The sequence below is a fragment of the Erpetoichthys calabaricus genome, chromosome 4 (genome assembly GCF_900747795.2).
Source record: "Erpetoichthys calabaricus chromosome 4, fErpCal1.3, whole genome shotgun sequence".
NCBI classification, from domain to species: Eukaryota; Metazoa; Chordata; class Cladistia; order Polypteriformes; family Polypteridae; genus Erpetoichthys; species Erpetoichthys calabaricus.
The window spans coordinates 263,456,441-263,600,619 of NC_041397.2; the positions used below are offsets into that span (position 1 = coordinate 263,456,441).

A 144,179-nucleotide genomic window follows, 5' to 3' on the forward strand; every position below is an offset into this window, starting at 1 on the left:
GTATTAAAAGACACTCAACAACGTCATTTACCTTTGTTCCCGCGTTTGATAAAAGGCGAGCTTTTAAGCCTGAGAAATCACCCCGTAAATGCACACGTTTAATAGCACATTTGTTAATATGTATGCTTACACAGTATTAAAAGACACTCAAAAATTAATGTCATTTACCTTCGTTCCAGCGTATGACTCGTGCTGTAAATGTCTTCCTTGTTTTTAGTTCACGTGATTACGTAGGAGGCGTGATGACGCGATACGTGACTCCGTCTCCTCCATTAGAGTATATGGACAAAAAACAGGTTCCAGTTATGACCATTACGCATAGAATTTCAAAATGAAACCTGCCTAACTTTTGTAAGTAAGCTGTAAGGAATGAGCCTTCTACCTACACGGGAAGTTGGAGAATTAGTGATGAGTGAGTCAGTCAGTCAGTGAGTCAGTTAGTCAGTGAGTCAGTCAGTCAGTGAGTCAGTCAGTGAGGGCTTTGCCTTTTATTAGTATAGATTCTCCACTCAGCTAGCTCCCCTCTTATTAGCAACATTTATACAAGCTGGAAACAATAAAATTCTACCTCAAACTTTTCGCCAAGCATTAATCACCATCTTTCCTAAACAAAATAAGGACTTATTACAATGTGCATCATAAAGACCAATTTCACTTCTGAATAATGATGTTAAGATACTTTCCAAAGTCTTAACTAGAAGGATGGAGAAAGTGCTGCCTTCAGTAATATCACAAGATCAAACTGGATTTATTAAAGGCAGACACTTAGATTCCAATCTTCGATGCCTGTTTAATATAGTCAAACACCCCAGATATATTATTATCGTTGGATGCAGAAAAAGCATTTGATATGAGTGAATGGAACTACCTTTTCACTACATTGGAGAAATATGGGTTTGGCCCGAACATTTGTGCATAGGTCAAACTACTGTATACCAGTCCAGAAGCTTCAGTTTGTATTAACAACATTTGTTCAGACTACTTTAAATTAGAACATGGTACCAGACAAGGATGCCTCTTGTCACCACTACTTTTTGCAATCGCCATTGAGCCACTGGCAGTTCACTGCAGAAATGCTTATGAGATAAAGGGGATTATCAGAGAAGGACCTGAACTGAAAATTTCTCTATATGCAGATGATATAGCACTTTATATATCAAACCGACAAAACACTGTGCCTTCAGTCCTAACAGCACTTAGAGAATTTCAAAAGATTTCTGGTCTCAAAATTAATTTGACTAAAAGTGTGCTCTTCCCAGTGAATTCTCAAGCACACAATATTAGATTGGACACCTTCCCTTTTATCATTGCAGATCAGTTTAAATATCTAGGGGTAAACAACACAAGCAGACATAAACAAAATTTTGCTGTCTGTATGGAAAAAAATTAAGCAAGACTTGCATAGATGGTCAACCCTTCATCTCACTTTAGCTAGAAGAATTAACATTGTTAAGATGAATATCCTTCCTAAGCTTCTCTTTTTTTTCAAAACTTTCTAATATACATCAACAAATCATTTTTTAAGAAACTAGATTCAACCATAACCTCATTTATTTGGAATTTAAAGCATCCACATATCCAATGAGTGACCCTACAAAGACCTAAAGCAGAAGATGGCATGGCTCTACCTTACTTTCAATTTTATTACTGGGCAGCAAATATACAACATATAAAAACCTGGACAAGGACACAAATAGATGAACAGACATAGGTTTGGTTTACAATAGAAATAAAATCCTGCATTACTTCTTTATATTCTTTGGTTTGTACCCCAATAAATGCAAGTTATCGCCAATATACTAACAACCCTATTGTGCTTCACTCACTCAGAATATGGAACCAATGTAGGAAGCATTTTAAGATAAAGAATCTTTTATTGGTGACACCTCAGCACGAGAACCATCTTTTTCCACCCTCTCAAACATATGCAGTTTTTAATATCTGGAAAACATTTGGGATTAAATCACTTAGAGATCTGTACATAGACAACGTCTTTGCATCCTATGAACAATTACATTCTAAATTTAACTTTCCAGCAACACATTTCTTTCACTACCTTCAAATCAGAAACTTTGTTAAACAGAACCTGCCCAATTTTCCTCACCTCCCACCTACCTCGATGCCGGAAAAAATATTGATCAACCTTAAGGACTCAGACAGCATTTCTGCAATATATAAAACCATTTTACAGTCTCTCCCTTTCAAAGATCCAAAAGGACAATGGGAAAAGGATCTCTCACTCAACATCTCAGAAAAGGAGTAGCAATGCAGAGAATCCACTCAAGCTCCATATGCGCAAAGCATACAATTATTCAACTCAAAATTATATATCGAGCACATCTGTCTCACTTAAAATTGTCCAAAATGTTTCCAGGGCAAGATCCAACCTGTGAATGCTGCAATCAAGTTCCAGACTCACTAGGCCACATGTTCTGGACTTGCACCAAATTAAAATCATTTTGGACCAAAATCTTTAAATACCTATCAGACAGCCTTGGTGTCACAATTCCTCCTAACCCATTAACAGCTGTGTTTGGTGTACTCCCAGATGGACTTATAGTGGAGAAGGACAAACAAACTGTAATTGCCTTTACTACACTATTGGCATGTAGACTTATCCTGCTCAACTGGAAGAATCCAAACTCTCCTCTTTTAAGTCAGTGGGTAACTGATGTTATACTATTTGAAACTGGAAAAAATCTAATTCTCACTTAGAGGATCTGTGCAGAACATTTTTCAAAACCTGTCAGGATCTAATCAATAACATTTTAGAATAAGCTGTTAAAGCACAGAGGAAGCAAATTCTCTCCCCTTTTTTTCCTTTTTTTCTTCTCCATTTATCTTTATTCACTTCTTAGTTCATCTATTTACTTATTTTTACTAGCTTTAAGTTTTATTCTGCTGCTCTCTTTCTCAGGGGTGGGGGTTGATTTGTTTTCGATCCTATTTTTGTAAAAATTGATTTATTTGTATGGATTGTGGAGTGATTTCAATAAAATCAATAAAATAAAAAAAACATTGGAGTTTTAATTTATTAAATTTGGTTTTATTTTCTGCAGATAATTGTTAATGGAAACTAAATATTTCTGCACATTTGTTCCAACTATATTTCATTTTTTTCCTGATTTTAATTGGGAAAGTCCAAACTCTTGAAGCTGAATAGGATTTCTGTTGGTATGATAATTATCCTTTGAATGAAAAAGTTTTATCCATCAGCTTCTTCAGCTTTCACCTTTGTTCCCATACCATAATCAATTTGTGGAGCTGTTTAATCTTGTGCAATTTCAAGATAATGTAAGAAATAAAATTTTGTTGATACACAATAGTTACTCCATTTTTATTTATTTTAACAGACATGTTATGTCACACATGAACCATCCAAAGAGTTCAAAAATTTTGCACAAATGTGAGCAGTCTCGTTTTTACTCCATTAAAGAACCAAAAAACATATACCTTCTTAAAATGAGGCTTGTGGAATTACTAAAAAAGTAGCATACTACAGAAATGTTAAAAAGGTGGGCTACTATTTCAGCGTTAATATGTGCTAAGTTTCTAACTGTAGCTTTTATAGGAGACATTATTATTCTGGCTGGTTAGAAATGATTGATTTAGAGTATTGTAAATTACAACGCTCACTCACATTTCATACAGTACAGAGTTAATGAGGCTGATAGAATAAGGTGCTGTTTGGGACATAAATCATTCTTATCTCTGTATACTGGGATGGATACAATCAATAGTGGAACCCTAACACTATATACCGAAATGCCTTGAGAAGGTCCGAGTCTGCTCCACAATCCCTGGTTGCTCCCAGGAGCTTCATGAACCCAGAACTGTCAATATGTACCTGAGGATGAGCTGGGCAAATAAGGACACACATGGTCAGCAAGGGGTTGGTGCAAAGTGATTCAGTGCTTTTATTAAAAACCAAACAAAACTGTCCTAAATGCAAAGCAAAAAGATCGTCAATAAGTAAATAAATCATAAAAGCAAGGTGCCTAGTTAAAGTCCAAATAAATATATGCCATAAAAACGAGGTTAAAATCAAGGACAAACATATCCTCTTTTGAAATCAGTTTTGCTGCTTCTCTCTAATATCCAATATCACCTCATGTCTTCTCGGCTTACCCTTTACCAATGCCGCATCATGAGGAGTTGTCCACCAACAGGCACAGACAACCCTTTAATCCAGCTCAGGTCCTTGTTGCCAGTCCTATGGTGTATGCAATGTGCCATACCAAGCCTTTCTCCTCGCTCCCTCCTTGCCACAGTCCGTCAAGCTTCTACAGGAGCCTTGCAGAGCAGTTGGTCTCTCCAGCTCCAAAGAGTGCTCAGCAGGAGCGGCCCCTCTGCCGGCCTATTGAACGTCTAGCCATACAGTCCTCACTACAGTGCATCTTTAAAGTATTCACAGCGCATCACTTTTTCCACATTTTGTTATGTTACAGCCTTATTCCAATATGGATTAAATTCATTTGTATCCTCAGAATTCTACACACAACACCCCATAATGACAATGTGAAAAAAGTTTACCTGAGATTTTTGCAAATTTATTAAAAATAAAAAAACTGAGAATTCACATGTACATAAGTATTCACAGCCTTTGCTCAATACTTTGTCAATGCACCTTTGGCAGCAATTACAGCCTCAAGTATTTTTGAATATGATGCCACAAACTTGGCACACCAATCCTCGGCCAGTTTCACCCATTCCTCTTTGCAGCACCTCTCAAGCTCCAACAGGTTGGATGGGAAGCGTCGGTGCACAGCCATTTTAAGATCTCTCCAGAGATGTTCAATTGGACATTCGCGGAGTTGTCCTGAAGCCACTCCTTTGATATCTTGGCTGTGTGCTTAGGGTCGTTGTCCTGCTGAAAGATGAACCATCGCTCCATTCTGAGGTCAAGAGCGCTCTGGAGCATGTCTCTGTACATTGTTGCAGTCATCTTACCCTTTATCCTGACTAGTCTCCCAGTCCCTGCCGCTGAAAAATATCCCCACAGCATGATGCTGCCACCACCATGCTTCACTGTAGGGATGGTATTGGCCTGGTGATGAGCGGTGCCTGGTTTCCTCCAAACGTGACACCTGGCATTCACACCAAAGAGTTCAATCTTTGTCTCATCAGACCAGAGAATTTTCTTTCTCATGGTCTGAGAGTCCTTCAGGTTCCTTTTGGCAAACTCCAGGTGGGCTGCCATGTGCCTTTTACTAAGGTGTGGCTTCTGTCTGGCCACTGTACCATACAAGCCTGATTGGTGGATTGCTGCAGAGATGGTTGTCCTTCTGGAAGGTTCTCCTCTCCACAGAGGACCTCTGGAGCTCTGACAGAGTGACCATCGGGTTCTTGGTCACCTCCCTGACTAAAGCCCTTCTCCCCCGATCACTCAGTTTAGATGGCTGGCCAGCTCTAGGAAGAGTCCTGGTGGTTTCGAACTTCTTCGACTTACGGATGATGGAGGCCACTGTGCTCATTGGGACCTTCAAAGCAGCAGAAATTTTTCTGTAACCTTCCCCAGATTTGTGCGTCGAGACAATCCTGTCTCAGAGGTCTACAGACAATTCCTTTGACTTCATGCTTGGTTTGTGCTCTGACATGAACTGTCAGCTGTGGGACCTTATATAGACAGGTGTGTGCCTTTCCAAATCATGTCCAATCAACTGAATTTACCACAGGTGGACTCCAATTAAGCTGCAGAAACATCTCAAGGATGATCAGGGGAAACAGGAGGCACCTGAGCTCAATTTTGAGCTTCATGGCATAGACTGTGAATACTTATGTACATGCGCTTTCTCAATTTTTGTATTTTTAATAAATTTGCAAAACCCTCAAGTAAACTTTTTTCACATTGTCATTATGGGGTGTTGTGTGTAGAATTCTGAGGATAAAAATGAATTTAATCCATTTTGGAATAAGGCTGTAACATAACAAAATGTGGAAAAAGTGATGCGCTGTGAATACTTTCCGGATGCACTGTAGGTGCTCACTTTTCCATTTTCCTCTCAAAAATCACACCGGCTTCTGGCCCATTCCTGCCCTTTTATTCCTTTCGCTTCCCTTTAACCTTCTTTCTTTCTTTCTTTCTTTCTTTCTTTCTTTCTTTCTTTCTTTCTTTCTTTCTTTCTTTCTTTCTTTCTTTCTTTCTTTCTTTCAATCCCCCCTCTCTCTACCATTCAGGCTCCCTCTATACCGCCAGTTGGGTGCAAGTGCAGTTCTCCCCCTGCTCCAAGGTATTGTATGAATGAAGCAGTTGCATGCTTTGGGACTCACAGTTATTTATTTAAATCTAACTTCTTATCAAACTCCTACACTGTATATTGAGTTAAACTGCATACTTGGACATATGCAAGCTTTCGAGGCAACTCAGGCCCCTTCTTCAGGCAAGATGTAATGATTACAACTTGCCTGAAGAAGGGGCCTGAGTTGCCTCGAAAGCTTGCACATTGTAATCTTTTTAGTTAGCCAATAAAAGGTGTCATTTTGCTTGGCTTTTCTCTACATTCATAATGGCTAACACGGTGCAACATCCTATGTTTGTGCAAGTCTAACTTCCTCTCAAAGGCTCATATGATACAGAAAGTTAATTGAAATGGTTGTCCGAATGTGCTTTACAATAGACTGATGTCCCTTCCATTCCTAATGTTGCAGGGAAGAACTCTGACTTGGACATTCACAAGGTTTTTAAAAATGCCATGGACAGATAAACAATGCAGAAAGAGAACTACTGGGTCTGTTATATATAAAATCTCTGCCACTAGATGTCAGTATAATTCAACAAATAGTTGGCATATTATACTGTCCTCCTGCAGTACAGTAAATGAAGTTTGCATGTTCTCCCCGTGTCTGCATGGGTTTCCTCCGGCCCCGTGTCTGCATGGGTTTCCTCCGGGCGCTCCGGTTTCCTCCCACAGTCCAAAGACATGCAGGTTAGGTGGCTTGGCGTTTCTAAATTGGCCCTAGTGTGTGCTTGGTGTGTGTTTGTGTGTATCCTGCGGTGGGTTGGCACCCTGCCCGGGATTGTTTCCTGCCTTGTGCCCTGTGTTGGCTGGGATTGGCTCCAGCAGACCCCCGTGACCCTGTGTTCGGATTCAGCGGGTTGGAAAATGGATGGATGGATGGATAGTTATACTGTGAAAAGGGGTTTACTGAAATAAAATCAAACTGATAAGTCAAATCTGTTTTTAAATCTTAGAAATAAGTTAACATTTTAAACTGGAATACTTAAGAAAAAAATACCTGAGATGGACTGGCACCCTGTCTAGGGATTGCTCCTACCTTGTGCCCTTCGCTTGCTGAGATAGCCTCTATCCTCTGTTGGGTTTAACAAATGGTGTAGTGCACTTAAAAAAATAAATATATTACTATTTCATTTTTTTGCTGAGAGTGAATGAGAATGAATATTACATTAATACTATTACAGACGGTTTATTCATCACATGTAAATTTGGATCAGTTTAGGAAATATCCATTGTAAGTGATGTATGGGATTATCCAGCATTCAATCCAGGAGAATAGCTAGAATAATGCAAGGAGTGGGGGGTATAGCCTGTTCAGAACATACACTCCTTTGACATGTAGAGGGCAGCATCCATGTGTCACTGCTCCAATTTCCAGACCATGAGGCATGCTGAGAATTGTAGTTACATGAGATAGTCATGCTTGCTGTCCTGGATGCTGCCAGGGGGCGCTGCAGGGATGGACTCGCTCTACTTTATAAAACTTCCATCTGACCCAGAAGTATCTCCTCTAGACTTTGCCCAAACCCTGGAAGTACTTCCAGGATCTGACTTAAAAGGAGCCGTCCGTCTTATCTTGGAGAGTAGGAGTCGAGAGACGTCAAACAACACTTGTGTGGAGGACGAGGAGTGGGGAGGAAGAGAAGAAAGAGGAAGGATTCAAAATACCTGTGTATACAGTACTGTTTAAAAGGTACTTGGATGAAATAAAATCATTATATTTGAACCTGTGACTGTATTCGTGACAGTTGTGTCCAGGGTTTGGGGTTCAGGAATGCCCCCTATCTTCCACAACATCAATATACTGAATTGTTACAATGTATCTGTCTCATGGGTACCACAGAGCTGGGGCTTAACCCACACAGGATTTTATTACTGGAAATCCATAAGTCTTCAGTTTTGAGTATGTAGTGAATATACTGTAATGCTTCTTCTTCTTCTTCTTTCGGCTGCTCCCATTAGGGGTCACCACAGAGGATCATCTTCTTCCATATCTTTCTGTCCTCTGCATCTTGCTCTGTCACACCCATCACCTGCATGTCCTTTCTCTCTACATCCATAAACCTTCTCTTTGGCCTCCCTCTTTTTCTCTTGCCTGGCACCTCTATGCTTAACATCCTTCTCCCAATATACTCAGCATCTCTCCTCTGCACATGTCCAAACCAGTGCAATCTCGCCTCTCTGACTTTGTCTCCCCACTGTCCAACTTGAGCTGACCCTCTAATGTACTCATTTCTAATCTTATCCATTCTTGTCACACCCAATGCAAATCTTAGCATCTTTAACTCTGCCACCCCCAGCTCTTTCTCCTGCTTTCTGGTCAGTGCCACCGTCTCCAACCCATATAACATAGCTGGTCTCACTACTGTCCTGTAGACCTTCCCTTTCACTCTGGCTGATATCTGTCTGTCACAAATTACTCCTGACACACTTCTCCACCCATTCCACCCTGCCTGCACTCTCTTTTTCACCTCTCTTCCACAATCCCCGTTACTCTATACTGTTGATCCCAACTCTACTCTATGCATCTTTACCATTCCACTGACCTCCCTCTCATTTACACACATGTATTCTGTCTTCTTCCTACTGACATTCATTCCTCTCCTCTCTAGAGCATATCTCCACCTCTCCAGGGTCTCCTCAACCTGCTCCCTACTATTGCTACAGATCACAATGTCATCAGCAAACATCATAGTCCACGGGGATATCCTGTCTAATCTCGTCTGTCAACCTGTCCATCACCATTGCAAATAAGAAAGGGCTCAGAGCCGATCCCTGATGTAATCCCACCTCGACCTTGAATGCATCCGTCACTCCTACTGCAGACCTCACCACGGTCATACTTCCCTCGTACATATCCTGTACAACTCTTACAAAGTTCTCTGCCACTCCCGACTTCCTCATACAATACCACAACTCCTCTCGAGGCACCCTATCATATGCTTTCTCCAGGTCCACAAAGACGCAATGCAACTCCTTCTGGCCTTCTCTATACTTCTCCATCAACACCCTCAGAGCAAACATCGCATCTGTGGTGCTCTTTCTTGGCATGAAAGCATACTGCTGCTCACGAATCATCAACTCATTTCTTAATAATAATAATTATTTGCATTTATATAGCGCTTTTCTCACTACTCAAAGCGCTCAGCAATTGCAGGTTAAGGGTCTTGCTGAATGGCCCAACAGAGCAGAGTTCCCTTTGGCATTTACGGGAGTCGAACCGGCAACCTTCCGATTGCCAGTGCAGATCTCTAGCCTCAGAGCCACCACTTCCACTACTCTTTCCTATCACTTCATGCTGTGGCTCATCAATTTTATTCCCCTGTAGTTACTGCAGTCCTGCACATCCCCCTTATTCTTAAATATCGGCACAAGTACACTTCTTCTCCACTCCTCAGGCATCCTCTCACTTTCCAAGATTCCATTAAACAATCTGGTTAAAAACTCCACTGCCATCTCTCCTAAACACCTCCATGTTTCCACAGGTATGTCATCTGGACCAACGGCTTTTCCATTCTTCATCCTCTACATAGCTGTCCTTACTTCCTCCTTGCTAATCCATTGCACTTCCTGATTCACTATCTCCACATCATCCAACCTCTTCTGTCTCTCGTTCTCTTCATTCATCAGCCTCTCAAAGTTCTCTTTCCATCTGCTCAACACACTCTCCTCACTTGTGAGTACATTTCCATCTTTATCCTTTATTATCTTAACCTGAAGCACATCTTTCCCAGCTTGGTCTGTCTGTTTAGCCAATCAGTACAGGTCCTTTTCTTCCTCCTTAGTGTCCAACTTCTCATACAAGTCATCATCACTTTTCTTTAGCCTTTGCCACCTCTCTCTTCACCTTGCGCCTTATCTCCCTGTACTCTTGTCTACATTCTGCATGTCTCTGACTATCCCACTTCTTCTTTGCCATCTTCTTCCTCTGTATACTCTCCTGTACTTCCCCATTCCACCACCAGGTTTCCTTTTCCTTTTTCCTCTCTCCAGATGTCACACCAAGCACCCTTCTTGCTGTCACCCTTACTACATCTGCTGTAGTTTCCCAACTGTCTGGTAATTCTTCACTACCACCCAGCTCCTGTCTCATCTTCTCCTTAAACTCAACCTTGCAGTCTTCCTTTTTCAGCTTCCACCATTTGATCCTTGGCTCTGCCCTCACTCTCTTCCTCTTCATGATCTCCAACGTCATCCTACAGACCACCATCTTATGCTGCCACCACTCTGCAGTCTTCAATCTCCTTCAGTTTGACTCTTCTGCATAGGATGTAATCTACCTGTGTGCATCTTCCTCCACTCTTGTACGTCACCCTATGTTCCTCCCTCTTCTTAAATATGTATATACTGTAATGCTTACATCATTGAAACAAACTTTCAAAATGTACAAAGAAATGCATTAAATATAAATGCAGTGGATTTGGAAACTATTCAGACCCCTTCAATTTCTGCACCTGTTATTGTACTGTAAATTTAATTTTAAATGGATACATTTGCCATTTTTCCCCATCAGTCTACATTCAATAACCTATATTGACAAAATGAAAACATGTCTTCAGAAAGGTTTGCAAGATTATTAAAAACTGAAAACTCTCTTCATGCAAGTATTTACAGTCTTTGCTGTGGTACTTCAGACTGTGGTTTGGTGTGTCATATTTGCTTCAGTTATCCCTGAGATGTTTCTAGAACTTGGCTGGAGTTCATCTGTGGAAAAATGAATTGATTGAACATTGTTTAGAATGGCACTAACTATTGTATATGAAGTAACTGGGCAAGAAGGACCACAGTCAGGACAGTGACCAAGAATCAAATGGTCACTTTAACAGAGCTTCAGAAGTTCACTGCTGAGATGGGAAAGCCTGTCAGAAGGACAACTGTCTCAGCCATACTCCATCAATGAAGCATTTATGGTAGAGCGGCTAGACAGAAGCTACTGTTGAGTAAATGATATATGACTGCCCATTTGAAGTTTGCCAAATGGCATTGAAAGGACTCTGAGAGACTAGTGAAAAAAAATTGACATTTATGGCTAGAACTTCAAGTACTGTGTCTGGCAAAGACCACGCACTGCTCATGAACTGCCTGATACCATCATTACAGTGAAGCATGGTGGTGACAGCATCATGCTGTTGGCGTGCTTCTCAGTGGTAGGAGCAGGAAGAAAATTTGCTCCAGAGTGCACACAACCTCAGACTGTGGTAACAGTTCACCTTTCAGCATGACAATGACCCAAAACATACAGAGACAACACTGACAAAGTCAAGACAATGCTGGAGTGACTGTCACTATCCTTCAGTGGCCCAACCAAAGTCCAGATTTAAGCCCAGAGAACTTCTGTGAAGAGACCTAAAGATGGCTGCTTCTCATCCAATCTAATGGACTTTGAGAGGATCTGCCATGAAGAATGGGATAAACTGCCCACATCCTGGTGAACAAAGCTTGTACAAACATAGCCAAAAAGGCTTAAAGCTGTAAGTGCTGCCAATGTGGCTTTTACAAAGTACTGAATTAATAGCCTGAATACTTACATAAAAGAGAGATTTCAGTTTTTATCATTTTATTTTTAATAAACTTGACAACCTTTCTGAAAATTTGCTCCCATTTTCTCATTATGGGTTATTAAGTATATATTGATGGGCATTAATGCCCATTTATCCATTTAAAATTAAATGTACAACATAATAAAGAATGTGGAGAGTGAAGTAGTCTGAATACTTTCTGAATCTACTGCAAAATCAAGTACTCTAAGGTTAACTAACAGGCAGCATTAAGGATATGCCAAAGGTCGAAAACTATAGATTGATATATTGAAATTTAAAAGAAAACAATAGGGTTGAAATCAAAGAAATGTTATGGTCATGCATCTTTAAAAAGTACTAATGTATGTTAAATCATCCAGCTATCCATTTTCTAAACCCCCTTTATCCTGTGAGGAAGATGGAGCCTATCCCAACAAGTGCAGGGCACAAGGCAGGAACAGTTCCTGAAGATGGTGTCAGTCCAATGCAGGGTGAACACACACTGACAGACAGACATGCACACAAACAAACAATTTAACATCAGCAATCCACCTAACGTGCATATCTTTGGACTGTGAGAGGAAACTGGAGCACTTCACACAGAGAGGACCCAGGACATCAACTCCAGCTTCCTTGTTGTGAGGCAGCAGTATTGTCACTGCTCCACCATGCATAGTAAGCCTCAAGGCTTAATACAGTAAGGCTTTATTTGATATCAGAAGGCTATTTGTTCCTCTAAGTAGACAACCAGCCTTTCATTAAAGGAGTTTTAGCAAGAACACAATTTAGTTAGGCTACATAAAGGAAACATGAAAATCAAAAATAAATATTGATTTTAGAGTTCCAAGGCAATATACTGACTAATTATTAGTGTCATGATATGACTCAAATGAGTTGCACAAAACTGCAAAAAATCCTCCCCAAAATTAACACTTAATTAAAGTAGTTTTATTTAATGAATTCAAGAAATAAAAAAAAAATCATAAGGAAATAATTTGAAACTATGAAAAGAGTAAATAAGCATATATAAACTTCAAGTCAAAAGCCAAATTCAAACAACTAAAATTCAGAATTTAGAACACAGAAAGATTTAAAAGTTATTTAAAACTTTAGTAACAGAAGCACAAAATGAGCTGAAAAACACAGCAGCATACGCTAGCTAAATACCACAGGAAAAGGCTAACAACAATCAGATGTCCTAAATCGGCCTCTCAGTTAGCCATGGCCCTAGCTATCCATAAACACCTGCCAGTAGTAATTTCATCAAAAACATAGAAAAACAAAAAGAGCAATCGAATGAGGAGAAATTAAAAACACCCAGTTAAACATAGACTAGACAAATTTAAGTAAGCTGGGGAAAATGATCAACATCAAAAAAGGGTTATACTGCTGTTGTACTCACTTAATTTAGATGGACCAGGGAAAGATGTAGCCAAAAATCAGACTAATCTTTTACTGAAACCCAATACTAATCCAAAAATCAAAAGTGAAAAGGTTGATGCCTAAGACAAAATAAGAATAGAACAATGCACAAAGTCATTTAGAGATTATCCGCAAACTTGGATGGTTATGAAAGTGTAGAAAAAGATAAATTGATAACTCATTTAATTAATTACCAGTTTTGACTTTGACAATGCTGATAATTATTTTAATTACTTTGATAGGTTTTCTATTTTCTCTGTATGAGGGGATCCCCAGATGTTAGACTTACATCTAGGTAACTGACAAACACCCATTTTAAGAAACAGAATAATACAATTTATTGATAAGCAGAAAGATAATAGAAGCATGACAACTGCATACATACCAATGTAGAAGACAGGATACAAACCAGACAAGACAGACAAACATATAACACAGAAGAAGCTGGCCATTTAGAGTTCTAATTTATCATAAAAAAAGATAAACAGATTTATGACACAAAGTCTATAAAGATGTTGTGTGGAGTTGTAGATTGGGTAGATATCACTCTGCCAAGGAAGGAGAGCACACTCTAAGTTAGGAGAATGTGAGAAAGGGGGTGGAGATTTATTAGTAAATTGGAGGACCATTGGAGGACCACACATGCATTATTACTTGCCTGCATGGAGTGGGGTATTACCTTAGTGATGGTAAAGAGCGTGGCACTAATTGCTATTACTACGATACTGAAAGCTTGGAAAAGGCATGAGGCATCTTCTCCTCAGTTTGTATTTGCTCTTTCCCATAGCCTGTAAAAACAGGAAAGCTAAATCATCAGCAAACTTGAGGCAGACAATTCCAGTCCATAATCCAAGAATCAGAAACCGAAAAACCAAGCAAGAGTCCACAATAAACAGGAAAATAATCCAGTATTTGTAATGATATTTTCTCTACCAACCTCAATCTTCAGTCTGAAATATATAGGTTGAAGGAGGGTTCCTCAGCAGTGACATAAAGGTGGTCCTGTCTCTTGGGATCCACTCACAGAAAATAAGGAATGTTTTCAAACCTACACACATAATGCATAATACTAAATAAAACATATCAATATTAATAAAAATTATATGATAAAAAACACGAAAATTTTGAATTCAAAAATGATAAAACCAACAGAATAACAGAAAATAAACATCAGCCAGGTAACTAACCTGGCTGTAACATAATAAGCTGCAGCAGTTTTTGACACACAGTGTTTAAGTTCATATGTGTCTTGAAAAGTGCCTGTTCTACATGATGTTAACAAGAAGTACAAGGTTATATGGCGTTTATTTGAAGAGTGAAAATGTGTTTGTGATGTGATTAGTCTACTTAAGACTGACATATCCTAAGTGACAGCATTCTCCATAGTTAATTTATTGTATATTTTATAGTACCAGAGTAGGATTTCAGTGTCTGCGTTGTTTCGTATATCAATTAACATGGAACTTTTTCAAATATTTGAGACCTGAATAGTATTGAGCATATTTTTTAGGAGTATTTATTTAAGCAATATTTAAAATTTTAAACATTCTAATCTTAATTATTTGTTGGCAGGCCTAGTCCAGACATAAGGGTATATCTCTCAAGGACTCACTCAGAGCTAAATTTAGGCAATCTGTGCATTATGTTTCCAAAATTAAAAAAGATTAAAGTTGCATAAGGTAAATGTAGAGATTTTCTTATTCTCCCTTTATGAGGGATATGATTTGAAATTCAGTAAAATAAAAAAGTAATAATAAATTATAATATAATGAGAACTGTATAACAAAGCATAATATTTTAAAACATAAAAATGCAATATATCATATTGTGATACAAGCATCAGGATAATATCTTATTGTGGGGTGCCTGGCAATTCTTACCTGTCAGTTATGTGGATTATGTGAAGTCTGAGGAAGAAGAAATCAAATGCGTGAGAGGAGAATTATTTTTGGGGTGCAGTGGATTATGTCTTGTCCCTAGAAGTAATGAATGTATATTAATTTCTAGGGATGCAGTAACATACATTTTTTTCTATTCATTGGATTATCTTACCCCTGAATAGAAGATATCTCCATATTTTTTAAGTAAAGTGTCACCCAATACATTGAAATTTATGGAAACATCTATTTTACTTTTTCAGATTTAACAAATTGTAAATACCACTATAGAACACATAACCAATTTATATAATATATACAATAGCTTTCATTCAGGAAGTGGTTAGGAAATTGCAATTTTAAGAGCGAAAAAAACAGATTTATAACAAACTAGTTACAGAGAAAGTCTAAGTGTGAATCATTCAGTTTTTTAACTCCACAAATCAGTGTATGTACTGTATTTTACAGAAGATAGTGATTTCCGCCTTATGCCTTCAGAGGTTCTAATTCTTCATCTCTGCCCAGACAACACAGAGTTCAAGAAGAATTTCCTGGTAGCTTCAAGAGGAGAAGTCCTGAAAAAAACTTGTAACAGGCTATCGTGTGTGTGTATTACTTCATGATATCCTCACCATAAAAAAATGGCAGAAGCGCCGGTTAGCAGAAAATTACAAAGATAGACTGATGGTTTAAAACTTTTAGAAATATTCTGCTACAATTCACATGTTCTGTTGGAACAGTGGTAGAACACAAATAGTGGTAGTCAGATTCCATAGAATTTAAACATATTTTTCTTGAACCCATTTAATGCAGCCTCCCTGATTGCCTTGGCTACAAGCTATGAACGAGGTATGGAAAGGGCAGCAGTCAATTGTAGGTCCACTCACACACACATTCACACTCAAATTGAGCAATTCTCCTTCTCTCCTTGGGAGAAAAAGCAGCATATCCAAGGAGAAACACCACACAGAGAAAGAAAATATGTGAAAAATTCTATACAGACAACAAACAGGAGCAGGCATTAAATCCAAGACATGAAATCTATCAGGCAGGGCTGTTAACAACTCTGACATCCCATCAACTGAATTTTAATTAATTGACATTTTGAATCTAAATTATCAGCCTCTGTATCAACCTAAGTACATCTTTTCATATACCTCATACAGCACTGGTTGGATAAGCCCGTTTGCCCCCTGGTTTGTGAAACTGTACTGGCAGCTGGTCTTGGCTAAGCCACACTTCTCTGGTACGCAGAGCAGCAGGCGTACAGCAGCAGTGTTCAAAGCTAGAAAATTAGGGCAAGAAACTGCACCTGTTTAAGTGTCAACAGGTTTGTTAACATTTTCATGCAATTTAAAAAAGAAATAAAACAAAAATCATACACATGCATATATGTATGTATATATATATATATATATATATATATATATATATATATATATATATATATATACAGTGGTGTGAAAAACTATTTGCCCCCTTCCTGATTTCTTATTCTTTTGCATGTTTGTCACACAAAATGTTTCTGATCATCAAACACATTTAACCATTAGTCAAATATAACACAAGTAAACACAAAATGCAGTTTGTAAATGGTGGTTTTTATTATTTAGGGAGAAAAAAAAATCCAAACCTACATGGCCCTGTGTGAAAAAGTAATTGCCCCCTGAACCTAATAACTGGTTGGGCCACCCTTAGCAGCAATAACTGCAATCAAGCGTTTGCGATAACTTGCAATGAGTCTTTTACAGCGCTCTGGAGGAATTTTGGCCCACTCATCTTTGCAAAATTGTTGTAATTCAGCTTTATTTGAGGGTTTTCTAGCATGAACCGCCTTTTTAAGGTCATGCCATAGCATCTCAATTGGATTCAGGTCAGGACTTTGACTAGGCCACTCCAAAGTCTTCATTTTGTTTTTCTTCAGCCATTCAGAGGTGGATTTGCTGGTGTGTTTTGGGTCATTGTCCTGTTGCAGCACCCAAGATCGCTTCAGCTTGAGTTGATGGCTGGACATTCTCCTTCAGGATTTTTTGGTAGACAGTAGAATTCATGGTTCCATCTATCACAGCAAGCCTTCCAGGTCCTGAAGCAGCAAAACAACCCCAGACCATCACACTACCACCACCATATTTTACTGTTGGTATGATGTTCTTTTTCTGAAATGCTGTGTTCCTTTTACGCCAGATGTAACGGGACATTTGCCTACCAAAAAGTTCAACTTTTGACTCATCAGTCCACAAGGTATTTTCCCAAAAGTCTTGGCAATCATTGAGATGTTTCTTAGCAAAATTGAGACGAGCCCTAATGTTCTTTTTGCTTAACAGTGGTTTGCATCTTGGAAATCTGCCATGCAGGCCGTTTTTGCCCAGTCTCTTTCTTATGGTGGAGTCGTGAACACTGACCTTAATTGAGGCAAGTGAGGCCTGCAGTTCTTTAGACGTTGTCCTGGGGTCTTTTGTGACCTCTCGGATGAGTCGTCTCTGCGCTCTTGGGGTAATTTTGGTCAGCCGGCCACTCCTGGGAAGGTTCACCACTGTTCCATGTTTTTGCCATTTGTGGATAATGGCTCTCACTGTGGTTCGCTGGAGTCCCAAAGCTTTAGAAATGGCTTTAGAACCTTTACCAGACTGATAGATCTCAATTACTTCTGTTCTCATTTGTTCCTGAATTTCTTTGGATCTTGGCATGATGTCTAGCTTTTGAGGTGCTTTTGGTCTACTTCTCTGTGTCAGGCAGCTCCTATTTAAGTGATTTCTTGATTGAAACAGGTGTGGCAGTAATCAGGCCTGGGGGTGGCTACGGAAATTGAACTCAGGTGTGATACACCACAGTTAGGTTATTTTTTAACAAGGGGGCAATTACTTTTTCACACAGGGCCATGTAGGTGTGGATTTTTTTTCTCCCTAAATAATAAAAACCATCATTTAAAAACTGCATTTTGTGTTTACTTGTGTTATATTTGACTAATGGTTAAATGTGTTTGATGATCAGAAACATTTTGTGTGACAAACATGCAAAAGAATAAGAAATCAGGAAGGGGGCAAATAGTTTTTCACACCACTGTATATATATATATATATATATATATATATATATATATATATATATATGTATTGTGGTGGTCAGCTGGGGGCTGTGCCCAGTTGCAACACCTGGACGGACCAGGAGAAGGACTGTACCTCCCCAGGAACACGAGAGGGCAGCCACTCTGCCTGGTTTGGGGGCCATGGGGTCTGAACATGGAAGCTCAACCCTGTAAGGGCCCGTGGCCACTGCCAGGGGAGCTGCACAGCCTAACGAGCCCGTCTGGGCAGGAACGCAGCCACACTCGGAGGTGCAGCCAGAAGTAGGTCAACAAGCACCTGGAGCACTTCCTGGTGGGCTATAAAAGAGGTCGACAGTCACCACTCTGGGCTGCAGTCGGGAGGAAGAGGACAGAGCTCGGTGGAGAGGAGAGGAGAGGAGAGGAGAGGAGAGGAGAGGAGAGGAGAGGAGAGGAGTGGAGTGGAGTGGAGTGGAGGCATTGAAGGACTTGGTGAAGGATTTGAAAGAGGGTGATTAGTGCAGGGACACTGTGTGCTGTGTGGAATTGATATGATAAAACATGTGCTTTTTGTAGACGTTCCGGTGTCTGTCTGTGTCCGGGGCTGGCTTCCACAATATATATATAAATATATGCTGTATATATAAAGTATATGACAATATATGCAATTAGACTAATATTTTTCACACATTTTTTTAAAATAACTTTTCGACACTAAATAAGAGAACATTAATTCACTACTGATAGTACTAGGGCTGCGGTGGGTTGGCACCCTGCCCGGGATTGTTTCCTGCCTTGTGTTGGCTGGGATTGGCTCCAGCAGACCCCCGTGACCCTGTGTTCGGATTCAGCGGGTTGGAAAATGGATGGATGGATGGATAGTACTAGGGTGCTGTACCGTGTTATCCATTATGGATATAGTAAGAAGTTAAGCAAAATGACACCTTTTATTGGCTAACTAGAAGTATTACAATATGCATGCTTTCAAGTTAACTCAGACCCCTTCTTCAGGCAAGATGTAATTCACTGCTGGTGTTATCTGTCCATCCATTTATCCACATATTCCATTATATGACAGCTTTGGTAGGTATTTTGCTGGAATCAGACTCAAAGTTAGTGCTATAACTGTCATTTGAATACTTCTATTTTATTTCATTTCATTTCATTAAAGGCTTTGCAATGTTTTCAGTTTTTGTGTTCCAGCTGCTCAGTACTTACCTTGAGAATTGTCGACATGACTGCAATGGCTGTACTGAGAAAAGCTGTAAGTTTAATCTTAATGACATCTCACAGTTTGTTTGTTCTAGCTGGTACATTGCATGTGAAGGTGTGAACCACATCCTCAGCGTCTCTGTTTGTGTGTCTGCAGCCAGTTTGTGGTCTTTGTTTTATTTTTCCTATGGCTACAACTGAAAAACTAAAAAAGTAAGCAGAAAAAATCTCTCTACTGTGTTAGTCAGGATCAGCTGTAGACTACAGAGTAACTACTGTAAGCCAAGTTGTAATTATCCCCAGAATATTTTTATCTTTACAATTACAATACTTTAGAAACCTGAAAAAATAGTTAAAACTACTAATTTCTATAAATCTTTGCTTTACAAAAAACCCATAATAACTGTTGAAAAGAGTAGGCATTTTGGACAATGCATTTTCCATTCATCCATCTATCAATCCATGAGACACAAAACAACAGGACCTTAAGGGGATGCAAATTCAGACATACTTGCATACAAGTAGCACTTATACTGAGTCAAATTAGAGATAACAGTCAACCTCATATGCGCAAGTAATACCCAAAACAATAAAGAAACACAGAGCAAATATGAAAACCTTCATATGTACATTGACTGAGCTGGGAACTGTACTCAGCTTCTGGAAACTGAGGAATGTTTACCTGTTTAACATGTAGCTAATCATGTGTGGACTGGCAGCATTATTTCCTCAAGAATAATCCTGAACACAGACCCTATCACCACCCACCCAAACCTGTGTGGTCAATCAATTTGCTGTTGACACTATCATCAAAGGCCCAAACACCAATGATGATGAATTGGCTAATGGAGGATATAGTGAGTGCCAGGGCAAAAGTTTCTCACTGAAGGTCTGACTTGACCGCCAGGTGCACCATCTTCTTCAGACATTCTTGGGTTGGCCACAGGTTAACCGCTGTCTGTGTGATGAAAGTTGGCCTTTTTCATTTTTAATTTGGTCTACATCTACATGAACCCATTGAAATAAAAACAATGTTAGGCAGAGCGTGTTTTATAGTGGGTAAGGCATTGAACCATAACCCCCAAAGCTGTTGGATCAATTCACTGTGGGAACCTGAGAAATTCATTTAACCTGCTTGTATTCCAAATTGCTAAATAAGATTGTTAATAAATGCACTGTATCTTGTTGTTATAATTTCCTCTGATTAAATACATTAGATAAATATAATAATATAATCTTCATCATTTTTCCTAGTCCTCTCCACATTCTCAGGTGTAATTCCAAGCTTTTACCATTCTCTTATAAAACAGATGCTGACAGGAACATTGCCATTCTTTTTTGGAAGACTTCTTACAGTAAGACGATCAGAGATGCCCATTTGTACAGCTTGGGATGACTCATAAATATTCTCTACAATCTAAGTTAAAAAGTTATAATTAGATTAAATTTACTTTTGGCACATATCCTTAGTGCCTCCAGAGAACCTTTACAACAATTTACAATACAAGAAAAAAGCAAAAATGTACAATAGAAAAATAAGGTCATTCTCTTATACATAGACATAAATGTAAAATATTTAACAGAATCCAAGATGCAGTCAGTCCAATAAAAAGCACAAAATAGGTCATTACTAAAATGTTGGGTCAAGATACACAAATACGATCAAATACTCTCATACCCATATATGAATATGAGAGAATTTGATCAAATGTGTGGCACTTGCAGTGGAAGGCAAGCAATTAAAAGAGAAGAAGCTAAAGAAGACAATCTTATTTTTCTTCACTTCAACTCTGAAAACTCTTCAGATGAACCACTCCCTCTCAAGTGACACGCAGGAAGCAGGGTTTATGCCTGAAGTACAGTACCTTCTAGAGTGACTGATTTTGCTCTTTGCTTTCTGCGGAGGGATGGCTCTTAACATTCTTTATGTTCCTTTGCTTCTCTGTTTGCTGCATATTGCAACATTATCAGGTAGGATGAAATCAATTCAGAAGCCATGCTTACTTGTCACTTCATTCATAATGCTGTTTGAAATTAGGAAAAGCTTACTGTCTATACAGAGTGAAGAAAAATGTTTTACTCGAGACTTTTATTATTGTTAAGATAATATGTTGAATTCTTGAAGAAATTATCATTTTCGCTATGTTAATCATGTAATTTATACTTTACTATATTTTATCCAGTTCTGCTAAAGCAGGGGTCGGCAACCCGCGGCTCTGGAGCCACATGCGGCTCTTCAGCCTCCTTGTAGTGGCTCCCTTTGGCCTTGACAAAAAAATAAAAACCATGAAAATGAATAATGGCAATTTCTTAATTTAACTTGTATTTATATATATATATGTGTGTTTATTTACTACTACTACTACTACTGTTATACATTTTAACATCTAATTTAGAGAGTTTAATTCTGCGTGGACAGAAGCATTTGCCTTCACCGCCAACGACGCTGGCTTACCGGTGTGCTTAATATGTGGCGATAAATTATCGAACAACAAAAAATGTAACGTTGAAAGACATTTTCAAAACAAGCCCTCAGCATTCACTGAAAAATACCCAAGTGAAGATAAGCGAAAGAGAGCAATTTCGGAACTGCAACGGAAAGCTGAACAGAGCAAACATACTTTCAAAAAGTGGATCACTTCTACACAGTCAACTACAGCCGCTAGTTTTGTGGCAGCTCAAGAGATCGTAAGGAGGGGTAAGCCGTTCACAGACGGAGAATACATGAAAGAATCGTTCATAAAAATATCAGAGCATCTATTCTCCGACTTTAAAAACAAACGGGAAATTGTTCAGAAAATGCAAGCTGCATTTAGAGAAAGATTCAGTGAGTTCAGAAAGGAAAAACACACACTCTCTCCTTCCCTGTCACACCCCTGGACATCGACCCATCCCTGCTGAACACATCCGCATTCACAGGAGTAAGTAAGCCCGATCTAGAAATTGAACTGGACGACATAGCAGATAAAGATTAATGGGTGTCCAAGTTCAAATGCCTGACAGCGGATCTTGAAGAAGTCACCCGTCAGAAGGCTACTCTCGCTAAAGAGCACAAATGGAGTGATATTTAAAACCTCCCCAAACCCGACAAATTTGTTTTCGACACATGGAGTGCCATTCCCGAAACGTATATGAACATGAAAAAATATGCATTTGGAGTCCTGTCCATCTTTGGCTCAACATACTTAAGTGAGCAAGTTTTCTCAAGCATAAACTTCATAAAGTCCAAATATCGCTCCCGCCTCACACATGAGAGCCTGCAGTCCTGTGTGAAGGTCAAAGTCACATCGTACAGCCCCGACATAGAGATGATCAGCAGCGAACTTCAGAAACAGAAGTCACTTTAAACAGGTGACAACAATAGCATTTAATAAGCTATTATTTTTCAGAAAAACAAAACACATTCATTTCGGACCCGGAGCTGATGTAGGTTTTTTTGTATGTTCAGGTGCTTCAGTTGATTCAGCACACTGAAATGGAATTTTATGTTTACTTTTTTAAAGCTGCTAAGCTACAGCTAAATGTTTTATTTATATTAAAGTGGGCTAGTTTTTATTTTAATTTTACACAGGTATAGGAAGGACCCAAATAGGCCTGCATAGTTCAGTTTAATTTATTTCAAAGTAGCCCTACACATGCACACTGCACTTCTGTTTGTTGTATTCCGTGGTTGTAACATGTAAAATCTTAAAAAAGATTAAAACTTTTAAAAGTTTATCAGCTGTGTTATGTTTTGCGGCTCCAGACTATTTTTCTTTGGAGGAAGAGGGGGCAAAATGGCTCTTTTCATAGTGAAGGTTGCAGACCCCTGTGCTAAAGCAACTACCACTGGTGGAAAGAAAACCAGTTTAACTCAAAGATCTAAAGAATCTGACTTTAATCACTCAATGAGTTAATAATTTTGTTAATTTCTGTATATTGTACATAATTCAACTTATATTGAAACAAAGCTGCATTCTTCTTGTTTTGGTCAGTCTTGTCACCTATAGTATCATTTTTTTAAAAACATCTTTCCATGAATAATTTGAAATGCATTCTCTATGAAAAACATCCATTAAGGGAACTACATTTCTAACTTTATGTTATACTTATAAAAATATTCATTAATCAACATAGATATTCCCAATTTCCATCCAGAAAGGACTTCAATAACAGCAGGTTTTCACTACAATCAATTTTTTAATCAGCCGCTGTTTTAGAAGTAGAGTAAAAAAAAAAAAAAAAAAAAAAAAGGGTAAAATTCAATTTCAATAACTAGTATCGGAAATTACATGACAGACTTAAAAGGATGTAATATATAACTACATCATATGTTTTAACTGTATACTATGAATATAATAAAAATGGACTGTAGTATATTATATAAGAGATTTAAAATACCGTATAACTGGAAGTTGAGATGTATTAATAATCCCTAAAAAGAGGCTTTCCACGTAATGCTCAAATAGTTCTCCCATACATATTATACATTTATATACACGTGGAAATACAAATGCTGGCTAATGCTGAAATATGCTACATAATTTAATTTTACCCCCCAGGAACAATAAAGTTCTATCTATCTATCTATCTATCTATGGTAGTCAGTTTTTTAACGCACGCAAGTTAAGTTTTATAATTCTTTCATGGATTTTTTGTAGTCATCAGGAAAATACCTGTTTAGTGGGTTAATTCAAAGTACACAATATTTATAAACAAATGCACTTAGCTAAATAATTTCCCTGAAGATTTTGCAGATTTTCATTGCAATCAATTTTAAAATCAGCAGCTATTATAAAATCCTTGCAGAAATAAATTCCATTACCTATTATGTGAAGTTCCTAAGCATATTTAAAATGATTTCCCTCAAAAACTATGTAATTATACCACTACACTATGTAATTTAGGACATTAAAACTATAATTACCAGTTCAAAAGAAATAATAATCATTTATATACTAACAAATACTAACAGCTTTCTATTACATATTCATATCCATTACATATTCATACAGTTCTTCCATACTGTATATTATACATGCTCACCATATACAAAAGTATAAATCCTAAAATATTATACATGAATTCATAAAATATGATTAGGTTTCAATTAAAAAAGGGTATAAAATTAATATGTAATTTTAATACATTTCATTCATAGAGTTTTATTCTGGATGATCCATGTGCTCATTAAGTAATTTCTTAACTGCGAATTAATTGTACTAACTAGAAAACAGATGCAAATCACTACTTTGTGTTCCACATTAGAAATGAATTATTGTTGTTTATCATTGTATTGTCTTTCTTTAAATTAATTTTGCCAAAAAAAGAAAAAGTTGCTGTTAAAAGAACAGACTAAGTAGTCCGCTAAGAGATAACACAATAATGTGCATGCTAGTTAAAGGCTTATATAGTTTCCACATGCAGAAATATAGACAATTAGATTAAGCCAAAAATGTAAGTCAAATTATACACAATGTTGTCATTAAAAATCAGATGGAATGAAATCCAGCAGCAACTGCAGCGGCACAGGGCAAGAATTGGGCACTCCCAGTTTAAAGAGTGTCTTTGTTTGTGGCTTTAGGTTAAGTGTTTCAAGTTTTTCAACCATAGCCACATATATTTTTATATATGCTTGAAATACTTAACAGCAGAAGAGACATAACCTATGACAAAATATAACAATAATTTTGATTTGATTTATAATACAGTTAGTCAATCAGTTTTCAATGCATATTATTTTTCATAAATGACAGCTTTGTTTATACATCAGTTTGAATCATCACCTAATGAAGCACATGAATCAATACAAAATGACAAGAACATGTGCAGTTTGAAACAGACGTACCTCAGTCCTGGACTGATTTATATCGGATGTTTGTGATCGTTTAGCTCAGTGGTCCCCATGTTCAATCCTGAGGGGCACCTTTAGCTTCAGATTTTTATTTAAAACCAATTTCATAATCAGACACTCATTCTTCATTTTCATTGACTTCATTACTTAGTTACTTAAATTACTTTCTTATTCTAATGCAGGCATATCTGTATTTTGTCATAGCTTTAAATGTTTACATTTTCTTTACCATTTTCTTTTTGATTTACTCTTCGCCAACATCTGGAAAAAAAAAAGAATTCTAATGGGGTGAAAATACTTGCGTGCCAAATCCACTTGTCTGCTCATGTTTCATAGAAATGACCAGACAAGTGAATATAGCACTTAAGTAGTTGTTCCCCTTTCGCATTTAGTATTTGTACCTGCATCTGCACTTTCTGCACTACTTGTCAGCATTTGGATTACAATGAAGGGAGCCACCCCTATACAAAAGGCTAACTTTTCTAAAACCTGGTTACAACATATACCTAAACTAAAGTGTGAATCTTTAATCACCCTAAAAGTTTTTATTTTTTTTATTATTGCAGACAATTGCTGCCATTGTTTCCAAATATCTGCCCCTTATGGGGCTTCCTTGGTCCACCTAGCAAGCTTGATTTATAATGTAAAAAAGATGTCAATGCTTAATTTCCATATTTGACAGGATAAACAGTTTCCCATTTTGTGAGACCTCAATAAGGAAAGTACAGTTGGAGGGATGTATGAATGGAATATAAGTCAGTACAGTATGTAGGACTGCTGCTTCAAAGTGTAATTCAACCTGTTCTTCAAAACTTATATGTTTTCCCACCTGTACATTATGTTCCCATTATGGTGTCCAATTTCTGCTCTCACTCTAAAAGAGTGGCAGAGATACATTTTTGAGGCCCTGAAGCTTGAACTGTTATGGGGGCCCCATCACAACCAGCAATGAGGTCTGCATAACCACTGTTATCTTCTTCAATGGGGTAACCTTTTAAATTATATTTTAACTATTATTATGTATTAATTACATTATATTATTAATATTATTATTTTTAAAATCCTTCTCATACAGTAGACACTCAAAATTTTTAAGCAATGTGGACTAAAGTTGCTTATGAGGCCCCTCCGAGATTAGGAACATGAAGCTTAAGCTTCATTAGTTTCATAGCAGAAACACCCTGGTCTAAAATAATCAGTTTATCTCTCTCGTTGTACATGCGACTGTTTGCAAAGCCTATTTGACCTTTCTCCACCTAGGGAAGGGTAATATATTATCCTTTCTGCCTCCCAGTTTGCAGGTTAAGCAGGGGAAATACATGAATTTATATACACATATATAATGTTCATATAGATATATAAATGGAGAAACTATAAAAGAGCTGCATTAGGATTTTATCTACACCTAATAAAGAGCCAGATGCATGATTGACTCTTTAAAAATATATATACTCAACTTTTACCTTTTTTTCCTAATGCACATAAATAAAATATAAATCCATTAATAAAAACAAATTCTTTTACTTTCACTTTATATATATATATATATATATATATATATATATATATATATATATATATATATATATATATATATATATATGTATGTTCATTATGTATACTGTGTATACTATAAACTGGTCAGGGCTGTGTGAATGAAGCATATGGCTGGTTCTTAGTTTCAACTCATTACTATTTTTAGAGGTTAGGAAAAAGTGAGTTTAGAAAATGGATGGATCCAACTAATATATTTATAGGCTAAACATTTTAGAATTATGTATAGAAAGATGTATTTTTATTGTATTATTTATTTCAAAAAAATAAAATTCAGGGCTTCATAATGGTGTAATGGTAGCACTGCTGCCTCACAATAAGGAGAGCAGAGTTCGCGTTCTGGATCCTCCCGGCGTGGAGTTTGCATGTTCTGCTTTTGTCTGAGTGGGTTTCCTCTGGGTGCTCTGGTTTTTTCCTCCTGCCTGAAGACATGCAGTTTCGGTGAATTGGCGGTACTAAATTGGCCCTAGTGGGTGGGTGTGTATGTGTTAGCCCTGCATAAGACTGGCACCCTATCCGGGAATCCTTGTGCTGTATACTAGCTGGGATAGGCACCAGCCACTGCAGTGACTCTGGTCTGGATTAGGTGGGTTAGAAAATGGCATTGAATGACATTAAATTCGAAAGCTCCACCTTAACTAAAGGTTTACCATCATCTCTCTCAAAGACAACTGCATTGTAAATCACATCAAATAAATAACAGGACAGGTGCGAATTTGCTTTTCCCTTTGTATATGAGTAAGCATTAGAAATATGACTCAATATATGAATAGTAAGTGGTCAAGTAATGATGAACAATAAAGATCAGGAACATGTAGTTTATGTTTAAGCATCACATTAAAGCCACAAGAATGTTTTCTAAATAATGCAAATACTATTATGGCACAGCAGGGAACCCACATTTTATTTGGTTTCTTATTAATTTTTTTTTTTTACATTTTTTCAAATCTGTATATATAAAGTCAATATATGTGTGTATGTATGTTCCAGCATCACCTCCGAACAGCTGGAGCGATTTTCATGGAAATTGGTACACATGTTTCTCATTGGTTGACTAAATATACTGTAGGGTGAAATCAACCCTAAAGCCCATACCCCCGGGTAGGGTGGGGAGTGATCTTGCGGCCTTGTATGCATGTTATCATCCAGTTAATGACCACCACAGGGCGAACTGGAGGTGACTGCCAGCATTCTGTATGTTTGATCACCACTGCGCACCTGTTGCTTTTGAAATTAAATAGAGTTGGCTGGTTCAGAGCATCAATTGGATGATAACAAATATACAGGGGTCAGTGCTAGGGCCGCTGCTATTTTTAATATATATAAATGATTTAGATAGGAATATAAGTAACAAGCTGGTTAAGTTTGCAGATGATACCAAGATAGGTGGATCAGCGGATAATTTGGAATCCGTTATATCATTTCAGAAGGACTTGGATAGCAAACAGGCTTGGGCAGATTTGTGGCAGATGAAATTTAATGTCAGTAAATGTAAAGTATTACACATAGGAAGTAAAAATGTTAGCTTTGAATACACAATGGGCAGTCTGAAAATCGAGAGTACACTTTATGAGGAGGATTTAGGAGTCATAGTGGACTCTAAGCTATCGACTTCCCGACAATATTCAGAAGCCATTAAGAAGGCCAAAAGAATGTTAGGTTATAAAGTATGATGTGTGGAGTACAAGTCACAGGAGGTTATGCTCAAGCTTTATAACACACTGGTGAGGCCTCATCTGAAGTACTGTATGCAGTTTTGGTCTCCAGGCTACAAAAAGGGCATAGCAGCACTAGAAAAGGTCCAGAGAAGAGCGACTAGGCTGATTCCATTGCTACAGGGGTTGAATTATGAGGAAAGATTAAAAGAGCTGAGCCTATACAGTTTAATTAAAAGAAGATTAAGAGGTGACATGATTGAAGTGTTTAAAATTATGAAGGGAATTAGTACCGTGGATTGAAACTGTTATTTTAAAATGAGTTCATCAAGAACACTGGGACACAGTTGGAAACTTGTTAAGGGTACATTTCGCACAAACATTAGGAAGTTTTTCTTTATATAAAGAATGATAGACACTTGGAATAAGCTACCAAGTAGTGTGGTAGACAGTAAGACTTTAGGGACTTTCAAAACTCGACTTTTTTGGAAGAAAAAAGTGGATAGGACTGGCAAGCTTTGTTGCACTGAATGGCCTGTTCTCATCTAGAGTGTTCTAATGTTCTAATTTTTAATAAAATTAACAAGACTGCAAGACAAGCACATTAGTGAGTCTTCATTGTTTGTTAATTTATTTTAATTTTTAAAGTTGTGTTTTTTTATTATATGTTTCTCAAACAATTAAAAAAAACACTTTATTTTCCTCTCAGGCAACACTGGATATTTCAGCTAGTTTATAATAAAATAATCTGTTTCTCAAGGTAAGCACTTACAGTTCATTTTGGAGTTCTAGGTAACAAACACCTAACTTCCCAACGGCATGTATGCTAAGTTAGTGACTGTATGTGCGTGTGAGTGGGCCTTGCATTGGACTGACGTCTGACTGAGGGCTTATTCTGGCCTGGTGTTCAATACTGCCAGGGTAAGCTATAGTTCTTGTGCCTCTAAAATCAACTTTATCAGGTTCAGTATATTTAAAACTGCATATGGCATATAATGTACACTTCAAAACTTTAAATAACCTTTTGAATTCAGCTATCAAGTGCGTTCATAACTTAAAAAACAGCTAGCAATTTTGAAAGTCACCATGAAATCATTTGAAATATATAATACATTTTCTTTTATTTACTAATGTTTTAATAATACTAATAAATCAATGAATACTTAAAATTGTGTGAAAAATAACTATGTTCAAATTAAACTAAAATATTAAAGGATTAAAAAGCATTTCCTTCTGACAGAAAACAAAATGTGGTTTGAGCTGTAAAAGCTTTTTGACATACACAAGAGGATGTGACAAGTCTAAAATATTTCCATGACAAAATCAGCATGTTTCACCGTGTTCTTTTGACTTTAAATGACTCTGATAATATTCACACTTAGCAAATACATTCAGAGGAATAGATGTTACTTAAGGTTTATTCCACTGGGTGACCTCGAAAAACTTTGTATCATGAGATGTCTGACATTATCTCTCCAGCAAGTAAGTACTGTGCATTTCTGCAAATTTGAAGATAGTTACATTTAATTTACATAGTGCTTTTCTAGACATACAAAGCACTTTATGCAGACAGTGAGGAGCCATTTCAACCACTTGCAGTGTTCAGTCTCTACCTCGATGATGTCATGGCGGCCGTTCTTGTTCCAGTATGCTCACCACACATTATCTTTTAGGTGATAAAGGGTTAAGAGAGATAGCCAATTAGAAACAGGAGATGATTAAGGGGCCAGAATGGACAAGGCTATGGTGGGCAATTTAGCCAGGATATTGGCTCTATTACTTTCGAAAGATGCCCAAGAATCTTTTATGACCACAGAGAGTGAGAACCTCAGTTTTAAGTCTTATCTGAAGAATAACACCATTTTGTCAGCACTGTGTCCCGACACTGCACTGGGTGATTGGGATCCACACTCAGACCACAGGGTAAGCGCCCTCTGCTGGGCTCACAAACACCCCCTCCAGGAACAACCCAAGATTTTTTTAGATGTTCTCCCATCCAAGTGCTGAACAAACATGCTTATCTTTAGATGCATTACCTGTTCTGAAATGCAGCTGGTATGTGTTGAAGTAGCAAAATTATACTTTCCAATCTCACCATTAGTTAAAAAATTGTACTCATATTTTACCTTGGCATGCAGTATGTTCAGTAAATACACTGTACATGGTCTCCCTAATGTCCTCTATTTTTTTAATTCAATTTACTGAAGTTAGTAAGATTTATTGATGAAAATTATATTTAATTTTCATCCTGTCTGCAGTAATGAAATGGGCTTCAGAAATCCTGATTTTAGCTCTTCTACTGAATTATGCCCTATGTTTGGGACAACGCATCTGCAGCAATTTCAAGGGTATCCAAATTATATTTCTCTATTGATGACATATAGATGTGCACCCTTGGGACATGCTTTATCATTTAAGAAAAAAAAACCAAAACAGATTAATGTTGAAAGAACAAATGTTTCTGTAGCACCAAAATAATCTTCTTAAAGCTCTTACTACAAGATTAGATCAAGATGATACCAATAATTAATGGCCCAGTTTTGTAAAGTATTTGCAGTTGCCTCAGAAGCAATTCATACTAATAAACCTTGCCACACATGTAAAATGAAAAATGAACATTGATTATTGTACTTTGGGTGGTTAATTTGATGTGTACTCTATTTGATTTAAATGGTTACTTGTTAAATAAAGATATACAGTATGCATTATGTGTTAGAGTGGAAGCTGTATGGTAGTAAGGATCCATTGATTTCACAGATGTATCCAATTGACTTCTTCTCACAAACACTTTCTTCTAAAAGGATTTTATGTGGAAAATTACAGTACCTGACTACTAAATGAACCTGAATGGAGACATGGCTATAGGGCAACATAAGGAGTATGAGATATTTTGTGGTCATCACTAACACCTAATGCCAGAAATATGGGCTACAGTTTTGTAATTTGCTTACAACCTCTGAAGAAGATTATAATTGTAGGGCTTAACATTATGGACAATTTCTAATCGTCAATCAACAATACTGCTTATCTTATTAATAGAGGTCATCAGCATCCATTCTTCACTAACTTCTAAATATTCACAGAAGAGTACATATTGACCATCTGCATTACAATCTGGTATAGAAGATATACAATAGCAGATTATTAAACTGTACAGGAGGAGGTTAAAACATCCCAGTTGATCACCTTCCATTGTGACCCACATGCCTCAGCGGCAAGTGACACATCCTGATAATTTTTAATGTGCTAGTGCAGTGCCTAATCACAACCACCACAGTCTTACGTTTAGGGCTCTAGTGTTCAAATCTGGTCTTGGACTCAAATTCAGACTTTTTCTCTTGTCTCATACTTGGGGATATTCATACTCAGGCTTAGCCTTTGGTCTCATCAAATATGGTCTATGATCTTGAATCAAAATCAGCTGCCTTCTTTACAATGAGATTTAATTCAATTTTTTTGCTTATTTGTTTTTGCCTCTCTGTTCGACGTCTGAGTTTGCTCTGCTTAATTTCCTTGTGCACGTTCACTGCTGTTATTTTATGTTCTCACTAGTTTAAATCATTTTGGGAATGCTTGATAGGATGTAAGCACAATGCAAAGGTGAAAGTTATTTAAAAAAAGGGAACTTCAACATATAACTTGCTTCCAGTTCTTGTTTAAGATTTTGTTTTTTCACATTTTCCTCGTCCACATTTCCTTTAATGGTTTATAATAATTACTCATTTGTTGTCAAGGGGTTGCTGAAATGCAGACATGAAGAAAATAACTTAAGATATAAGAGAATTTGGTTATTTCAGAAACATTTCACTGAACGTATTGTCCTTATATGTTACATAGCAATTCAAAAATATTTGTTTCTACTGCCACTGGTGCTGAAAATATGAAGTGATATTATAGTACATAACAGAATGAAACAATAGAACAGAACAATGACACAACAGAAACTGGAGACAAGCATAACTCCAATCATAAATACATTTTCTGAATGCACTTAACAGGTTACAGGGCTCAAAACTTATCTCAGGCAACATAGAGCTCAATGCTGGAACCATACCTCCTAATCATGTTTGTTACATCCATTACTGAATACTGAATGCATTATGTCTGCCAATCAAACAACTTTGTGAGGTTTATTGCATCATTTGTTAGAAATTATTTCTTTAGATGTTGATATAAGAACCACAAGCATACTGCAGGAAATGTTGTTGGCGTCCATAAATAAAAGAAACCAGTTAAACCTCCAGAAAGAAGCACCTGGTTTGTTCCACAGAGGTGTTATTTTGAGCAAAGAACTTGCATGAAAATAAGCCACACTTCTAAAAGCAGGATGTCAAAAGAACATAGTAACAACAGAATCAGTAAAGCTAACTAATATAGCCAGAAACCCACATTTGTAGTTTTATTACCATCTTAATATTTAGTATAAAACACCTTTAACCAAATCTGAATATGTTTGAGAGAGAAATTTTCTAAATTAGCCTGTTCCAGTTGCTGGCATGGAACAATCAATTGAGAATCACAAAAAAATTAAAAAATTATCTAAATGTTTAAAAACAATGAACTTACGAAGATAGCAAATAACAAAATACCTACACCTACTGTCAATTAGCCAAGAAAAAAAGATGCAACCTTTTTGGAAGATGAAAACAATATATTTTTATTAAAAATGTCAGTGAGTAAGAAGCAGTTTTAATGTAAATTATGTTTCAGCAAACCTCTTTGGGATTATCTCACTTGAGACCACAGTGAACTTGCTTCTGGTAGCCATAAACTCGAGGCGTGAACAGTTCTTAAAATGGAACAAAAGCCCATCACAGCACACACAACATGTGGCAGCTAAATGTTACTTGCTGTCCTAACTGCATATGTATGTGTACATAATGTCATGTTGGCCATCTTTAAAAAACCAAGATGCAGATCGTTTATAAGTGCACTTTCCTTTCGAAGAGAAAAAGACTAATTGCTACAAGAAACATATCTTATTGGGCAATTTAATTTGTTTTCAGGTTTTGTTGAATTGTTGTTTTTTTTTTTTTTATCTCTTCACCTGTGTGGCTATCTGAGGGAATGATGGCTCATCACATGTTAGGGTGCGAACACAGCCATCCCCGTTTACTTCAATATTTAAACACAAAATAAATACATGGAGGCGTGAAACCAACAAAAAATGCTGCCCTTAGCGGTTCTTTGCATTCAGTTAGGTCAAGCTATGAAGGAGCTCTGTCTTGATGACAGCAGGGTCAAGGAGTGATGCCTCCTTCTTGGTGGTCATACTCCTATGTTCCAAGAACTGGAAAGTGGGGAGTTGATTGCTCTCACTGGACAGTTTTTCAACACTGTGGAGGAATCGGAAGACAACATAGTGGCAGCGCCCCCTCTCTGCCCACAGTAGGATTACATACCTGGGAGGAACCTGGAGGGTGACCCTCTGATTTGCATGTGTGACACCTGCTTAAAGATGTACTGTTTCTGCTTCACCATTTGACTCTTGTCACTTTAAGGAATTTCATTTTTGCTTAGTCAGCCTGTCTGAACACCCTGTTCAGTGATTCCTTAATAGTATTTCACCACTATTAAATAAGTAAATCCATGCACCTATCATTTACATAAGCATGTCACACTGTCATTTGCAAAAAAATGACATCCTGTTATTTTCAATCCATCCTGCCAGGCAATTTTTCACTTTTTGTATTAGACTCCGGTAACTTGTCTACTTATTGCCTGAGAATTATAACTGATGAGAGGTAAGACTGTAAGCTATAATTAATGTTAAAAGATAAAAAAAATCAAGATGTTGTGACTAAGATTGATTTATTTTTGGAATGAGGGCGTTAAATGTTTTTCAGCCACTCCATTTAGTTCTAACAAGTTTAGAATCGCTGAACAGTTTTACCTGAAAAACATAAACACATTTGGTTTAACTTTCTTTTATATGCTGTCCAGATCTGCTCTACTCAATGTAGTTTTAGTATCTTATTATTGATGGACTGAAATGTTTCAAAAACTCCATAAACTCAAAAGGGAAGACTGCATCCTAAAATAAATTATTTATGATGAGAATGTTTTTTCTTCCTTGTCAATAGCCAAGTGATACCTGTGATTGTTCTTTTAGCAAAAACCATGGTGCTGATATACTGTACATCTCCCTAGGTTTTCATTAGCTTGTTTATGTGGGGCATTTCATAGGTGATATAGAAATTATAGGATGATATATTACAAGCATCAGAGGGCAAGTGGAAAATGTACAAGATACATTCCAGTCTAAAAGGCTTAAACAAGCTTGATGCTATCTCAGCATGCTATAAAGATGGCTTGCATACACCGATCCTGCTCATTTGGTTAATATAGATAGTCAGTGTGTATGTATAGTATCAGTATAGTAAAGTATAGTATCTGTAGCAATATAACAGTAAGTAAGTTGATGCTATAGACATTTTGGTGACGGGCGATATGTCTCGTCAATGTCGTAACAGCCGCAATACATTCTGCTATATCTGTTGTGAATATACATTTGCGCCTCAGAGACATTGGATGACTGCTCTTGTGAAGAAAGCTTATCATCTGTATTTCGGCTGCAAAATTGGTTATCAAGACAAGGAATGGGCACCTCACATTTGCTGTGCGACATGTGCTGTCAGTCTGAGAGCCTGGCTCAGAGGCACTCGAAAGACAATGCTGTTTGCTGTTCCAATGATATGGTGAGAACAGAAAGACCATGTGATGGACTGTTACTTCTGTTTGACTAATGTGTCTGGTTTCTCTGCCAAAAACAAGAAGTCAATTGAATATCCTAATCTGCCTTCAGCAATGAGACCAGTGCCACATGACAACAGTCTTCCAATTCCGAAACCACCAGAGGATTGGACCTTAGATGAACCAGATGAAGAAACTGCAATACAGGGTACTGACAGTGACATTGACGCGGATTTTGAACCGTACTCATCAGGCGATAACACAGTCCGAATTGAACGATTTGGTCAGAGATTTGGGTCTATCAAAAGCAAAAGCTGAGCTTCTGAGTTTGAGACTGCAGGAATGGTGTTTGCTGTCACCAGGTACGAAAATTTCTGTGTTTCGAGGTCAGCATCATGATATAACCAAATGTTTTGCACAATCGACAGTCTCTGTATCTGTTGTGACATTGAAGGATTGTTCTCAGCCTTGGGTTGTGATCACAACCCGGAAGAGTGGAGTCTCTTCATTGATTCCTCAATGTTAAGCCTGAAAGCTGTTCTGCTACACAATGGCAACGTTTATCCTTCAGTACCTGTTGTCTATGCAGCACACATGAAAGAAACGTATGAGAATATGGAACTGTTGCTGAAGCACGTCCAGTATAACAGGTACAACTGGAATATCTGTGGAGATCTTAAAGTTGTTGCTCTGTTACTAGGACTGCAGCTCGGCTATACAAAGTACTTTTGTTTCATCTGTGAATGGGACAGCCGTGCCAAAGAGTCGCACTATTCTCGACAGAACTGTCCACTCCGTAAAAAAGTTAGTTCCAGGACAGAAAAATGTGGCACCTGAATCACTTGTCGACTTGGCAAAGATATTTTTGCCTCTAATCTTCACATAAAACTAGGATTCATGAAGAATTTCGTGAAAGCACTGAACAAGGAAGGCAAAGGTTTTCGTTATTTAAGACAGCTGTTCCCAAGAATAACTGACGCCAAGATCAAAGAGGGCATTTTTGTTGGCCCTCAGATCAGACATGTTATGAGTGACAAGCGGTTTAAAGATATGTTAGTTGGGCCGGGAAAAATTGCCTGGAAAGCCTTTAAAGATGTTGTTGACAATTTTCTGGGCAATTACAGAGCCCCAAACTACATTCAGCTGGTAGACAAACTTCTCAAAGCATACAAGACAATGAAGTGCAACATGTCACTTAAGATTCATTTCCTCCACTCTCACTTGGACTTCTTCCCTGCAAATCTCGGTGCTGTCAGTGACGAACACGGTGAAAGGTTTCACCAGGACTTTGCTACAATGGAGAAACGATACCAGGGCAACTGGAATCCGTCAATGCTACTGTTGAACACTGCAATGTGATGCACCAGACATTGAATACAAAAGAAAATCAGGAGCAACACACTTTTAATTCTGTTCAATTCAATAGCTTATGCGAAACATAAACGTGACTAAATACGTTGTTGGCAAAACTATATTTGTGCATGCCCAGTAGGTACCTGTCACAATCAGCAAAAACTTTTCAGGAAGCAAGACTTTTCAAAAAAATTGTTGTGCAGTGGAATCTACTTAATGAGGTGACTCTAATGTAATGCAGGTTATCCAAGAAACATTGAAGGGGAGGATAAAAATACATTACTTTAACATATTATACTGAAATTGCCTGGTTTAACTGAGCTTATTCCATTTGAAATCATTCATCCTCAATTGATAAGCAGCTGGGTCTCCATATAGTGGGTGTGTGATGACTTAGACCAGGCCGGAGCACATAAGCCAAGAATAATGAAAAATGTTAATCCAGTGTTTCATATTTCAGTAGCTGAAATTTATCACTTGAATCAACACAGATTTTCCTGTATTTTACTATGGTCACCACTGCTTTCAAGTAGTTTTTGTAAGTTAGGTTCTTGACAAGGGTCACTCAAACATGTGTTAATGCGGGGTCATCCCTGTTTAGCTGGATCTTGGGATCTCTGATATTGTCATCGAAGAAAATCCCTGAATTCTCTGTGCTTTCTTTGTCAGTTTTTCTTAGACTTTACATTAGGGTGCCATATATCACACTTTTGAGAGGTTGTTAAATTAGAGTCAGATAGTTTAGTTTGTCTCTCTGAAATTAATCATTAACAGGGGAGAGAGTTTGATATCTGCTTATGTTGTTATCCTATGTTGTTAAGATAGTGCTGGAACACATATAGGACTAGTTCCTTTTAGTAATCCATTTGTTTCACTCTTTTTATGCACTTTTGGTATGTTTGAGGTATATCCTGAGTCTCCAGTTAATGAGCATAATACCCAGTGACTACAGACCAGTGCCACTTACATCTCAAATCACAAAGACTTTTGAGAGGCTGGTCCAGGACTATAGGAGTCCTCTTGTGGTAGACCACTTGGACCCACTGTAGTCTGACTATCAGACAAAGATTGGAGTTATGGATGCAATTATCTGTCTGCTCCTTGAAGCTTACTCACACCTGGACAAAGCTGGCAGCACTGTGACGATTATGGTTTTTGAATCCTCCAGTGCTTTCGGTACCATCCAGCCTTCCCTGTTAAATGGTAAGCTGGGATGGTGCAGGTCCTGCTCCATGCTCCCTCTTCCAGATTTGGGAGCCTCTTGAACCCGACGCTGTTGATTATGTCCGGGATGAGCTGGACAAATGAGGACACCACATGAAGCAAGGGGAAGGTCCAAAAGTGTAAAGTGCCTTTATTAAAAACAAATCTAAAACCCAAAAACAAGTGTTCAAAACAATGCAGTGAGTCTTCCATAAATAAATAATCCGTAAAAAGAAATGTGAAAAAGTGGAGGTTAAAAATTCAACAAATAATTCCACTGAAAAACAAGGTTAAAATACTGGCAGGTACAATCCCTTTTTTAAAAACCTGACGCCTCCTCCTTTTATCTGGCCGCTCCTCTGCTTATCCCTCACAGGCCTCGCAGCAGAGGAGTTGCCCTATCAGCAGATGCAATTGACCTCCCGCACGTCCAGTTGTCTTCCATCCCGTGGCTACATACAGGCTCCCACAATGGACCAAGACTAGGTTCCCCAATGGCCAGGACGCTCATACTGGGGCTCACCTCCCAAGCCTCCTCAATCCTCGCTGCCTTCCCGGTCTTACAGCGAGCAGTTCACCTTCCTGGTCACTCCTGCTCCTCGAAACTATTCAGCTGGAGTGATCACTTCCGACTGCCCCCTACCGAGTGTCAGCTTCACACTCCTTCTCAGGGGCTCTTCTCCCCTGTGCCTGCTTTCTCTCTCACAAGCCTGCTCCCATCCGCTCACTCACTTCTGCACCGGCTCTTTTCTCCTTCTGCCTCCTTCTTCCTTTAACCTCTGTTCTCTCTTTTCTCTTTCTTTCTCCCCTTGCACTCGCGCTTCTCCTTTTAAAATAGGGATGTGGCATAGGTGTGGCGATTAGCAGCTCCCGGCATCAATTATGGTCACATGCAATTCCGCACCTGTGCACTTAAGTGCGGGACCACCCGCGTCACACATGGAAACTGCTCTCGCGATGCTACCTTCCCACCTAAACCTCCCCCTTATAACCACGAGTGTGGTGATTATTTAAAATGGCAATCAGCCGCAGACCTCACTTTACCACATAAACTCAGAAATGTGCAAGCCTATAGTGTCCTGGATTATGGATTATCTGTTGAGCAAACCTCAGTGTGTGAGACTCAAGGACTGTGTTTCTGATACAGATGTGAGCAACACTGGAGCACCACCAGGAACAGTCCTGTCTTCTTTTCTCTTCACTCTGTACATCTCAGGCTATAAATATAACACCAGGTCATGTCACTTGTAGAAATTCTCAGATGATTATGCATTTATGGAGTGTATTGATAAGGAAGATTAGAGTATAGGAGTCCGGTGGAGAACTTTGGTGTAGAAAGAATTGCATGCAACTTAGCACAGCAAAACTGTGGAGCTGGTTAGTCAATTTTGCCACACCGAAGCACATCTTTGTCCTGGCACTATTCAGGGGTTGAATACGTAGGTGCTGCACACCTATAAATACTTGGAGGTCCACATCAATGAAAGGTTGATGACAGACGGAGATTGCGTTTCTTGAATGTGGGTAATGACATCCTTCACTTCTTCTATAATTCTATGATTGCCAGTGTAATTTTCCATGCCATGGTATACTGGGTGGGTAGGAGAGAGAATTAAAACAAAACTGAGTGCCATTATGAATAATGCTGTACATCCCTTCTCTAAAATACTAACACTAAGGACTTTCATCCAAAGAATTATTCAGAAGTATGTCAAGAAATGCTACTAGGGCTCCTGTGTACCAACAGCAATACAGCTGCATAATTCCTCATTGCGACTGTAACTGCCAAGTCAGAAGTTTTCTTTCTTTTTAATTTTCTTCTTTTTTAGTCTTTCTGGTGTGTTTTGAGACAATAGTATATATATATTCCCAGGTCAACTTTAAAAGACAGCCCCTGCCTTATTTGGATGGAGGCAGTGGTCTATGCTCTTGGAGGAGAAAGGAGAACTGTGCTCTGTGTGTTTTTTTTTTGTTGTGGCTTTTGTGGACAAGGTGTTGGGGCTCAATAAAAATCCTTTATTTGTGTGTGTTTAGGCTTTATTGTGTCTGAGGTTTGGGAGTCTGCAGTCTATATTTCTTTATGGAGACAAATAAAATTCTGTCAAACATTCACCAAAATGATTTTATCCTGAATATATGCATTTGACTGCAGTGTTGAGTAATACTGATGGATTTGGTTTATGTTGAAGAAGTTTCATTCCTTGCTTAGTTGTCTTTTATTTTTATGTAGTAATTTTATTTTCCTTTACAAATTATTTTGAAATGGAATATATTTTTGTCCTCCATTTTGTGCATATTATTTTGTTCAGTAATTATTTTATATTATTGCATTAAATATTATTATTACTGATATTAAATCATGTGTATGTTCCTGTTTTATTTGTGCTAAGGGGGTGAAGCCCTCTAGTGATTCAGCTACAGGACCACCCCAAGACTATATTACCCCAAAAAAGCTTCAGTACTAATACTACAGCATTAGGTTGCTCAACTCTTTCTTTTGGATTTTGATTTTGTAAGTCATAGTTTTTGGACGTTTAGAAGTTTATTTTGTTTATCATGCAGGGAGTCCAAAAACCAAAGAATAAAGTTTTTTGTTGTTTGGATTTTGTGATTCATTTTTGTTTTTTTTGAAGCTTTCGACTTGAGGCAGCCTTTTTGAAATTTTCTTTCGCCATTTTTGTATTTAATTTCTTGTTTATTTTTTGAATGAAGTTCATAATTATCATAAGTAGGACTATTTTATTATTTGGACCAGGGGGTTCACAGTTTCTCTAACCCTATAAAAATTTTAAAGTTTTGGCAACTTTTAGGGGGGTGTAGGTCACAAAGCTTACTTCCTGAGCTTGAGGCAAGGCTTACTTTAAGCTTTGAGGCCTACTTTTTTAATGTGAAACAAGTTTTGACAATCAATAACAATATTTTAGTTTAATTTTATTATTATTTTTATTAGTTGTTGTTTAAACAATTGTCAAATAAAGCATTCATTTGGGACCAGCATTTAAAGGCTTTGTAATATCTAAAGCCTATTACCCAGCTACAGTATATGTCTAAGCCTGGTTTTTATGTTTAGAGAGATACTTGTTCTTAGCTTAGACACAATTTGTCAGCACTCATAGCACAAAAGCAGGTTTTAAACAAACATCGAGACCTCAGTGTTCCTGTGACAGTTAGAAATATTTTGTAAAAAAAAAAAAGCCTGGCGCCAAAATTGAGAAACAGACTTTACAGCCTGTAGTAGTTGAAAATAATCCAATTTTTGGTTCAATTAAAACCTTCCTAATATTTAATAGTGATCAAAAAGAACAAAATAAAAACAAAGGGACCAGAGAAAATTGCTAGCAGTTATCAAAAACAAGTCTATAATCTATGAATCTGAACCAAAAACAATGAGAAGAGTTCATACACCAGACAAACAGAAATTAGAACGCTAACTATTATCTAAATTAAAAATCTGAAATCAAAAGACAGCCTAATAACCAAAAAAGGATAAGCTAATGCCTCAGTGCTTGTCTTCAGACTGCTTTTACAGGCTTATATAGGTCTTGGGGCAGTCTTACAGTCTTACAGCTGCAGCTTCAGGGGACAGGGCCCCCTTAGGTCCATCATAAAGGGGACAGGGAAATTAAATACATAATGTAATTAATACATAATTAACATAAGAAATTAATAAATAAACATACTTCAATGAAAAGTAATAAACATAATAATACTACTAACTGAAAAATGAATGTAAACAGAAAGAAAAAAACAAACAAAATTTACAAAATATTATTTACAAGACAATAAAAAGAATACTTAAAATGAAAAGTCAGTTGAGATGGAGGTGAAACCCAGGCTATTCCGTAACATTGTTGGTGCATGTGTGTTTGTGCATGTGTCATGTACAAGTGGAGGACTTCTGTGCGCTTGGACACAGGTAGCTTTGGGAGTTTATACTCAAGAGAGCTTTCTTGTTAAAACTGGAGGGAAAATGTATTATTAGATTAGATAAACTTTTTAATCCTAAGGGGAAATTCAAGTGCATACAACAACAAAAACATAAAAAACAAGGATACAGACTCATAGGACAAATAATGCAGCCAAATAAACAAGAGATAAATAAATAAATGTATATCTCTCTATTATAAAAGAAAATCTTGAGACGAGACTATTGCCAAGAGATTTTTTCAAGTCCCACCCTCCTCTCAACCATTTTTAAACACACACATGGTCCAGTCATATCACATTTGTGTGAATGCTTTTGTCAGACACAGTTTCTGCACTCTCAGCTCTTATAAATTTTTATGGTTTCCTCATCTTTAAGTTCCCAACAAAAAAAGACTTATTATGTCCAAATCTTATTGAAGAACTTCATCCTGAAGGGTTATCAACAGAAGAAGTGAGTACACGGGCAATCCTAGCACTGAGAAACGATGAACTCAAACAAATTAACGTGAAAATTGTCGATCGGTTACACGGCAAATTGGTTAAATATGTATCAATAGACTATGCTGAAACAGTTGGTGGTGATGTTGCTGAAAATGAAAATATCAACTTACAATATCCCGTAGAATATCTACAACTGTTAACACCATCCGGTCTTCCACCAGCCAAATTACTGTTGAAAGAAGGATGTATCGTAATATTATTGCATAATTTATCTTGATTGACAGGCTATGCAATAGGACAAGATTAATTGTATTCAAAATTGGTCGAACAATTCTGACATGTAAAATTTTAGCAGGCAACAAGAAAGGTAATGTAGTACATCTTCTGCGGATGACATTAGACACCAAAGGAGACTTGATATGTCATTCACATTAAAACGTTTACAGTTTCCCATTAGAATAGCTTTTGCTATGACAATTAACAAATCACAGGGACAAACATTCGGAAAAGTTGGTTTATTTATTAGAGAGAAAGAAATGATATTCACTCATGGGCAGTTATATGTTGCATTGTCACGATATACTGTACAGTAATCTCTCGCTATATCGCGCTTCGACTTTCACTCTATCGCGGATTTTATATGTAAGCATATTTAAATATATATCACGGATTTTTTGCTAGTTCGCGGATTTCTGCGGACAATGGGTCTTTTAATTTCTGGTACATACTTCCTCAGTTGGTTTGCCCAGTTGATTTCATACAAGGGACCCTATTGGCAGATGGCTGAGAAGCTACCCAACCAGAGCGCGTATTACGTATTAAATAAAACTCCTCAAATATATTGTGAGCACGGGGGCTGTTCGCACCCCTAGAGGATACGGCCACTCCTCAAAAAACACTGAAAGATTACCTTCACATTGCTCTCTTCCTTGCTGGGCTTACATATGGCTGCTTTGTCAAGCGATACGCTTCCCGCACTGTGCTTTGCTTACTTAAAAGATCAAACAGCACGTATTGATTTTTGATTGTTTGCTTTTCTCTCTCTCTCTCTCTTGCTCTGACATTCTCTGCTCCTGACGGAGGGGGTGTGAGCAGGGGGGCTGTTCGCACACCTAGACGATACGGACGCTCGTCTAAAAATGCTGAAAGATTACCTTCACGTTGCTCCCTTCTGTGCAGCTGCTTTGTCAAGCAACATGCTTCCCGCACGGTTCTTCGCATACTTAAAAGCTCGAAGGGCACGTATTGATTTTTGATTATTTGTTTTTTTCTGTCTCTCTCTCTCTCTCTCCAACATTCTCTGCTCCTGACGGAGGGGATGTGAGCAGAGGGGCTGTTCGCACACTGGCCTAGAGGATACGGACGCTCCTCTAAAAAATGCTGAGACTACCTTCACATTGCTCCCTTCCTAGCAGCTGCTTTGTCCGGCAGTGCTTCGCATACTTAAAAGCCAAACAGCCCTATTGATTTTTGTTTGCTTTTTTTCTCTCTCTATCTCTGACATTCTCTGCTCCTGATGCGCACTCCTTTGAAGAGGAAGATTTGTTTGCATTCTTTTAATTAACTGTCATGTCTGTCTTGTCATGGAGCACATTTAAACTTTTGAAAAAGAGACAAATGTTTGTTTGCAGTGTTTGAATAAAGTTCCTGTCTCTCTACAACCTCCTGTGTTTCTGTGCAAATCTGTAACCCAAGCATGACAATATAAAAATAACCATATAAACATATGGTTTCTACTTCGCGGATTTTCACCTTTAGCTGGAGGGTGGTCTGGAACGCAACCCCCGCGATAGAGGAGGGATTACTGTATGTCCAAACATGGAATCAATATTCAATGCGATATTGAAGAAACGTTAATTTAAAAAATTGTTTTTACTGAGGATTTACAGTAAAAGTGTAATTTAAAAAAGTATTTGCGTGTTAATTTCAAAGCCAAATAGAACGAAAATGTATAACGCAACGAATGCCTCTAACGCAACATGAAACATAATTTTCTTTTAATTTATTACATTTTACTATTTTTTACTATGGTTAATTACTCGCTGTAATGTAAAATAGTTAGGTCTATTATGCATATGTAACAATTCCCATGAAAATAACAATCTGTTTAAATTGTACATCTGCTTCCCCATACGCGAGCGGCAGAGCCGTGAAGTGGCTCGCACTAAGCACCTGCCCGGGGGTGGGTGAGCAAAGCAAACAGGGGGCAGAGCCCCCTAGTTGTGCAGAAATTTCAAAATGAACTTGAAGAGTATGTTGGAAGGAAGCATTGAATTGCTTGATAGCAGTGGGCAGAAAGAATCCCCAGAGGCTCTCTCTAGCACACAGTAGTGGAATGAGCCTGTGGGTAAAAGTTGTACAAGTGAGCGTCTACTGCAGATGATGAAGGGGGTTTTTCATAATGGAATCCAGTTTTTCTACCATCCTTTTTTTCCTACAACAGCTTTCCAGTCTATGTGCCTGACAGAATATTACTTTAAACTTAACACCAACATCCATATACTGTACTGGCTTTAGTCCAGATGTGACTTTACAAGTAGTATTAGCCTCAAAAACAAATGTATAAACAGTAATGGCATTTAATCTTATGTCCAGTTTCTGTTGTCTCAAGAGACAGTGATGAAGCTTTTTCATAGAGTCTTCAGGGCCTTCAGAGAATTTTAGTGGCACATGTGTAAGAAGATGCAATTGTTTCTTGTTTAGGTTTGTCTCTTGGTTTGATCACACTGTGTTGTACTGCAGTTATAGCCTTCAAAGTTTCACTCATTGGTCCGTCTCTAACTAGCATAAAATATGTCTGCTTGGAGTAAATGATCAGTTCATGCTTTTGTTCAGAAACACAAATGCATTGTTATTATATATGGTCTCTTGTGCTCATGTATCTCATTGGCCTTCAGTGAATCTGCACTCAAAGCAGCACCCACACACCGTTTCATTCAGATATCTACCAGCAGTGCCATGTTGAATCATCTGAATAACTATCAGATGGTTCTCTTTTTTTGTACTTGCTGTTGCTGAAGCATATTTAAGTAATGTGTTGTTAGTCATCACTTGTCTGTGTCTTTTTCTGTATTTAGGTACACCTATTAACTGCTGTCATAGATGTAAAGTTTATGAGATACTTTTTAATGTATTGTATGACTAGTCAAGCCCATAGCACGCATAAACCATGCTGATTCTAGAGTCATGTATTGCAAAGACTTCAGCTAATTACAAAGAATTATACCCAGGATAGGGAATATGAACCTGAAGTAGCAGAGGTGTTGTTTTGGAGAAACTATCACTTCTTCCAGAATTTATTGTTGTGGTGTGATCAAAGCTGTAAGCAGCCAAGATAATTAAAGCAAATTAATTTTTCTGTGCTTACATTCACTTTAATGCACAAACACGTATAATACATGTGTTCATACAGAGTTTGCTTTATATGAATGTGTACATGGAGGCATGATGCAGTATGTAACATCAGTAATACACACTAAGCTATCAAGTAGGCCATACTGATTGATATAGAAGTACAGGACATACATACTTATCAAGTCAGTAAAACTCTTGCAAAAACAAATAGATTTTTATTTTCACTTATTTTTGCCTCACAGATGACCTTTAAGCTTGGAGCCCATAACTGACTTATGTTGTATCTGATTGATACAGAGGTGTCGGACATACCTACTTGCCTACCCAGTAAAACTGACGTATAAAGGAATTGATCTGAAACTGAAAAAATAAGAAGACAGTTTATTTTTACAGAAGTACTGTATATATTGATGCATGAAATAAGGTTATTGTCAGCATGAATGTCAAGCTTCACTTTTGTAAATATACCATTTCATTAGAATGAAAATAGTACATTTAAATCCTGAATAGTTATAATTTTAAAAACAGTATGTGGTTTGAAAAAGTGAAAGTATTTGTTATGCCCATGCTCCTAAACAAACCCCAGAAATCAATTTAGCTAGTGAAAAATTGCTCTGGCACTCAGAGGAACAATGAATTAAAACCTCAAAATGTGAATTTCCCCTTGGGATTAATAAAGTATCTATCTATCTATCTATCTATCTATCTATCTATCTATCTATCTATCTATCTATCTATCTATCTATCTATCTATCTAATGTCATAGAGGTGTTTGAGAACCCCTTCTGTTGGCAATTTACTCTCCTCTGTTCTTACCTCTGCCATCTTTAGCTTGTCCTGCAAGCAATGAAAAAAACCCTAACCCCTAACCATAACCCAGTTGTAAAGCATTTCTGTAAAATTAAACACAGGTACATAAGCAAAACAAGCACAAAAAAGTAATTGCTGAACTCTTTGTAGCAAGGCTGTACCTGCAAAGGCTACAACAAATGTAGCACATTTTGTCAGATGAGTCCAGAAATTTGCACAGGTTTGCACTTATGAAATTCCTCTTATCTACTAGTCCTGGGGAACCACTGTGGTTACAGGTTTTTGTTCCAACTAACATCTTTTTTTAAATTGATTCCTAGCCTAATTAAGAGAACTGTAATTTCCCAGTTTCTGTGTTTTGGGGTCAATATATAAATTACAAAACCAAGGTTGGTAAATTTATATTAAAATATACTAAGCAGTTTTACAGGGATTGTGTATGTTTTTTTTTTCTTTTTAACAATATTTTCATCCTGAATTTCATTCTGCTTTTCCAGGTTCTGATTATTTAGTAGTTATCAGGTCTGATGCTGAATATAGTTACAGGCTTCCATCATTCAGTGTTGTTTACTTGGGTGTCTGCTCTGCTTGTTTTTAATTGTCATGATTAGAATACAACGAAGGGAGCAAACTACACACAAATAGAGCAGAATAGGAAAAAAGAGAGAGTTATGTATTTAAAGCTATAGCAAAAAGAGAAATATTTCTAAATGTCTTATAAATGTAAAAATCATACTGTTGTGCTTTTCTGAATTCAGAATAAGAAAAGAAAAAGAAAAGCTAATTAAATTAGATCAATTATAGTAAATTACAATCACTGATTGTGTATTTGGTTGGAACAAATACTTGGAGCCACAGTGGGTCCCCACAACCGAGTTTGGGAACCACTGTATTAGTGAGCTGATGCAACCTTTCTTGTGACTTCAATTACCACTGGCAGAGGAAAGTTGTCCATTACCTTCTCTTGTCATTTCAAGGCTGTCTAACATTTCTTTTGTTTACCTGTATTCCTGTCTCTTGGAATTACCAACCCAATCTTTTCAAGGGGTTATATGAGAAAGTGGATCTGATATCCTTGGGTTTCTTTTGTTGCCAGAACATTATTTTTGTAATTTCAGAATAGTCATTCATTTTTGAGCAGTTGACTTTAACTTCAGCTTCCGACATTGTAATAGAGACCATATGCACAAAGGAATATGATTTTACATTCTTTAAATAAAGAAATTACTTATTTTAGGCATTCAGATAGTGGCAGTTTTTTTTTCACCAAACCTGAATGAATTTACTGTTATGATTTCAGGACTAAAAGTACAGAAAAGAAGCCTGAATACTTTAAAAGAGGCCTTAGGCCAACAATTTCAAAAACAGAGTGAAGAACTGGCATACCAGTTTATTTTGATTTATTTAAGAATTCTTAAATACAAAAAGAATTGTTTTTAAAGTTTCCAAAATACAAACCAGAAAATTCAAATTTTCAAAATTCAAAAATGCAAAAATTATCCATCCATCCATTTTCTAAACTTACTTTATCCTAAGCAGGGATGCAGAGATGCTGAATTCTATTCCAGTAAGCAGAGGGCACAAGACAGGAACAATACATGCATTGGGACTACATCAGGACCTTCTATGTGACTGATTGTGATGTCCTATATGCCAACAGCCATTAAACTGCCCCTTTCCCAGTGCATCAATAGCCATGACTGAGGATGGACCAAGGCGAGACAGTAAATAATCTTGTGGCTTACTTGTCAAAGCAGTACCAGTGTTTGTTCAAATGTTCAAAATATAAAATGCATTAAAATGTACAAAACATGCAATTATAAGGTCATTAAATGTGCTATTTAATAAAATACTAAAGTCTCTGTGTCCAGTCCTCCTGAGCAGTCTGATTAGTCAGCTTGACTGTGGTGATGTGACGAAAAAGGAATTGTGAGCATGAGACGTGAGGCGAGTAAAGATGTATGACGCATGGTAAGAGCGTTGCCTTTAAATACAGCAAGTATAAAACTGGACAGGTAGTGAAAAAAACACCTCAAAAATAATAACAGAGTCTGTGGAGCAGGTTTTATGAGAATGTGCTTTAGAGAAGGAGTGCAGTTTAAGAGACATTCACACACATAAACACAGAGGGAAAGGCGCTGAAGGAAGATGAAGGGCATGAAATCGCAAATATTTTATATTTAATCTATTACCTGTCTTCTACAGGTACCGTGGCTAGTACATAAATAATCCATCATGCCGTCAAAAAACTATTTCAGTGTTCAAGGGTGTTTGAAATTATTAATCCAATAAATAGATTTAAAATCTAACTATAAGGTAAAAATCAGAAACGTTCCCACAGATGCAACTTGCTACATCCTCCTTGTTTCTCCAATCCACCACCTCAGTTGGTGCCCACAGACTCACAGCTAACACCTCCCTTGGTCAACACAGCTCCTAGAGGGCCTTGCCCGCTCCTGGATGCCGCTACATTAGGACCCCATCCTTCTTTCAACTCCCTCCCAACAGCGAGGACATTCATCTTTCAGACCTTCTACAGTCCTCTGCCTTTCTCTCCAGTAACTAATCAACAGCACAAATACTATTCACTCTGTTTATCTTTGCACACTCAACGTTCACTTTACCTGTTTCTTTCTTTGTTTTTTCTTGTTCCCTCTTATTCTACAAATCACACTGAGCTGGTGCTTTCTGAGTGCCGCAATGTTTTCAGCCTGCAATCAGTGTTAGAACATGCCAGCATGTGAGTGCCTCACACCAATAAATGCTAAAGTAGTGTGCTACCACTAAAAAGAATTACACAAATCAAACTACACCAATACACAAATCCTGTTTCTCATCTTACAACACCGGCATCAACAATTTATGTCAATAGGCAAATAAAGCAGGTTTCTTTAGTCACAACCTCTGTTCTTTAACACTAGATTGTAGGTACTGATATGAAATTAAAGCGGAATGAATAATCGCAGGGTGTGGTGGTGGTTACCAGAATTAAAGACAGAAAAATGGGAAAGACTTCAAGTGAAGAGAGCAAGGGCTTACCCTTTGTATTCTTGATCTGCTGCGTGTCACAGTATTTAAAGGTCTGACTAGTTTCTTCTTTGGCATAGCACATTATTTGCAATTTCAGTTAACACTCAGTAACAATGACACCATTGATTTTGCTTTCATGTCATTATTATACTGTTAACATGCTGAATTTAGCATCATCACATAATTTAGATTGTATTTTGTTAGTAATTTGACCTGTACGTAGGGTGGACACAGTAGTACACAGAAATACAACTGAGCCACATTGGTGTTGGTTTGTAAAAATGTCATGAACAGTTTATTAAGGTTGCCGAAGTAAACAATGGAGATGCTAGCTGACCTTGGCCTGCTAAGCGTTGCAAGCCACGAGACCACGGCATGACTCAGAGCGAATGTACAACAGAGGCAAACATGGAAGCGCGATGAGAGGAAACAGAAATGCGGCAAGAGTGACTGCAATCATGGTAGGATGAAGACTAAGCCAAATTGACCATCACTGCTGACTATTCCCTTAGCGAAATGTCCACTCCATTGATAACAAGCTGGATTATGTCAGTCTTCATTGTAGCACTCAGCGTGAATTGAGGAACTGCTACGCTTTTGTTTTCACGGAAACATGGCTTTATGAGAACATCCCAGATTCTGCCATCCAGCTAGATGGGCTAACCATCTTCTGAGCAAACAAATTGAGCTGTGCTGTAAGATTCAAAGGGGAGGTTAGTGTGTCTATATCAATAAGGACTGGTGTTCTAATGCAATAATCATCTCGAGTCACTGCTCAGCACTGGTGGAAATCCAATCAGAGAGATGCAGGCAATTCTATCTGCAGAGAGAATTTTCTGTGGTGATTGTTGTTGTGATGTACTTGCTTTAGGGGAGTTATAGAGAGTGTGCTGACCAGTTCTATCACAGTGTGGTAAGGAAACTCGAATGCAGCTGACCACGAGTCACTACAGAGGATCATTAAGATGCCTGAGAACATCATTGGAGTGTCCATTACAGCCATATAGGAGACAAATAACACTTGTAGTTTAAGTAGGACGCCAAGCATTGCAGCTGACCCCACCCACCCTGCACTGTAGCTATCTAGTAGATGGTATGACAGCATTCGCGCTAGATCATCTAGATTGTGCAACAGTTTTTTTCCACATGGCGTACGACTCCTCAACACTCTTACACCCCCACTTCCTGCTGCAGAACTGTCAACTCTGAATTATGGTCTAAAACTATCTACATCCCTCTGAAATGCCTAAGTCAATGCACACTTCACTTTATATCTGCTATCTGTTATATGTATGAGGAATGTTCAAAAGTTTACACACTTTTGTTTACTGTATTTATTAAGAATTTCAAAAACAAATTACATCACTTTACTACATAGTCACCTTCCTTTGCGGTGCAATTTTCTCAGTGTCGTACCAACTTTTTAATGCCATCATCAAAAAATGTTTTTGGTTGAGCGCGTAGCTACTGATGCGCCACTGCTTTCACATCATCATCACATGAAAATCTGGTCATGGCTGTATCTAGATGTCCAGAGTGCTCTGCATCCGTCACACTAGTATGGCCATTTCAATCATAGATGACTCTATGAGAGAGAACTTTATCCCCATACTAAGCACACATGCAGAGATGAATTTGTGCTCCTGGCACACCTTCTGCCCACAAAAAGTGTATGACAGAAAGCTGTTCCTCTTTGGTGCAATTTATAAGTTTCAAAGCCATTTTCACCACAGGGTGACAACTCTTATACTAAACTGCAAGGGCAGCTGGCTTGCCAGACAGAACTAGTCAAATGACACTCTCAGACACAACCAATTACTACTCCTGCCACCGTCACCGTTTCCAATGAAAATATAAAAGTGCAGAAACTTTTTGAACGTCTCTTGTATTATCAGCCAAATTTGCACATTTTAAAATATAATGTTGTTACTACTAAACTGCTACTGTTACCGACCTCAGGCTTAGGGGAATCTGGGCCAGGTACAAGTCACTGTTGCTACAGGATGTAGCCACAGCAATATGGTGTAAAGCATAAAAGAAACAGACAGCAGTCCCAAGTCTCAGACCATACTTCTCTGTTCTCTTCTTCCTTTATTCTCCTTTTCCCAGAAATATATATATGCTTCAATTTCTGCATAGATGAACATGGTAATCAGTGTAAACAATGGTGCAAGCCAGTTTACTCTGTATAACAAATAGTGTAAACACATTTACTTTGAGTATTTGATTAGAAACCAATGTCCCCAGAACTCATTAATTTTCCAAGGTTTCAGACAGTTCTGTATCCCCACATTGTGTGTAGATAAGATACTAAATCAAAGCAGTCTGACTATTCAAAGCAGGTGACTCTTTAGCAAGACAGGTAAATATTTATGTCCTGTAGATAGCCATCAGAAATAACCTGTAGCAGAATTTTCAAGAAATTCTGCCTTTTCTTTAAAACACTGGTTTGTATCCCATTACACTAAGCAACACACCGAAATGTCATTTTCTTTAGAATACTGAATTCCAGCCCATTACACTACCAGCCTAGCTTACTGAATTACTAAACTGTCTCTTATTGTCAATTACTGCAATTGCACTACTGTATATGTTGCTTGTGTGTACACATTGATTTACTGCCCAGTATCTTGTCTACTGCAGTATATGTTGTATTGTGTTATATGTTGTATACACTGTCTTGTCATGTTATGTGTTGTTTGTTTTGCACTGTGGAACTGAAGGCACGCAATTTCATCCCACCCTGTACGTTGACAATAAAAAGACACTTGAACTTGAACTTTAGTAAAATAGCACGTAAAAGAAAGTTTCATTTTATTTAAGCACCTAATTTAAGCAATTGCCATTTGATAAAGAGTTGACTAAGAGTTGCCTCCATGCTGAGAGGACCAAGAGAGCAAGTGTGGCCAGAGCATTACCTCAGCCAGGAACTAGATGGCAGCCCCCCTAGGTTGCAGCGGTGCCTTCGACTCCCGTAGGGCTCCATGGGAGTTGGAGTTGGGTTCAGCCCTGTTGGGATCCACGGGCACAGCCAGGGTGTGCTGCAGCAGGAACTCCTGAGCCCTTTTTGGCAGTTCTTCCACCACACCCGGAAGTGCTGTCAGAAAGTAGGTCATCAAGCACCTGGACCACTTCTGGGTGCAGTATAAAAGGAGCCAGCAGCCACTACTCAAGAAGCCAGAGTCAGGAGGAGGAAGATGAAGCTTGACCAGAAGATTGGTGGAGAAGGAAGAGTATTGTTGTGTGTTGTGCTGGGACTGTGCTGTACTTGTGGGAAACGGGGGAAGTGTTTCCCACAAGGTAAAAAATAAAAATTGTGTGTGCCTTGAACTTGTGTCCCACACTTCTCTGTGTCGGGTTAAGGTGGCGGTACCAGCCTGGTGGTCCACAGTGTTTACAAAGTGAATCTTAGTACCAGCCTGGTGGTCCACAGTGTTTACAAAGTGAATCTTATAAGGTGATGCATACTACAATACCACAAACAAACACATTGCACTTATTAACTAATATGTTATTCAAAAAGACACAGAAATAATACTTGTTTATGAAAAAAAATGTTTTATTATGGTCTTTTAAAATAAATGTTCCTCATTTGATGCTTTAATTTGTTATTTACTGTATCACAGCTAAACTTCTTATTAACACTTTAACTTATTTTAATTTTCTTCTTTTCAATTGCTAGGGTCTGAAACTGACAAAACTGAAGAAAAGTATGTTGAAGTAGGCCAATCAGTTGAGCTGAAAAATCCCCACCAAAATACTGAAGACATTGCGTGGAAGAAAGATGGACAAGTTTGTAAAATGAAAAGTGGAAAATCCATTGGAAACTGTGACTTTGGCAGTATTGGGAGTGATGGATCACTTACTGTGAAAAACATTAAAAAAATAATGGAGGATGATTATATTTTGCATAATTTTAAAGATGGAAAACTTTTGCTAAAAGTAACATATAAATTACAAGTAGTAGGTAAGCTTTATACATGTTACTCACCTTTATATTTACAATTTCCACACATCTGTTTTGCTAGATTTTGATTGTTGAAAAATTCATTAGCATGGCATTATGCTTTACTAAAATGTCAGAAAATAATCCACTCTGGAAGGCTTTTAAATCATGATCTACTTTACTTATTTAGTAAAATGATTGAGAAGCTGGAGAAACGTTGTCAATGGAAAAATAGGCAATGGCTAGTAAAATGGTTAAAATCACAAAAGAGTGAGGAACATTTTGGTTGTTGGGACTTCATCAGGTGCGTATCTTGAATTGAGTATCTAGTAGGGCCCAATAGGTTTTTTCAGACCAATTGCGATTTTGATATTTGGGCAGCAAAGATTACCAAATACAGTGATCCCTCGCTATATCGCGCTTCGCCTTTCGCGGCTTCACTCCATCGCGGATTTTATATGTAAGCATATTTAAATATATATCGCGGATTTTTCGCTGCTTCGCGGGTTTCTGCGGACAATAGGTCTTTTAATTTCTGGTACATGCTTCCTCAGTTGGTTTGCCCAGTTGATTTCATACAAGGGACGCTATTGGCAGATGGCCGAGAAGCTATCCAGTTTACTTTCTCTCTCTCTCTCTCTCTCTCTTGCGCTGACGTAGGGGGGTGTGAGCAGGGGGGCTGTGTGCAGCTGCTTCCTGAAGGACATGCTGCACGGAGCTTCGCATACTTAAAAGCTCAAAGGGCACGTATTGATTTTTTTTATCTGTCTCTCTCTCTCTCTCTCTCTCTCTCTCTCTCTCTCTCTCTCTCTTTGTCTGCTCCTGACAGAGGGGGTGTGAGCTGCCGCCTTCAACAGCTTTGTACCGGCGGTGCTTCGCATACTTAAAAGCCAAAAAGCCCTATTGATTTTTTTTTTGACTGCTTGCTTTGCACTCCTTTGAAAAGGAAGATATGTTTGCATTCTTTTAATTGTGAGACAGAACTGTCATCTCTGTCTTGTCATGGAGCACAGTTTAAACTTTTGAAAAAGAGACAAATGTTTGTTTGCAGTGTTTGAATAACGTTCCTGTCTCTCTACAACCTCCTGTGTTTCTGCGCAAATCTGTGACCCAAGCATGACAATATAAAAATAACCATATAAACATATGGTTTCTACTTCGCGGATTTTCCTATTTCGCGGGTGGCTCTGGAACACAACCCCCGCGATGGAGGAGGGATTACTGTACAATGAAAAATTTTTTTCAAAGGTTTTGTTTCCTGAAAAACATTGGGTAATTATGACAAAAAGCTTTAAGGTGAACACAAATATACTTTCAGATTAATGGTTATCACGTTGGAATTTGGGGAAACATAATTAACTTTTACTGAATTTAACATGTCTAATCACTTAATGATACAAACACATTTCATTAGTTCAGTTGAGCTAAAAATATTCTGATGATGATTTTTGTTTTTACTTAGCTTCAGATACGTCTTATTTCAGTGTTCAATAGTCCACCAGCTGTGATTGATTTTATTTGCACTTATACTGATTTTCCTTTGTTGCAATGTCTTGTTGAAACCTTTCACCATGTGCCTCACTGACTGCGCCAAGATTATTATGGAAAAAGTGTGAATGCAAGAAATGAATCCTTAGTGACATGTTGCACTTCATGGCTTTGTATATTCGAAGCATGTTGTCAACCAGCTGGACAAAGTTTGGTGTTCAGTAGTTGCTAAAAAGATTCTCAACATTTTTGAATCCTTCAACATCTGTCCTCTGGTTCCACTACCAGATCTTCGAAACACCTGTCTGTTTTGTGGACTAACAGGAATAGCTCCCTTAATCTTGGCATGATGTATTTGTGGAAACATTTGTGTCTGATATCGACATCCTTTGCCTTCCTTGTTCATCATTTTCCAAGTTTTATAAGAAGAGGAGGCAACATATCTTCATTGGGTTGACATATAGTTTATGTGCCACACTTTTCTGCCCTGGTTACAAATGTGTAAATGCAGCCAGCTCCTTTTAATGTAACGAGACTCGGTAGCATGAATGTGCCATTCAAAACTGAAACAACAGACCTTGGCATAGACAAGTTACATTCCTAGTTAGAAGTTACACTACTTTTGATCCCCACAGATGTCCCAGTTGCAGTTCTTCCTGTATAAACTTCATTAACTGGAACAGGTTCAGGAATATCATCCCAGTCACATAGGTTGATGGCTTATCTCACGGCTTACACAGGGCCAGTAAATAACACATAGGGTGTGACTTTTATTCATTGCAGCTCTGTTAAAGTAAAGCACCTTTCATATGTAAAGGATGTGCAGCATAGGAATATTAAATTCTTTGATGCACATGGAGAAGTCCCCCTTCATTTGAGAACTCCAGCTAAATTTACAGCTAGCAAGGCAGTTTGAGAAAACTTATTCTTTGCCTATACAGTAAACTGATGGCTTCACTTCAGTAACATGTGATGGTTCTTTCAATAGTAGAGGATTTCAGTTAAGTGTTTAAAGAAGAACTATCATTTTGATATGAAAATAACAAAATAATGTATTAGCAAATTGTCCTTTAAAGCAATCACTGCAGCTTATGTAGGCAGCTCCATATGCCTATACGCTCTCTGGACCCTCTGGAGATAGCAGCAAAGGAGTGAATTAAAACAAAAATGAGTGCCATTATAAACAATGCTGCACATCCTGTCTCTGACACACTAACATTGGGAACTTTCACACAACTGATCATTCAGCAGAAGTGTGTCAATAAACACTGTGAGGGCTCCTTTATACCAACAGCAGTACATCTGTATAATGCCTCATTGTGACTATGGCAGCCAAGATAGAAGTTTTCTTTCTTTTTAGTTGTTCTGGTGTGTGTTCAGACTAAAGTATCTATCTATCTATCTATCTATCTATCTATCTATCTATCTATCTATCTATCTATCTATCTATCTATTTAATAAGCTTACTTATGTATTTATTTTTTTAAATATGCATGTGTAAATTGCCTGCTCTTTCAAAAGCAAACAGATGGATGTTTGTAAAATCAGACTGAATAATGACCTGCACTTCATGTGGATTAAAAAAACAGACACGTGAATAGGAATACTTAATTTGCAAACTCTTACACTATAAGTACTCTATCAAACAATCACTTGCAGCATATAAAGATAAACGTATAACCATCTGAAAGAAAAACTTCTACAGTTTTTTTACTGGATGAATGTCTGACTTTTGAAACAAAGGAGATCTTAGTTACTGAATGAAAACCTTGTGCATGTTTGGAGTAGTCTGTGCAGCGGCCATTTTAACAGGCTGTAAAAACAATGAGGAAATACAGCAATTTCACAGAAAAATTGTGAACTTCAAATATAATAGTAAGAAAATGAATGCCTTTATGCATCAACTATACCAGGGACTATAAATACAGGTGAAGTTTAAGGTTTTGAAGCTATTCAAATTGTTTAGCATGTACATTGTTAATCCTCAGTTTGTTACCTTCATTGTGCATATCAAGATGAGTAGCTTTGCAAACTGTGGCTGTGCATATTATCATAATAACATAATAAATGCTTTGTTTTGTAGAGTTTCAGCATCATAATATTGCTGGAGGTTCTACTGACACCAATGCACATGTAGAGACTAAAAATTGGCTGATATGTGGCACCTGATATTATCAATTAGACCCTAGATAAGATACACAGGTGGGAAAAGGGAAGGAAAGGGAGAACAAGGCCAGAGGAGATGAAAGGTCAGAATGAATGCAAAACCCAAACATTAGAGATGATAAAGGGAAAGAGTAAATAGTGTGGCCACTCTGCTGTTCTAAAGCCCCGAACCCTTGGCACAACTACATAAACAACAATCTCAGGTTCTAATACCTCCTTTTTAAACAAAATATCTTTGATACAGTGTTTTCCTTAAATCTAGCAGAAACTTTTTTCTGTTTCTCTATTTTTTTTCTATTACACTGTTCCTGGGCAAGCTTTGTCCTTCTCCACTTCCAACTCCTGGGTGAGCCAGAATGGTTTCTTTTAGGCCAGACCTGGGAAAAACTGCAAGGAATCACTTCTTGGTCAGGTGGAATCTCCTTAAAGTGAAGAAGTTCTCTCTTAGCAGGACCCCCTGGCCGCACCCAAGGACCCAATTGGGGCTGCCCACTGGACTACAATTCCCTGGCAGCTCTGCAAATGTGCACAGAGAAGTCCCAGCAGAGAGATGCTGCCACCCAGTGTGTTTTTCAGGAACAAATGTTCCTGTAAGGGAGACTCCTTTCATTATGTTATACAAATTATATATGGGAGCACCAACAATCGTGACTGCAATGCCCAGCCATTGATGTTCTCTGTTCATTGTGTTGGGCTTCTTCCATTTCAATAGTTAGTTATTAATGGCTGGATGGATTGTATAACTTGAAGAATGAGTTTGCCTTGTTTCTGCTTTTCTTTTAAATGTTTCCTTCAACCTTCGTGAATTGGCACCATGATCTATGTTGTTATGATAAAACTGACAAATTTTCAATAGGCTTATTGAGGCATTTGATCATAAAGGCTAAGGGATAGATTTGTTTCATTGTTCTTCCTACGAAGATCACAAGATACTTTAGGCAAAAAAACAAAATTATTATTATTGTAGCTATTGTTACCAGTGATGTAGTGATTCTTGTGGCAACAAAAAGTATCCATTGGGAAAAATACCTCTGGATTGTTAAGAGAACTGTGAAACGTTACGTAATTTTTATAGTCTCTGATAACAGCTTACAGATTAATATAGAAAAAAATTCAAATCTATAAAATAGGAAACATTTTTTAAGTCGGGAGGAGAACCTGCAATATTCACCTGAAGAAGAATACCAGGAATCCAGTCACATGTCATTCTCCTCTCCTTCTATATTAAAATGTTTTCCTTGTGGAGTTTGCACATTTTTTGTCTCTAAATTGGCCCATGTGAGTGAGTGTGGATGTGTACAAGAGCGGGACCTGCATGTTACTGATGCCTGATCCAGGTTTAATTACTGACAGTGGATTAAGCATGCTTTGAAAATGGCTGAATGGAAGGAATGAGTTGATCTCAAAGCTGTTCTTTGAGGGACATCAGAGATTTCAAGCTAATTACTCCCACAACAAAAAGAATTCTTAAACTATATCAAAGATGATTCTAAGAATACCAGGTTCCTGGTTTTATTGAAAAGGACACTATGGGTCATTGAATCAAATACTTTGACTAGATTGATTAAGATTATCCCTCCATGACCAGATTGCTACTCTGTTAAAATTAACTTTATATTAACAAGCATCTCAGGAATTTTGAAGAGAGTAGTCAACATAACCAGTAGAGTCCTTGCCCAAGAATTATTTCTGTTTTAATAGTGTAAATACCATCCTTCTTTCCTATCTGAGTTCTAAATGCATAGAGGTGGTCACTTCTGGTGGTTGTAGAGATTAAAACAATGATAACTATAGCATTGGCGAAAGACAAGATTGCTTTAAAGTGTTGTAAAAAATAAACTCAGTGTATTAAGCTGCTTAATAATTACAATGTCTTTTTGACACTATTCTGACATACCCTTTTTGGTGCCATGAAACTTACATTTTTCACGCCTCACCTATTTAATATCACTTGTCCATCCATTTCAAACACAAAACTAGGTCAAATTTAACCTGAAGACATTCTAAAGGTTAATTATACCTTATAAAAGACAGTAATGTGTAAAATCAAAAAACTTAATATATAAGTTGTTTACTTCAAAATTATAGATAATCATAAATATTCTAGTTTAAAATCATATAACAACAATTATGAAATATTTGAAAGAGCAGTTAGGCCACTGGAAGTAAGAAATGCACAGGAAGGAGCACTGGAAAGTGTGTTGCAACAAGCAGTAAACATAGAAAAATACTACAAATTAAATTGCCTTGTGACTGATACGGAAAGGGTATTTGAACATTGAAAATTAAGAAATGGCAACCCCATCTCCTCTAGAGGATCTGTGTTGTCTGAAACATACAGTATATCATTTTGGATAATAATTTCCATCTGTGTTCTATACAAAAATGTAACATTAGCATTTAATGGACGCATAGGAGGTTGCAATCAAATAACCTTTGTGCATCCGTCCAAACCTTTGCAAATGCAATTATCAGCAAAACCTTTACTGTTAGTTTTGTTGAAATGATTATAAAATAGGTTTTGGCACAGAACCACATGTTACCAGAGAAAGGTAACTCTGACTCTGCATAATGTAACATTGGTGAAGCACATCCATTTGTAATAAAACAAATCCTGTACATAAAACCTCCAAAATGCTTTCATATTTGTGACAGAAGCGGGATGCTAAAAGACACCAACAAAAATCACCACCTCAGTAGCAGGTCATTGCAGATCCTCTGCTGAGTGAAAAAACAGGCAACATCCAGCATGCTTGCAGGGGCATATATGGCTGTCTTCCCACATCCCAAAAGTGTGTGTTTTAAGTTTAATTGACAATGTGAGTGGAAGAGTGACTGAGTGTGCTATGTGATGAGCCTTGCCTTGTGTCTAGTGTTGTAAGGGTTATTTCCACCTTTACTGTAGATATAATACTGCCACTGGTTTCCAATGACAATGAGATAAATAAGCAGGATAGAAAGTGCATGCAAAGCTTGTAGAGTACAATATCATTTAGTGTTTTGATATCCTGGGTCCAGCATTGTTGGCCATTATACATGGTTCTGTTAGTAAGGGGGTTGTGCCCTCATTTTTCTAAACATGCGGTGGCGTAAAAAGATAGAATAAGATTCTGGTGTGTTAGCTTACTTTCGAAACAATTTCCCAATTTTCCTTTCTGGCTATTTATTTATAATTATAATTAATAATTATATTTATTTATAATCAATTGGTTTACTCCATTAAGTTATTTGAGATCTACTAATCTGGCTTTAGGCATTATCATGGTTTTGAGACAGCCTTTGTGAAAGTATTTAACAACATCTCTCTTATTACTAACTCGGATGGGGCAGCAGTCCTTGACCTCCTTGACCTTTCTGCAGATTTTTGACACTGTTGATCATGAGATCATGCTTTTGTTTCTTGAGCATCTGGTGGGGTTTCAAATGTGATCTATAAATAAATTAACCTTGACATATTGATAACTGAAAATAGATATTGCAATAAAATAGGTTTTTATTTTACTATCAACATCTTCAATTGCTTTTTCAATGTTTATTACCAAAAGCAATTAATCTACATACTGTATATGTTTTTATAAATATTTTCTTCCACTTGTATACACTTGTAAAGTTTATATGGAAAACTCAGAGCTGCACATCCTATAAATATCAGACATCTGTAACTACTGTTTCTGTTATGCTGAAAATGTTGTGTGGGCCTATGCTGTCCACATAACATCATCTAGTTTAACAATTTTTTAAAAAAGATACAAATAGCATTGACAATAAGATAGTAATACATTTAACTCTACAAGAAGAACTAGCAAAAGGGAAATTAGATGATGTATTGAAATTACAAGAAATTGTGTAAAATAATAATAACAATTGAAATACTGGACACTAGAAATACTAGATCTAGGATTGTGAATTATATTGACATAAAAGGATAACACCATCAATAACATTGTTTTTATTTTATCATCTTTCACCTTCAGATCCAATTCCAAAACCAAACATTCAGTTTATCTGTGAAGGAAAGAAAGCAGCTGTCTGCAATGTTACATATAACAAGGATTTACAGTTCAAATGGAAGTTAAATGGGAATGATCAAACTAGTAAAGCATCCAAAACCTACCTACTTCCTTCAGATATCTCAAATGTTAAACTGATATGCATCGCGAGCTTCAGAGATATTCAAAAAGAAAGTAACTCCACAGATGTAAAATGTAAAGGTAAGCAGAAGACTAACTTCAAAAATAAAGTCTGGTATGATTTTTATTCCAGAACTAGACTTTACAAAAAAGAAAAATGAAGAGTAAACGGTGTACCAAACAGTTTATCTGCTAATTCTCTTATAAAAGTAAGCATGGAAAATTGCTATGTGGTAATAAAATATGGATATTGATGTAAATTTTTAAATTTCTTTCAATTGTAGTTGGATCAACATGACAATTCTGCGTAGTTAAGGGGGAGGCATGGTGGTGCAGTGGTAGTGCTGCTGCCATGCAGTATGGAGACCAGGGTTCATGTCTTGGGTCCTTCCTTTGTGGAGTTTCCATGTTATCACCGTGTCTGAGTGGATTTCCTCTGGGTGCTCCAGTTTTCTCCCATAGGCCAAAGACAGGCAGGTTAGGGGGATTGTTGATCCGAAATTGGCCATAGTGTGTGGTTGTGGTGAGTGTGTGTTCACCCTGTGATTGACTGGTGCCCTGTTCAGGGTTTGTTCAATGCCTTGCACCCTGTGTTAGCTGGAATGGGCTCTAGCACTCCTCGTAACCTGTTCGGGACTAAGTGGGTTAGAAAATAACTGACAATTAGTAAAAGAATTGCAAGCAAGCTACTGTATAGTAACAATGTGTAATCCTTAAGCATTAAAGCCATTTTGCTTATGTATAATGGCCATGCCCATGATCATACCCATATTTTTGGCACTGACCTTTCTCTATTGTTGTATGAAGTATGTGAACTGTTTCAAGGATATGTTGCACTGCTGCTGTTTTCCCAACAGTTATGATTCAATATAAAACACAGACAAAATCTTGTTTACTGGATTGTATATGTTAAAAATCACAGAACCATAGAAACAAAAGTAACTTGTTATTTTTTTAGTTTACTTAATAAATAAATAAACTAAAAAGACTGTGTTAGCTGCTCCCAATGTAAAGTTATGTAGGCATGAGAATTTTTTGAGTGATATCTTCAAGAAACATTCTGTTATTTGGACTTCTTTAATAACAGTACGTTTCACCAAGGATTCCTTGTAGAAAGTTTTTAGTCGTTTAAGGCATTGTTTCTGAAAGACTGCAGATTTGTTCAGAATTTCCACTTCTTCCCTCTTCACAATACATTTCTGTTTTCTTTAGATGAAGCCCGACCCATTGACCTAAACTGGATGTTAATAGGAGGAATTGCTGGAGGAGGCACTGTGCTGATTATTCTTTTGACAATAACGATTTACTGTTACTGTCGAAACAAAAAGAGGCAGCGTGAGGCAGGTACGTCTGCAGCAACAATGGTGGCAAATAAATTATTTGTAAAATTTCGTAAGGATTAACACAGTCTGGTATGCATATTAGATATGCAGACTTAAGCATACTACACATTTGCATTTGCTTATTTTATGTTTGCATTAATTTTTAAATTTAAAGGTTAATTTGATCCTACAGCCTATTCTACAAGGTGTTGGTTAACCCCAGCCTTTACGAACCAGTGATCAAAAAGCCGTTATAAAAAACCCCAGTAAAACCAAACAAATTGCATTCTTAAATCTAAACCTCTGAACACTCAAACTCTTGTTACAACACTCACAAACGTCTTCTATGCCACTACACTAAATCATTTTGCCCTGCTCATCCAATCACTCTACTATACCTGACTACATGTTTTTATTGTTGGTGTTGTGTGTCTCATGGTGGTAGCCCTTCAACTTAAAGAGCAGATGACAGTCACACAAGACCAGGTCTAGGTGTCGCATCTCTTTAAATCCATAATTTCACAGAGCAGCTTTTGCAACCAGTACATTGTGAGTGAAGATACTGTTAGAAAGAAGAAGGATTATTTCTTGATGCTTTTTCCTTATTTATTACAGCAAAAGACAAAGCAAATCAGAATAATACTGACTGGTGTAAATGACCAGGCCCCAGGCACAGACAGACAGACACCGTATGTCTTAAACACACACTTCTTTATTTTCTTCACCCGTGGGCGCACGTCTTCCCCGTGACCCACAGGCAATACACAGTCCCACACAAGCACAATTCACCACAGCAACAATCCTGCTGGCAGCACCACCACCACTCCTCCTCAGGCTTAGTCCTCCTCCTCCTCCCGACTCTGGCTCTCTCGAGTGATGGTGGCTGGCCCTTTTTATACCCCACCCAGAAGCGTTCCAGGTGCTTGGCCACCTGGTCCTAATTGCCCTTCCGGGTGGGGCTGAAGATATGACCAGCCAGGCTGCTGACTCCATGCAGCTCCCCCTGGCGGCCATCCAAGCCCCCAACCAGGCTGTGGAGGACTCCATGTCCCATGGAGCCATGCGCCAGGCTGGGGAATTATCATCCGCCATGGAGGCTGCCACCAAGCGTCCCGGGGGAGGTATTGAGCTGTCCATGGTAGCTTCCCCAGAACAGATGCAGTAGGGGCATCCCTGCCAGGCATGGGACCTGGCTGTCCTTCACACTGGTTATATAGGCTTTTTGAGGCACCCTTAAATTGTGGACATTTCTATGCTACCACCAGCTTGAACCATGAAGAATCACCATTTCCCTACTACTGTTATTTCTTTGAACTCTGACTCATAGTGAAGTATTCAAGTTTCAAGTATGAAATATTTGGTAACACTTTAGTTTAGGTACCGCAAAAATGCATCTATTACTCATTTCATCTTATGTAACAAAACCTTAAAAACGTTTCTTTTGGTCTTCATAATACTTTTTAAATATCAGTCTTATACTAAATATGTAATACCAAGCGAAATGTGTCTCTGTTAAACCACCTCATAGTACTCCAAAGTGAAGTTTTGTTAGTAGATCACATTGCAGAAATGAATGAACACTTTACTGATGTTTCGGAAGTGTTGTGAAGACCCCAAGAAGTGTAAGTTAAGGTTTTGTTACATAAGAGTAAATGAATAATAGATGCATTTTTGCAGTACTTAAAGTGTTACCAAATATTTTTAAAAATTTCTTTGTGTCTGAATTTCATAACTTGAGATTTATCTTTGAATATTGGATGTACTCATGCTTCATTTCAGGAGTTATGATTCACAGTACCCAGCACACACAAACATTGCACATGTTTAATTGTTCATGAAGAAATAATTGACTGGCCCATAACTAATCCCTATAGTATCTGCACGACTGTTTGACTCTGTATTAGAGTGTGCCACATAGTTTGTTACATTTTCCCGTCATCGAAGGTGAATGTTGGTCAGACCCTCAGTCATTTTCAACAGATACCCTGCTGTAACTGAATTCTTCATTCCCTCTCTCAAATGTAGCATATAAAGGGGACTTATTCTGTTACATGCCGAGTAACTGAGAAGGAATCTCCAAAGGTGTATTTTTCTCTGACAGCACAATACTCGATTATGCAGTTTTCAGTATCCATATTGACTTGGTCCTAAAACAAGAAATAAACCTGTAAACCACAAAAACTAGAAATTTATAATTCACATATTTTAGTACATAGAAGTTAATATTTGACCACTTATCAAGTCAGAGCCATAGAATATAACAAGACTAGGAGAAAAACTTTTTCATCTCCCCTTGTTTGTATATCTAACCTTGAACATTAACCTATATAAAAATACATTATTTGACCTAAAGCTTGTAGACATCTGACCATCAAACCTGTATGAGTGTGTTGGATATTCCATTGTGTCGTTATCCACCTCCACTCTTCTGGGAAGGCTCTACTCAAGATTTTAGAGTGTGTCTGTAGGAATTTGTGCTCTTTAAGCCAAACGGTTCGCAGCTGAGTGTGAAGTGGCTGGGATGGGAATCAGCACCTCCAAATCCGAGACCATGGTCCTCAGCCGGAAAAGGGTGGAGTGCCCTCTCAGGGTTGTGAGCGAGATCCTGCCTCAAGTGGAGGAGTTCAAGTATCTCGGGGTCTTGTTCACGAGTGAGGGAAGAATGGGGCATGAGATCGACAGGCGGATCGGTGCAGCATCCGCAGTGATGCGGGCTCTGCATCGGTCTGTCGTGGTGAAAAAGGAGCTGAGCCGTAAGGCAAAGCTCTCAATTTACCGGACGATCTATGTTCCTACCTTCACCTATGGTCATGAGCTATGGGTAGTGACCGAAAGAACGAGATCGCGAATACAAGCGGCTGAAATGAGTTTCCTCCACAGGGTGTCTGGGCTCTCCCTTAAAGATAGGGTGAGAAGCTCAGTCATCTGGGAGGGTCTCAGAGTAGAGCTGCTGCTCCTCCGCATCGAGAGGAGTCAGATGAGGTGGCTCGGGCATCTGATTAGGATGCCTCCTGGACGCCTCCCTGGTGAGATGTTCCGAGCACGTCCAACCGGGAGGAGGCCCCGGGGAAGACCCAGGAGATGCTGGAGGGACTATGTCTCCCGGCTGGCCTGGGAATGCCTCGGGATTCTCCCGGAAGAGCTAGAAGAAGTGGCCAGGGAGAGGGAAGTCTGGGCATCTCTGCTCAAGCTGCTACCCTCGCGACCTGATCTCGGATAAGCGGAAGAGAATGGATGGATGGATGGAGTATTTGGGAGGTCAAACACTGATGTTGGACAAGAAGGTCTGGCTCACAATTCATCCTAAAGATATTTAATAGGAGGGAGGTCAGGGCTCTGTGCAGGCCTTTCAGGTTCTTTCATACCAAACTCGTATAAATGTCTTTATGGACCTGGCTTAGTCCACAAGCACACAGCCATGCTGGAAGAGGAAAGGGCCTCCACAAAAAAACTGTTGCCACAAAGTTGGAAGCACACAATTGTAAAAAATGTCTTCAAATACTGTAGTATTAACAGTTTCCTTCATTAAAACCAGGGGATCTAGCCAAAACCCTGAAAAACAGCTCCAGACCACTATGACTTGTCCACCCAAGTTTACAGTAGGCAATAAGCAATTCTGAAGCTAATGTTCTCCTGACATCTTCTAAACACATATTTGCCCATCAGACTGCCAAATAATGTATGATTCATCACTCCAGAAAACATGTTTCCACTGCTCCAGAGCTCAATGGCTTTGTATCACTCAGTCGATGCTTGGCATTGTGCATGGTGATCTTAGGCTTGTGTGCAGCTCCCCAGCCATGGAAATCCATTTCATGAAAGTCCTGACACCTGATGTTGCTTCCAGAGGCAGTGCATGACTCTGTTGTAAGTGATGCAACAGGAGGATACAGCAGGTGGTTTTTACATGCAATGTGCTTCAGCACTCAGCAGAACAACCCTGTAAGTTTGTATGGTCTCCCTCTATGTGGCTTATCTGTTGTTGCTCTTAGACGCTTACACTTCACAATAATATCACATACAGCTAATCAGGGCAGTTTAAGCAGGGTAGAAATTTCACAAACTGTATTGTAGTAAAGGCAACATTCAAGTACAGTGTCACAGTTAAAGTCACTGAGCTCTTTAGTATGAACAAGGCTTATTCTTGCCTGGACAAAGCTGGTAGCTCCGTAAGGATTATGTTTTTTTTGATTTCTCCAGTTCTTTCAATATTATATTTCCTATTAAGAGGTAAGCTCAGAGATTCTGAATCTCTTGGACAGACTGCAATTTGTGAGACTCAAAGACTGTGTCTCTGATACGGATGTGAGCAACACTGGAGCACCACAAGGAACAGTCCTGTCTCCTTTCCTCTTCACCCTGTACACCTCAAACTACAAATATAACACCAGGTCAGGTCACTTGCAGAAATTCTCAGATGATTCTGCACTTATTGGGGGTATTGATAAACAGGATAAGACAGAGGAGAGGAATCTGGTGGAGATCTTTGTTTCTTGGTGCAAAGAGAATTGTCTCCATCTTAACATCAGCAAAACCAAAGAACTGATTATTGTCTTTGAGTCTCTATGTCCAGTCACTATTTGGGGAGTGTATATAGAGGTGGTGCACTCCTACAAGTACTTGGGTGTCCACATCAATGACAGGTTGGACTAGTTTTGGAACACAGAGAAACTATATAAGAAAAAACAGAGCAGGCTGTTCTTCCTTCTTGTGGGAAGTGATATCCTTCACTTCTTCTAAAAGTTTGTAATGGCCAGTGGAATGTTCTACACTGTGGTGTGCTGGACTGGTTGTTTGGGACCTTTTTTTGTGTTGAAGGCAAATTGGAAGGAGGAACTAAACTAGTTTTGAGTAGATTACAGTGGTGCAATGGCCTTTTAAATGTCCCCGTGGGCTAGGGAAGCATACTGTATGTCATTTATGCTGGACCAAAAATGTGACATGAACTCAGAGGCAGCTGTACCTTACAGCTCACCCATGCCTCAAACAAGAAAAGATGCACACAAAATACAACAAATGGCCACAAACCATCTGTAAATAAAATAAAAACAAATGTCTCATTGCACTCACTGAGGACCAGTCTTCAGCACACACATTGGCCATAATAGGAAGCTCTGGTTTGTTCCATTGTTTGAAGTTGTGGCCCTGGGTACAGATTAAATATCTTTTTTTTATTTCATATCAATCTGTGCAGATACTTCCTACTTTTGTCTTCAAGAGGATAGAAACACCTTATGAATATTAATAAATCATTCTTTTATGGAAATACATTGGCAAATGCTTTCTAAAGATTTATTTCTAGTGTGAAATGTAGTTCAATTTAAAAATCAGAAAAAGCTATAATGCAGTAATAGACAAAACAGGTCAAAATAAGCAAAAATATGCAAATAGTCAAAATATTACACAATATACTAAGATTATGAAATTATTGAACAAAACATAATAACTCACCAAATAAATGTTTACTTGGAAAATAGAAGACAGTAACCACATTCTTCTTACAATTAGTTTCATGTTTTTGCCTCTTTTTGCATAATTCTGTGGTGTGCCAGATGTTTTGAAGACTTCAACAGCTTCATTTTGATCTCTCAGTATGACTGGAATCAAGTAGGAGTATTTAGCAATGCATTTATGTTTTCAATATTTTTCTATTGATATTTCTGAGAAATTATTATTTTACTCTCCTTAGAATAAATAATGGCAGGAAGTTAAGAGATATTTATAGTAGGTGTAGTTTGTGACTGACACACAAACACGCAAAGAGAGGGATGTACAAACAGTAAGGGCTGCTGAGGGCTCAAGCAGCTCCTACAGAGACTCCTAATCTGTTGTTCATTTAGCCAAAGACTGGGGATTAACACCCAATTCTGAAAGTCTTGATGGGTAGCAGGTTTCTTGGTTTAGTGTTCTTTTATTGTTTGTATTCTATACTTTTCTGTCCCTCTCTTCTCTGTTTTATACAAATACTGTAAATGCATTTTATTTGAAATTAACTGTTCTTGCTTTACATGCCAGAGCTACTGGGATTAGGTTTGGTCCCAATTGACCCTGATTTGACAAAGTGAATTTAGACTACAGATGGATTGATTGATTTGGCATATCTGTAGTTCTTTTATGGTTCCCTTAAGTCTAGACACTTTTTACAATACATATGTCAAAATTGAAGTTAAAATCTGGTGGATCAGGGCCCAGCTCATTTCTGGGCAGTTTGCAAGCACTTTGGTGCAAGTCAAATCCTTAGACTCCTGTGGATTCAATATTCTGATGCTGAAGAAGGTCTTTTATTGCAAATGCAATTTCCTCCATACATTTAAAGACAGAAACTTTTGGAGCATCTGTGACACCAAATAACCACCTCAGGAAACCAAAGAACAGAACGGAAAAGAGGATGGGTTAGTTGCAGCTTGCCACTATAATAATCTAGACTAAACGTAAAACAGCAACACATTTGAAAGTGAACACCTGTACTCTCAATGTTTAACAACTCTTCGGCGTTCATTTGAGTTCTAAGACTGATTGCACATCCTATACATTGGTGGACATGTTGTTTTAGTTTTAGAGGCCTGTACCTCAAGGCTGGATGGTTGTTTTATTTATTTCAATAATTGCAAAATGACCTCTCTCTTTTGATAATACAGCAAATGTGCTGAAGTTTAAGCATTACAATTTTAAAATATAAGATTATAGAATAGATAAATTGTTTTAAATATTTGCTCAGAAATTAATGTGAGTTTTGTACCTTGGTAAAAGAAATAGAGAGTTGGGTTTGTTTAAGATAGACAGATAGATGTTATAAGCCATTCACTTTAAAAAATGATTCCTATTATATTAGATTTTTCTAAGTAAATGAATACATGGGAATATGGGTTTCGATCACTCTGCATGGTTACTTTGCATTATAATGTTTCTAGCACATAGTAATTATTTATTTCACGGTGCTGCAACATTAATTTCTTTCTTACTCGTGTGGCGCCAGGTTATGATTCCCATTATGGTTGCCATATGGTTTGTGAATTTCCCCTTGGGATTAATAAAGTATCTATCTATCTATCTATCTATCTATCTATCTATCTATCTATCTATCTATCTATCTATCTATCTATCTATCTATCATTTAGCATGGTTTTTGACATCGCTGCATCTTACGCCATCAGCGTGATGCTTTAAATACCAGCATAACGGTTCACTCAGTGTCTATGATTTTGGATATAAACACAATCACACATGGGGAGAATTTCAGGTTTTCAATCTTATTGTTTCCCTTATATTTTGATTACTGGTTAGTGTATAGGCATTGGTGCAAAAGTTTAATCTTTTAGGCTTTGACTTGTTTCTGATTTTGATGATATTTCATCTCCTGGTCCTCTTCCAAAGTTCGCAAAGAATAATAGATAGATCTGAAAGGCATTTTGGCCAGCAGTGTAGTCAAATTGTGCTTTATGTTATTTTGCAACTTTTGCGTTTGACCTTCATTTGTATATTTATAAAGTATTATTTTGCTGTTACTATTGAAATGTAATTTTGTATTGCATGGGCAATCTCATTTTGTGTTATTCTGCCATGGACAAGGCCATGATTTTTACCATTTCCACTCACATGATTCACACCACATGGGGCCTCTGATATCATGATGCCATCACTATAGAATGACGCAGTGGTCTTAGGGTCTGACTTTTGGATTTTTTACTTTACTAAATAGTCCTTTATTTAATGACTTCCTGGTTAGTTTAGAGGAAACTTAAAGGCACTTTCAATAACAATTTATAGTTACAACCTTTTCCTACATTTACCCAACCTTGTCTTTGTTTGGTAGCTCTAATTTTTAGTGTTTGACTTTGCAACCTGACTCCATGCCCACTTTTTTGTCTTGCCTTTTGTCCGGCCCCTGTAGTATTTCTCATCTCTACCAGTTTTCTTTCTGGTTTCCTTCTGTGTAGGCCATGTGCCAGCCTGGCCATTACACAGAGAAAGAATGAAGCAGAAAGTATTGTCATCTGACACATAACTCAAGAAAAGCTGTCATTCAAAGTACAGAATACCAGGGAGTGCACGGTGCTGATCTTTATACTGTTGCACACTCCTGGTGCTTAGCAAGGTGGTGGTGTCCATAATGGAAAAAATCATGAAAAGTCCCTATCCCTAATTTAAGTGTAAAGAAATGAATCATATTTCGAAACCTTCAGAGGAGCAGAGACAAACTGAAAAAAACACAGAATAGCAACATGAAAATGTTTAAATGAAACCGGGTTATTGCAAGTTGCATTCTGTGGTAGAGTATCTGTTGGCAAAAGCTCTGGCTCCTCTTCATCCGTATTGATCGAAGCAGGTTGAAAAATGGATTGATGGATGGAAATAAGAATCCTGTTTTCTTTACAGTCTGTTTGGAGTTCATGCAAATGTACTCATGTAATTCAGGTTTTCCTGAGATCCTAAAGATGAGTGTTACGTGACTCTAAAGAGACCCTGAATGACTGAATGTAGGGGTGTGCAAACATGTGTTTTGTCACAGAGAGGTGCCCACTGCTGACTACTCGGCTGGCTCCTGCCTTGTGTTCAGTGCTTCGAGATAGGCATCTATTCTCATAATCCTGAACTGGATTTGATTAAGATTAATAATGAATTATGAAAGTAATATTTAAACACTGCTTATTGTAATCTTCATCTTAAAGTACAAAAATGTAAGCTACTACCCTATATGGTGACGGTGGTTACCTACCAAGACCATGCTTCACTGAATAAACATTAAATGTTTTATGAACAACTAAGCTAAAATACAGGGAATCTATACATTTACTGTTGATTGTATTCAAACTGTTTATTTTTAGCTGCAATATGCTATTATTTAGTATTTGACTTTAATACATTGTTTTCAGATTTGTATACCAAGTAGACTTTACAAGTAGTACACAGGGACAAATCACAATTTAATATCTCATGCATTTTCATGTGTCTAGGTAAAAGTCTCGACCTTCCAGTTTTGCCACCAACAAATCGAAAGAGAGAGAATCCATCAAGACCACACTGCAACCACCCAAGGTCTCAGTCTCAGCCTCGAACGCAAACTCAGACAAGACCACCTCCTCACCAGCGATGTCCACCTCCTAATGCAGACCAAATAATAAATGATGAAGCAGAAGATCATCCACCACCAAGACCTAGACCAAGGCAAAAAGCTCCAAGTTATAATTAATAAAAACATAGATGTCAAGTGTAAATAATCCTTGGGCTGTGTTTGAGACAGCTTTCTATTTCTGTTGTTTCCATCCAACACTAGTAGGCCCATTACAATTATTTATAAAAGTCACTTAATGTTGAGTTACACTTTTATACTAAGCTCATTTATAGTTATTATCATATATTCTGCACCTGTGCTTGAATGTTATGGTCGAAAGGTGTCATTCACCTGAAATCCTAACACTCATTTTTGAGTTAAATAAGGGCAGTGTATTTACTTTTTTGACTGCAGTGAAGATCTAAGAAAAACTTTGTGAATGATTAGCAAAAAATGATTTGTTTCGGCATTTAGGCAAGAAACCATTTTTTATTTTATAATAATACTTATTAATGACATCTGTTAAGTGTTTGATGAAAATTGATTGACAAGATTTTATCTATAATGAAAAGACACAAAACATTACAAGTTAAATTGCAATTTAGGTGATAAAATAAAATTAACAGTCCCATTTTATATTGTGGGCACTAATTTCTGTGTCTGTGTGTGTGTAAGTAGCAGTTGTTTTGAGTTGGCATTAAATACCAGTACCAAAAAGGGAAGGAAACTGTCAAATAAAAACCTGGCCCAAAACATAAATTAAATAATTAAAGTTGTATTTAAGTGAAATAAAGAAATAAAAATTAAAAATGGAAAATATTCAAAAAAATCTAAATATCCAAAAAATACAAAGAGAATACAGCTAGAACAAGGAAATCCAATAAAAGACAAAACAAGGTCATCTAGCCAAGAACCAAGAAACAGAAGCCAAATTTTAAAAAATAAATAAAAATAAAGCCTAAGAATACCAAACCAGAATGGTCAAGACTCAACAAACATACAAGAAGGGAAGCAATAAGGGAGCCAAAGAACGAAATGAGAAGCTAATTGAACAGCTAAGAGCAACCAGTACCTAAAAATAAGGCTTTCGGGTGACATATGTAATTATGGTAAAGGGGACAATGTGTGCAAAGTACAAACAACGGAAGGAGAAAATTACAGAAAAGACTATAAATGAAAAAGAATCAGAAGAGAATCTTAACAGTGGTATATTCAACTGTAGATGTGTGACTTGCAAATGTATTTAATGCATTTGTTCCACGTGATGTGAGTTTCTGCTGGCGTGGTAGAACTTGCTTTGTTAAAATCTCTCACTAATCTCGCAGAGGATGATGCTGTATGTGAAGAAGGTACTGATGTCTTTGAATAACAGGAAACACCAGAGCTCTCTTTTGCAATTCCAGGAATACATCCTTCCTGTTTCACATCTTACATAAAAACGCAACTTTTTTCCCTTTGATAAAAATAAGCAAGTAATACTTGGAAGATAAGAAAGAGAGATGCATTATCAATATTGTTGACTCTCCTTTATTGTGGTTGTAAGCAAGGGTTACATGTAGCTTCTTCTCCATTTTAATTTTTAAGGTGAAAGTGACATCCAATTCAGGGGAACCATTGTCCTCATTAGCTTTTACTTCATAATGATTTGATTAATGTTTTGGTTGTATTCAGTGCTGTCCTCTATTTCAGACTGTTATCCTTCTATTTCTCTTTCAGGCTTAGTTTCATCTGGGCCTCTTCCTTTGTCACCAGAGACAGTGTGAATAAGGGCCTCATATCCAGTAAGTCATTTGGTCATTGTGCTGTGGCAAAATAAAATGACTTTCAGTCAAGTATTGAAGTTCCCCACAGTATTACTATCTACCACCCTACTTGACAATATGTTCTATGCATTTACAAGAACATAACTATTTTTACTAGAGCAGGTAAATGAAAAATGGTAAGATGAGTGTTAGAAGTTTAGCTGTAGCTTTGTAGATGCGTGGGGAGTGTGAGAACTTCCGAATTCTACATTTGGTACTCTTTCATCTTTACTTTGGCCACACGCATTAATTTCCTATGACCAGCATGACCTGACCAGAAACACAACATTTGAAATCTGAATAAAAAACCACAAGCAATGAGAAGTGAAGAAAAATTAACCTTTTATTGACAACTAAAAAACACATAAGATACTGTGAAACTGGTATTCATTCATTTTATATGTTCTCATGCCTAGCATGGACAATGTAATGAAAAAAACATTTATAATTGACACATATCTGGCCTAAACTGGATAATTAAGCATTGTGCCTGGCACCTTACTCATAGAGGTTAATTAGGTTTATATTTAAAAAATGTTAATTACTAATTATCACTAAAATTAGAAATTACATTTTCAGGAAAACATTAACTAACATTTCTATATTTTTATGTATTTGTTAATTGTTGTACCCAGAAGGCCAGGGAAATTAATAAAAGTCTATGATCTATAAGAAAATGTTATGTTAAACTTTCACTTCAGTGTGTTTCCTTTTCGTTAGGGTTATTAAAATAAATAATCACTTTTGCCATTTTACTGAAGTAAATAATTAGGCAGAAGTGTAAATACTGAAAACTAGCCATCTTATAGTAAGCTTTGAGAACCCAGAAAGATCCTCTAAGACCAAAGGCCAAACATTATTTGCTTCATCTTCATTTTGGTTATGGCTTCATATACTGGAACCAGGATATCACCATATACTTCACTCTTTGGATTTTAATCAGATTACAGTGGTACCTCTGGTCACAACCGTAATTCATTCCAAAACTCTGGACACGAACCGATTTGGTTGCAACCCGAACGTAATTTCCCCATAAGATTGTATGCAAATACAATTAATCCATTCCAGACCGTATGAACTGTATGTAAATATGTATATTTTTTAAGCACAAAAATAGTTAATTATACCATAGAATGCACAGTGTAATAGTAAACTAAATGTAAAAACATTGAAGAACACTGAGAAAACCTTGAACAACAGAGAAAACTAACATTGTAAGAGTTCGCACTAGACCCTTACGAACCGCTCACTGTAAACACTTTTTTTATGAGTTTTAAGCACAGGGAAAAAAAATTAAATGGCACTTCTCTTGAGAAACTTTTCAAACCATCCTCTAGTGGCTTTAAATTCCTCACCTTCACCACTCGAAGAAGGATTTTTTTTTTTCAGCAAATCGCCATGAATCTTCCTGGCTTTCTCGCATATGATTGGCTACGCTATCCCCTGCAAGTTGCTTCTCGTTTAGCCACACTAGCAACAGTTTTGCCACCTCTTCCAGCACTTGAGGCCTCTGCTTGGTTAACACTGTAACTCCTTTTGCAACATCAGCTGCTTTGTTAGGCCCTGTACTGTATACGTAAACAAAACAAAATGGGAAACGGAGTATGGGAAATCATTGGCGTGTATGAACGCGCATAGGGAAACTGGCCACCAGTGTTTTTGTTCGCCACCAGAACGTGTGGTCGTGAACAGATGCAAATTGTTGGCAAACCCGATTTGTATGTGTTTGGAAACGTTCGTGACCAGAGGTTCTACGGTATATGAAAAAGGCCTAGCATTTGCAGTGACATTGCTTTTTGTTTAACTGTCCTTATCATTGTGGAACAGAATTTACCAAGTGCTGGATAGTGACATGTTAATGTAAAGTAGGATTACACAGTTTGAGAAAAGCTAGTTTTGAACCTACCAGTATGTCAATAGCAATCCTGCTCAATATGAGAAAAACTGTAGGTTCAGACCTTGACCCCACTAAGCGCCTACTTGCTTTCATCTTAGTTTCACTCCAAAATCTCCTCCTCCTTGTACTTTTGACTGGGAGAATCTGCTCACTCTAAATCTTAATTCAATCTCACTCAGTCATCTAAATATTTTTTCTTGCTTAAATATTTCATGAGGAATAAAATAAAATTGATGAAAATCTTGCTGTCTATTAGGAATACAACCCCATTTGAAAAATGCAAATAAAAATAGAAAGCAATGATATGTAAATGTATTTTTACCCATGTTTAATTGAAAACAGCAAAGTAACAACAAATATAATGTTTTGCCTCATAAATTAAAAATACATTTGTAAATATAAGCTAATTTCAATTCTGATGCCCACCACACAAGTTGGAGCAGGTGCCTGTTTACCTGTAGAATGTCAAAAAACCTTTCCACGGGTATATTGGTGATCAGGTAACAGATGACACTATCACAATGAGATATAAAAAGAGCATCCCTGAAAGGCTCTGTCATTTACCAGCAAGGATGGGTTGAGGCTCCCCACTTTGTTGTCAACTGCATGAGCTAATAGTTCAACAGTTTAGAATCAACATTTCTCAGCATGTGATTGCTAAGAATTTAGGGATTTCACCATCTACGGTTCACATATCACTAAGATAGATTAAGAAAATCTGAGGAAATCAATGTGCAAACCAGTATTGAATGACCATGATCTTCAAGTCCTCAGATGGCACTGCATAAAAAATGATATTCTTCTGTAGTGAATGTAAACACAAGCGTTTGGGAGTACATCGAAAAACCAACCATCTATTCATCCATTATCCAACCTGCTATATCCTAATTACAGGGTCACTTGGGTCTGCTGGAGCCAATCCCAGCCAACACAGGGCGCAAGGCAGGAGACAAACCCCGGGCAGGGTGGCAGCTCACCGCAGGGCGCACACACACACACCCACACACCAAGCACACACTAGGGATGTTAGTAAATGCAGTTTGTTACAGCATGATCTACAAAAGAAAGTTAAAACTACACTACACAAAGCAGAAGCCACACATCATTCAACTTCCACAAATGCAGGCAACTTCTTTGGACTAAAACTCTTCTGAGATGTACAGACGCAAAGTGGAAATTTATGCTGTGGTCCAATAAGTCCACTTGTCAACGTGTTTTTGAGAAAATGGACATTGTGTTCTCCACACCAAAGAGGATAAGGATAAACAAGTGGTAAACACACACCTGGAACATGTTGCAGGCATCATATTTACAACGAGTGTTTATTAACCAAAATAAATTAAGCACTGAATCCTAACTTGATTTTGAATTCTGGTTTAACCCTTTGAACCCTGCAGATTGATTGTCAAGCCAGCTGCATAGATATATCTAAAATTCCAGCATAACAGCCCACCTATCAAACATTATAATCCTGCTGGCATACGTATATCTGTCATGCTATGCTACTGTTACGCCACTCTACTCTCTGAATTTTCAGTTCACTGCTGTAGGGACATTTTCTTGAAAGGCTGCTGCAATTCTCTGCCGTCATAACCTGGTTGGCCAGAATGCCAGCCTTCGCTATATTAGACTACTGTCTAATTACGCTGTTAAACTACATACATAAGGTACACAGCTGTTATTTTTTTTAGCATCAGATCAGTTTTTTTTTTGTAGATTTTAAGAAGAAAACATAAAGGATTTCAGTTGTACTTTAGCATGGGAAGCAGTGAAATATAAGCAAGCAAAGAGAGCTTTTGTCCTTCTTCTTCACAGGAGGTTTCTTTTCTCCCTGAGCTCACCTTAGGACATTTGTGTTACGATGTGACCGGTGTACAACCCCAGTCAAACTCCCCACCTGTCACTGTCCCTGGAGCAGGTGGTGTAGAACATATGAGAGTTTGGGGGCTTGACGGCAGAAGCGAAAGCCTTGGCCCGTAGGGCAGGAGAGGAGTGGGGTGATTGATAGGAAGACGATGAAAATTACATGAAGTGTTCTTATGCATTGCTTCTGGCACTAAAAAACGATTTGATGCATATTGTATCAGTCAATGGTGCAGTTTTGATGTTAACTCCTTATAATGGATGGTAAAAAAAATAATGAAAACTCAAGACGGAAATTTATACAGCTTGTTGTAATCTATAGTATCAATCAGTTGTTGTATTATTGTGGCTTATCATCATATTACTTTTATAAATAAAAATTTTTGTTTTTCAAAATTGGTAAAAATTGCTGGGGAGGCCAAAACACTATGGAGGGCAGGGTTCAAAATGAAGAGTACAGATTTGTTTGAATGCTTTTAGATACTGATTGGCTGTAGCGTGCACATTTTCAAGTGTTATAATTTGGATCTTCAAACAACATAGACACTAATAGATTTGAATAGTTGTGCCTTAAATTTAGATAATGAAAAGCATCTTTAAATACTTATCAGTATGGATAACATTTATACACTGGAATCCCTTGAAATATGGTTTCCTGACAGGGGTGTATAGTAGAAATATCAGGTTTAGATGGATACATAAACAAAACCAAAATTCAGAAAAGTAAATCTTTTCTTTACATGAGCTAAATCATCCTGTACATTTGCAATACATAACAATGCATATTGTCCACTAAACCAACCTCTATGAGTCTTTTTTTCATCCACAATGTGTTTCTTTAATGTGGGTAGTGACATCCTTCACATATGATACAACTCTGTGATGGTCAGTGCAGTTTTCTACCCTGTGGTGTGCTGTGCTGGTAATATCACTTCAAGAGATGCCCACTGAACTAACAAGCTGATTAAGAAGGCTGGCTCAGATAGCCAATTAATGTTTCCACGAATTGTTTCAAAAATGCTACTGGGACTCCCTTATTCCAACAGGAAAATACCTTTATAATGTCTCACTGTGACTGCTCTTTTATCTTAAGCCAAGCCAGATGTTCTCTTCTTCTGTTCACCAAGGGGGGCCCCACTGTCCATGAAGACATTTACATGGTAAAAAGTTGGTTAAGACATCAAAAAGTTTCAGAAACACTATCTATCTATCTATCTATCTATCTATCTATCTATCTATCTATCTATCTATCTATCTATCTATCTATCTATCTATCTATCTATCACTTTGTTTTTATAATTATTTCAGTATCCTAACTACATGGTCACAGGGGTCTGCTGGAGCCAATCCCAACCAACACAGGGCGCAAGGCAGGAAACAAACCCCGGGCAGGGCGCCAGCCCACCGTAGGGCACACATACACAGACACAACCCCACACACCAAGCACACACTAGGGACAATTTAGGATCACCAGTGCACCTAACCTGCTAGTCTTTGGACTGTGGGAGGAAACCGGAGCGCCCGGAGGAAACCCATGCAGACACGGGGAGAACATGCAAACTCCACGCAGGCAGGACACAGGAAGCAAACCCAGGTCTCCTAACTGCGAGGCAGCACCGCTACCACTGCGCCACAGTGCCGCTCCTTCATCTATTCATTATAAACAAATCTAAAGAATGCTGATTCAACATAATGGATTAGCCTTGTACCAATAATGGCCATTATTCGAAATATCCACATTTATAAAATTGTGATGCACTAGAACAACAGCAATCTGCTGCAAAATACCTGTTTTAAAAAAATACTTTTTTTGGAAGCATAAGCGATTGTGAATCAACTTCACCTCCTTTGGTGCAAATGAAAGTGACAGCAGCTGCACTGGAGAGGCAACAGCAAGTCAACCCCCAAAAGTGAAAGGTTTTGCAGGTGGTGGCCACAGACAATTGCTCTCTCCTTATCCTTCCTGACCGATTCTTCTCTAGTTTTACTTTTTGCTAGTGTCCTTGTCACTATCGGTAGCATGAAGCAGTACCTGCAGCCATTTCAGGTTGCACAGGTAATCCAGCTCCTCCAGAAATGCACATCCATATGTGCCATCCCTAGGTTTACAGTGCCTCCCAACACAGTCTCAAGAGCATGGAGGAGATACCAGGAGAGCTAGACGAGGCCGTAGAAGGGCATCAAAACAGCAGCAGGACCAGTATCTGCTCCTTTGTGTGAAGAGGAAAAGGAGAAACACTGCCAGAGCCCTACAAAATGACCTCCAGCTAACTACTGATGTGCATATTTCTCACCAAACTGTCAGAAACAAACCCCATGAGAGTGGCATGAGGGCCCTCTAGGGGAACCTGTGATCACAGTCCATCACTGTGCAGCTCAATTGGCATTTGACAGAAAATACATAATTGGCAGCTCTGCCATCGGTGTCCTTTTCTCTTCATAGACGAGAGCAGGTTCACACTGAGCACATGTGACAGATGTGAAAGACTCTGCAGATGCTGTGGTGAATGTTATGCAGCCTGTAACATCATGTATGCCTCAAGGGGCAGATTTAAAGAAAAAATGTTCGGTTTATTTATTCCCAAGAAGTATAACATCCTTGTAAAGCCTCCTTAAATGTAAGTTAATCTCTTTTTCCTAATGAGCTTAATCTGATAATAAGAAATGATGACTTCTACCACAGTGTGGAGTTCCTCCCTTGGCTGCAACTGGATGAGAAATGATGATCTCCCTTCTGGTAGCTTCTTTTAAAGGTGTCTCTCGGGTCAAGTGTTCAGAAGAGATGGTCCTAGATGATCTTCCTATAGAAATGGGGTGTGCCTCCTTGACAGATGTCATCAGGACCTTCCTGGGCATGTTGTCTTCTGGACCATTCATGAAGAAAAGAGCAGACATTCTTTGAGGCATCTGGAGTTCCTTGTAATAGCCATGGGTTTTTCTATGTATATTTACTTATTATATTCTTCCCAGACACAAAGGACTTAAAATGTATGGTGAAAAAAATTACAATTGAAAAAAATGAGCCATATAGACTCAAATGTAGAAGGCATGGGCTGAAAGATAAATGTTGACTTTCTGCATTAGGTTCCTTTATGTTTAATGAAGTGAAAGAGATAGAGTCAAAGTTTGAGCAGATATGATGTCAGTGCTCTTTAGGCATGAGTTACCCTCCTTTACTTCCCATCGTGCACCCTTAACTTGGTCCTAGCAGGGCACTCATTAAGCTCACATGTTTAAACATGCACACATATATAGTTCCTATGTTCTTCTTTTTTCCACTTGACATAGAAAGGGACTTAGAAACTACGTATTAGATATTTTCATTTAGCCTTTCTTGTGTTTCAAAAAAATAATGCAATTTTCTAAATTACTGTTAACATATGGATTTACAGTCAGACAAAAACAGAAATTCAAGAAAGAAACAAAGCACAAAAAAATTTGTGAAATTTGTTTCCAGCTTCCTTCTTTGCATGCCTGTTTCTTCAAGGCTGCCTTCTCAGGCTGGCACCTCTTGCTTTTTCCTGTTTTGAACAAAATGCGTTTTCAGACTGATTTGTTGTGGTTAACTTAAGAGCGCTGACACTAACACTTTAATGTGTCTCTTTTGTTGTTCTTGATAGTAATCTTGAAAATGTCCTGATCTTAATAGCACTGAAAAAAATAAACCAATAAGTTGCCTTTAATTAAGAAGTATATACTGTATTTACTTGAAAAAGATAAATAAGAAATTATGAGAGGCAAACTTAAAAATAAAAGTTAAATAGGATAGTTGAATACTGTTGTAAATTACACTGGGCAACAAGCATTTTGCTACTGGGAGTCTTTCACCTTTACTTTAACAGGTTTCACTCGCTGACTCCAAATCTGAAAACCACTTTCGTGTAGCACGTCCCGTTTTTTAGATATGATGTTCCTTCCAGGTCTTGGACAACCAGGGTGGATAACTACTTTGATAAATACCGGCAATTCCACTAGGGATGCCATTGAGATAAAAGAATTTGCCACATGTTGCTAACAGCTGTGAGTTGTTTACCTTGTCATTAATAATTTTATTTAAAAATTATTAATATTTAATTAGCAGAAAAAATATTTGCTACTGATTACCAGGTCTTATAGATAGATAGATAGATAGATAGATAGATAGATAGATAGATAGATAGATAGATAGATAGATAGATAGATAGATAGATAGATAGATACTTTATTAATCCCAGGGGGAAATTCACATACTCCAGCAGCAAAAAATATTAAATTAAAGAGTAATAAAAAATGCAGGTAAAAAACAGACAATAACTTGAATAATGTTCAACGTTTACCCCCTCTGGTGGAATTGAAGAGTTGCATAGTTTGGGGGAGGAATGATCTTCTCAGTCTGTCAGTGGAGCAGGACAGTGACAGCAGTCTGTCGCTGAAACTGCTCCTCTGTCTGGAGATGACACTGTTTAATGGATGTAGTGGATTCTCCATAATTGATAGGAGCCTGTTGAGTGCCCGTTGCTCTGCTACGGATGTCAAACCGTCCAGCTCTATGCCAACAATAGAGCCTGCCTTCCTCACCAGTTTGTCCAGGCGTGAGGCATCCTTCTTCTTAATGCTGCCTCCCCAGCACACCACTGCGTGGAAGAGGGCACTCGCCACAACCATCTGATAGAACATCTGCAGCATCTTACTGCAGATGTTGAAGGATGCCAGTCTTCTAAGGAAGTACAGGCGGCTCTGTCCTTTCTTGCACAGAGAATCAGTATTGGCAGTCCAGTCCAATTTATCGTCCAGCTGCACTCCCAGGTATTTATAGGTCTGCATATATATGACTCTAAAGCATAATGACTCAACTCAGACATGACGCTGCAGTAGGTAGTTGGTTTTACTGTTAAACATAACATTGCATTTCAGGACATTTTGTTTGTTAGATTCACCATTACGTTGAAAATTTTGTCAAGGCAATGGACAGAAACGGCGATGCTTTTCAGCATTAAAGAAATATGTTTGGTCTCGAGAAAAGTGAAGCCAGAATTAAGGAAGGTGATTTTGTTGTTCCTGAAATCTGTAAACTGATGCTTGATGATGAGTTCAAAAGGAAACTGAAGCCAACTGAATCAGCATCATGGGAAGCATTCGTTCAGGTTGTCCAGAATTTTCTTGGCAGTCACAGAGCAGAGCTTGTGGAGAACCTGCTGAAAGCGTATCAGCTTATGGGAGCCAGAATGTCACTGAAGATGTCATTTTTTTATATTCTCATCTCGACTTTTTTCCACCAAATTTAAGCGATGTCAGAGATGAGCATGGGGAAAGATTTCATCAAGATAGAAAGGTGATGGGAAACTGATATTGGGGAAAATTCACTCCAAGCATGATGGGTGACTACTGTTGGTTCTTGCAAAGAGAGACGGATGTGCAGTACAAGCGCAAAAGCGAGTGCCTCCAACATTTTTGGGCAGGCTGACCTCACTTTTATATTGAGGTAAATTGACATAAATATGCATTAACGTGTCTCTGGTATCGCCTTCTGGTCTGTTTTCAGATTAAACACATCAGAACAATTTTGTTGGGACAGAGTTCAAACTTTAGATATCGTGTTGATATATTATATTGATATTCAAAAGTGTCAAAACGTCAATGAGGTGTATTTCAAAAACCTGACGTGTTAGCTTAATACTGATTTCATATATGAAATCAGTGTAAAAAACTTAATGAAGAGCTTCTCTGAAGTTCACAGTAGCAAACAAAAAATATTTTTTTGTAGACCGGTGTTATCAGTAAAAAATGAGTGTTTTTGGTTTTATAAAGTGTGATATTAGTATCTTTTCAAACAGTTTAATTTTAACAAATAAAATCACTTTAACAAATAGAATTTTATGTGAGAAAGGCAGAATCGGTAGCCCATTAAGTCTTACTGTGTTAATTATTAGTATAAGAATGATTTTAAAATGAAGTTAAATCAAAGTTATTCATGGTCTTTTTTAGTAATCTGACATAACTGACACTCCAGAGGGGAACCGGAGAAGTGTCAGACATCTTCATGGATTACCGGCCAATAAAATCTGAGCTTAATCCTCTCTAGTATTTTGTCAGGAGATGGGTATGTGCCAGTTCACAGACCTGCCACTGGTAGGCTTTCGGGACCAATCGATATAATAAATCATTGTTAATAACAATTTAGTGTCCGGATTGTAAGGTGTGTTGACCATTCACTGAGGCTACTGCATTTCTGGCAAACTTAAGGGAATTATCATTCCACTGTTCCCGTTTAAAGGATGCCAGGGTTTGCCTAAACTGAAACTGCAAAGTGGTAAGTGGGTCAAGACTGATCTCAATGGGTGGAGCGTCAGACTGTAACATCGATGTCCTGGGCTCTGTAGGATCCGGAGTCGTCATCACAACTTCCACTACGTCACACTGGGTAGACACGTGACTGCTTTTTGCCATTTATGTATATGCCGAGGAGACAGTTTGGGACAAATTATTTCCATCCATTATCTGGCCCAAAGATTTTTGTGTCATACCACTTTTAATCTTAGTCCGGTCTCTGCCAAGTATGATGGTAAAGGGTGAATTTTGCAGTACTGCTACCTGTATGGCCCTTATGGAGTCTTCATATCTGATCACACAGGTAGCGGACCGATACCACCACATTTCACCGTGAATACAGGTCAGACTCTTTCCCTTAAACCACTGTTGCGGTAAGGCATAACGGCAAGCCACAGCTGAGATGTTGCTGCTGGTGTCTATGAGTGCCGTAACCGTGTAACCATTCACCACCACCACCACTCCTGTCCAAGGAAAAGATAAGGGGTTTGCAACAGCACAATACGTTCACCTTAAGCCCAACTACAGTTCATTGGCTCACTGAGTTGCAGATGGATGGTGCACCTTGGCTCCCCACACTTGAAATAGCGCGGGGTTGCCATATACTTCTCCCTTGAACGGGTCACGGACTCCACATCATGGTCTCCTGTGCATACATGTGTGACAATATATACATAGGTATATACTGTATATACTACCTGGGCTACCCAGCGTTTCCTGGGAAATTTATAAAGCAAATGGGCTTCAGTTATATTGCCAAGGGATGTATCAGAAGTACTATGTAAGTAACTGAGTACTTTTCTGAATACAGTATTTTTTTTTCCACAAGGGGGTAGTATTTAGTTCAATGAAGATCCTTATGCTTGAACCTAACACAACACTTTCTAAGGTCACTTAATCCTGAGTAGGATGACAGGGGAGCTGAACCCCAACCCAGCAAGCATAGGGTGCAAGGCAGGAACAATCCATGGACTGTGCGTAAGTCCATTACAAGGTAGACAGACAAATGCAAACTATGGCAGATTTAGCATCAAAAAATCCACCTAACCTGCTGATCTTTGGTCTGTGGAAGGAAACTGGAGCACCCAGAGGAAACCTATACAGACACCAGGATAACATGCAAACTCCACGCAGGAAGGTTACCTGGAACGTCAGCCCTGATCTACTTACTGCGAGGCAACACCTACCACTGCACCATTGTGCCGCCCAGTCTCCTGCTCTTCTAGCTCTCCAGGCTGAGTGTAGGTTTTTTTCAAAGGGCATGTCTATGCCATGATTAGGCAGCTCATGAAACTCAAATACAGGATATAAATCAAAAACTAGACTTATGAGGCCTAGACACAATATAAACCTGTCCTCAAAATCATTAAGTGCAGGCTAAGTTATAATTCAATATTACAAAGGGAAGAGTGAACAATAAAAACTCTTGGCCCCAGTGACAAAATTTAGAACAAAAACCATGTTACTTATTTGGAAGGCAAGTCAAAAGTTAAATCCACAATCAAAATCAAAATACCTCTGCACAACTACTGAGTGCTCCACCAGCTCATAAAGGGCTGTGGGTGACCCAACAGCTGCAGCAACAGGAGGTTCTGCATCTCTGGCAGCATCCTGCTGTGTCTGAGAGGCCCAGAGAACTAATGTACTGAACTTCCTCCAACTCCAGTCTAGGCAGTGGTCCAGCCCAACTCCCAGACAACAGAAAGCCGCTACTATGGATCTCCACTGCTGTCCTTATAGATTACTGTCATTTTCATTATTTTATATTGTATTAAAAAGGCTTATGTTTTATAACATTCAGACTGATAATATGTGCTTATATTGGACTCCTATTATAATATTCTGCCATTTTAATGTTTATATGATGTTGGTTCTATAAGTCCCACAGAGGCTACTGATCAGCAGCAAACTAGCAATGTTTACTTTAGTAATGTTAGATTGAGTGAACATAGCCATGCTGTTCTTGCATTTTCCTAGGATGACAAGTAACTATCACCACTGTTCTTTTGCATAGAATAACTCTTAATGACTTTGCAGATGGTTGAAGCCTCTCACAGTCTAAATTCAGTGTAAGAGCCAATACTAGAAAATGAATGCTAATGTTAAAATCCACAAAAGACTGTACGTTTCTAATAGGTGCGGTGATAGTACGTTGCTGCACCCACCACACACTAAACCCCCTGGATCATAGCAGCATAAATAATGGAAGATTCTGTTTTAGCCCCTACAGCTAACCTATGATAGAACATCCTTACTGATCAGCTATATTTGTATTACGATAATAGAATTTCACTCAGTCTGTTAGTTATCTAGAAAAATGAACTGCTAGATTTGCTCACAATAAGAAGGACACAGTTTTCTGACCGTGTTGCATTTTGTATAGGGACTATGTAAGAGAAACATAAAGAAATGCAACAGTATATGTAGGCATGTAGGCCTTAAACAGAGACATCCTATACAAAAACATTTTATGTATTTTCAGTTTTTATCAATATTTTTGTTTGAACTGTTTTTGCTTTAATTTTCACTTAAACATTTAAAACAAAGAAACTTAAACTACGGAATTATTTGTACACGTGTCACATTCATTGCCTGACTCTTTCTATGAAGCAAACTGAAGCCGCAGAATTTTAGAAAATAGTAAACACAGCTATACTCAGTAAAATATGACTTGCTCCATATTGAATTTTCTTTATATATTTATATTGTCACACATGTGCAAATGGGAGAAAGCTCAACCCCTTAAATAATAATCAGCCCTTAATGAAATAATTATTCACCTTTCTCTCTTTCTTTCTTTGCAAAACCAACTGAAGGAACCGACCACTGATGAAATCGCCTCCGAGTCTGGTTCCCCTGAACCCGCCCCTTCCTGTCATTTTTCTATATAACCCACGTTTTGTTTCATTGTAATCAGTTCTTTAATGACCAAAAAGACCCATTTTTTGCTTGCTTTTGTCAACTGCTTTCAAGCATACATATATATGTATAGCCATACATGCCTGTCTGTGGATCACCCTCCGGATTCATGTGAAACAGGTACTACCACCCAGGGTCAGGGAGCTTATGCTAACTATCTCCTCATTTCTTCCCTCCAAAGTATAGAGAAGACACCCTGCCAGGGTAATTGACTCCTCTCCTTCTGGTTCCCCACCTATAAATCCTACAGCTGCTGGAAGGAGCCATTCAGTTTTGAACAAACTACACCATAGGATGGAGCTCTTCAGTGGCATAGCTAGGGGGGGGCAAGGGGGGACATCCCATGTGATTTCTTTTTGTTCCTTCGGATGAAAAAAGACTTGAAAGGACGGCGTTTTGCTGACGTCGAAGAGGTAAAACAAGAAACGACCAGAGCATTAATGGGCATTACTTCAGACGAATTTAAAAAACGTTTCGAACAATGGAACAAACGGTTAGATAAGTGTATTTCCGCCAATGGAGAGTACTTTGAAGGAGACTAATTGTAGTTTGTACAGAAAATTAAATTAAACACGTTTTAAAAATATTTCCGGTTATTTTTGGGTCCCCCCTTGTATATACATATACATATATACATACACACACGCACACACACACACACACACATATATATAAAAGTGAAAGAATTTTGTGCAACAATTTTATGTGACGTTATTTTAAAACCTACATATATATGTTTGGTATCATTCTTTTCAGAATTTATCGAACTTTAATGTGATGTTCTTAGATTTTCAGATTCTTATTCCGTTTCTAAATTATAAACTAAAAAATATCAAGAACTCACGTCCTGCGAGATGAGACTTTGTGCCAAGACATTTAACCACGCCCGGGGCCAGAAATAAAAGACATAGAGTAGGACAGCTGCTGTACAGGCTTTTAAATGTTCGAAGCGCCACATGAGATGCAGATCACGCAGCACAACAGCAGCAGCAAGTCAGCTGATCGAGCAAAGAGGAGGTAAAAAAAAATGTATTTGTTTCCCATTGTATCACCATTTAAGAGGGGGTTTCTGAGGAGCAGCCACGTCTCCTTGGGGTGCATTCAGCCCCCCTCTTCACAATGCGAGTGGCAGAGATGCAATGTGGATGGCGTGTAGCACAGGCCGGTTGGTGAGTCAAGCAAGCAGGGGGCGAAACCCCCTAGTATATATATATGACCCCCATGACCCTCTAGTTAGGATATAGCTGGTTGGATAATGGATGGATATATATATATATATATATATATATATATATATATATATATATATATATATATATATATATATATATATATATAATATATATATATATATATATATATATATATATATATATATATATATATATATATATACAGTATATATATATATATATATATATATATATACACAGACACACAAATCATTTTCTAAAGTTCAATTTCTAAAAATCCCCTTATCACTTTGTCATTCTGGAATATTGAGTATCGCTAAATGAATTCATTTAAACAATTTTAGCATACAGCTGCAAGATAACCAAATGTGAAAAAAGTGAAAGAGTCTGAATACTCTCTGAATGCACTGTACCAACACTTGTGCTATTTGGGTGTTTGGGTGCTCTCCTTTTTCAATTCTGTAGCATAATTCTGCTTTCTTTCTTTCTTTCTTTCTTTCTTTCTTTCTTTCTTTCTTTCTTTCTTTCTTTCTTTCTTTCTGTCTTTTTCAGCCCTTTGATTTTCACATGTACAACATCTTAAGAATGAAGTCATTTGTATTTCATATCAAATCCAACATTCAAATGGCCCAAGCTGTCTGCCATCATATTATATAAGCAGGACAAAATGACATGATATATTGTGTGACCTTTGTGTCACATAACCAGCAAATGGGCTTAGAAACAATTAATAATATGTATGTGGCAATGCACTGCGGTGGGCTGGCGCCCTGCCTGGGGTTTGTTCCTGCCTTGCGCCCTGTGTTGGCTGGGATTGGCTCCAGCAGACCCCTGTGACCCTGTAGTTAGGTTATAGTGGGTTGGATAATGGATGGATGGATGTGGCAATGCATTGATCAATACAAAGTGGTAGCTACTGTACCACCATATAAAACCAAATTGTGTTGCCAAAATAATAAAACATTTTAGAAAATCAAAAAACAGAAAATGCACAAAAAACAAACTAGGAGTGCAAAATTTCAGATTATAACAACACCTATTTTAGATATTTCTCAAGCAAGCTATAAACATTTGGAATCATCTAATGATATACTTGATACACTCACTGGCATTGGATTATTCCAGAAAAACTTGCCTTCAATAAATTGACAAATATGTAGCACTGTAAGCAGATAATACATTGAAGCACATTTTCCAGTTAAATAAGGCTTGAGAATGTCAGTGGAAACTTTGATGATGTTGATGTGCTGCTTTGTAAGTTAAGAAAGGAAACAAATGGGTGTTTTTAGTAAATATATATACTGCACTACCTCATTAAGAAAGATTGGTATATACACTGTAATAGGAAGGCTGTGCAGATCAAATGGAAAATCTGGTTTCTGTACCTTGTGCTGTAAGCAGTTGTATTGAATGCTATAAGTGACATTAACTTCAAATAAAAAACAGGATTTTGAAAATGTTGTAAATCTGCTATATATGATTTATAGTATAAAGATCTTTAATTAAAAGAGTATAAAGGAGGGGTTAGATGAGTGGAATAAGCTAAAAATAGTTACTACTAAATTTATATTTTCATGGGCTTCATATCAGAATGTTTTGTGTTGTGCCATTCCTTGAAAAAACTGCATGGTGCATATTTATGCTGTTTAACTTTTTAATTCACACAAATGTTACGACACAGAAGTCTTATTTGCAAATTAACGGTGAGGTAGTCAGTATCAACTCATCGTTATTGATTGCAACTATGTGATATTTCTAACATGCTGACCATCACATCCTGTTATAGTGTTTGGTCTGTGGTTTTTTTCTGAACCTCTACCACAAGCCCGGTGAGCTTATCCATGACGTGCTGCATACATACTGTGGCATGCATGTAACCTGCAATAATCTTCAACAGCAACAGTTGAGCTGTCTAAAAGGAAAGGAAATTTAGCTTTGTGGTTATGCTTACAATCGTCCTCAATCCTTTGCTTTAATTTTAAGGCACAATAGATTGATATACTCTTCATCTTTGTATCTACTATCCTCTGTTTTTTAATTACTGAATTGTCAGGAGTGGGAGCCCATCAAGGCAACATTATCATACAGTATATCACAAAGTTGTTTTCATGTACATCCCCAAATACCAGCCATACCAGTGAAGTTTAATATCCTCAATGAAGCCAAAATTTTAACACACAAATAAATCCCTATTTGGTGTATTATACATGCTTTTCCAGCACATTCCACAGATGCTCGTTCTGAATAACTCTTCTGTGGGATTGGACCAGAGGGGCTAGCCTTCACCCCCATATGCATCAATGGGCCTTAACCACCCATGACCCTGTTGCCAGGTCACTGGCTGTCCTTCCATGGATCACTTTTGGCAAGTGCTAACCACTGCATAGTTCAAGAATCCCATAAGACCTGCTGTTTTGGAGATGTTCTGACTCAGTCATCTAGCCATTAAAATTTGGCCCTTGTTAAATGCTTATGCTTGTCCAATTTTCCTGCTTCCAACACATCACATTCAAGAACAGACTGTTCACTTGCAACTTAGCATATGCCACACCTTAACAGGTGCCATTGTAATGAGATAATCAATGTTATTTACTTGTCAGTGGTTTTAACAATGTGGCTGATCTACTAATCAGTAGAGCTCCAGTAATCAATATGTGGTTGGGAAACAAGCAGGCCCCTGTTTAATGTAGGGCAATATGAAAAAAAGAAAGACAAATAACCCACAAGGGTGCTATTGAACTAGAAAATTAATGTAGTGCTTCTGAGCATTCCACCTCAGTTGCAGTGAGTCTCAACATTGACTTCATCCTTCCGGTGCTGTGTGGTTTTAAAGAGCTGGTCTTTGGAAGTGGTGGGTCTTGGTGGTGAAATGCCATCACTTGTCTTCCAGCTGATGTCCTTCTGAACTGCGGATGGAAAGAAATGCTGCATTAGAGTGTCCCCTCTTGTCCTGGGGTACTATTGCTTACCTGTCCTGAGTCCTAAAGATACTTGCATGTGCTTGACAAGGGTTCCTTCTTAGCACATCCTCAGTGAGAAGTCATGAACAAGGGAGAGAAGCTTTGGTCTTTGGCATGAAGAAGACCCTTATGATGTAGAATCTTGAATCTTTCAGGCTGCAAATCCAGAAATCACCCCTCCAGTTGGATCTCCTTGTGAGACGCTAACCACTGTAAAGGAGCATGATCAGTAATCAATGTTAACTCTCTACTAAAGAAGTACAGTAATCCCTCCTCCATCGCAGGGGTTGCGTTCCAGAGCCACCCGCGAAATAAGAAAATCCGCGAAGTAGAAACCATATGTTTATATGGTTATTTTTATATTGTCATGCTTGGGTCACAGATTTGCGCAGAAGCACAGGAGGTTGTAGAGAGACAGGAACGTTATTCAAACACTGCAAACAAACATTTGTCTCTTTTTCAAAAGTTTAAACTGTGCTCCATGACAAGACAGAGATGACAGTTCTGTCTCACAATTAAAAGAATGCAAACATATCTTCCTCTTCAAAGGAAACAGAGAGGAAAGCAAACAAATCAATAGGGCTGTTTGCTTTTAAGTATGCGAAGCACCGCCGGTACAAAGCTGTTGAAGGCGGCAGCTCACACCCCCTCTGTCAGGAGCAGGGAGAGAGAAAGAGAGAGAGAGACAGAGAAAAACAAAGTCAAAAATCAATATGTGTCCTTTGAGCTTTTAAGTAAGCGAAGCACCGTGCAGCATGTCCTTCAGGAAGCAGCTGCACACAGAAGGTAGCAACGTGAAGATAATCTTTCAGCATTTTTAGACGAGCGTCCGTATCGTCTAGGTGTGCGAACAGCCCCCCTGCTCAATCCCCATACGTCAGGATCAGAGAAAGTCAGAGCAAGAGAGACAGAGAAAAGTAAGTTGGGTAGCTTCTCAGCCATCTGCCAATAACGTCCCTTGTATAAAATCAACTGGGCAAACCAACTGAGGAAGCATGTACCAGAAATTAAAAGACCCATTGTCCTCAGAAATCCGCGAACCAGCAGAAAATCCGCGATATATATTTAAATATGCTTACATATAAAATCCGCGATAGAGTGAAGCCGCGAAAGGCGAAGCGCGATATAGCGAGGGATCACTGTAATACCTCATTTGGGTAACAGCAAACTTTATGGCGAGTGCCTTACATTCCAAAGTCCCATACTTTCTCTCCCGGTCCAGCAGTTTCAACCATCCAACTTAGCATCGTTACCAGGCTGGTGTCAGACATATTAGCCTGGCTGACATTAGAGCTTTCTTAAGGTCAATGGGTGCTGCTTCAGCTTTTTGACTCTACACCTCAGCATTAGGGGCTTGTTGTCTAGTAAATTCAGTCAAAGGTGTAGCTCTTTCCAAGAACCAAAACGCAAAATTTTGGTAATATCTCACAAGAGCCAGAAAAGCTTGTTCCTGCTGAGATACTGAATGCATTTTTTTCTTTTGTCTAATTACTCAAGGGAATCTGCCAACACCCATTTGTCATATGAACAATGAAAAAATATTGGGCTTTCTCCAGTTGTTCAAGGAGGTCATCCACTCATGGCATGGGGTAAACTTTTAACAGGGAGACTTAGTTCAGTTTGTGAAAATCATTACAAAAGTGCCGGCTACCAGTAGGTATTGGCACTAAAACAATAGGACTTGACCAAGGGTTTAAGCTTTCCTCTATAACCCCTAGACCAAGCATACGTTTAATTGTCATCTCAACCTCAGCGTTCTTTACCTCCTTGAGCTGATACGGGTACTCAATCACAATGACCCCCAGCTCTGTGATGTGAAGTGAAGTCAGGTCCTGTTTGGTGTGTACTGTTTTTGAAATGGACAGGATAGCAGTTTCCAACTGTGTCTTTTGGGTAAGGGATACTTTTCTCCTTGAGATTTAGTGAGTTTGAATTCTTAAAGCACGATCTACCCGTCTTGAAGGGGGATGCTGTGTCATCCCATTTCTTCCACAGCTTTGACAGATTGATGTAGTATACATACTCTTTAGGTTTAGGTTGAACAAACAAGTAATCCACCAAACCTCTTCACTCTTTAATTTCAAAAAGTCCCTGTCAGTGGACTAATAACTTAGAGTGAGATTTTGGAATAAGCACTATTACTTGATCTCCAGGTTGAAATTCCCATAAAGCTGCTCCCTGGGTTATAACCCGGATTCCGCTCTTTGCACATGTTCTTTGTGTTCATTCATATTTTTGTGAATCACTCACTCAGCTGGGTGATATACTCCAATATGTTAACTAAAGGCAAGGTTTCTGCCTCCCAGCCCTCCTTAAGCAGTCCACTCAGCTGTCTCCCTTACAGCAACTCAAAGTAGGAAAAGTCCTGATAATCAAAGAAGACCAAAGAAATAATCTGATCCCAGTGTCTTCCATCTTCTCGTACAACCTTCTAAAACATCATTGTGTTAGCATTTGGTTGAAATGCTCCTCTAACCCAATCATCCGGGGTTTGTATACAGATTTTTTTAAGTGTTTAATATGTAGGTGTTTGGTGCCCTTCCTTAACGTGTCCGATGTAAAAGGAGCCTGATTTTTTTTTAGAACCTGTTTTGGGGTTTCCACCTGTGCAAAGACCCCTTCAAGTTCAAGGCAATACTCTTAGAAATAGCCAGATGGATGGGAATAACCTATGGGTATTGGGTGGAAAGAAATGTTGTGTTAGTGAGAGTGTCCCCACTCATCGCATTGTGATGTCTCAGGTAGTTTTCCTACCCTAGATTGGGTTCAAATTCATGCTTCATGTCTGTTTTTGATTTATTTATATCAATGCTACTTTTGTTGACTATCTGCAATATTCTTTGTTTTTTGATTTTGTTTATATATATAAGCAAACCTATGTTATGCTCCAAGTGTTTTGTGGGTGTTTTCCCAAAAGGTGGAGTCACCTGCGACTCAATGCCAGGAACTGTGCCCTGCTCTATAGATCTGGAGGGTCTCCCACAGTTCCTTGTGGTTCATTCTGAATTTGCTTGAGAGGTTGGTGAGTGTTTTCTAGTTTAGTTCCATGTTTTTTTTTTTTGGGTTCATTATACTTTTGACTGTTTTGCTTTGTATTTTGACTATTCATGGAATTTCATATTGGGACTTGTTTGCCTTCGATTACCTTTACTACTTTCTTCCTTTTTGCCTAGTGTGCAGAGCTGTATGTATTTACAGAGCCTTTTGTGAAATAAACCTCATAATATAATAACAATTCAGTGCTTGCCCTTTTTACTAGCTAGGGTTTGGTGGTGATATCCCTGTCTAATAGGCACTACTGGAAATATTTCGGGACTACGTGCTTTGGAACTCTTTAGTGCTTGGGACTCCTAGCTCAGGGCATCTAGGTTGGCACTGCTTACCTGTCTGGAGCCCTCAGGATGTCTCCTACTTATACTCTACATATACACTTTATATACTAGCTGTGTTGACAGGCTTCATCCAGGAAATTCTACAATTACAATTGGCCATCAGTAAAGCATTCCTAATTTTCAGTTTTATTACTGGGCAGCAAACATACAAGCCATAAAAACCTGGACACAAATAAATGAACATACACAGGCTTGGTCCGCAATAGAAGTAAAATCCTGTAGTACTTCTTTATATTCCCTGCTCTGCTCTCCAATAAATGCAAGTTATCGCAAATATACTAATAACCCAATTGTGCTTTACTCACTCAGAATATGGAACCAAATTAAAAAGCATTTTAAGATGGAAAATCTTTTATCAGTGGCACCTCTGCAAAAGAACCACCTCTTTCAACCTTTGCAAGTATATCCAGTTTTTAATACCTGGAAAAGTTTTGGGATTAAAATGCTCAGAGATCTTTATATAGACAACATATTTACATCTTTTGAACAATTACGTTCAAAATTCAACCTCCCAGCTACACATTTCTTTCACTATCTTCAAATTAGAAATTTTGTTAAACAGAAATTGCCCGATTTCCCCCACCTTGCACCCTCCACAATGCTGGAAAAAATACTGCTCAATTCCGAGGAAACAAACACTATTTCCGCAATATATAAAATCTTATTAGAGTCCCTACCTTTCAAAGATCCAAGAGGATATTGGGAAGAAGATCTCTTAATCAATATATCAGAAAAGGAGTGGAAGGTAGCAAAGCAGAGAATTCACTCGAGTTCTATATGCGCAAAGCATAGAATTATTCAACTAAAAATTATATATCGAGCCCATCTGTCTCGCTTAAAACTGTCCAAAATGTTTCCAGGGCAAGATCCAACCTGCGAGCGCTGCAACCAAGCTCCTGCCTCACTGGGTCACATGTTCTGGGCCTGCACCAAACTAACATCATTTTGGACAAAAATTTTTAAGTGCCTCTCAGACAGCCTTAGTATCACAATCCCTCCTAACCCACTAACAGCTGTGTTTGGTGTTCTTCCAGATGGACTTGAAGTGGAGAAGGACAAGCAAACTGTGATTGTATTCACTACACTCTTGGCACGCAGACTTATTTTGTTAAATTGGAAGAATCCTAATTCTCCTCTTATAAGTCAGTGGGAAACCGATGTTTTATATTATTTGAAATTGGAAATAATCAAATTTTCAGTTAGAGGATCTGTACAAAATTTTTTCAAAACATGGCAGGATTTAATCAATATTATTTTAGAATAAGAGAAATAACTATTACCGCATTTAACTCCCTTCTCCATCTCTTATTTATATAGATATTTACTTCTCCTTTTCTTTTGTTTAATGTTGCCTTATTAAAAAGCTCTAAGCAATTTTCCTTTAGCTAAGCTCTCCTTCTCAGGGGTGGGGTTTGATTAGTCTTCAAATTTGTTGGGTTATAAATTGATCTGTTTGTGTGGAATGATTACAATGAAAATTAATAAAGAAAAAATATTTAAAAAAAAAAAAAGTGAAGCATTCCTGCTATACTGACTGAATTGACGTTTGTTGGCGGTCACTGCAAAACACAATTTTACATTGTCACACACGTGCGCTTGGGAGGCAGGTAAAGAGCTCAAAAGAAGGTAATTACATACTAGGTCAGGGGGCAGCAGAGTACAATGATCCTTTCTCTTTTATCCCTGAAGACCAAACACGAGACATTCTACCTGGGATTGTGGACACCATTACTTACGGTCTCAATGACGTCACTTCTGGGCCAGCTGACACCACTTTCGTTTCTGGTCCTGATGACATCACTTCCAGTTCCGGGCTCGATGACATTGTGTCAAGGTGTATTCTTCCACAACAGAAAACTTTATTCTTTTGAATTCAAATAGGTAATTAGTAGGAATAATGGGAATTTTGGATATAAATATAATTTGACCCTGGAGCACATACTGTAAAAATGGCAGCTTTGATTAGATTTGATTGTACTAACTTGATCTGTAATTTTGTACTGTTATGGTGGGTTTACAGTAGATCAAAAGCAATATGCACTGAATTGTGGTTTCCTTTTACAGCATTGATGTTTACAGGCTGCATGTTTACATGGCTTATGCAATAAATTGAATGTTTAAGCATTGTACAGAAAAGAACAGGTAAAAAATAATATGGAGGAACTTTGTACAATGTCTACTTCCTCTATGTTCTGTGTTCTGTCCAAGGGACACCCCTGTACTGAGTTCTGTAAGTGTTAAACTGGTCAAGCTATGCTATCACTCCTGGGTTGTGTTGTACCCAGGCTTGAATTGTTGTTTCTGTTTTGAAAACCAGAGTGTCTGATATACAAGGGGACACCACAGGTCTTTGCAATTTTGCAAGTATTTTACCAGCAAAGGCCCCTGAAGCTCACCCCATTGTTCAAAGTATATGTACTGTTTATAAACAAGAGCAACAACCATATCCCTCCCAAACTCTTATCGAATTTGTATACATGTCATATCACATTACAAGGAGTTAGAAGAATCCAAAAGAAATGGAAGTACTGCGTGTACCAGAAGACTCAATTTGCTAAGCCCATCTTCTTTTAGCTGTGTGACACTTTCAATCGTAAATTTTGGTTTTAGTAGCGGCCTTTATTTTCATAAAGCAGCAGCCCCATTTCTGTGCTTTATTCCTTCTCAAAAATCTGGGTGACAATCTGGAATTAGGCCTTTCAGGTCTGCCTGTAATGCATGTATTACTCACCTTAGTGCTATGTAATAAAAGGGTATAAGGTGGGAAGCAGCTTGGGACAGGGTGCTAGTCTATCACAGGTGCTCACAAAGAACATTTATTGAAAAGAATAACATGAAAATTACAAAATGTGCATTGAATAAATTCAAAGAAAACAGCTGCAATGTTTTTGGGCTGGGCTATGCAATTTGAAAGTCTCCCTGTTCTAATGCTAATGTTTACCAATAATTATCTCAGTAATGAGCTGCGGCATTAAAATTTCAGAGCCAACTAGTCACAAACAAAAGCACATCATGTTGGGAGGCAGTAATAATTCCATCCGGGAGATGGTTAGATTATGGTAGCTCTTTTTTTGGTGATCTTTCTAACACTGTCATAATAAGCAAGGCAGGTTTTACGCATGAATCTATTTATTTTCTACATTCACTTTGTCCAGTTCAAATCTTAAGGGAGAATAGCCCTTCCTGGTAGTATTATGGTGCCCACACATCTTAGATCATATTCACATAACCATACTAATTACTAAACAGATATATTGATTAACCTAACAGGCACATGTTTAGGATGTAGGAGAAGAAACCAATGTGTCAATGTAAATCTTGCATGAATTCCACAGAGATAGCGGTCAGATCAGGATTCGAGCTCCGTCTCCTGGTGCTGAGCCACTAGTACTGACCACTGCTCCACCATCTTTCATTACTGTTGTTAGATGAATTTAAATACTGTAGCTCTATTGTCAGTGGCTCTTGCGACACTGGCGTAGTAACTACTCTGTGTCATCTGAATAAACCTTAAGACAAAAAAACAGTATGAACACTGCCTATTTTATACTGGTATTTTTTCACTCTGTCGGGACTCTTACCGAGTGCATGTTCAGATTAAAAGTGTTTCTTTCTTCTCATATATATAACCACACCCTTCAAATTTATCCCAACCACCTAAGTCTGCATTCTAACAATTTATCCGCAATTGTACAAAAATGAAAGGCACAAAATGGAAAACAATTGATGTCCTTTTACATCTGCACGTGACCTTCTTCATTTCAGTGGCTTTAATTATATTTTTCCACTGGATAGGTTCCCATTAAGTCATTTTTAAAACTAAGAAATATGTTTTGTATTTTCTAAATTGGCCCTAGTGTGTGCTTGGTGTGTGGGTGTGTTTGTGTGTGTCCTGCGGTAGGTTGGCACCCTGCCCGGGATTGGTTCCTGCCTTGTGCCCTGTGTTGGCTGGGATTGGCTCCAGCAGACCCCCGTGACCCTGTGTTCGGATTCAGCGGGTTGGAAAATGGATGGATGGATGGATGTTTTGTATTGAGGCATTGATAGTTAATGCTTTTCTTACTATTATGATTTAGATTTGGCTAATGCCTTCATCTAAGGTGACTTACAAGATAAGGATGCAACACAATAGATTAGGTCATTGTTTTACAGTTATAGCACAGGACTGTTAAGTGGCCAGAAACAGGAACTGAACCAGCAACCTTTTCATTTAAAGTTAAAGGTGCTTAACCACTGCATTAGTTGCAGTACCTTAATATAAAGTAAGCATACAGGCTCAGTAGGGCATCTAAAACATCTAGAAAATCATGAAACAAAGCAGTACTGTCATGGAATTGATAAACTGTTGTTTGTTCCGAACAACCCCTTCTAACTTCCTCCTCCCCCCAGCTTCCTCATTGTCTGCACACAACACAAGATTACCATCTCACCGACTGAAGAACAGAAGAAGAGAGCTTACTTGACATGCATGTCTGTGTTTCGTGTTTGTTTCATTCAGTTTGCTTATTTCTAATACTCAAAAAAAAAGGGAGTCAAGCTCCAAAATCAGTAGATGGCAAAACTCACTCTGGGAAAACAAGAAACTGCCTACTAAATAATATGTGTAGGGAAAAGGACAGTGTATTAGGCAAAATATACCACCAAATACAACTCAACAAGTGAACATATTTTATCACTGAAAAATGTAAAATAAGTGTTTCTTAACATCAGCTAAGGGTGTGGGAGACTAATATGCCTTATTGTCCACATTTTTTAACCCCCTGCTCCTCACATGTGCCTTGGTATAAGCTGAAATCCGATTCTCTGCATGAAATGAATTGGATCAGCGACAGTTGGCTGTGTGGTGCCGGAGCAGAGGGAATTTCAAATTGAGGTACAGTTGAAGGGTTTACTGTTTCTGTTTATTTTTATGACACTGAGATATTACGTACATTTGTAAATTAATTTTTATATTGCCAGTGCCAAGTAAACTAAGTCCTGGGTGTGTTGATTGTGCCATCTCTGTGGACGTCCTCAGGGACAGCATGGAAAGAGACTGCAGTGTATCTCTGCACAAGCCATGGAGAAAGTAAAACGCAGGAATTCTTTGATCTGCTTTATACAGTATTTCATCCAGGCTAAAAAAAAAAAACCTTATGACTTCCTCTGAAGAAGACTAAATATTTGTATCATTGTTCTTGGAACACTTTGTACTTTTAAAAAGTAGATTAAGATCGCTTCTGTAAATTTTATTTCTGGATTAATTTCGCTTTGTCTAGTGCAGATTATAGAGCACAGCCTTCTTTAATTTACAAAGGGATGTTGAATCACTGAATGTGGTGTACACTTTAAAATTTTCTAAAAACGCTTAAAAACTTATCTCAGGGTGATTTAATATATTGTTTTATTTTATAACTAATTATTTTTGCAATTAATGCCTTCATGGGACTCTTGTAATAGTTTAATCAAATGTATCAGTATTGTTTTAAGTGTAAATCGTATTCAAACACATTTCAAGTTCAATTTATAGATGCATGATATTTATTCCTCTGCTAAAAACAAGGCATTATTACAAATTGTACTGAATACTTGAAACTAGTATTACTCATTGCTTCAGAAGCATTGATAGAAATAAGAAAGCGTCTAAAATGCAAAAACCGCAACATTTCTGAAGATCTGCTTTGCTTGTTGTCTTCTTTGGCACTCCATAGGCCATCTGCTAAACTAATCTTCAGCCTTAAACAAACATGCCTGCACTTCACTGACACCCTGTGGAACTAATGTCCATAGCAATGTAAAAACACTCGAGTAATGTCTGGAATCTGACTTACAAGCTGCTGCTCTCCTTATTCCTGAGGCCTCTTTTGCTTCACTGTGGCTCAGTCTTGTGTGCTGGTGGTTCTCGGGTCCAGGACTCTAAATTTTATTTCCAAGGTGGTCACCGTCTTTGTGATGTTTTTATGTTATGCAGTGTCACTGGATTACGTCCACCTAATAAAATTAGGTTTGCTGGGCTAATTGCACTCTTCTGAGTGATTGTGGGAGGCGGCGTGAGCAAATGGGCCTTGTAGTGGACTGGCACCTTACCTTGATGGACTGATTTCACTCAAACTGAAAGCTGCTTTAATTGAACGAGTGTGATGTGCCACTGCAAATGTTACAGATATTATTAGTTATATAGAATGAAAATAGTTAAGTCAGTTAAATTGCTGTTTGCTTGTGCCTCACAGTTTCACAGTCCTGGGCTTGAATCCGCAGCACAGTTTAGGGGAGTCACCACCATGGTTTATGTAGTTTTTACTCCGCGTATTCTGTTTAAGTTAGCATGACTTTAAAACATGCACAACAGGTTAACTGCTGACTCTTGTCTGGCCCTCTGGGAGTTATTACGAGTGTGTGATGGAGTACGCGTCATAACGAAACTGATAACCCACCCCACTCTCTATGTTTCTTTTGCCCCCTTGATCCTAAATTGGATTAAATGGGGTTGATAATCGATACTTGATTAAAACTGAATTCAACATAAGCTTTATGAATTATATACTGTACATTAGCTTGTTTTAATCACTAAAATACATATGGGAAAAATTTGGGCTACAATTCCCCTAACCTGCTTTTCTTTTAGGAATGTAGGAGGAAGATCAGAGTGTAGAAAGGACAAATCCCACAAGTGCAAGGGGAAAAATGTACAGCTCCACACAGTGCTGCTGTCTGAGTTCACACCCCAGATTCTCAAGCTATGAGACATCAGCTCTAAATATTCTGCCATTACTTAAACACACATTGGAAAATTTCATTAATTCAGCATGCATTCAAACAAATTACTTAATTTGGTTCTCTAACTGTAATTGAATGTATTCAGTGACATTTCTTACTAACTGATCCTTACCCTATTGTGGATATTTTATTAGCTTTTCTAACTGTAGAATTTAATAAGCCTGTATAATTATAATAATGCGCTGTCACACCAGTTTGAGTGTTTTTTTCTACTACGTGTACATTTCTATTTTTTTTTAAGTGACACAGCTTATTCTACAAATAATTGATTGTTAACCACTTTTCCATTATTAGTTTACAAGTGTGTAAAAATGTTGCCGGGGCAGTCCTGGCCCCCCACTACCCTGAATTGGATTAAGCAAGTTTGAGAAGGCAATGCTATGTTACTATAATCTGTGAAAAATACTGGAAGGTCTGACAAAGCTGGTGTATAGTTGGATTTATGCAAACAGCCTTACAAATCACAGTGGCTTAGTTATTTCTATATTTCTAAGTTAAATCACTAGTGTTAAATGAACTCTTCTGTTGTTAAAAATATAAAGTGTAAAGATTGTTTCCATATATACACCACATTAATTTGCTGGAAGTGATTTTGCTATACAAATTAAGTGAATGCTTAGAACTGAATTAGCAGCCTTGGACTCTACAGTTCAATGTCTACTTATCTGCAGTGTCAAGAAGAATCAGAAGAGAGTGAAAGGGATGATTAAGGAAAAACGCACTCCATAATAAAAGAGAATAAAATTTGCTACTATGCTGATCTCAGACAGTGTGGCATGATGGAACAAGAGCTGTTGCTTTCAAGCTGCAATTCTTATTCTGGTCATTGCCTGGGGTTGAGTCTGCATGCACTACCCATGTTCTCATGAAATTTTTACAAATAGTCCATTTTCCTATTGCATTTCAAAGATATGTGTGATCAGTTAAATAACATGTCTAATTAAGTTTAGGATGTGTAAGTTTTCCAAACTGGTGTCCAATCTAGGACCTGTGTCCCACCCTGTATTGTAGCCACCATGACCAGAATAGGCTGCAGCTCCCTGAGATCCAGTCATTGAATCAGCAGTTTTGGAAAAATAGACAGAGTGAATGATTCCTAAAAATCAAAAGAGATACATTGGATTAAGTTGCCTGCCGTTGCTCTCTTCTGAAAAATTCTTACTTTCTTAAAAGTCACTTTTTTGTAAGAAGTAGCCATACCGAATGCACTTCAGAACAGGTTATCCGCCTGAAGGTAAGCATATAGATAGATAGATAGATAGATAGATAGATAGATAGATAGATAGATAGATAGATAGATAGATAGATAGATAGATAGATAGATAGATAGATAGATAGATAGATAGATAGATAGATAGATAGATAGATAGATACTTTATTAATCCCAAGGGGAAATTCACATACTCCAGCAGCACCTTACTGATACAAAAAACAATATTAAATTAAAGATTGATAATAATACAGGTAAAAACAGACAATAACTTTATATAATGTTCATGTTTACCCCCACGGGGGAACTGAAGAGTCGCATAGTTTGGGGGAGGAACGATCTTCTCAGTCTGTCAGTGGAGCAGGACAGTGACAGCAGTCACTTCGGTCATTTCGGCCCAGCCAGTACTTGGATGGGAGACCATCTAGGAAAAGCTTGGGTTGCTGCTGGAAGAGGTGTTGGGGAGGCCAACAGGAGACACTTACCCTGTAGTTTGTGAGTAGATCCCAGTGCAGTGATGGGAACAATGTGCTGTACAAACTTTCACTGTCCTTCAGATGTGACATAAAAAATGAAGCCCTAATTCTTTGTGTTCATGAAAGATCTCTGGGTATCCTTTATAAAGAGCAGGGTGTATCCCAATGAACAGGCTAAATTGTCCACCTTGACTTGGTCATTCTGGCCCCTTAAGTATCCCCTGTACCTAACTGGTTAACTATCCCTCTCACCCCTTCACCACCTAACAGCTAATGAGCAGTACTGGCACAAAAATGGCTGCTGTTGCATCATTCAGATGGATGCTTTACACTGGAGGTGGTTGAAGTGGGTCCCCACTCACTATGTAAAGCTCTTTGAGTAGTGAGAAAAATGCAATATAAATGTAAAGAATTATTATTATTATATATTTATTTATTTTTTATTTTAAGTAAACAATCTTATTGTGATTGGTTCAGCCAGTGATAGTCAAATGAATTGCAGTCTTAAACTAAAGGAAAGACATGGTGGAGCAATGGCTAGTGAGGTTGCCTCATAGTTTCAGTGTCCTGGGATCAAACCACAGGTCTGGCACTGTCTTTTATGGTTTTTTTTCTATGTCTGCTTGGGGTTTTCTTCTAAACACATGCATGTTTGTTTAACAGGTGACTCTAAGCTGTGGTAGAAGTGAAGTGAAGGAAGCAAAAAAAAGAAAATGTTAAAATTCATGCATACTCAAAAGCATTTTCTTAATTTAACTGTAACTCTCCTTGACTGTTCTGAGAGTGATGCTGAAGTTTTAAATAAGGATAAATTTGTTATGCTTAATTTTATCAATACTAAAACTTCAAGAAAAAGACGAAAATGCCCCATTATAAAAGTCTGAATAAAAGCGCGTAATTTGAAATACAAGAGTCTACGTGAGGCATAATGCATAGAAAGCAGCTGAAGAGGCTATGCCACAGAAACCGAGATGTTGAGATGGTTAATCTAACAATTAGCATCCCACCAATTTCCCCACCACCACCCCAGATGCTCTTCTATCACTCTGATATTCACAGACACACAGTGCAGTGCACACATCAAAAGAGTGCGGCAGTCATTGTGTCTTGACACATCAGAAATCAATTTAGAGCTGCATACATTATGACTTCTGAAGGATGTTATCATGTAATGTTCCTTTATAAACAGTTCAGTGAAAACGTTTGTTTAAAATTTGATTAAAATTACGAATTTTGATATGCTCTGTTCATATATACAGTATTATACACTGGCTAACACTGCCACCTCACGGATTCAGCATCCTAAGTTTAAATCTCATGCCCAGTAGCTGTCTATGTGGAGTTTGTATTTTCTTCTCATTGATGGGTATTCTTGTGGACACACTGCATGTGTGTGTGTGTATGTGTGCTAATTGGTGATTCCATGTTATTCTTGTATTATATCAGTGTCTAGTGGTGTGTGAGTCATTGTGCTGATCTTGCCAAAATTGCCTCTCTACCCTCATCCTCCTAAACTAGATTAGGTATGTTTGAGAATCTTATATACTGTATTGTACTAGCCATCCACTGCAGCTCCGCCTGCGTAGTAGTGAAACAGGACAAACTTTAAAATCGGAGGCAAGGTACACTCCAAAATGCAGATGTAGACAGACTCCCCACTCCTGATGTCATGCTTCCCCATCCCCTCGGCCCGCAGTCTGTGTCTCGGATTAGCATGAATATATCGCTCCTGCAAGCAAACTATGATTCTTAGCGCGATCAGAGAAGTTGCAAGGTCAACCGGAATGTTCAAGCAAATTATAGAAAAAAACTCAATCTAAATCCATTAAGTACTTCTCTCATTCACTAGCTAAGCAAATGTAAGGTACGTTCTGAGGCTGGTGCATGAGTGAGGAGGGCCCCCACACCCCCCTCCCCCCAGCCTCTCTCTCGGTACTGCAAGCAAAATATGATACATAGCGCAATGAGAGAGGATGCAAAATCAACCGGAATGTTCAAGCAAATTATAGAACAAAACCCAATCTGAATCCGTTAAGTAGTTCTCTTGTGAAAAGCTCACTGATAGACATACAGACAGACTGAAAGACGGACATTGGATTTTATATATACAGTATAGAGAGAGATATGTTATGCACTAAACTTTACTTCTTAGCTGAATAGCATGAGTAAGGACAGGGACTCCATAGTGGCAGAGTGATTAGTTCTGGTACTACACAGCTCCAGTAGTTGGACGTTCAAATCCCAGCCCAGTCACTGACTTCTTGGAAAGTGTATGTTTCAGCAAGCCTGCATGGTCTTTTCCCTGTTTACTCCATTTTCTTCCTATGTCCCAAAGACATTCAAGCCAAGCTGATTGGCCCGGTAGGAGTAAATGTAGGTGTATGCCGAAGCTCCTTATCTTGCATTCAAAATGAGAATTTAGGTGTCTGGCACTTCAGCAATGCTAATTAGCTGCTCAAAATTGGGCCCACATGAGTGAGTGTGTGAGTGTGCCCTGAGCAGTGACATTTCTGGCATAAAAATTCTGGTGAATCCATATCAGAATTTTCCATTATGTGTATAGCCTACTCTAACATAAACATTGACTGACCTAATTAATATTTATCCTCTTTTTGATGTTGGTCGGAAGAACATGAAAGTTTGTGCACCTTTCACGTCTTAAAAAATCAATTAACCAATGGGAATCTGGTTCTTGGCCTGCCTTGTTTTTGATACTCTCTGACATCATCATCATCATCTGACAAAATAGAACAATTGAAATTACAACACTGTAAAAATGCGAAACCCATGCAACCACCCACTTCTCAGAAAAATCTTTTGAAATGGGAACACCTCAAGTTTAGAATTAAATGGTTTTGAGGTGAAAAAGGACACAATAACATGGAAAGAGTATGCAGACATGTCCAGAAGCAGCATTAACTACCATACAGCCAGGTGTTTGCTGGTCAACATCAGGTAGGCAAACAAATGAAAAAACAATGTTCTATATAGATATGTGTTCTTTCCACAAAAGGACTATGTGCTTCTTTGAAACAGCGGCATCAGAGTTCTGTTTTCTTTTCCACAAAGTGGAAGGAGTACATTTAGGCTCCCTTGGTGGCTTTTACAAATTTAGTATGGACCTCCTCAACGGTAGGAGAAAATCAAGATGCAGAGCCACATCTTGTTAACAACATAATCCTGATATGCATATCCTTTCTTTCTTTCTTTCTTTCTTTCTTTCTTTCTTTCTTTCTTTCTTTCTTTCTTTCTTTCTTTCTTTCTTTCTTTCTTTCTTTCTTTAAATTACTGTTGCTACCTTTAAGGGAGCAGATGGTAATAGGCTTCTCACATCTCTTCACTGGCATGTGCTGCATGGCCCAGGAAAAAAGTAGGAAAGAAAAAAATCAATAACAGTTGGTTGTCATTTTAACACTACTGATGACCTTCAAGCCCTACACCTAAACTGGAAAGTTCAGGCTTCACATGGACACACACACTTACATAAGGTTATAGAGAACACTGCAGGGCCACTTGGTCCAACCCTTCTGCTGGAATACAAGCTTGCAACACTCGGCATGAATAGAATTTCACATACTACTAGAAGCAATATTTTTCTAGGTAAGTAATTACAATGAGCATGTGATAGACATTTGGAAAAATAATTCCATAAGAAGACAAAGGTGAGGGTTGTTGGTACAAGCTGTATACCGATTGCTGCTGCTCATAACCATGAAAAGGATTAAATGTATCTAAGAAACTGATGAATGGATCAATGTATATACATAAGAATGACAAGATGTTGCAGTGATATATAAACATACAGTATATGTCTTCATTAAATCGTAATGGACTTTTACCTGTTGGCCACTTAATAGAGAAATATCTACAACTACAAGAACAAAAACAGGAAAATTAAGGAAATAAACTGAAACTGTCAATCCTGTTGTTCAATTAGCAACATAACAAGGCATCTCAAGGCACTCATCAATTGTGAACAGGACAGTGGGCTTTAATGTTTTTAAACACGTAAGATTTCTGGTAGTGCAGGTCCTGCCAATTGGAATACATTTTCTAAGGAAGTGAGTTTTTTGTTAAGAATCAAGCTTCAACTGTTCAAGGTATTGGGAAGTTGACTTACATTTGTATGAATGTAGTGAGAAGTCAAGCAAAATGACACCTTTAATTGGCTAACTAAAAAGATTACAATATGCAAGCTTTCGAGGCAACTCAGGCCCCTTCTTCAGGCAAGAACATACATCTTACATCTTGCCTGAAGAAGAGACCCGAGTTGCCCTGAAAGCTTGCATGTTGTAATCTTTTTAGTTAGCCAATAAAAGGTGTCATTTTGCTTGACTTCTCACTACATCCATAATGGCTAACACGGTACAACACCCTAGTACTACAGTTGTATGACTGTAAATGCAATGAGAAGTGTGATGGCTCAATGTTGGCAAATTTTTTTTTTTGCTCCTTATTTCACCTTATACAATTTCTTGTATTAGGAATTTGTTAGTTTTCGCATACCCCTTGAGGTCACAGTGCAGGGTCAGCCATTGTACAGCTCCCCTGGAGCAATTGCAGGTTAAGGGTCTTACTCAAGGGCCCAGCAGAATAGGATCTCTTTTTGGCAGTGACAGGGATTTGAACCGGCAACCTTCTGGATACCACCACAGATCCTTAGCCTCAGAGCCACCACTCCGCCCCTAAATTTGTGCTCAAATGTATTTTTTTCATGATAACTAATACACATATTTAATCTCTTATAAAAATACTCTACTGCTGCTTCAATTGATGCCAATATAACTGCAACAAATTTCTTTATTAAGCTGGCTAGTGATATGTTTATATATAAAGTGCCAAGGACTGAGTATAGTCAGTGTGAGGATGTGTGCTTTTCAGTTTGTATGACTAATGAGAATCTGATTCTTTTCCAACATAAAATGAATAGACTAATTTCATTTTGATGCGTTATTGATTACATCTCAAGTTTACAATGGTCTGCTATGCATTATTGTATACAACATTACTTACAGCAGCTTTGTGTATTTTAAAGCACAAGATAAGGCTTTATTAAAGACAATAAAAACCTCAGCAGTAACTGGGGTAGTGCCACTCTTGAATAGCTCTGAGTAAGTCACAAATGGATTAACCAACACAGGAAATTCCTTGATTACATTCGCACCATTCTGCCTGTTTATTTTGTGATATCATAAGACAAAGCTGCAGTAATATCAGTATTCTGTGACACAAGCTGCTTTGATTAAGTGCTTAAGGATCTGTAGAAGTAATCTGTTAATCGTGATACTAATGAGGGCCACAATTTTGTTCTTAATGATGGCTCATCTTCTTTAGAGAAGATTATCTGTTGCAAACTGAGCATTTTCCCTAAAAGGTTTCATTATCATCTTAGACATGCTTTTTTTATCAGTCATTACTAGGAAGTCAGATGAGGAATACGCTTTTCCATCCTGCCTTTGATCTTACCTTTAAAAACGCACCTTCTCTCACGGCGTAACTTTTATGTTTCATTTTAGAATAGTCAGCAGTATAGGGCTCTGTCTTAGCTTTACAAACTTAGATGAAACCAGGGTTGATTGCATTTGATTTAAAGATTACTGCTCCTTTTATTTTTGTTTCTAGAATTAAAAGACTTGACGATCAAAATGGACAATACTCCTCTACTTGCCTTTCTTCTTTTCGCATTTGATGGTAAGTGTTCTCCAATGACACAAAATGAGACTTTTTCACCTGTTGCAATTAAAATTGCACATGTTTAACATTGTATAATTGTACACAATTCATTTAAAAGTACACAAGTCATTTGTAAAGTACCAATATACTGTGTACAGGTTAAAGAAGCAGTATATTTCTACTAGGCTTCAAATGACAGTTTTTAAGCCATGAATATAAAGTGTATTTTAAAAGAGATTAATGAAACATTTTACAGTTATCTAATTATGAATAACTGGGTGTATGAATGCATGTCTTCTTCAACTGAATGATTAGCCAGATCTTAATGAGGTGGTCTTGATTTGACTGGAAAGCATTCAGCACAGAGGCCTAATTTGGGGAGTGTGTTACAGACCCAGCAATGCAGACTGCAATTTGAATACACATCTTTTTAATAATATTAAAAAGGCAGGTGTGGAAGGGAATATTACAGTTATGTGGGCTTTAATTACCTAAATTTAAACTGGGCTAACTTTATAAATAATGGAATACAAGCACAGAAATTATTAGATGTAATCAGTGACCATTTTTGATACAGTTTATTAAAGCACCAACGCGGTAGGACGTCCTGTCTAGATTTAGCATTTTGCAATACCCAACACAGAACTGACCAGATACAGGTGATTGAACCACTAGGGTCAAGTAACCATAATATAATACAATTCACAGTGTTTTGGCAGAGTACAGATGCAAAACCTAAAACTGTTAAGTTTATCATTAATATTGCTAATTTTGAGCAGATGCCGCAAAGTCTAAAAGGGCTAAACTGGGAGAAGCTTTTAAGTGTGGAAACAGTCAAGAAGCAGTGGAACAGGTTTAAAAATGTTTTACATAAAATGCAGAACATGTTCATCCCAAAATCTGGAAACATTAAGAAATTAAAGAAAACTCTGCATTAGGTAAATAACGAGATAAAAAAGAAGCTGCATAAGTTGTACAAGACTAATAACTCCAATACTAACTGTAGGACGTATGAGAGCCTAAGAACAACTGTAATAAAAAAGGATATTATGGAAGAGGAAAGTCAGTTAGACAGGAGTATTGCAGATAAGGTGACAGATGACCCAAAGAGATTCTTTCAGTATTTCATAAGAAAAAAAAGAGTAAAGGAGGAGGAAAAGTGTAGCAGAAAAAGTAAAAGGGGAATTAAAATATACAGACAGTTCAATGGTAAATGCTCTAAACTTGCTTTTTTTTTCTGCAGTCTTCATATGTGAGGAAGCAAATAACATCCCATCAGCGATTACTAAGGAGGTTCTGAGTGACTGGGAAATTGTAGAGGGAGAAGTGCTGCTTAGATTAAATAGGCTGTCATCCAACAAATCACTAGGACTAGGTCATATTTATCTTCAGGTGCTTATGGAGGTTAGTGAGTACAGATATAAACTCTGGAAGTATATTTTTTAAAATTTTAATGCACACTGGGGGATTCCTGAGGACTGGAAAATAGCAATTGTTGTCATATCATACAAAAAAACTTGATTGGACAGATTCAAGTAACTATAGACCAGTAGGCTTAATGTACATCATGGGTGAATTAATTGAAGAAATTATTAAGGAAACGTTTTAGTATCAAATGGTAAAAACAGGAGTTTTACTGACCTGTCAACATGGGTTCAGACAGGAGAGGGCATGTTTTACTAATATGCTGGATTCTTTCAGAAAGCAAAGAGTGTTTGATCAGAGAGGTGCATGTGTTATTATTTATCTTGATTTTTAAAAAGCATTTGATAAGGTGAGGAATTGGCTAAAAAAACAGGAGGCAGAGGGTTATGGTGTGAGAAAGAATTTGGTAATATTAAGAGTGGTGTCTCTCAAGGGTCGGTGCTAGGTTTGCTGCTATTTTTAATATGTGCAAATGATTTGGATAGGAATATAAATAACAAAATAGGTGGATTGGAAGATAATCTAGAATCCATTAAGTCATTACAAAGGGACTTGGACAGAATACAGGAGTGGGCAGTTTCATGGTAAATGAAATTTAATAAAGGTAAATATAAAGTATTACATGTAGGGAGTAAAATATTAGATATGAATACACAATGGAAGGTCTGAAACTTGAAAGTACATCTTATGAGAAGGAGTTAGTAGTCATATTGAACTCATCACTATTTACCTCTAGTCAGTGTATAGAAGGCTAACAGAATGTTAGGTTATATGCTACAATATGTAAGGTACAAGTCCAAGGAGGATAAGCTCAAGCTTTATAATGCACTGTTGATGCCACTCCTGGAGTACTGTGTGCAGTTTTGGTCTCCAGGCCACAAAAAAAAACATAGAAGCACTAGAAAACGTCCCAAGAAAAGTGACTAGGCTGATTAAGGGATGAGAGGTATGAGTTATGGGGAAAGATTAAAAGAGCTAAACCTTTTTAGTTTAAACATATGTAGATTAAGGGGGAAAATGATTGAAATTCTTTAAATTATGGAAGGAATTAGTCAAGTTGATCCAGGCTGATACTTTTAAAATGAGTTCACACAGATAATCGTAGACATGGAATAAATTATGTGCATTGTGGCAAAGAATAGGACTTTGCAGACATTCAAAACTGGACATGATGTTATTTTGGAGAAATTAGGTGGATAGGATTTGTGAGCTTTGATGGGCTAAAAGGCCTATTCTCATCAATTGTTTCTAATGCCCCAATGTTCTAATGAATTACTCTGAGTGTCCTACTCTGACAAGTTCAGGGAGTTCAATCTCTATATTTTTGAAAAGAGAAGGTGACATGGAGGCTTCAATCCAGGTCTTCAAATTTCTCAAAGTTAGCAGTAATGCTGGTCCACCAAAATTACGTCAGTTACATAGTGAATCCTATACTTGAGCATGGTAAAAGAGATGAAGCCAGGAAGTCCTTATTCAAATGTAGGGCCTGTAACACATATTGCTGTGGTTACTTTGGCTTATTAAAACTGTCTGGATAAGATATTAGGACAACTTAGTTATTAGCTAACCAAACCAGTTTGGTGGACTGTATGTTATCTTATTTGTCATGCTTATGTAATAACAGTTTGTGTGTGACTGTGCCCTGAGACAGACTGGCACACTGACTAGAGTTGCTTTCTTCCTTGCACCTGACACTGCCTAGCCAGGCAAAGCTAAACGATTAAGATGGACAGATACATGAATGTTTGAATTACTGTGTGAGCTTGTGATTGGTGCTCTCTTCAGACCTATAGGTCCTCCCTTGATCCTACGACATTATGGTTGAGAAAAATGAACAGTAGATTTTTCATAGTGCCTGTTTTCTTTTAATGGTTCTGTATTTTGTATTTCTGTAAATCTGCTATTTTTTTCAGGCTTTCTAAATTACATTTTTTAAACTCAAAGTAAATTATAAAATATGACATTACAGAGACACTTTCATTTCTACTTCTTATTCATGAGATTTTAATCCTTCACTCAGTATTTCTTCATCACCTCTTATTTAATGTGCTTTGGTTCTATCCAATCAATCTGTAGGCTTAGGGAGCTTCTCACTTTCAAGGTCTTCTAATTGACCCTTATCTATTTTAAGAATCTAAGAATACTCTAGACTCAGGATTTATTCTAATGTAGTAAAATAATTAAAGTACACTATTAAATAAAAGTGTAATAATGTAACAAAATTTGTTTGATTTCATAAAAATATTTGGAAAATAAGAATGCAAGAAGTGGTATTTCTTGTGGAAATCACATGCTTATTGCCATATTTGCTGTGTCTGTCTTTGTAAAATAAATTTCAACAAGCAGAAAATCTGACGAAAAAATATATATTCAATTGTAATTGCATATTTCTAGCACTTTACCTTTGTGAATGGTTGGGATATGTGGCCTGTATTTTGTATCTTTGGTGACTAATCACCTTACTAAGCCAGTGTATCTATCTGTCTATCTATCTATCTGTCTATCTATCTATAATATAGTGCCTTTCATATCTGTCTATCTATCTATTAAATTACATACGAGTATATTCTCTTTGCTTTTAGGAATCGTCATCAGTCAACGTGTGGTAGAGACACAAAAGGGGCCTTTGATTAGAGTAGAAGGATCCCATGTTACCATATCATGCAAAGTTACTGGCTATGAAGGAACTGGAAAGCAGAACTTTCATTGGTCATTTTACCTGCCCACAATGCCTAACGTTGAACTTCAAATAGTCAGCACAGGAGACCTTCACTTTACTTATGCCGTTTATCGTCATCGAGTGAAGACAAAAGATATTTATATTGAGAGAACGAGCAAGGACTCTGTGTTTCTGCATATAACTAAACTGCAATTGCGTGACCAAGGGGAGTATGAGTGCTACACACCTAGCACAGAATCGACTTACTATGGAATTTACAGTGACAAAGCAAATTTGACAGGTAAGCTCATTTTTTTCTGCATCTTCATCACTGATACTTTAAGTGGAGATGCATGGGAATATTTTTCTGGAGTAACTTTGACCAATTTTGAACTGTGGCAAAATTTACACGATCATGTGTTTAGATTATGATTGTGCAATTAAGGTAGTCAGATTTTGGCTCTCTTTGAAAATTTTAACAATCTTTATCAAGGCATGGCAGCAGTCTTCTAAAGTAAAATAATTTTCTCATAACACCTTCAGCAATCTATATCTACCCACTTTGATAAAAATAAAACCATCAGACTTTAATAAGTGGCATTAAAAACAGTGATGGTGCACTTACCTTTCATGGAAGGAAAACAAAAAAGAAAGTAATGCTGAAAATAGTTGCTGAGCTTAACTTCATGTTTCACTGCAGCGACATTTTACAGCTTTCATGTGATATAGTCAAGCAAGATCTTGGTTATATAGAAGGTTACATCTAATCTTGTTTTCTAGTTTGCTTTTGGATATTTTAATTTGAAGGAGGCTGTGTTCTATAGTTTTTATCAATGCATGCTAAATCTATATGGAAATATGAAAATACAGCAAAAAATCACATGGATTATTGCATAAAGTGTAAATTTAAGTGACTGGTAATAATTGATTATATTATGCTGTGCACAACAGTTAATGAATATCTGTTCAAAATAAGTATCACAGAATATTTTTTAATAATAATATGAACTTATTACCATGTAACCAGTTAGTACCTGACTAAATTCAAAATGAGCCAAAGGTTACAGCTGAGTAATTGCTGTTTCCAGGTAATGGCGAGCAAGAACCCCAGGAAACTGCATTACTGATGGACCTTAAATAAAGATTAAATGAAGCAAAGAGAATTTTCATTTTACTATGCTGAGAACAGCAACAAGCCACATTAAAATTAATCAAACACTTGCAATAAACCAAAATAAAAAATTCAAAGGATATTTAGAGATTTCATGTTACCCTGTGCAAGAACTTTCGTACGTGATGAAAGGTATTCCTTCATGTCACGTTTATTCCAGGATCACTGATGGTTTTAATTTTCTGTTATTTTTTGTATTTTGCAATTTTTTTAATTTATCCCTGCTAGTTCAAACTAATCCTTTACCCCAGATCTACTCATTTAGAGCTCTCAGATGTTCTCCTGATCGAGTCAGCAATTACCTGAGAGACCCACACTTACTGCCACTGCTATTTTGCTTTGGCATTAGTTTACTTTTGTAGCTTTCGTTCACTGCCATATTTATGACATAACAGTATCACGGTGGCACACGTGATTCTGCCTAACAGACCCAGGATATCACTGACTATCACTGCCCATTCTTCTCATGCCTGTGTGGGTTCTGTAAGTGCGCTGGTTTTGTCCCATATCTCAGACATGTGCAAGGTCGTGTTATGTGACTTTTGTTTGCCCTGTTATCCATGAGTGTACCTTGTAAAGGACTGGCAGCTTGACCAAGGTAGGGGTCCTGACTTGTTCCCAGAGTTAGGCTCCAGTCCAGTATGGGTGGACATATAATGTAACACTGTGCTTCTGATAAGGTTTTATTTAAATTATTTCTGAATATTTTTAAAAAGTAAAAACTGGCATTAGATAAGCTAATTAACGTTTTCGCTTTAGGATATTTTTAATGTATTACATTAATTAAATAATTTGAAGGAGGAATTTGGCCCTGAAGCAAAGAAGCTGTTGCCTGCCTTACTTTGTAGTAGCTATCATACAATTAAATTTCAGCCCTGTGACAGAACTGATTGGTTTATAACAGCTGCACTGACATCTGTCTCCTGTGCCACAGATTGTTGTTTAAGGCTTCCAGAAAAAAATATTAATGATTAATTGTAATTGTCCAAAAGACTATTGAAACAGTTGTGTAAAGTAACTTTATTCCTGAAACTGAAGCCTGGAGGACTTGGATGCAGCTGACCACATTCAAATAATGAATATGCAGTCACTTCCTAGTTTTATGTTTTAAGTCGAATTATTTATTTTTATGTACATGCAGATTTTTTTTACTTCATTTGCTGCATATTTTAGATATACATGTGATAAAACTGTGTTCGACTACTGTACAACTTTATATTTTAATTTTGACTGATTTTTAAGTCTAATACAAGTTTTCCCCAAAGGGCTTCAATATTTTTTTTTGTCTTATAACTTTGAATGGTGGAATGGTAGTGCATATTAACACTGTCGTTTCCTGGATTCAAAAAACTGGATGTGGTCAGACTCTGTGGATTGTCGGCATGTTCTTCCTAAGTCAGAGTGGGATTTTTATTTGAATGCTCCTGTTTTTCTTCGACATCACAAAGATGCGCAAGTTAAGTTCATCTGTCATTCTATGAGTATCTGTGCATCTGTAATTTAGTATTCTTCATGATGAACAAGCATTCAATGGGGTTGGGTGGGTTTTCTTACCTGATGTTAAACTTGGAAACTCTCCATCCTTAAACATTTTAAGTTAACAAATGAAAAGATCTAATTTTGTAACATGCTGGCAAGACACAATACAGAATAAACATCAACAGGTTATTTAAATGATTTTTTTTCCAGAAAGATTTTAGCTACTGTAAAAGCCCTGTATTCACTTTGCGTAAGTCAAAAATACTGCAATGTATAAAAACATGTTTGCCTGCAGCCACCGTTCCTCAGTTAAAGACAGACATGCAAATTACAGAACAATTAGGTCATAATGCACTGCTATCCGGGTGTATTAGTTTAAATGGTGTCAAACAGCTGCTTCACAGCTGCAACTGAAAGGCATTTGTACAATTGTCAAGTACACTTTAGCTTTTAGGTTTGCAGGCGGTATGTTATTAGAAAACTGCAGATCAAACAAAAATCAAAATATTTGAATCATTCTTTAGAAAACGTCAAATTCAAAATTACAATTATTATGTGAATAATACGTTCTTTTGTGTTAACTTGCCTTGCTCACATGTTTTAATAAAGATTTCACTGGTACACGCAAAATACTTTGTTGGAACAACTGTTTAATTGATCTGTAATGCTGTAACGTTTGAAGAAATCTCACTTTAGCATATTCCTGTTGCCCAATGATATGTTAGGACTTTTTTTGTGGAGTATACATATTGCTATAGTATTTGGGTAGGGTGTTTACATCCTGGATTATAGATGGTACTCTAATAGTTACACAAAATCAGCCAAACCTTATATCTTTTTTGTATACAGGCTATTCAGTCCAGTTTTGGAATCCTGTAGCAAACACCACTACATGAAGAATGTCAGCTTGTCCACTGGGGATATTGTGAGGCGGGTGTGTAAAGTATCAAATCTTAATGCTTTGAATAGTATACATGGGTTAGGGCAATAGTAACATCTGAGGCCTTGTAAGACAATCTCTGGACATTGAGAAAAAGAAAAGTAACCAGTCCTATATAAGAACAAAAAAATATGCTAATTTGGAGAATACTTGATAAGGTGGTTGTCAAGTCTGGCTAACTGATTTATTTACTATTGTGTGACTTTCTTTGATCAAACCATGTAAGAGCAATCTGAACACAAATAAGTAATTCATACCAAAATACTGTAGCTTTCTGATATATATTGTATTAGAACAGACTCACCATGATAAACAGAAGTACCACCTTAATGACCCCGTATAATTTTAGTGCAATAAACACAAAAGAAAAACAATAATTGCAGAAATGTCTCAAAATGTCTTAAGTCCTTTCAGCAGTAATAGATGGGTCCAGGCGGATGGACGTCAGAAATTATGTCAAGGTGGTATAACTGTCAGTCTTCCAGTCTGCAGAGGGAGGAAGAGAAAGGCATTAGAATACAGCACCAACTAATGGAGCAGTGGGGAATTACAATTACCACAACCCTAAAGCTCTCCCCTATGTGCATGCGCATGACACTATACATACATTCATACATACTGTACATACAGTACGTTCACTCATCTATCAGCAATCCATCCATCTATTCATTTTCTGCTGAGTTAGGGTCATGGGGGCCTCAGTCCAAGCAAAGATGCCCAGATGTTCTGTCCCTGTTCTTTGCCACCTCCTCTAAATCATCTGGGGGATATGAAGGCATTTCTTGGCCAGCCAAATGATATAAGGAGAAGGTCTCCTTCTGGTTGGACATGTCAGAAACACCTCCCCAGGCAGGTGTTCAGGACGCATCCTAATCAGATGCCTGAACCACTTCTATTGGCTCCTTTTGATGGAGAGGAGCAGCAGTTTTACTTTGAGTTCCTCCTGAATGTCTGCACTCCTCACCCTGTCTCTAAGCTGGAGCCCAGACACCCTGCAAAGAAAACTTTTTTCTTCTGAATAAACAGTTCATATAAAAATGATTCAACCCCTTGGTAGTTTTCACATTTTATTAACAATCAACGTTGTCTTCATTGTGTGGTTTAGGCCTCCATACTGACTTACACAAAAGTGGACCTTCAGTATAAGGTGTGTTTAGACTACAATCACTTGAAACCCTTTGAGTACAGATGGGTGATCTCCATTTAACTAACGATTTGACTGATAAAATCAATTGGTTGCATCACTGAAGATTTAGATGTGTTAAGAGGGGGAGGGGGTACTTATGTGAGCAATTATTTTGACTTTTATGTTTGTGATTAATTTATATTTTGAAATTAAAAATTGTCTGTTAGTCAGTACCAAAAAAGCTAAATTAAATCCACCACAATTCAATGTTTCATAGCAATAAAATGTGAGATCTTTCAAGGTGGTGAATTCTTTACATGGGCCCTGTATAGCATATTCAAAAAATGTCATTTTGATTACCACAAGGTGCCCCTTTCTCCTACACTACCAGTAGAACTTCTCAGTAACAAATATTTACTCACATTTATGCAAAAATTCATTTTTCACTGGCTAACATCAATGTTTTTGTTAAAGAACTTCTTATCATGTAACAGACTCCATTCACCCTACCTTAGTAAATCATTTTATTACATCTGCCTTAAATCTCTGCTTTGAAAAGACAAAATGATCCAAAGCCTTCTCTTCCCAGCCACACCACTGTATGTGTGGACATTTCTGATCCTCCTCATGTTCTCTTTCATTTTTATTTTCTTCCCACCTCCCAAGGTGTATTGGTTTAATATGACATGATAAACTGAATGACGGAGTGTTGATCTGTGAGTTTCTATATATGGACTTGTGCTAAATCAAGAGGAGTCCCCCATCTTGCTCTACCCCCCTTCAGCCCTGAAATTATTATGTACTTTTGATAAATGTGTAGCGGGGCCACATAGTTAGTGTTGTTAAATGTCAGTTCTGAGTGCATCTCGTTTCATTGTCCCGTTTGCTGTTTGTATGTGTATCAGTTAATGCCGTCCCTGTAAAGGGGGACAGATCGTGGAAGGAGACCACAGCCGCAAACCTGGAAAACACCTGTTCACGATTAATTAATTACCGCCGTCACAGGACTATTTAAGCCAGCAGGAGGAGAAAGAGAGGGAAGAGAGGAGAGAAGGAGATTTTTCACATTCACGACCATGAGCCATCTGTACCTGTTATATTCCACATCGCGCATTTCCATCTAGTTTGTTTTTCTATCCACCGGACTTGCTTCAAGAACCTCATCACGAGAGACCCCGGGGTCGGAATTAATCATCTACCAAGCACCGAGGATTCACGGTGAGGCTGCTCCATTTTGTCCGGGGAAAATCAAACGACTCATTTTTCGCTAATTCAGTCAACCGCATTCAGGACAGTTTTTTATAACCGGACTCAAGTTCACATTCATTTCCGTATCTCATTCAATTTTTGTTATTCGTGTTGTGTGTTTATATGTTACAGGGGCAAGGGAGGGTTTTTGTTGTATTTATATTTGGTGGTGTCTTGTTGTTGCTGGGGTGAAGGGATATTTATATTTATATCTGTTTTCTATTTTTTGCATGTCTTGTTGTTTCATTTAATACATTTAATCCATTTTAATTTTACATCCTGCTTTTGTGTACTTATATTTACACCGTCGATTGTGGGGAAAAGTTTAATTGGTTAGAAGTACGGCTTGATAGTTAGATTCTTTCTCAGTAAATTATCCAGGCTACAGGTCTTGGAGGTGTAGCTGCCGGCTGGGTAAAGGGGTCGGCCGTTACAAATGCTTGATGAAAGGATTTACTAAATAATCAATTAGTTCTGTTTTTGATTTTAGTGGTACCGGATACACTTCAAGCAAGAATGCCAGCTCAGCACATATCTAAAACTATTGGAGATTCCCTCAGATTGTCTTGTGATGTTACCAAGCAAAATTACCACCACACACACTTGTCAGTTTCCTGGATGCTTGAGACTCAGAAGGGCACCTTTGAGATTATATCACTTTCTAAAGACTTCATCCTGCAAAGCAGCGATGCTTTTCATCACAGACTTGAAGTTGGTGGACTGCGTCTGGACAGAATTGGTCCATCAACTTTCAACTTGACTATACTTTATCTGCAACTTTCTGACCAAGGCAAGATTTACTGTCAGGTGACCGAATGGATTCAGGATCCAGATAAATCCTGGTACCCCTTCTCTACAAAACACACAGAGAGCACAGAGGTGTTTGTTATTGGCAAGCAACAAAAATCAGGTAAGACCCTTTATATCTTCTGTTCTTTTCAAATCATATAGTTAACATGGCACATAGGAAATAATCACATGCCATAGTGACAGGTTTGGGAAGTGTTATAATTTTTTGTTTATAGATGCGGTTTCTGTCAATATCTATCTATCTATCTATCTATCTATCTATCTATCTATCTATCTATCTATCTATCTATCTATCTATCTATCTATCTATCTATCTATCTATCTATCTATCTATCTATCTATCTATCTATCTATCTCCTGCTAAAAGGCAAGGTGTTATATTCTGTGGTCACAATCTCCTTAACACCATCACAACCTAAAAAATCATTATACCAAATTCCCGAGATGTAATACATGTTATGTGAAAAGAGTTTAGACTCATTGTACTTATGGCTTTACTTTATAGTGATAAAAAAACATTTTAAGGGCTTTGTTTCCCTGCAGCCTTAACATTGAATGTGCAGGTTCAGTAAATGGATAATTTGTCATTACACAGGATTTTCATGGAAGAATATCTTCTTAGCTAATAAGAAATTTTTAAACAATGGTGCCTATCCCTGCTGCATATGGTACAAACCTTTAGATGCAGCACCATTACATTGCAGGTCCCCCCTGCTCATAAAGAGTCTAGTCTATCTTTGCTGCATCTGGTACAAGGAGGGAACCATTTCTGGACAGGGCAACACTCACACTAACATCTAATCTTGAAAATTGTCAGTTAACTAAATCTTTATGTCTTTCAGCTATGGGTGAACACCAAAGCACATGCAATAGAACCCACAAATACATGGGTGGTATCATACAAATGATGTAGCTCAAAGTGCTTTACATGATGAAGAAAGAAAAAAGACAAAATAAATAAGATAATAGAATTAGGGAACACTAATTAATATAGAATAAAAGTAAGGTCCAGTGGCCAAGGAGGACAGAAAAAACAAACAAAAAAAAAAACTCCAGATGGCTGGAGAAAAAAAAAAAACAAAATCTGCAGGGTTTCCGAAGCCACGAGACCACCCAGCCCCCTCTAGGCATTCTACCTAACATAAATGATCTCAATCAGTCCTCATTGTATTCAGGGTTCACATGGAAGAACTTGATGATGACGGTCATGTGTACTTCTGGCCTTTAATCCATCAATGCAGGGACATCACGGTGCTTTGATCAGGTGGTGGTGGTGCAGATCACCACCACAGAAAACCGGAAAAAGAACAGAAGAGAAAGTAGGGGTTAAAGTAGCCATCAGGAATGATATTAATAATTAAATGCATATGCGGAGTATCAGGATTAAACTAAAATGAAGCTATGAGAAAGCCATGTTAAAGTAATGTGTTTTTAGCAGTTTTTTAAAGTGCTCCACTGTATTAGCCTGGCGAATTCCTATTGGCAAGCTATTCCAGATTTTAGGTACATAACAGCAGAAGGCCAACTCACCACTTCTTTTAAGTTTAGCTCTTGGAATAATAAGCAGGCACTCATTTGAAGATCTAAGGTATAACAAATATAACAAATGTGCATGGGATTCCAATCCAGGACTGTGGACTTCTGAGGCATCTGTGCTACCATGCTGCCCTTGTTTCAATTAATACATCTTTAGTTTAAATTAAAACTTTTTGTGCCTGCACCATACTAAAGGGGCTTTACAAAAGAATAAGATAACAGTACATTATCAAAAGTGAAGTCAGAAATAAAATCCAGCAGTCCATTTTCTAAACATTCATTTAGCATTACTTCATTGTGAGGTGACAAAGTCTGTCCTATCAGCTTTGGGCTGTCCATGTCCTGATCACAATACAGTTTCATTTCAATACAACAACAACATGTACTTATATAGCACGTTTTCATAGAATTATGTAGCTCAAAGTGCTTAACAAGATGAAGAATGAAAAAGAATAACATAAAAATAAGTTTAGGTAATACTAAGTGACAAAGTGAAAAGTAAGGTCCGATGGCATGCACACTCATATAAAAATTAATGTAACAGGACAGAAACGCATGTGGAGAACATGCAGACCACCAGTGATGCAGGAGAGAGTTGAACGCAGGGCTTTGGAGCTCTGAGACAGCAGCCTTAACTGTTGTGTTGCTCTGACATCGGTTCAAATAACTATACAGATTCAAGTAAGAAGTATTGACAGACATTAGGAGGTGCCTGAAAAGGATTTGATTTCAAAGAAAGGAAATTTCACATTTTGGGAAACCTCAAAAAGCACAATAAAATCTGATAGACAGCTATGGAGTAAAAAGACAGATATATTCTGCCATCATTCATTGAAACTACTTGTTCATAACTGATTGATTTCAATCTTTATCCGAAGTAATTGTGCTGACTTTAAGATTACGGTAAGTGTAATAACATTACAAGGCCCAATAAGACAGAAATTGGCTTTTTCAAATCCAATAATAAGTTTAGTATTGGTACACATTCAACATCACACATCTTCCTGATGAATGTCATTTAACCACAAAGCAAGGTGGTGGTTGTTCAGTCATGTTATTGGAATGTTTATGTACAACAAGGGCTTGAATTCTTATGAAAACAAAGTAAATGTAGTAAAGAAGCCTCAGAAGAACATCTGTCATGATTTGCCAGAGATGTGGGATTTGGTAAAGTTTTATTAATCTTCTAGCAGGAGAGGGATCCAAAAGATGCAGCTAATGCCACACTAGAGTAGCTTAAATACAAAAAAGGTGATATGCTTGAGAGGATTAATTTGTAGCCAAAGCACAGTTCATTCAAGGATATAAAGCAGAGGTTCAAATTTGCAGTTTACAAATAGTTCCTATCTATATAAAAGTAGAAGAACAAATGTACAAAGTTGGTAGAGATTTACAATGAATAGCTTAGAATGTCCATCAAATGATTCTGTATCAAGTGTAGACTTAAGGAAGGTTAATACCTAATCAGTCAATTTCTTTATCACGTATAAACAATTAAGAGAAACATGTGGCATTATTTTTATGTTGACTAATTCAATGAGTGTTATCAGTTGTTCAAAGCACAACTTCTCAGACCTCATTAATCCACTCCCAGTTGCAGGGGCCCCTTAGACAGCACTGGTAGAAAGCAGGAACCAACAATGGATGATTTCCAGTCCATCACGGGACCAACTCACAGAAACTCCTGTGAAACGAATGCAGAATTGGCAGGTAACCTCAAAACCTGTGCAAACATCACCCAGCTAGTAACTGGGCATGAAATTCAAACCCAGGACACTAGATCCCTAAAACACTAGTGGTACCACCATATCAGTCTGTGAACACTCAATGTATCCTGCTACACTGAGGAATCTTAATGTATTTATTTTTCATCTATTTTTATTTTTTGTGAATTTCCCATCGGGATTAATAAAGTATCTATCTATCTATCTATCTATCTATCTATCTATCTATCTATCTATCTATCTATCTATCTATCTATCATGTTGATCAGTAGCAAAAAAAGATTAGATTTAGTAACATTCAACAATGCAGCAGAATAAAATGTAAAGAAGTCAAAGGCAGTGTAATTATACAATCGATTTAATATAATTAGTTCTTTTTATTATACAATATATGTAATAATGCTGATTTCAGATGGTAAAGCATGCTGATATAATTAAGCCAAAAGAGTAAAGTATATTAAGACACCCAGCAGGAACTAATTATATCTACTTTTTCTGCACAGGAGTGAATCAATTTGCAGAATATACTGTTTGAGAGCAATGAAGTGATATTTATTTTAGTTGGAATTTCATCCACATAAGTAGAGAAAAGCCAAGCAAAATGACACCTTTTAACTAGTTAGCCAATAAAAGGTGTCATTTTGCTTGGCTTTTCTCTACATTCATAATGGCTAACACGGTACAACACCCTAGTACTACAGATATCCACATAAGTCAAATTTGACTGTCCTGCTTTCTCTTATTAACCAACTTATTTTTTTATTTTGTGTAATATCTATTTGGATCAAGAAAGAAACCGATAAGCAATGTTCACAAATACTTAAAAATACGATATTACAGTATATGACCAAATTACAAATGCAAGTAGTCTTGTAAGGCACAGAGCTGGAAACTGTAAGGAGGGTGCTATTCATAAACCACTGTTACCATTTATAGGACTTTCTATTCCAGCTTAAGACTGTCATCTACAAATACTATCAATTTTGGCATCCAGAAATTTGAAGAAAGAGTGAATTCAACTGAATTTGTAGAATAGTTCTTTGTGTGGAATGTGGATGTAGGGTTCAGACAAGACAGAAGGCTGTAGATATAACAATAAAACTGATAGGAACACAGCATAATGGTGATTTCATGTGTAATGCTATCTCATAAGGTGTAATAAAGTGCAGGGCAGCAGCTCACTTAGTAAAGTATCACTGAGCATTGTCACAAAATAAAACTGGAACTCTCCACTAATCTTTCTTGAGAGAGAATTTCTGTAAGAGTTGACATAAGATTTTGAGTCTTCATCTTACTCTACCTCAAGGCTGCTTGATTGTGTTCCTTTCCAAACTGCAGTGTACATTAGGACTCATAACAATGATATAAGTAGCAAACATGGTATATGAAGTCTCTCAGTCAATTGTTTAGTATGGAAGAATATTTTAGACAAAATTAAATGGACCAAAACTCCTCCATGCTCTTGAGACTGTGCTGGGAGACACAGCAAACCGTCTTGTGACAGCAAGTACGGATGTGCCATCCTGGAGGAGCTGGACTGCCTATGCATCCTGAATCGGCTGTGGTTACCGCCTCATGCTACCAGTAGTGACAAGGACACTAGCCAAAAGCAAAACTAGAGAAGAATCGGTCAGGAAGGATAAGGAGAGAGGATTTGTCTGATTGTCTGTTGGCCATCACCTGCAAAACCATTCCCTTTTTGGGGGTTGACTTGCTGTTGTCTTTTCAGTGCACTTATTGTCACTTTCATTTGCACCAAAGTAGGTGAAGTTGAATCACCTTCCCTTATTCTTCCTAAATGGTCAGACTGATATCCCTGAAGCTTAACTGACTTGGTGTTAGACTGTGATGATTAAGTGTTCCCTTAATTTTTTTGATTAGTGTATATAGAATCATTCTAAAGTTTGATTTATAAGTCCAGTTGACTGAGGAGGACAGAAACATTTTTTTAAAAATTCCAGATAAGCTGGAGAAAAAAATGCAAAATCTGCAGGGGTTCCAAGAGGAAAAGAAAAACTCCCAGCCACACTAGGCATTCTAAGATAAATGTAATTAAGACATTTCTTATTATTTTTTCAGGCTGTGTCCTAGAGGAGTTGATTCAGTGAGTTTCATGGGTAGTTGAGGTATCCACTTTCATTCAAGCCTTACTGGTAGCTGCAAAGTGTTTCCATTAGGTTGTGCTGGTGCCAATTCCTCCATAGAAAAAATGGAAAAGTAGAGATTATTAATGATTGCAAATCCATGAAGAATGTTAGGAGTAGAACTAAAATGTGGCCACAAATAAGACAAATTAAAAAATTTGTTTTTAAGAGAATAAGAGGGCAACGTAGATCCTGGAGGGCTGCAGTGGCTGTAGGTTTTCCTTCCAACCCAACTGCTTAATTAGAAACCAATCCTTGACAATCTCAGACCTTATTTAATGTAATGGCCTGTTAGTCTGCAATGTTAGGTTTTTATATTGTAGATTTTTTGCTTTCCAAGGATATTATTCAAATGATGTGAAGCCTAAAATGGATAATTTTCAGTCTGTTGCATTTTTCTCTTAAGTGTTTTATTAAACCAAATAGTGTGTGATGAATCCACACAGGTGTAAATGGAAACAGGTTAGATGGAGAACTGCTGGCTCCTTTGTTATTTGCATCTTATTGCTAATAAGGGACATTAAAAACCGTGACTGTAGCTGTTTAAGACTGAAATAAGCAATTGAGGGTAGGGAACCTTAACAAGTGAGACCATTAAAATGAAGCAATAAGTGCTTCATTAGCAATAATTGAATTCTCATTAAGAAACTGGGTTTGAACAAAAACCTGTAACCACTGCGGCTCTCCAGTACCGACGCTGTCCACCCCAGGCCTGGCATATCTCTATCAATAAAGAATTCCAGATTTTTGGTGCATAAGCAAAAGGCCACCTCACTATGTGATCTTGAAGAGTAGCTTAGCACACCACCAGTAACGGTCAATGCATGTATTTTTGCTCACAAATGTTTATATCCAGTCCAAGAGACAAAAAACTGACTTGTTGCCCTGTTGGACAGCTTACTGCTAGTAGGCAGAGTCTAGCTCTAGTCATTACTCTTCATTTCAGCAACAGGCCAATACATACTACATCAAGAATTTGTTTCAATTTCTCGCTGGTGAGCTCAGCCAGTTGATCTTGTTTGGACAATGGAGTCTGCATGTTTTCCTCATTTCTAAGACATGGATATTTTAAAGTGGCCCAGTCTCAATGAGCGTAGTTGGCCCCCACCTTGTCATGCCCTGTATTTCTGGGATAACCTGTAACTCACTGTAACCCAGAACTGTATTAAAATGGATGAAAGAAGCCACTCCTTCAAATGTGGTTCACACCTGTACATCTTTTAATAATGCACAGCAGAACATTTTAATTTTAGCATTACTTCTAACAGCTTGTTCCCTCCGTCTCTTTTTCATTCCACAGTACCTGCTCTCCTATGCTGGTTTCTGAAAGCTTTATAACTCACACAAGAGCTCCAGCTCCACTTTCACCATCAGTTTAATTTAAATGTTTTAAAATACACTAAAATTGCAAACTACTTTCAAATGACTATTTCTGGCAAAGTTGAACCCACTTGGATATGTGCAGTATTATCCTCTGCAGCATCTGGGCCCCCAGGGATTTGTAGCACTAACGCTTAGTAATCATTTTTTCCATCTGTAAAATATGTGCGCCTGTGGTCACAATACATCTGTTACTGAAGTCGTATCTCTCCAATAAAGACAAGAGGCGTGTAATTATACGGGTATGTAGTGCCTGATAACAGATCTTCAAGACAATACAAACTTTTAATCACAAGTTATAATCCATAATAAAGTTCAATGGTTTTTATTGAGCTTTTGTGTTTCAAAAAATTTTGCTTTAACCAATCATGCATGCAGTATGATGGCCCAGAAAGCTAATAAAAGTTGGTGTGTGCACAGGAGTAGGAAGGACAGAATTAAAATGTGGTGTGTGGAAAATACCAGAAGACTGCAGATGGGCATTTTCTAGTGTATGAGCACAGAATATACAAGGGACAGTGATTTTCAAGGGACTCTTTTACTTTTTTAACTAGAGCGGCAGCACTGGAACAGTAATGAAATGTGGATGTGACAGTTGTTTACTGCATGCTGTGGTAAAAATCAAAGTTATTCACAAAATGCCACGTACTACTGCAGTGCCAATTCTTTATCTAGGAAAGGCTTTTGGGATAACTTTCCTTAAAATATCAATCACCTTTCCAATGCACAGATTCTTTCCCTGTTCCTTTACCCTTTTGCTACGTGTGTTTGTCTATTCTTACATTTACCAACCTTTGTTAATATACAGATTCACAGGCGCAATGCATTAGCTCTCAGGACTATAGTTAACTACATTATGACTGCTTTCAGGTATGACTGTCACTGTAGCTTCTCTACTGGGACTGGTCACTCTCCCTCATCCTAATTGACCTAGCTGAAAAAGGAGCTCAGTTTCCCAGCCCTTGGTGATAAAATAGAGTAAATGTGCAAGCAAGGAAACAGACTTAATAAGTTTTAATCAAATGCCAAAAAAATGTGCAGCAGACCTTTTAGGTAACAACAAAAAACAGCTTTTTATTTCGATTCTGCCATCAGCACCCAGCATGCCCATCCTACTTTTTCAGACCAATCACAAATAGAACATTTGCATTCTGGGGTTCTGTGCTCAGACACCACAGCTTATAAGAATATTCAATAAGTGTGTTGATTCCATGTAAGTGGTGCTTATATTATTGAATTCCCAAAGTCTGGGCAGTAAATCAGAGCATTCTTGAAGTGATTTGTGTTAAATCAGTGACTTTTCTCTCTAGGTGACTTCCCTCTTGTCAGGTCATTAAATTGTTTGCTCTCTACCTAGCCAGCACAACTTCTGACATTTTACTGGCTCTGTCCCAGGTCCATTTTTCTAGGCTCCTAAATCCAAAATTGGTCTCTTCTGCCCCAAGCTTTCTTCCTGAGGGGGAATGAAGTCCTAAATTCCCTTGTCTCTAGTATTTGGAGCTCATAATCACTCTGAAGCAGAAGACATAGAGTACTTGTGTCACTTTGCATTTAGAAGAGGCACATCAAAACATATTTGCACTACTTTGGACACTTTTAAAACCATAAAGGGAAACAGCAAGTCTTATCAGTGAAAATATGCATTCCTAAAAACTCTGGGGGAAGCAGTATGGTGAAGTGTACCTGCAGTTATATTCAACACTGCAAAGACACTGTACAGACGATTATCACAAAATGCTAGATGTTACAAATACACATCAACAAAATGAAACAATAGCAAAAGATCATTAACAAAGCACGTTTCAGAAACAAATGATTTCTGTGCAGTACTTAACTCTGTTCGTTTCTTTTAATTCCTGAACATAATTTTAGCCCCCATTATAAATACATTCTCATTGAATTTTGGTATAGAAATTCCTAAAAATAATGAGACACAGAAACACACATACATACAAACAAAAATCGAACTAGACTAATTTTTCCAGCCTTAGCAAATACTTTTTCTCCTCATGAAATATTGATAGTTCCTTCTGTCAACCAGCATCTTCCTGTTATTCTGCATATATTTTCTGCACATACTGATCTCAGGCTTCTCTGCCCATAGTATTTTATATAAGCAACCCCTTTTAGTATTCTGCTGCTGTTATTATTTTTTCAGCAAAATGCAGGAAGTCCACGGCCAGCAAAGTTATCGGAACTAGCGAGTGTAAAGGTCAGACTTGAGCTAGAGTGTGCATTTTCACCCATCCACTTTGCAACATTGAGCCAGTTTTTTCAGAAGCATACAGTTCTGGAAAACATTTTCAAAAGATTCCATTTTCTCCTGGGTAATGTGGACAAAAAAGAAACAACAGAGACTAATGTCTGTGCTTTTAAATGAAAATGTAGTAATGTGGATGTAGCCTAAGGTTTCCCTGGTACTTACAGCAATAATGGACAACAAGTTATTAAAAACAAAATCAAAATACGTATCATGTTGTAAGACTTGGGCATCGTAACTCCTATAAAGTCCAAGTTACCTTTTAAAGTGTCAATGTATGTGCAAATACATAATCCAACAAAAGAACAATGTCTGTTATGTAACATGGATGAGAATTTTTTAACAGTGCTGAGAGCTGCATTGTCATTTCCTACTTCTAAGAGTCATACTATAATGAGAATGTTTTCACTTTTTATATTAACAAATGAAAACATAAAAATATAAAAAGTAATGCCAGAAAACTTTACAACATGCAAACAACTAGAAAATGAATAAAATATTGTAAGATGTACACTCTTTTCACACACTTTTCACAGACTTGAAACACTGCTATCAATGCTTTCAATGTAATCAATTGCTATCAATACAGAATATGTTCTTAGATTTTCAAAAATATTTAATTTGTGAAATTATACAAATCATTTTTTAATTTATGCATTTTTAAGACACACCTATTTTATCCAATTAAAACTGCCAGATCTTCATCAATGAAACCGATAGCCGTGTTTTTCTAACTGGCAAAAACCGCCACCTACTGGAGAAAACTGATGTTACCATATGAAAACATCTTCGTTAAAAGTGATCTTTGTTTCTTTTCTTTACAAATTTCAAGAACATCATCACATAAAGAGTGAAAGGCTGGCTTAATGAATTATTCACCCATCCATCTATCTATTATTAGATTTGGATGATACAAACCATGGTCACAGGACGATCCAGGCAGCTAAAGGTGCAAGGCAGAAACCAGACATGGAGAGGGCTTCAATCTGTCCCAAGACTTAATTTATCATTCATTCTCTGAATCTGTTGTATCAAATTTCAAATGTACACATGACAGAAAACCAAAAATTGATAGATCAGCGTGGAATATCTAAAATGGGCAGTACAGTGGCACATGTCTTTTCTGACCTCCTCATAATGTCTTTTTACATGGTTTTGTTTTGTACTAATGCTATTTGTTTTTGTGATACTCTTGACAATAGTTTAGTGGTTAGCACGGTCTTCACTCTGACGACTGAGGGACATCAGTATAGAGTTTGCCTCTTTTCCCCCTGTGTCTTCGTGGATTTCCATACTGAACTCCATTTTCCACCTAAAGACAAATCTGTTTGACTCATTCATGACTAGAAATCATCAGCGGTGTGAATATTTGGCAGTCTGTGTCTTAGGATGGGCTGCCATCTCACCCAGTATTGATTTATGCCTTGTGTTAGGCTCTATTAGAACTGCCTACAGCTCTCAGTAACCCAATAAAATGAAAACAGATGGACAAATAAGTAACCTGGTGCTTTTGCAGTTTTTGAACGTTATTAAATATTGCTTACATTTTGTGAAATATAAGAACATGTCATGTTAAAATGAAAATGCATTATTTAATTTAGAGAGCTTTGTATGGAAGAGTGTGATGTATGGTGTTCACCCAAAGGGATGCCAGTAAATACTAGAAACAGAAAGATGAATTTTAACTTGGTTGATTAATACCAGTTTTTCATTTGGTAATACCACTAATTACTCAAATAATTTGGAAAAGCTTCAGCTTCATTTACCTTACCTTTCTCTCCCATGGGAGTTCCCTTAGAGTTCATTGAGTGTCCCAAAAGAAATTTCCCAAGATGGGATGAGTGTTACTAGTTTAAGGAAATGTATAACTTCTGCTGATTGGGTTAAAGTCAGCTCAAAATCTGATGTGCACCTTTGTTATCAGTTGAAGTGCAGGCAGATCCTGAAGTTCTGAGGAAAGGTACGGCTGGATGTCAGCAGTCCATTTAAATCTGCTTTCTTAACAGGACTGGTGGGGCACTAAAGCCTAACAGAATGGGCAATACCCACTTTGTCCTACACCTTCAAAAGGTGTGGGGAGGCAGAGGCTATCACTGGCAACATCATACACAAAGCTGGGTTAAAACTTAGTACATCAAACACCACACAATGCATTTCAATACAAACTCATGCAAACATCTTAAATCACTCACACATGACCAAGTGTAGAGACACCATTTTAATTCAATACCCACAATTTTGGGATCAAAACTGGAGTACCTGTACGTTGGGCAAAACCCCAGAAAATTCACCATAGTGAGTGACAGCCAGCAGTCACTATCTTGATAATTTATTAACCTGCAGAAACTGTAACTGTTATTGAGAAGTAAATATAAGCAAAACTAGGTTCAAAACAAATCAACCCCCACCCATGAGAAAGAGAACTAGGCCAACAGAGTAAAACTTTAATAGTAGGAAAAATAAGTAAATAAATAAATAACATTTTAGCATTTCTATGTAATGCCTGTGCAATTCTGTGGAAAAACGGAAAATGTAGAACAGACCATTAAAAACATAACTGCTTATTCTACATGCCGGGAAGGGGGTCATAAGTTTTGTGTGTGACCTTTAAAGAAAAGCATCAGTAAAATGAACATGTTTTATTTTTTAGCAGACTTATTCATCTGAACACTAATACATTTGTTATAATGATCCAGAATATTTTCTATTTCTCTTAAATAAAACATTTTGTCCTGCTTGTGCACACTGACTTGACATCTTCATCATTACCATAGCATATCTCATGGAGGTATCCTTTTATATTGAGCAGCAGCTGTCAGTCACACAAGATCAACCCCCCTGGTGAACACAGTGGTTGTGGTATCTCTTTGATTCGAGTTTTAGAGGGCAACCATCATAACTTGTGCTGGAGGAGTGTCGTTGTGAAGCCAAAGTCAGATGGTTGACAAAAATACTATAGCAAATTAATGTAATATTGATCCGTTATGTGGCCCTTTTGGGGTATGTAATCATTATGGACTACACCCTCAATATAATGAAAAAATGTGCATATGATTTTGCCAAAACTGGTTTGGACTTTGAATTCACCATTCTTCTCTTGTTTCGATTATTGTTTGGATTCTTCATCACAGTAATGCATCCAAGCTTCATCCACAGTTATGAAATGCTTCTAAAATTTCTACCATTTCAAATTAATTTGCTCAAGATGTCAATGGATGCTTTCAATGATTCAGAACATTCTGATCATCTAACATGTATAGACCTTGCTCATGTTGAACAGTTTATGAGGAATGTACTCAACTGACTCTAATTTCTGTAGTATCTACTACTTAACACACAGCCACTCTCTGATTCTGTGCTATGATTTGATCAATGGTTGGTAACATTTTTTTTCCTGTGATAAAATTCTGATGGCCAACTAGACCTTGAATCATCTTTAACCGATGTCAAGGTAGAATTCTGAAGCTCCTTTCTTGATTATTGCATATGAAGCAGGCCAAGTCACTGAAGACATATTGTTTTCTAGCTTTACAAATTCAGTGATTGCACATTATCTGAATGTTCTGTTTTCAGCATTCATGTTGACATGGTTTTGGACAAAGTAACATGCACTGTAAACCACAAAAGCTAAAAATGTGTAATACATGCATTTTAGTGCACAAGAGGTAATCTTCAGCCGCATGCAAAATCAGCCCCACAGAAAACTACTGTATATACAGTATACTGCTCATTATACTGTATACACATACAGTATATATGAAATAAACATAAGAAGCAGTTTGCTTTTAGCCTTGATTTTCTTTAATTATTGATTGCAATAATAATAATAATAATAATAATTCATTACATTTACAGCATATATAATTATCCAATAAAATTTGTATTTCTTCTCTATTATGTCCATTAGACCCCATCAGCGTGGCATCTGAAACCAATGAAACAGTTCAGATTCAGGGTAAGTGATGAATATAAAAGCTCCAGAAAGCTAATTTTTTTTTTAAAAAAAGTATGATTTTTTTTTCAGATATATTTTCAGAAAACACCTTTTTTAATATTTATCTTTGATTATATGTTTTTCTTTTGAACATGTTTTAAAAAATCAGCTACAACAGCATGCTAAATATAAAAATCAGTTAAGTTCAAATGCTAGATGTATTAGACTGTTTTTAACGCTATAATTCATAATAAAAAATAAAAATAATAATAATAATCCTATTTTATACAATTATATTATTCTGTAAATGCTAGTATAATATTAAATATTGGTACTATGGAGTCTGATTTCTATTTTTACTGTTTACAATAGATGGAGTGTCATTTTTATTTCTTGCTATTTTTAAATATGCACATTTTAAAAATTTGGAATAATGAAATTCACCATTTAGTGAACTCAATTAAGCCAGTTTCAAGCACAAGCATAGAGCCTCTTCCAGCAGTGCTGAGTATGAACTGACCCTTGGATCGAACACCAGACCATCACAGGTCACGCTTACACGTGTACCCACACTTATTCACTTTAGGCAAATTATGAATCAACAGTTAACCGATCTTACATAGCTAGGCAGAAAACCATACAAAACCACATGCAGAGTACATACATTTCACACAGATATATTGATCCAGCCAGGAATAAAACCCAATCTCTGAAAAACATGTAATATTGCTAATGACTGCACCACTGTGCTGCACATAATAATTCTGCATGAGACAAATTATCTGAAATTTGTTCTTTTGAGATGATTTGCCAATTGTTTTCTGCAGTCATTACAATAGACAACTCAGATCTTGCTTCCTACATACTTTTGGATTTATCTTGTGGATTTTGGCCCGATAATGACAAAAATCACATGCACATTTTCCTGTTTTATTACAATCAACTATTTTTGTGATTTTCACTCATATTATATAGAGTGTAACAACTACAGCTGCAACATCTGTAGGTAAAAAGTCTAAAAGAAGTGGTGCTGCTACTAGATTATTACAGTCTGATGGTAGTTTGTCTTACGGTGAACTGATTCAGTTTTAAATGCTGCCTCCTTTAGAATTCAGTTTTTTTGTCTGCTAGTGGGCAAGACATCTTTTCCTGCTTCACATATAAAGGAAAGTAAAACACTACAAACCTGATGGTTAATATGTACAGCTGAAAGAAGCACATAAAAAAGGAAAATCTAATCTCTTCAGTACAGTATAAGGTATTTCACATTTTATTTTATGTTTTGGCAGGGGTTTTACTTTTTCCCAGAATATACTCTCTATTTTAAACTTTACAAAAAAAGCCCTTTAGCTCAGAATCAACCAATCAGGAAATGACACACATTTTTCCATGGGTATAAGTACCTTTTCTCTTCTTCATCTTGCTGGAAACATCTAACACACCCAAGCTAGTTAGAATTCTAGGCATTTTCCTTTATATGTTCAAGCCTGTTAGGGTTTTAATGCCTTATTGTATAGTGTATGTAGATTTACATTATCAACCGTAACGTTCTAAAAAAACATTAAGTAGGTTCTGTATATTAAAAAATATATATACTAAAGAGTGACTCACTTATAAATAAATGTATGGGCATCCTTAATCATAATGACCTGTAATTTTGTCATCATCCTCTTTTAATGAATCCTGAGTTAGTCTTATAAATGAGTTTATTCAAGTCATTTACACCTCTTCCTGAACTTTTTTTCCATGATCTTAGCTAATCACAAAGTCCTAGTGACAATTGGCACGAATGCCAATCAAATATAAAATCAGTAAAAACAACAAACACTCTTAAAAATAAAGGTGCCAGAGTAGTTTTCCAGAGTAATGCCAAAGGGGAACCATTTTTGGTTCCTAAAAGACACATCCACGTGAAGGTTCCAGAAAGAACCTTAATTTATTTAGATCTGTAACAGGCTTCATAACTGATGATGAATAGACGATAACAGACCTGTGAAATACGACAGGGTTATGATTTTGAAAGGACTCTTGCTACGTACAATAACACAGGCTAAATTCAGGTTTTCTTAATCTGCCAGTGTCCTGCAACCTACCATACAAGAAACATTTTGGTTTTTTTTTTTTGTACATATTAAGAAGTCTTCAAAGCACAAAGGACCAACTTGATATGCAGTGAACTCTTCCTACAATGAAATGGTGCTTGGTCAAGCAATGGCTTTATGAAGAACCACACAACCAAGTAAAGAACCATTATTTTTGAGTGCAGCATGACATTCCAGTAATGACAGAGCTGGGGACACATGGAAAGGTTTTGTTTTTTCTACCTTTTCCCAGGATCTGGATATAATTAGTACTGATTTTTTTTACCATCTTTGATTTCATATGTTGTTGTTGTTGATGTTATTACCATCTCCTTCGGTCTCAGTGGCCTTTGCTATGACACTTCATCACCTATATAAATATATATATATATATATGTGTGTGTGAGTCTGTGTGTGGCATTTAAAATCATGGGGCAGTTTTATTTAAGTGTGTGCTGTGTGTTACAAGCTTGTCTGACCTTTGTTTAAAACAAAGAAAAGTTTACCTAACAAAAGCAGTTTTCTAAAGCTGTTAAAAATATAAGGGAATATCAATTTTTGACCCATTTCATGTTTAACTATACTGTATTGTGTCATGATCAAGCACTCAAATAAAAGATGCATTTTTCTTAATAATTAATTGCACTTAACTTCACTTCAGTTTCACTTTATTTCTGCCTTCTGTGCATTTAAACAAAATCTCTGCCACTCACTTTTTAACATGGCTGCACATGCAAAACTCATTTATTAATGAAGGATCGAAATGGCTATAGCACCTGGTACCTCTGACAATGGGGGAAATTAGCATTGCTAAAATTTGAAAATATTTTCTTCACTGTCTTCTGATGAGAAATTAATAATAATAACAATAATAATAACTTTATTTATATAGCAATTCAAGGTGCTTTCCATAGATTATTCAACAAAAACAAAGATACTGTATACCACATTTACTTGAATTATTATCATTAATTAAAACTAAGTTAATTTCTAATAAATATAAGTAAACTAAATACAAAATCAACCTGGTATTGTAAAGCAAAATTTAACCAGTAAAGTGCAAAACAAACCTTCTCTCTTATCAGATAAAGGTTTTCTAATTAAAATATTTCTACACTAAGGTTGAGAATAGAACAACCAGATCTAATTAATATATATAAAAATAAGCATATACAGTATATATCTATATTTTACCTAAGCATATGTACATGGCAACCATTGTTTTGTATATGTGTGCTACCTGACTATGAGTCGGTAAGTATGGGGTGTTCTGCTGCTGGGTGCCATCTGTTGCTGTCTTCATGTGTACCTGCTCATTATCAAGTCAGTTTTAAAGGCGGCCATACATACCCCATTAATGACGCTACCGCTACTATTTCTCACAGATGATTAGAGTGGTACGCTGGAAAATCTCTATGACAATGGACGTGAGGTAAAGAAAATGGTTTTAGTTTTCCCTGCCTCTAAACAGTTAGAAAATATACACATGGAGTGACACTTGGGTGTGTTTGGGGGTTTGCTTAACTTTTTTTTTGAAAGCTGAAACATTTTAATGTTTTCATCAAAGAGACAGAATATCTCATTTATGGATTATTAAAAATGGTTGCAATAATGAAACATTCAGAATAACAGTGATAATAGAGTGTAATTACATTACATTATTAAAGTATATAAAATCCATGTTTCTTAATAGAATTTTACAATATCATGCAATTAAAAATGAAACCCAAACAGGCTTATGGATGCTGAAATAGTTATTAGACACAACTCAAGTGATATATAGTAAATGTTGTATTTTTGTAGTGTTGTTGTAGTTCATATTTCTTTCTCACCCAATGGCAAATTTACCGCAGGGCAAGCCGTCAACCACAGCCACCAATCCCAAAAACTATCAGGACTATATCTCAGATTCTATCCTAATTCAGTTTGGGACAATAGCGGTTACCAATGAAGTAAAAAGAATATATTTCCTCCTGTGGACAAATATCTATCTAAAAAGTATAAATGGTTTTAGTCACGTCAGAAAAATGTGAGTCAGTAATACATCAGTTGGATGTACAGTAGGGGTCCATACTGTAATTGAAAATAGAGTAACAAAATGCAATATCCAGGAAGAAAAGTTTGAGAACACCCATTGGTGTAGGAAAATAAAGCCAGAAACAAATTCCCATTAAGTGAAAAATCAGGTTTTAATACATATGTATCTTCATTAATAAATAGGTTAATGGATAAAAAAAGAAATCTAAAGAAATTAAAGTAAAATTCACTTTTTTACAACATCCAAGAAACAACCCAACTTTATCCACCTTTACAAAAAAACAAACAATTAAATTTTTCCTGAGTGATTGCCTCATCTAGCAAGTGAATTCAGGTTGGAGATGCAGGATGAGTGCATGTAACATGCAGAGCAGCACAGCACAAATGTTTAAGTTCAATATATGGTAGAAATAAATCTTTGATTCTGTTATTGAGCAGTTTGAAATTAAATTAATGAAGCAACAATTACTGTGCACTGTTAGCATAAAAATGTTGTTAACATGTGGTGATAAGATCAGATGAATGTTCATGTAAAACTCGATTGTTGACTTGTTTATGAATCAAATTTAGTATGTGCTCCTCTAGCGTATGTGTTATAAATCTGTGCAGTGAGTTTTTAGTGGTCAAATAAAGAAATTTAACCTGATTTCATAATATGTTGTGTAAAACAAACTAAAAACTGGGTGGGTAACTGAATTTAAAGGAGGCAAGTTATGAACTCAATTGCAATGGAAGTGTAAAAGAGACTTTGTCTGATCTCTAAATTAAAATTTCACTCCTGAACACTACTGGCTCATCTGTTATGTTTCAATAATTTTATTCTTTCATTTCAATAGTTCTGCCGATAAGAGTCTCCTCTTAGTAGAATACAACTTCTCCCCTTAAACTGAGGAGGTTGTAGTTGATTTCAGCGAGATTTTGACGTAAGCAGTACAGTAGTTGTCTTTCTCGGCTTGCCTGAGTGATGCTTACTGTGAAGCAGACCAGTTCTTTATAACAGTTCAATATATTACAACTTTTTAATGTTGTTTTTTCTATTTTGTATGCAACAATGCTTCTGAATGAATCTTAATTTATTTCAGCTTTTAAAATTGCTTGTTTTTCTTTCATAAACTCTGTTCCTACCCTCACCTATGGTCATGAGCTATGGGTAGTGACCGAAAGAACGAGATCGCGAATACAAGCGGCTGAAATGAGTTTCCTCCGCAGGGTGTCTGGGCTCTCCCTTAAAGATAGGGTGAGAAGCTCAGTCATCCGGGAGGGGCTCAGAGTAGAACCGCTGCTCCTCCGCATCGAGAGGAGTCAGATGAGGTGGCTCGGGCATCTGATCAGGATGCCTCCTGGACGCCTCCCTGGTGAGGTGTTCCGGGCACGTCCAACCAGGAGGAGGCTCCGGGGAAGACCCAGGACATGCTGGAGGGACTATGTCTCCCGGCTGGCCTGGGAACGCCTCGGGATTCTCCTGGAAGAGCTAGAAGAAGTGGCCGGGGAGAGGGAAGTCTGGGCATCTCTGCTCAAGCTGCTGCCCCCGCGACCCGACCTTGGATAAGCGGAATGGGATGGATGGATGGATGGATGTATGCAACAATGCTTCTGAATGAATCTTAATTTATTTCAGCTTTTAAAATTGCTTGTTTTTCTTTCATAAACTGTTTCTAAGTCTTCTGGTTGGATTGGAACTACTGACTCTTAAAATGGACATCACAGGGAAGAACAAAATACACACAGTCCTTCCAAATTAGAAATTTCTGTCAAGTAAAAAAAAATAATTAATCATAATAATTTTCCCCATATTACACAAGTAGAAGATTGATGGTCCTTTTCTCTTGTGGGGTTTTTTGGTTCAGTTTTTAGGACTTTATGCTTAGATACACCCAAATTCATGACAGAACACAATTGCTATAACAGTGTCAGCAATTTCCATTATACTCTTCATCATCATCACTGAAATGATGCAGTAATTCCTGCATGTGGTTCCAGTTTATCATTTTCCCGAGAAAGTCTCAGCCCACTTTCTCGAGCCTTCTTGATTTAAAGTATGCATTCTATGTTCTTCCAGGCAGACTGCTTTCACTCAGACATCTCGGCCCACCCAGCCTACTGCCGCTCAGACATCCAATCCCACCCAGCCTGCTCCCACACATTCATCTCTCAATGTCAAGACTGCTAAAAAAAAAAATAAGCAGACTTTTGTAGAGATCTGATGAGGAATCCCTTTAGGTCTGGAGCCCCCTCTCCCAAATTACGGGAGCTGTGGTCCAATTTATGAAAATGTTATATTTAATCTTGTGTTTATAAATAAAATAATAAATCAGTTTTAATACCAGTGTGTGAATATAACTAACATACCATACTGCAGCCCCACATCCTCAAGGCAGCATATGTGAGAAGGATGCTACTTGAAATCAAGTTATTGTATATAACTCACTGTCTAAATAAACATCATACCTGACACACAAATGTGAAAGCTAATTTATACAGTGCATTAATAATTATATTTAGATGGTCTTTGAGCTGAAGGATTATGGAAGTCTGTATTAGTGTATCACACCAAGTATTCATTATTGAACCTGCATCATCCAGTTCTAGTTTGCAGGGCCCTGAGCTTATCTTTGCATATCAGGGGTAAAGGCTGAAAGGCAGCACTGGACAGGCCTCCAGACTATTATTGAGCACACACTGTCTTATACAGGGACTAGACATTAAGCCCGTTACAATAACGGGCGCTAGAACAGTAGTCCATAAACATTAGTAGGAACAGTCTATATTAAATGGCAAGGGACCTTTTACCTCATTAAATTTTTCCCGTAAAATGCCAGTAATTTTCTCTGACAGTAATACTGGCTTTGCTGTCCATAATATGCATTTAATTTTCTGTCACAACAGTGGGCAATCAGCAGATTCTCATCAGCAACTGATAATAATAATAATAATTCTTTGCATTTATATAGCGCTTTTCTCATTACTCAAAGCGCTCAGCAATTGCAGGTTAAGGGCCTTGCTGAAAGGCCCAACAGAGCAGAGTACCTTTTGGCATTTTCAGGATTCGAACCGGCAACCTTCCGATTGCCAGGGCATATCCCTAGCCTCAGAGCCATGTGTGCGAAAATAAATCTACTTTTAAAAGTCATCGTATTGTAATATTATGAAAATTCGTATATTTAGGAAAACCCCTTCAACAACTGACACTTTACACTTTACCGGCCAAGCTTCTTAATCGCAAATCTGACATCCTCAGAGTGAACACTTGCACAACAATGGGGAAGCTGGTCTCCGTGTCTCAGTACCCGATCGGATGTTTCGTGTTGTTACAACCATTTCGTGTTGTTACCTCATTTATCGAAATTCGATTGGATCTGCCGCGCAATATTTTATAGGTCCCGCCCTCTCTGTCTTGTGTGACGCGTGAGGCGGTCTTTGAAGCATCTGCTTTGAAGCGTAGCACCGTGCCCCGCACATGCACACTTCACCAGAAGACACACACACACGGACACTGGATGCACACAGGGGTTTTATTAAAGAGGATGATAAGGGTTTAAAATTAATGTTTTTGGGATGCAGAAAGAAAACTGAAATACGTGTTGCTCAGTGTTTCCCAAACTCGGTCCTGGGGACCCCCTGTGGCTGAAGGTTTTTGTTCCAACCAGTTTCTGCTTTTAATTGAACTCCTGGGCTAATTAAGTGAACTGATATTTCCCAAGTTCTGTGTTTAGGGAACAATATAGAAATTAGAAAACTAAGTTTGCTAAAAAAAAAATATTAAAATGTACCAAGCAGTTATATAGGAATAGTGTTTTTTTCTTTTTAACAATATTTTCATCTTGATTTTATTCTACTTTTCCAGGTGTTCTAATTGTTTAATTAATCCATTATTTATTAATTAGTGGGTCTGACTCTAAAGCAGTTGCAGCCTTTGATTATTCAGTGTCGTTTGCCTGCGTGTCTGCTCTGCTTGTTTTAAATTGTCATTATAAAGATACAACGAAGGGGGAAAAACTGCACAGAGAAAGGGCAAAATATAATGAAATCAACAAAAGAGAGTTAAGCATTTAAATCTATAGCAAAAGCAGAAATATTTCTAAATGTCTTATAAATGTACAAATCATGCTGCTGTGCTTTTCTGAATGTCGAATAAAAGAAAAAAACCCCAGCTAATTACATGAGATCAGTGCTATCAGGTGTTGTCACTGATTGGGAATCTGGTTGGAACAAAAACCTGCAGCCACAGGCGGTCCCCAGAACCGAGTTTGGGAAACACTGCTTTAGCTAGACTGAAATTAACATATAAGATCATGCTGCACTTACCGTATATGATAAACTAATGATGTGGATATTTCCTTGTCTGACTCACACTTTCTGAAATCCAGACGAGTGATCATTTGATGCCAATGTCTGTATTTTGCATTACAGTCTTATCCTTCTTTCTTTTACAGGAATCATTCTTCATGCTGGTAGCTTGTGTTCTGGAAGTGAACCGGCAACAGTCCTTCAGAGATTGTGCTTCCTAGTCATTCTGCTGCTTTTGATTTAACATGAACACCAAGAAGATTTTTTGAAGTAAATTAAATGCACCAAAACTCTATAGCTAGTGCATCACAACAGGATCATCAAATGATTCAGTGACGAACAAGTGTTATGTGGGCAACAACAAAAAATTTGTCCGCTTATTGGAAATGCTAAGAAATGATTGCCATAAAGGAATGCCTACTAATCTCTATTAAATGTATTTATTTTGTGGCAAGAATTAGCTAATATTGAAAGTTCCGTCCATGCTGTGTTACATGCTGTATGACTTCAAAAGCATTTTAAGGTGCTTCATTATTTACGTGTCTTTCATTAATCAGCCTAAACAGTGCAGAAATTTTAAACCGACCTTCCTGTTGCAAACATGTGGATACTGTATACTTTCCTTAAATTCTTTTCTTCTACTGTGTCATATTGCTGAAGAAATAAGAAAGGCACATCACCACTAATCGTTCAACAAGTTTAATTTCTTACTATCAATGAGCCTGAAAAGTCTTTGGTCAGCTTCAACTCTCTTTATGTGTACATTTTTCTCAAATGTTTGGCTCCTCACATTATGGTAAAAAAGACAATAACTTCAGCCATACGCCATCCACTTTTTAATAGTTGTATAAAGGCTACAAAGTTCCTTAAAGTCAGAGTAACCCTGGAGTAGTCCACATCCATTTAATTACACCATCATCAAGAAGATCCAACATTCTTCAATCAAGAATTTTATGGTTTGTGACGTTTTACTAGTGAATAGCAGTAAAACTGCTCTAAAAACTGTTTTTAAGCTAGAAATATAATGTTAAAATATAAAGACAAGTCTGAAATAGAGAAAAGTAAAACAAATTCTCTTTAAAATAAACAACTTACATTTGCTGTTTGTACAAATGTTTTAGTGACACTTGTGAACAAGAATTGATTGTACATAAAATGTTTAATTTCTAGGATTTGTATTTCCAATGTTTAACTTGATGTAAGTGCCATGTCTGAGATTTTTAAATAAACAAAATATTTTTAACTACTGGTTGGTCCAAATTATCATAGCAAATTCTCAACTCTGCTTCTTCCTGTTCAGGCTTTGTGTTATGATATGATTTCAAATTATATTTATTGTCATCTTTCTTGTTGTTTTGAGATACTGTTTTGTTTTCCCATATTAGCCTTCTTTCTTAAATTTATTATTGCTTTCTAAGAGAAAAAAAATATCTTCCATAGTTGTATTATTTTGAAGCCATGCTTGTTTATTGCAGGTGCCGCCATCTTGTTTAGCGTTTGCTACTGCATTGCTAAGCAAACAGCCCGGAAGTGCACGGTTAGTGATGCCACTCTCTAGCTAGAGGTCATGGAGTGCACTTCTTAATCAACCGAGTTTAATCATCCACATTTTATCATCCGAGGGACAAAGCAAATTTCTGTGCAAGTTTATTTTGATACCATTCCCGGTATCAGACTTAATCATCATTCTCTCTTACTTACAATTTGGGGTTTTGTTTTGTGCTCTGATAAAAGATCAGTTTGACCTTCCATTAATGAACTTGCCACAAATCTTGACTTATCTCTATTTTCCTGTCTTTTCTTATTAAAGTACTATTTCTCATCTTCAAGGTAATACTTTTAGTAGGAGAGGGCAGAACCTATTCTGGTAGTATCAGGCATAACCAGCCCTGGACAGGATACCAGCCCATCATTTGGCTAGTTCACACACGGCACAGTTTTGGAATTACCAATACTCCGACTATATACATTGTTGGATGTGGGAAAAGACTGCCTTGTGGAAAAGACATTCAGGCAGCAACAACAGGATTTCATCCCATTACTCAGGATCCATTAGGCAGCAAAGCCAGCCTTTTGTTTAAACTAGTTGTATTTTTATTTCCATCAACACATCACAGAATTGGTTAAAAAGCAGAAAAGATGTTGGCTGGAGTCCCAGTACATTACAGGGCACACATTCAATATGTTTCCTTTATCACAGTATTCATTGATTCATTCATTAGTTTTTCTCCATTTATCTGAGGCCAGGTCTCAAGGGCAACAGTCTTAGCAGTGAGGCCCAAACTTTCCTTTCTCCAGCCACACTTGCCAACTCATATTGTGGGATCCCAGGGCATTTCCAGCACATCTGGCAGATATAACCCTCCCAGCAGGTCCTGGGTTTTACTTGGGTTTTGAACCCAGCTGGTTGAGTTCATAAAACCACCGCAGGGAAGTGTCTGGGAGGCATCTGTGGAGAAAACTCATTTTGGCCATCTAGTCCTTTTTTGGTAATTACCCAAAGCTCATGACCATAGGAGAAGGTAGGGACAAAGACCAACTGGTAAATCAAAACATTTGCCTTCTGGCTCAGCTCCTTCTTCACTACTACAGATTGGTATAGTGACCGCATAACCCCTATCTCACCACCCATTTTCCCCACACTCATGAATAAGACCCTGAGATACATAAACTCCTCCACTTCAGGCATTAACTCCCCTCCCAATTGGAGGAGTGTGAGGGTGCGGGTCCACTCCAGGCTCCCATTTGGGAGCGAGCCTCTAGAACCCAACACCATTGATAATCATGACCGGAATGAGCTATGTAATGAGGACACTAAACGAAGCAAAGGGAAGGTACAAAGTGCTGTTATTAAAAAATAGTCAAACAAAACTGTGTTCAAATAAATAGTACAGTGATTCAAAGTTCCATAAATAATCCATAAAAACATGGGAAAAGTGGAGGTTAAAATCCAAAAAAACTAAGCTTTTAAAATGAGATTAAAACCATGACAGGAATTTGTCCTTTTAAAAAAAACATTTTAACTGGCAGCTCCCCTGCTTATCCCAAACAGGCCTTGCAACAGGGGAGTCGCCCTATCAGTAGGTGCAGCTGACCGTCCTCTGGTCTGGTTGTCTTCTGTCCCCTGGCTACATACAGCTACTTCACCAGACCGAGACTTGGGTCCCCCAGTCAGTGGTGTAGCGTAGTGGGGGCGGCAGGGGCGGCCCGCCCCGGGCAGCACTTTTAGGGGGCGGCAAAATTTCACAATAAATAATAATAATATCTTGTAAAAATTTGAACCATACCTAAATAAGGGGGCGGTGGAATTTTCCTCCGCCCCGGACGGCTGACACCCATGCTACGCTACTGCCCCCAGTGAAACTTCTTGGTCACTCCAGCTCTTTGAAATCGCTCAGCTGGAGTGATTGCTTCCAACTGCCTCCTCGAGTGTTGGCCACGCACTCTTTCCAGGGCTCTACTCCCAGCTGCCTGCTTCTGTGCAGCGAGCCTGCTCTCTCTCGCTCACTCCCACACAGCGCCTCCTTCTTCTTCTTCCTCCTCCTCCTTTAACCTCCACTCTCTTTCTCTTTCCTTCTCTCCCTCTGCACTCGCTCTTCTCCTATTTTATGTAGTTACGTGGCACAGGTGTGATGATTAGCAATTACTGGCACAATTATGGACACAGGTGACTCCATAACCATGCACATAAGTGCAGAAACACCCGCACCGCATTGCGCCCAGGAACAACTTCCGCCACACTACCATGTCCCCTCCTTAAGCCACGTGTGCTCCAATTAGAAAACCTTAAAGAAATGTAACCAATTGCATCATAAATGTCATAAGTCACCTTGGCTAAAGGTGTCATCCAAATAAGTCAATGTAAATGATCCTTATCCCTGCCACTTCACACTCGCTTGCAAACTGTTCCAATGTATTCTGGAGTTCACAGTTCATAGGACCATGTCATCTGCAAAAATCCAAGATGTAATTTTAAGGCCACCAAACTGGACACCTTACCCCCAATGGTTGCTGTGCCTTCATAGCCTGGGAATGAAAATCACAAACAGCATAGAAAACAAAGGGAAGCCTTGGTGGAGTTCCAAACCTACTGGGAGCAGCACAGAAGTTTTTCTGAGTATACAGACACAACTCTGACTGTGATTATATGGGGACCGAATAGTCCTTATTAAGGACCTCAGAATTCTGTACTTTCAAAGCAACCCCCACAGAATATCTAACTCC

The 144,179-nt window shown here is 37.7% G+C and overlaps 2 protein-coding genes across 2 annotated transcripts; both read left to right on the plus strand.

Moving 5' to 3' along the window:
- The first annotated feature begins 21,165 nt into the window (after nucleotides 1-21,165).
- On the plus strand, nucleotides 21,166-71,867 carry LOC114650839 (T-cell surface antigen CD2-like). The gene is made up of 5 exons (XM_028800726.2): nucleotides 21,166-21,280; nucleotides 52,845-53,129; nucleotides 60,737-60,973; nucleotides 62,105-62,236; nucleotides 71,169-71,867. The coding sequence occupies exons 1-5, from the start codon at nucleotides 21,217-21,219 to the stop codon at nucleotides 71,402-71,404; spliced, it is 954 nt and encodes a 317-aa protein (XP_028656559.1). The 5' UTR covers nucleotides 21,166-21,216; the 3' UTR covers nucleotides 71,405-71,867.
- Nucleotides 71,868-98,425: 26,558 nt separating this feature from the next.
- LOC114651251 (immunoglobulin superfamily member 2-like) lies at nucleotides 98,426-140,736 on the plus strand. Its single transcript, XM_051925680.1, has 6 exons — nucleotides 98,426-98,472; nucleotides 107,664-107,732; nucleotides 111,722-112,099; nucleotides 118,253-118,672; nucleotides 131,524-131,571; nucleotides 140,102-140,736. The coding sequence occupies exons 2-6, from the start codon at nucleotides 107,687-107,689 to the stop codon at nucleotides 140,197-140,199; spliced, it is 990 nt and encodes a 329-aa protein (XP_051781640.1). The 5' UTR covers nucleotides 98,426-98,472; nucleotides 107,664-107,686; the 3' UTR covers nucleotides 140,200-140,736.
- Nucleotides 140,737-144,179: the final 3,443 nt, after the last annotated feature.

Bases quoted from the DNA above. Each gene is read 5' to 3' on its own strand.
- LOC114650839 (XM_028800726.2), top strand. From the start codon at position 21,217: ATGGCTCTTAACATTCTTTATGTTCCTTTGCTTCTCTGTTTGCTGCAT. The intron at 60,974-62,104 runs GTAAGCAGAAGA...TGTTTTCTTTAG, and splicing joins CACAGATGTAAAATGTAAAG to ATGAAGCCCGACCCATTGAC. The intron at 62,237-71,168 runs GTACGTCTGCAG...TCATGTGTCTAG, and splicing joins AAAGAGGCAGCGTGAGGCAG to GTAAAAGTCTCGACCTTCCA.
- LOC114651251 (XM_051925680.1), top strand. From the start codon at position 107,687: ATGGACAATACTCCTCTACTTGCCTTTCTTCTTTTCGCATTTGATG. The intron at 118,673-131,523 runs GTAAGACCCTTT...TATGTCCATTAG, and splicing joins TGGCAAGCAACAAAAATCAG to ACCCCATCAGCGTGGCATCT. The intron at 131,572-140,101 runs GTAAGTGATGAA...TTTCTTTTACAG, and splicing joins TGAAACAGTTCAGATTCAGG to GAATCATTCTTCATGCTGGT.